Source organism: Sminthopsis crassicaudata, chromosome 1 (assembly GCF_048593235.1).
Source record: "Sminthopsis crassicaudata isolate SCR6 chromosome 1, ASM4859323v1, whole genome shotgun sequence".
In the NCBI taxonomy this organism is placed as follows: Eukaryota; Metazoa; Chordata; class Mammalia; order Dasyuromorphia; family Dasyuridae; genus Sminthopsis; species Sminthopsis crassicaudata.
This window is the reverse complement of record NC_133617.1, coordinates 617,823,826-617,939,909: the sequence shown is the minus strand read 5'-3', so window position 1 is coordinate 617,939,909 and position 116,084 is coordinate 617,823,826. Positions and strand designations below refer to the sequence as shown.

Sequence of the window (116,084 nt, the reverse complement as noted above, 5' to 3'; positions counted from 1 at the left end):
GGGATATGAGTGAAGGTAGGGCAACTAAGTGGTGCAATGGTAGAGTGCTGGGTCTGGAGTCAGGAAGACTCATCTTCCCCAAGTTCAAACCTAGGTTCAGACATTAATTCCCTGACCCTGGTCTAGTCACTTAATCCTGTCTGACTCAGTTTCTTCATCGGTAAATGAACTAAAGAAGGAAATGACAAAACCACTTCAGTATCTTTGTCAAGAAAACCCCATGGAGAATGGGACAGACAACAGCTATAGCCACAACAATGAGTGAAAGTATAGCCAGTACTGGATAGGATGGTCAAGGATACCTGGTTATCAGGAGGAAGCCTGAAGAGTTTCAGAAGATAAACAGAGAGAGAAAGGAAGAGATTTAATATGAAAGAAAGTTTGCTAATTATGGAGTAGAGATTCCAGAAGGAAGAACAGGTAGATTTAGGATGAGATACTGAGAAGAGTGGGGCATGGTTAGGATAGAAGAGAATGAGGAAGTAATTTAACCAGTGGCAGGGAGGGTGTGTGTGCTCTTTGGCAGTCTTGGGCTTCAGTATCTGGGATGAGGAGAATAAGAGTTAGTGGGAATCTCCCAACTATTGGGAAACAAGTCCTGTCAGGGTATTAAATGAGGTGCTATTGATGAGGTTATTTAGAGACCAGATAATATGATCTAGGGAAGCAATTTCTGGTCACCAAATGATGAGATTGGTATAGGCACCAAATGTTGGGGTTCAATTATGTAAAGAATTCACAGTGGACATTGTCTTTGGCAAAAGGTAGGTTTATGTAGGAGAAGAAATTACAGACAATAATTACAGTAAAAAACAGTAAATATAAAATAGAGTTGGGAGAACATATTTAGTAAAGAAAGGAGTTTTAGACATGGGGGAGGAGGGAAATGAAAGGATGTTGTGCCACAGTTCCCTTTTAATGTCCTGACCCAGTTTCCCTAATTGTCCTGTTCAGTTACTCTGCCTCAGGTTATAACGATTTCCTCTTAATGTTAGGCCTTATAATCTTATAAAGGTCTTATATTTTAGACCTTAGGCTGTAATCATTCCCTCTTAATGTTTGATGGGATAAAGGTCTTTATCCATTTTAGACATCATTGGTATATCTGGAGTCTCTCCAGTACCTCCTTCCATTATGTCATCTTAGGTGCCTGCCTCCATTATGTCATCCTCATCCTAGGTTCCTCCCCCCCCATTAGGTCATCCCATCCAAGTACCTTCCCCATTATGTCATCTGTCTTGTTACCCTATAAAAGAATCTTGTATCTGACACTGCTGGATTCTTGAAGACAATAGTTTCATTCAGCCCTGGGACCAAACCATGGATCCATTTGGTCCCAGTAAATCTCTCCCATTTAATAAATTATTAAATACTCTCTATCTGGCATTACAAGGAGAGACACCATAAGATGGTGGGATGGGGGATGAAAGGAGAAACTGTAATGCCAGAGAAACTGAGCAAGATAGAGATTAGAAAGTATTTAATAATTTATTAAATGGAGAGATATACTGGAATCAAATGGATCCATGGTTTGATCCTGTGTGGTTCAGAAATGGTGAGGGGTCACAATTTAAAAAAAAAAAAGCTGGAGAGATCTCTAGAAGCAAAGCAAAGTTCATTATACATTCTCATGAGAAGAGCATCACACCCATCAATCAGGCTATGGAAGGAAGGAAGCACCTCCAGTGGGCAGGGTTAACACTTTAATCCCTAATGCAAATACCCCCTCCCCCCACTGACCCTCATTCTCATTGGCTGAGGGTCTCACATTCTAAACTGGGGAACTACCCAGAAAATTGAACTTGACCAATAAGTACATAGTTGCCCATATTTGACTGAAATAGAAAATTATGTCATGGGAGGATAGCAGAAAGAGGACTTAGGTATGCCCTTGGATCAATGCTCAAAGTCTTTCAGGCCTACTCCAACTCTGAAGTAGATGAAGCCTTACTCGATTTTCCCAACTGTCTTGAAAGATCTCACCTCATCTCATTCAGTCCCAGGGCTGAATGAGACTATCATCACCAAGAATCCAGCCAACAGAGTTCTCAATGGCATATTTACAGATACAGAGGTAGAGGGAGGCAGGGGCGGAGTCAGGGTGCTGAGAGCAGGAACAAGACAGGGTTGGGGGGAGCCATTGGAGATGAGATAACATAATCAGGGGGAGGCACCCCGGACTTGGGGAGAGGCATCTTGATAAGACAGTATCTGACATTCCAATAGCTGGGGATGGGGAGTAACATTCTGATATTCTAAATGTAAGATCTTTATCCTTATCAAGTATTCTGATAAAGAGGGAGGGGAGGTTTTGCAGAACTGAGAAGCAGGGAAACTGAGGCAGGACAATAAAAGAGAACTATGGCATAACAAAACACCCTAAAGTATGGTGAAGGATGGGAGAAGACATCACATTGCATTAGAAAGGGACAGAATGTTAGGGTGAGCTATAAACTATAAACCCAAGAGGAATTTAGCAAAGAAAGCATTTAACCTCAGGAGTTGTAATTCAGATTTCTGATAGAACTGAGCCATCTGGTTGTCCAACCCCAGGCTCTTCTTTTGACTTCCTAATGGCCTCAGACACTCTCAAAGTCTGTAAATTGCAGAAAAGTAAATGATCTGCTTTGGGGAAGAATGTTTCCTCAACCCGCCCCCCTCAGAAAAAAAAAAAAAAACAGCAAAAACAACTCTGCATGGTCTATTTTGCACAGGGTTATTTTAAGAAAAGTACTGTGTGTACTGGAATGTTATATAAATGTGAGTTATTTCTACTATTGTAAACTCTTTGAGGGCAGGGATTACACATTATTTTATCCTTATAGCCCTGGAAAAGTGCCTTACATTGAGTAGTTTTTTTTGACAAATCTTAGCTGAATTGAAAATAAATATTGGATTTAATTGAATTGCTCTCCTTCCTCTTAGCTAGTGAGTATTGTTATTTTTGCTTGGTCATGGAAAAATCTAAATGACATTTAAAGTCCAGGCAATCTGATTGTATGCCAAGAGTGCACATTCTCATTACTATTAGAGAAACAAGGTAGCATAGCTAACTCAGTGAATTAAACTATGGATTTGCACTTAAATTTATTGCAAATATGTACACTATCGGAAAATTAAGCTAAATGTTGGCAAAGTCTTGAGAAATAGTTCTCGTGGAAATATGAAATGTTAAACAATAATATCATTGTTTAGCTGTTAAAGACTACAGAATTGGTTTGACTGTTTTTGCTGAAACAAATCCATTTATTCTAATTATCTTGATTGAAGAGAATTACATGAATGGACTTCTCACTTAAACCAGAACAAATAAATGAACTGTCCACAAAAAGAACCAATGGAAGATGGAGAAAACATTAATAAAAGCTGATATTTGCAGAGTATCTTGTCCTCACAAAGGGTGTCATCAGGCATAGAGAAGTTAGATGTAGAATGGAAAGTGGAGGTCTACAAATTTGCAAAATATCTACACTAGTGACAAGTGCTTTACTAGTTTGGGAGATCTATATTTAAATCACAGGAAAGTTGTGCAATGGAAACTTTTTGTAATACCAGAGACATCATTCCTATGATTCTAAGTCCAAGTCCAGTGACTTTTTTTCCTTTCCTTCTTCCCTCTTTCCTACCTTTCCCTTCCTTCCATACTTTTTTTCATTCCTCCCTTTTTTTCTTCCTTCCTTCCTTCCATACTTTTTTTCCTTTCATTCCTCCCTTTCTTTTCCTTCCTTCCTTCCTTCCTTCCTTCCTTCCTTCCTTCCTTCCTTCCTTCCTTCCTTCCTTCCTTCCTTCCTTCCTTCCTTCCTCCCTCCCTCCCTCCCTTCTTTCCTTCCTCTCTTTCTCTGCCTTTTCTTCCTCCTTCTTCTAGGTGGGAAGGAAATGTTTATTTTTTAAAAATCACTCTCATTTACCAATAATACTGTTCCCCTCAAAAAATCTTTCCTGTATCAAAAAAAAAAATGCAGTTAAGCAAATTGAAACATTGGTTATCTTTGACATTGTATGCCTTATTCCACATCTGTAGTCTACCATCTCTCTATTGAAAGATATATTCAATCATCAGTCATCTGAAACCAAGACTGGTCATTGCATTGATCTAAATTTTGATGCCTTTTAGTGCCCAATGTCCCTGTCTTTGCACCATGCTGACTTTCTACATTAGAAAGCATCAGATGACTGCTAATAGACCTAAGTGCCAAAACTTCTTCTTCTTCCCCCCCCCCCCCCCAACAGTAGCAGGAGACTCTTTTTTGAGGTCATCAGGGCTAAGGAATTCGTCCTGGGTGTAAGTGTCTGAAGCTGGATTTGAACACTGGTACTCCTGATTCCAGGGCCAGTCCTCCATCTATTATGCTATCTACTACTCTGATGATTCTCTTTTATTGGATCCCTATTTATTCTGTGCTCTAAATCTATGGTGATAATTTACTTAAACAATTTAAATTTAAGGTTAATTTTTGGCAATATGAATTGCTAATTTTATAGATGGGGCAAGAGTGTCTATGTAGAGAAAAAAAAGTTCAGATCTTCAATACTATCTATGCTAGCCTAGATGGTACAATTTATTCAATTGTCCAAGTTCTATACCCTCAATTTTCCCTGAGGATACTATTAACTTAAAACTTTTCTGATGACTATTAATTGTATTTTTTCATCTTTAAAATGAGCATATCAACATTTGTACTATCTACCTTATATAATTGCTGTAAGAAAAGTGCTTTATGAGCCTGAGAGGACTATATCTATGAATTGTTATCACTATTATTACTACTACTAATTTATTTACTCTCTAGGGTTTAGGCTCAAATTCTGCTTATTTAAATTTAAGATCCCACTTTAAAACATCCTTCTTGCTCCCTTTTCAAATCCTACAACTGTGTCTTAGGCCCAGGTAAGGATATTAACTCATAACTACTCTGTCCTTAGCCCCTTCATTTGTTGAAGAGGATTTATGAGATATTATTATTATTAATTATATAATTATTATTAATTATCAAGAGATAATTAAAAGAAAATAAAGGGAAATTAGGAAATCTTAGTCCAAGTCGGAACTCTGCTATCTATGAACTATATGACCTGGGGCAATCACTTAATCTCTCTGGGTTTAGAGTAATTTTGTGTGTGAAGTAGTTGTCTGATTAGATAATCCCAAAGTGTTTGCCATCTGACATTCTGTGATCCTGTGATGATGGCTTTTTGAAAATGACTGAGGTAAGAGAGCTTGACATAATGCTGAGCTTATACAGTTGAAAGACACCATTAAAAAAGGTCTTTCCTTAAGGCAATGGCCATCTTTATCAATAAGTGATCTCCTTATACTATCCTCTCCTTAAATCTATAATAGTTCTCTTGCCTATCTTGGTAAACTGCACCTATTCAAAAATGGCAGCCCTTCCTTTGTACCCCACATACCTAACACATTGTTCCTTAGAGTGAGGAGAAAGGAAAGGAAAGAAGAGATTGTGAAATTAGAAATGCTGTGCTAGATCAGACATTGAAGCAAGTTTTTTGTTTTTGTTTTTGTTTCTAACCCTGAGAAGTTTGGGCTTTACTTTAAACATCTTTAATTTACCTTTGGATATGACATATTTGAAATGATTTAAGCCCTTCTTGAATCCATTTATAGTAGTTACACAGATTTTTTTTGTTGTAGAAAATCTTGTATTTGACTTAAAGGAACTAGAATTCAAAGAGAGAGATAGAGACGGAGACAGAGAGACAGAGACAGAGGCAGAGAGAGAAAATCTCTGCTATCAACATAGGTTAAGTATAACTCATTTATAACTTAACATATTATCTTTGTGAATTCCAATTACTGAAAAATTCATCATCCTGCAATTAATGCAGTGATGAGCCTTACCAAATTTAGCCATCTTGCTTCTTGGTAAACAGATATGCTGCCCAGGGACACATAAGTTAATCTATTTTGTATAAATTGCTACTCCTTTTAATTATGTAATAAAGTTACCATGTAACTTTCTTCCTCCCCCCTCCCAATTTTTAGCTTAACTTCCCACTTTATCTGAAGATGATTATCATTAGGCACAAATATATATGTGTGTAAAAGCCATTATATACATACTTCTATGTAATGTGCTATTGTCTCCAGAGACTTTTCCCTCCAAAGAGCCGCCTCAACTCTGACCTAGAGCAGAGACTCTTCTTTCCTTCGGAGGGCCGCCTCAAGTCTGGTCCAGACCAGAGACCCTCTATCTCTGGAGTGCCGCCCTCTTTTATCCTCCCAGAGAATGGGCGAGGGATAATGCAAGGGCTTCTGGGAAAAATTACTTCAACCAATGAACTTGCTCCTCCCCAGGAGTTTACAGATAAAACTCCCAGTAAAGGCCGGAACTAGAGAATTGTTAAGTACTTAGCACTTAGTAAAAACCTAATATCTCATTATCTCATTAGCACTTAGTAAGAACCTAACACTTCTACTTATCAGTTCTTTCTCCAAATGCAGATAGTATCTTCCTTCATGTATCTTTTATAGTTAATTTGGATATTTATAATAGTCAAAATGATTTGGTCACTCAAAGTTATTCTTTAAATTATATGTTATTACATACAACATTCGATTGATTCTGCTTATTTCATGCTTCATTATTTCATGCAAATCTACCCATGTTTTCTAAGATCATCAAGTCCACAATTTCTTAAAGCACAGTAGTATTCCATCACAATCATATACCACAACTTGTTCAGACATTTTCCAATTGATGGATAGACCTACATTTTCCAGTTCTCTGTTACTATAAAGACACTTTAAATATTTTAAAGCATTTAGATTCCTTTCCTTTTCTAGTAGTCATCTTGAGAAAAAGACATTCAATTTCTGGGTCAATAGATATCATTTTAATAAAATTTTGAGCATAATTCCAGATTACTTTCCAAAATGGTTGGATCAGTTCACATTTTCACTAACAATATGAATTACTGTCCCAATTTGTTCCACATCTTCTTCAACATTTGTCACTTTCTCCTTCAATAATTTTAGCTAATCTGACAAGTGTGTTTTTGTTTTCCTTGTTGCACTTTACACCAAATACCTCTTTTCAATGGGTAGGAAAAGCCTGTGTTTGTCACCATAGGCTGGTTGATGAAGTGCTTAGCCAAGATAGGGGAAAGGAGAAGCACTTACTGACCAGAGGAGGGCACCAGAGAGTCTACCCATGAACCTGAAGGTGTGAGTGTCTTCCTAGATAGGGACAAGACACCTTATGTGGTATCTTGTGGACTTTCTATTCTATGCTTACTCCAGAATTTGAATTCTACGATTAAACTAATCTATATCTATCTATCTCTATTGCTTTCTCCATCTGTATTTTTCTGTTATCGTCATTATATATTTCCCAATCTATACTCAAACATTTGGACTGGACCTGTGACTTCATTGATATAGGGAACTTTCTCTATCAATACATATACTCTATCACTTATGGCCATAGAAAAGAGGAGACGAGGTTACAGATGGCCCAATTCAAAGAGTTTAGATACCAAAAAAAGAGAAGAAATATAGAATATATTTCCATATAGTGTATGAATGAATGGATCAAGTAAGTACTTTTTGAGGATAGAAGAAAAATGATCCTCTGTGTTTTCCTTATAGGATCTGTTTTCCCTCTTGTTTTTATCACTTTAGCATAATTTTCTTTGATTATTTCTTGCATTTTTGTGTCAAGGTTCTTTTTTTGGTCACAGTTTTCAGGTTGCCCACTTATTCTTATGTTTTTTCTTCTTGTCTATTCTCCAGGTCAGTTGTTTTTCCTATGTTTTACATTATCTTCCATTTGTTCATTTCTTATACTTTGTTTTGTTATTTTTTAGTCTCTTATACCTTCACTGGTTTCCCTTTACTCAATTCTAATTTTCAAAGAATCATTTTCTGCTTTCTGAGAAAGGAAGTTTCAAGGGAGCACATACAGAAAAGGGGGATTTTGGATAGCTGTAGAAGAACCAGCTTTGGGTAAAAGGTCAAAGGAGACAGAAGAGAAAAAAGAGAAAGGAAAAAGAGAGACCTGGTTCAGTCTCAGCTCTGCCATTTACTACCTGTGTTTGTGACCTTGAGTAAACTTTCTGGATCCCATTTACTTCCTGTGTTTGTGACTTTGAACAAACTTTCTGGCTCTCCTTTCTTTAATCTGTAACCCTATTAGCTATACTGGATGAACTCTAAGGACTTTTCTAGCTCTTAACTTATGATCTACGTTTAATTTAACAAATATTTTTTCTAGTGTCAACTAGATCCAAGATTAAAATGCAGTACAATTTTCCCTTATTTCTTGAATCAGACTGTAAGCTCTTAGGAGTCTGGGAGAGTGTCTTATGCCTAATTCACAGTATAGTACTTTAGAAAGAGCTTTGTAAATATTATAGGACAAATATAAATACAACCCTTCTAGAACATAAGGCCCTACAGAATACAGGGAAGATCTGCTCAAAAAATACTTGTTGGCTAGTTTGAATCTAGCTTCTGGTACATAACAGCTGTGTAACCCTGACAAATCACTCAACCTTTTTTCAGCCTGTTTCCTCACCTGAAAAATGGGGTTAATAGCACCTGCATGTCACCTAAGGGTTGAAAGTAGTAGACAAAGCACTGCTCCTGGAGTCTCAGGAGGTCACAATCTGTCTGTCTCAGCTTCCTCAACTATAAAAAGGGAATAATACTAACACTTATCTTACAGGGTTGATGTGAGCATCATATAAGTAATATTTGTAAAATGCTTATCACATTGTCTAGCACATAGATCTTTAATAAATTAATCCTTTCTTCCTTATTCTTTTCCTTCTATCCTCATGAGAACCAAATGAAATATCATACATATTACAGCTTTAAAGCTTTTATAAGTTTTATATAATAACGTATTATAATATTTTATAATTATGGTTATTACGTTTTCAGGTCTACACCTGCTCTGAAACTTAAGAGTGCATCCTTGAGTACTGAAGTAAGTATCCCAACAGTTAGGTGGTGCAGTGGATAGACAGATGGGGGCGGGGTTGGTTTGAGGAAGACCTGATTTCAAATATGACCTCAGATATTAACTCAGATACTAACTTGTTTGTCTTAGTTTCCTCAATTGTAAAATGAGGAGAGCAATAGCATCTATCTCTGGGGTTGTGAAGGTCAATCGAGGTGATATTTATAAGATTCTGAGCTGTGCTTGGCACATAAGTACTATATAAGTGTTAACTATTACTGTTATTAATGCGAATATCTGTAAGGCTCTTTGAAACTTCAGGTGCTATATTTCAGTTACTATTAATGTAATTATTACTGAGGCTCAGCAGGCTGCGCTTTTTTGCACAACTCTTGCAGCGACTTTCTGCAGGGCCAGGGGACAACCTCCTGCTTTGGGCGTGGTTTCCTAACTCCTGCCAGGCTGCAGAGGTCCAACTACCTCACGGCCCCTTTTCTGGGCCATCGCAGCCTTTTGATAGGGTCAGGATTAGGGTGGGGCTGGAAGCGGCTTTCTATTGGTGGAGAGGAGAAGGCGGGGAAGGGGTGTGTCCTAGCGTTTCCGCCATTCGGCTCTCGTTTCAGTCTGGAGAAGCCCCTGGGGCTTGCTAGGGTTGGGTGGAAAGGGAGTGTGGGGGGGGAATGGGGCGGGGCGGGACGGGACGGGACGGGTTTGACCTTCCTTCACTAGGCTTGGGTCCAAGCTTTCTTTTCTCCTCCTCTTCCTCCTCTCCCAGTTCTCTGGCGCTTGTGGCCCTCCTCTCTCATGCAGATCAGGTGATCCTCGCTGGTCACCGCCCCTGCCGCGTGACGGACCCACGCCCGGCGCCCCTTCCAGAGCTGCGGGGTCGTCATGGCTGCCATCGGGGAGGGCTGTAGCGTGGCCCGCCTGATGGGATTCCGAGGGAACGGGGCCCTGGCTCGCCTCCTGCCGCTCCGCGACGCTGCCGGCGGAGACGGTGAGAGGCAGGGGAGGGGAGAGGAGGCGGAGAAAGGGGATGCAGCTGGAGGGAGCCGAGGGGAGCAGGGCTGGTCCGTCATCTGTGACGGAAGCCCTACGGAACGCCCCAGGTGCCTTCCAGGCTTCACTTCCCTGTCCCCCACCGGGGGACTGTGATCTTGACGGGTCACTTACTTTTTTGGGCCGCAAATGAAAACTTTGGCCTAAATCGGGGGTTCTTAACCGGGCGTCCCCGGACTATCCGAGGACTTGGATGGGAAAAAATTGCGGTATAATTGGTTTTTCTGTAAGTATGTGTGAACGCACGCACATACATATATGTACACACATACACACTAGAAATACACATAAACACATACAGTACATATGCAATGGCTTATACATATGTAAATGTATGCAAATTTTAATTACATATTATGCACATTTTATATAACTATACAAATGTGTATATATACATATATACACACACATATATATACATACACACACATTCACACACACACACATATATACATATATATATATATATATATGTAAATGCATAGTGTAATGCTAGGGGAACCAGGTGACACAGTATTGGGGCTGAAGTTAGAAAGATGAGTCTTCCTGAACTCAAATCCAGCCTCAGATACTTATTAGCTTGTGACCTTGGGCAAATTATTTAACCCTGTTTGCTTTAGTTTCCTCATCTGCAAAATGAGGTAAAGAAGAAAATGGCAAATCACTCTAGTATCTTTGCTTTAAAAAAACCCCAAATGGGGTCACTAGAGTTGGGCACAACTGAAAATGACTCAACAGCAACAATTCACATATTTGTATGAATACACACACACACATACACACACACACACACACACACACACACACACACACACACACACACACACACATATATATACACATAATTTCAGGCATTAAGAACATTCTGAGAAGGGGTCCTTAGGTTTTACTAGACTGCCATTAGGTCCTTGACACCATAAAAGTCAATTACTTATCTAAAAGATTTTCAACATGCCTTTTCTTCAGAACTAAAATTTTATGAATGTATCCAACCTACTAGTTTTTAAATGGGAGTGGTTGTGGTGACTCAGCTGAAGCAGAAGTTAGGCCCAGATGGATTATAGATTGAGCTGGAAAAGACTTTAGAGATTGAATTAAACCCCTTCATTTACTGACGACTTTTCAATCTTCAGCACAGAGCCTTGCACATAATAAACTCTTCATAAATGTTGACTCCAGTAGGTGCCAAATGAATGTGTAATTGTTGAATAAGTAACATCATTATCTAGCGTCAACAAGAACAGTTTAATCTGACTATAATTGTCTGCCAATGATATTTTTTGAAGCTAGAAGTCAATTTGAAAGAAAGGAAAAAGCTTAGCCTTTTTCATTTTATGGAAGGGCTGAGAAATTTGTTTCAATGGATTATGTGTTTAAGCTAAATAGTTCTGATTTTAATTTATTTCTTATAGTTTGGTTTAGTGTCCTTTTCCCCATTTACTAGTTTTTGAAATTTGAATTATAAAAGTTTATGTGAAATCCAGTGATAAATTGCTTCTATTAATAGAAATTCAGTACTAAGTTATTTTTATTCTGAATTGTTTCACACTCATATATCAACTCATGTTGGTAGTGATGCCTTTTAAGTTGTATACTTTTATGTTTCCAAAAGTTTTTTTATTTACGATTTTTAATCACACATTGTATATTTCAAAGATATCAAAATGTATAACAAAGGTGTCATTAATGTAATTGTTTATGTCCAGAGATAACAAGGGAACTACTGATTGCTGGACTTATTCTTGCCTTTCTCCCATTAGTCATCATTTACTCTTAGAGGCCCATAGTATCTATTTTATTCCTAGGAACCTTGGATGAATGGACAGGGATATACAGAATAGCAAGAAAAGGAATAAGGTAAGGTAGTGTTAAGTTAGACAAAGAAAGAAAAATTAAAGTAGAGTGGAATGAAAAAATACCTTTATTGAGAGGGACATCACAATGGCATTATCCTAATTTGTTTCTCCTATAGTTTTTTGAAAGAAAAATGGTTACATTAAAACTGAAAAAGAGGTTAACAAAAGTGCTTTTTATATATTTATATATCTCCTCATCTGTAGCCTGGCAGAAGATGGTTTTGAGTTTTAAAAGAAATTTATTTCTTTTAAATGGAAACCATCAAATGTATGTAATTATTACCATGCAATTAAACTTTTAACTATGATTATTAAACATTTTAAAATGGGATAATATTATAAAAGAAATATTGCAGAAAAATACCAGACCTACAAGAAAAAGCAAAGTTTGAAATGTTTTGCTACTAATATTATCTTTAAAGCACAAGGTGGAACTAGTGATAGTCCTATTACAGAAGATAAACTATAAAACCATACTTTTGGGAGAATAAAGGGAGATAATTAAGAAGGTTTTTAAAAATTGTTTTGGCAGAGCTACTGAATAACTATTGTACTCATTTCTTCTTAACAGACATATTTTTAATTCAGGCTTCTACTTCTCTTGAGAAATTAAAAGTCCTTTGTGAAGAAGATGAAGAAAATGTGAATCCATCAATTCTTATAAAGCTTTACACACAGGTAGATTAATTTGTTAAAATAAACTTCTTGTGTAATGGGGGTGGTGGGTATGTATGTATGTATTCAAGTGTTAGATAAAGCTAGTTAATTGGTCAAAATTTATGTTTCATTTTGCTTGTTGAAGTGCTCTTATTATATGGAAATATTTGTTCTTTACATTTTTTATTATTAATTTATATAATTATATATATATATGCATATATATATATACACATAATTTATAATATAATTATAACATTTTTTGACAGTACGTATGCATAGGTAATTTTTTACAACATTATCCCTTGCACTCCCTTCTGTTCCGAATTTTCCCCTCCTTCCCTCCACCCCTCCCCTAGATGGCAGGCATATGGAAATATTTGTTAAGTATTTTCTAGGTAAGATGGGAATTGATGTGGGAAATGAACAAAAAGATAATTTCTAGCACTTTTTGTTGAATGGAGAGAAGGAGGTTAAAGACAGTTTTGTTCTGCCCCCCCAAAAAAAACAAACCCTCAGACCCTCAAAGCATAGGACCTGGCTTTACTCCTCCTCCTCCTCCTCCTCCTCCTCCTCCTCCTTCTCTTCCTCCTCCTCTTCCTCTTCCTCTTCCTCCTCCTCCTCCTCCTCCTCCTCCTCCTCCTCCTCCTCCTCCTCCTCCTCCTCCTCCTCCTCCTCCTCCTCCTCCTTCTCTTCCTCCTCCTCTTCCTCTTCCTCCTCCTCCTTTTAAAATTATAACTTTTTTATTGACAGAACATATGCCTGGGTAATTTTTTTTACAACATTATCCCTTGCACTCACTTCTGTTCCGACTTTTCCCTTTCCTCTCTCCACCTCCTCCCCTAGATGGCAAGCAGTCTTATATAGTATATTCTAGATACAATATATGTGTGCAGAACCGAACAGTAGTGGCACAGGGAGAATTGGATTCAGAAGGTAAAAATAACCTGGGAAGAAAAACAAAAATGCAAACAGTTAACACTCTTTTCCCAGTGTTCCTTTTCTGGGTATAGGTGATTCTGTCCATCATTGATCAATTGGAACTGAATTAGATCTTCTCTCTTTGTTGAAGATAACCACTTTCATCAGAATATATCCTTATATAGTATCGTTGTTGAATATATCCTTATATAGTATTGTTGATAATACTCTTTGATAATTTTTCAGTTATTACTTTCTACAGTTGATATTTATATGAATCCTATTCTTCATTAGATTAAATGTCCAGAGATGGAGAGACCACTTGAGTTCATATCTTGCCCAGTGCAATCAGTGCTTATACATGATAGGAACTGAATATTGTTAAACTGAATTTTTTTCTTTTTCTTTTTTTTTTTTTTTTGGTCAAAGTTCTTTTCTTTTCTTTCTTTCTTTCTTTCTTTTTTTTTTTTTTAATTATAGCTTTTTATTTACAAGATATATGCATGGGTAATTTTTCAGCATTAACACTTGCAAAAACTTTTGTTCCAACTTTTTCCCTCCTCCCCACCCCTTCCCCCAGATGGCAGGTTGACCAGGTATACATGTTAAATATTAAACTGAATTTTTTATGGACTAAGTCTTATTTCTCAGGAAATTCAAAAGGGGCTTACATAGTTGCTTTAGGGAGAAATTATAACTGTATTATTACTTTCCCTAAAAAGGATAGAAAAGATTATGTAATATGAAATGGATGGTTTTGATTACAAAATCTCTGCCTAATATGTTAGCTCCATTTGTTTTTGCTTGTTAGTTTCTCCTTATCAGTTACCAACTCATATTGTATATCACATATTTAGAAAAATCATCTCTTTGAGTTTGAATTCCCTAATTAAATACCTTCTTCCCATTCCATTCCCCTCCTATTTCTGCAGGCTATATTGGATATGACATATTATGAAGAGAATAAGCTGGTAGATGAAGATTTTCCAGAAGACACTTCTTTACCAAAAGTAAAGGAGTTAATCACTATTCTTTCAGAACCAGAAGTTGCAGTTAAAGAAACTAATATGCATGCAAAAGTGAGTATAGAGCTACTTTGAACCATATTGAAACATGGATAATCCTTAACTTTTATTATTCTTATCCCTATGTTATGTATTATATCTTGAGTAAAGATTGAATAGGAAGACCGTATCAGATCTCAAATTATACTGCAGAACAATATTTATCAAAATGACTTGTTGATAGTTAAAATGCAGAGAGGTTGGTCAGCAGAGCTTATTAGATTCATAACATATAAAAGCAAACAAAAACAGTAGTAGAGTATTGTATAAACTCATAGAAACCAGTTATTATTTTTTTATTAATTTTATAATTATAAAAATTTTTTGACAGCATATATGCATGAATAATTTTTTTTTATAACATTATCCCTTGTATTCATTTTTCCAAATTTTCCCCTCCCTCCCTCTACTCCCTCCCCTAGATCCCATACGTATTAAATGTGTAACAGTATAACCTAGATATAATATATGTGTGTAAATCCAATTTTCTTGTTGCACTTTTAAGAATTGGATTCTGAAGGTATAAGTAACCTGGGTAGAAAGACAGTAGTGCTAACAGTTTACATTCAATTCCCAGTGTTCCTTTTCTGGGTGTAGTGGTTTCTGTCCATCATTGATCAACTGGAAGTGAGTTGGATCTTCTTTATGTGAAGATATCCACTTCCATCATAATATATCTTCATACAAGATATCCACTTCCATCATAATACATCTTCATACTGTATTGTTGAAGTGTATAGTGATCTTCTGGTTCTGCTCATTTCACTCAGCATCAGTAGAGCCCAGTTATTATGATAATTCAATATTTGACAAAAATTACTCAGAAAAATGTCTGGCAAAAATTAAGTCTAAATTAACATTTCACTCCAAGATAAGTTCCAAATCAATACATGATTTAGACCAATGCTCTTATAAAGAAATTAGAGGAACAAGGAAAAAACTTTTTCTGATCTTGAGATAGGATTACTCTCCCTGAAAAAGGATAGAAAAGATTATAGAATATAAATGGATGATTTTGATTACATCAAATTAAAATCTTTTTATACATACAAAATCAATCCAATTTAAATTAGAAGGGGAACAAGCAATGGGGGGGAGGGAGGAAAACCTACTTAGGAAGTTATTCTGACAAAGTTATTCTAGCTAAGATATATAAAGACCTGATTGAAATTTGTAAGACTTGGAGGCTTACTGTAATAGATCAGTGGTCAAAGTATGTGAAAAGGTAATTTTCAAAGGAAGAGATCCAAGGTAGCAAAAAACCATATGAAAAATGTTCTAAATCAATAATTGAGAAATGAACATTGTAACGACTCTGAAATTTCACCTCATTACTCATCAAATTGGCAAAGATGGTAAAAGAGGAAAATGACAAATATTGGAGGCACAACAGTACACTGATAATGGAGCTGCAGATCATTTTGAAAGAAATTAGAAATTGCTCAAAGAGTCATGATAGCATATATACCCTTTAACTCAGCAAAACCGCTAGTAGGCCTATACCTCAAAGAATGAGGAAAATGACCCATATATAAAAATATTTATAGCCATCATTTTTGTAACAATAAAAAACTGGAAACTAAGGGGTTGACCACTTACTGAGAATGGGTAAACAAAGTATGATGTATGAATGTAGCTAAAGTTTATAAAGACATTAAATATGAAGAATTAGATGATGTCAGAGGAATTGGGAATAATAATAGGTAACTTTTATATCATGCTTTAAAGTTAGCAAAAGACACACACACATACACACATACATACATGCATACTTTTATCAATGCAGTGACAAAGCATTCCAGAGAACAGAGCTGAAGCACTATGCCCACCTCCTACCAGAGAAATGATGGCTTTACAAAATACAAAGTGAGACATATATTTTTAGACATGGCCAACAGAGGAATTTGTTTGGCTTGAAAATTATTTCTTGTAGGGGTTTTATTTTAAACTTATTTTAATTATTTGGCAGGGGAATAGGGAGAAGAGAAAATAAGTTTGTTAACCAAAAAAAATTAAGTTAAATTTTAAAAAATGTAAAATGTTAAGAAAAACAAAATTTTATTGCAACCTGATTATGCAAGTTTCTCATTTTTATATTTTACATATTTTAGAATATTAGTAAAACAAAAATGCATTAGAACCATTTAAAAATTTTTTTAAATATGATTATTATTTTGCAAAATTTAGTATTCTTTATTTTCTCACAAAGAATGCTAATTAGTGGTTTTCTTTCTTAATATCACTTTATTGAATGTCTTTTTATAGCTAACATAAAAATATCTTGCTTTAAGAAAATCCTAAAGAAAATTCATCTATTATAGAAACCTAAATTCATAAAACTATTAGGGAGTGACATTCTAATACCATCACAAGGATTGTTCATATTAGATTTTTTTAAACTTGCTGTTTAAAAATCATACATCTAGAGCTAGAAAGGATTTCAGATACTGTTGAGTACAATTCTCATTTTATAGATGAAGAAACAAAGTAGTGAAGGGATTTGTTCATGGTCACTTATTTAGTATCTGAGGCTGAATTTGAACCCCAGGGTTTTTTTTGTTTTGTTTTGTTTTTGTTTTGTTTGTTTGTTTTTAGATTGATAAATAAAAGGTTTATTGTAGGAATTTGGAAGGAAAGCTCAGTTAGAAAGACGCCAGGGCCAAAGGTGGCTGTTGGATGGGTAGGAACCCTTACATGGCTGGAAGAATACCATCTGTTGGCTGGGAGGGCTCCTGCAATGAGGGAGTTCTGGCTCACCTCTTTTATACCCAAAAGATTGTGGGCAGTTCCAAGTTCTGGTGGGCTTTTCAGTTAGCTCAGATCAAGTGAGGGCTGGGGGAAGCTGAGCTGATGGGGGCTGGGCCCGAATATTCAAAGGGTGCCTTTGACCAGGATTTGTGAATCAAGGTCAGTCATGGAACCCGGGTTTTTCTGATACTAAATCCAATAGTCTATCCACTAAGTCATACTGCCTCTCAGGTTTCATTTAAAATAGATTTATTTTAAAAAATTTGCCCTCAAGCTTTTTTGATTACATATTTCATTTCATGTTTCATTACTTTATTTCAGAGGAACTGAAATAAATAAATAATGATATATTTCAGTGGAATAAATAAATAATGATAACATGCTACATTTTAGGCAAGAGATGAGTTCCTGCAAAGTTGAGTATAATTGAAGACACAGAAGTGTATTTTAAATTTTTAAGGTTGTATTTCCAACTTCATTGCACAGAGTTATCATTCTATTCTATACAGTTCTTTAGGAAAATGCTTATATTAATGATGTTTTCCCAATTAATATTTCAAAGGAAAAGAGGAATGTATGGAAATAGAACAAATACTGTTCCTACTTTTAGATCAGAGATGATCCATTCTTCTAGACCTCTTGCTCTATCACTTATAGGTTTTTCTCAAAATATTTCAAGCCCCAAAGTATTTCATTGACAAATTAGGTTGGGAAAAAGCTATCTTAGAAGAACTTAATGTAAATATTTTAGTAAGAATAATTCTTCTTTAAAGTGAATGAGTACTCCATATTTTACCATTGTGCAAAATGCATTTTTTTTTGTATGTTTAACACTATGAGGTACAAGTGTTGATGTAAAATTTGGTTGATTAAAAAAAAAATTGTAAGCCATGTGAAAATTAAAATTTCTTCATTCCATAATTTTTTCTTTTAGCACTCTGATATGCTTGGCCCAGAACTACTAGAATGCCTTTATTGGAGAAGAGGAGCTTTACTCTATATGTATTGCCATACTGTCACAGCAAGAGAAGAGTGGCAGTCAACAAATACAGCTGTGCTTAAAAAGGTAAAAAGCTGTCTGTCATTATGGATATATTGTATGGTATTGATTATAGGTTTCAAGAACACTTCTTTTTTTTTTTTCTATTATAAGTAAAATGTATTAATCTTTATGCCTATATTTAGTCAGACCCAAACATGTTTGACTAAATAAGATTTATCGACTTTTACAGTCCTTTTTTAGTGGTTCTAACAAAAGAAAAGAAGAAATGGATACTATAACAATCAGGATTTAGATTGGCAATAAATAACAATTTTTTGACATTTAAATATCGACATTATTTTTTATGGAGGTTGTGAAGTCTTCCCCTTGGAATGCATTTTTTAGTCTGGATAGGTCATATGTGGAGGGAGAAGGATAGTCAAGGAACTTTATTTGATGATCTCAATGTCTCTTTGAGTTCTAGGATTGGGTGGTTTTGTTAATTTACGGAATGTGCCAAGTGTTATTGTAACAAACAAAACCATTTCCTGAGTACTTGATGTTTTGATGGCTAATACCATCAAATATTTATGTAATTGCTATATATATTTAGAAGCAATTATCAGGAAAGGATCTGACCTAGCAATAATCCAGAAAGTCAATATTCAACAGAGCTAGGTCTTGCTGGGTGTAGTCTTTTTGTTAATGGAAGCATTAACTTTTTTTTTTTCTTAATAATTGCCATGGCTAGTTTTATGTTATTATATCATGGACATTTTGAGTAGTGATAAAATGACTTTATGCCATTAAAATGAGCATGAACCACCAAAGTTAATGTCTAAAATTTTTGTGACTTGGCATGTAACGTATAATTTTTTACTTTACTTTAGTGCCTCACTGATGGAGTCAATTACTTGCTGCAGATGTTTGACTTTCGATGCCCTCCTCAACTGAATGAAGATGTTTCTTTTCAAGACATGGATACAGCAAAGTTACTTAGTGAAGGTAGCGTGATCTTTATGTGTTTATTTAAAATTTTAAAATTCTATGTATATTGCATTTTTGGATATTATTGGGAGCCAGATATATAAAATTATGCTTAGGTAAAAGTGACTAGATGCCAAAATATTTTTTTCTTAGAATTTAACTGAAGGTGAGAGATTTCTCATAATGTTAGAAATCTATGAAATTAGTATTATTTTTAAATTTCTTTTTAGATCATACATGAATGTTCTCTTTTTGTTTTTTTACATTTTTTTATAAGTCATATTGGGAGAGAAAAATCAGAGCAAAAGGGAAAAACCATGAGACAGAAAATAATAAGGTAAAAACAGTATGCTTCTATCTGCATTCAATCTCTCTCTCTCTGGAAGCAGATAGAAAATCTGTGATAGTATAAGCAACAGTTCTCTTCAGTTGTGAGAACTACATATTTAGATCAGATTTGGAATGGAATTTCCCATTGAAGAACAGAAAACAGAATGAATTAGATTCCTTTTAAACTAACTTTAATAAGTGATTTTTATAATAACCATAGCTCACATATACATAGAACTTTAAGGGCTTCAAAGCATTGCCGCATCACACTGTGGTAAGGCTCCTGGTGCTGGCTGCATCCTTTTGTTAATAGATGAGCAGAGTGAGGCTCAGCATTCACCATTAGTTCTTAAAATGCTGCTATACAAATTGTGAATTTGGAGTAATATTTAATAAATTGTATCTTTCAAACTATTGGCAGTTCTCTGCAAGACATGACAAGTTTTTATAATTAGACTTTGTTGACCTTCATTTCAAGTGAATGATTATTCCGTGATTTATCATTGTATAAAAATAGATTTTCATATTTTCAGCTTGTCTAAATTAAGATTCCCATGAACTATCCCATTATTTATTCTGATGAAGTTAAAATTCGTGGCTTTAAAAAAATTGGCTTTGGTTTAAAGTGAAGAGGCTTGTTTCTTCAAAGAATTATGCTAGCATATGATGATTATTAAAGTTCTGCTTTTTATTTACAAGGTACCTTTCATTTACAAAGTTCAAAGTATTAAATTTCATTTGTCTTTTTTATGTCCTATGATTTTAGTTTCTAAATTCCAAAATCTTAAAAGAGATTTTTACCTTTTAAATGCCCTAATTGAAAAAGCATGACTATATACTTTTTCTTTTTTTATCATCTTTTTTTTTGTTTGTTTGTTTTTTTTGTTTTGGCTTTTTAAAAATTTTATTAAAGTTTTTTATTTACAAAACATATACATAGGCAATTTTTCCCCCTCCCCTGAGGCTGGGGTTAGTTGACTTGCCCAGGGTCACACAGCTAGGAAGTGTTAAGTGTCTGAGACCATATTTGAACTTGGGTCCTCCTGAATTCAGGTCTGGTACTCTATCCACTACGCCACCTAGCTGCCCCAACATGGGTAATTTTTCAACATTGACTGTTGCAAAACCTTCTGTTCTAAATTTTTCTCTCCTCCTCCCACTCCCTCCCCTAGATGGCAGGTACAACTATACTTTTTCAAAATGATTATATTCCTTTAATCTTTATTAAGTACCTTTATACTTTTTACAGAAAAATTATATAACAGACACTAAATGTGTGACTAGGAATAGTCATTTAACTTCCACATAAGTGAGAATATCCTGCCTATCTAAATGTATGGCAAAGTAAGGTATTTTCTTTGACTGTACTTTAGTTCCTTTGTCTCTGGCAATGATGAAGTCATAAATCTTTCACATTTGTTGCCTCTAAATAGTTGATTCAGCTTATAGGGCCTACATCTTTATTCCTTCTCAGTCATTTATATACTTTAGAGTTCCCACTCCTCTCCCAGCTGTGCCACTGTCATGTTTCTGAACTCTGAAAATTCCCTTCAGCCATACTTCTGCATCCTTCCATCTTCATTTTCTTCACTCTTCATAAGCATGTTCTTCAACCTAACCTCAACTTCTAATCACCCTGGAATTTTCTTTTCTCTTTGTTCATCACTCCTTTTCTGTTCTTACATTCCTTTCTTTACCTTATTGATTCTGTATCTAACAGGTTAGCTATGCACTATATTCTCTACTGTAAGACCCTCTCTCCCCCCCAATGCCTGTTCATTCCCTGTCAGTTCACAGTCCTCAGTCATCTGATCTACCTTCCCCTTGAATTGCTAATAGGAAGAAGTCACTCTGCTTATGAAGATTACGTGTACTGGTGCTTATCTCATTTGAGTCCTCTGTGCTTCATAAAGATCCTTTTATTCTTCCCTGATGGATTCTCTACTGTTTTCATTGTAGTGTCTATTCTAAACCTGTTTCTTAAATACTTTTTTCATCCTATTCAGTAAGTATAGTCTTTCCTCCCATTTGTTACCATCTCTATAATCTCTCCTAGTTTAATCCCTCTATACCTCCTTTCCTTTGGTTTAATTTCTTAGAAAGAAGTGGCCTTCCTTGTCCAGGCTCTCTTCTCTGCATTATCATATATTTTTCCTCTAATTGATTGCCCAGTCATTCCTTTTTTCATCATCAGTCACTCCATTTTTATTGGTTCCTTCTTTGCCCCTATAGAGACTGCCTATCTGACAAATACTTCTTCCTTTCCATATCCCTTTCCATGCCGTCCTCTATGAAGCCTTCCCACTCCCCTCAGTTATTAGTGCTCTCTGTTCAAATTATCATTTATTACTCATCTCTGTATACATTTTGTCTCTTCAGTAGAATATAAACAGAGAGCAGAGACTAATCTGTTTTTGTTTTATACCCCTAGTATCTTTCTTTGTGCTTTTCTGCATAGTTGATACTTAAAAAAACATTTATTGAATAAATTTATTATAATTTTTCTCATAATTCATCAAATCTTAATTATTAATGACAGATAAATTATACTTGAAAACTTGATCTAGATTTAGTGATTGGGATATTCTGGTCATTTAGAAACTTGTTTTTGTTTCATCAACTTTATATTTCTAAATGTTTTAATGCCTTTTACTGTTATAAACAGTAATGTGTAGAAAAACTTTTTTTTTTTCCTTAAGTCTTGGAATGTTTTAAAGTCATGATTTTGAGCATCTATGAATTGCATAATGTGTTGCAGAAAAAGATTTATGATCTTGGGCTAAACTTTGTATATTTTGGAAATTTTATAAAAATGTATATCTCTGACAGTTTGTTGTATTATGACATAACATTTTCCAAAAATGAAATATAGAGAAAAGAATGTCATTTAACTAAGTGTTTTGATTGATCAAATTGTGATTATGTGAAGTTTTTTGTATTATAGAATCTTTAAAGGAAATATTAAATAATTTAATTTTATTATTATAATCTCAACTTAAATGAATTTTTTAGGTGTGTTCAGTGACACGCATTTGCTGGCCATGATGTACAGTGGAGAAATGTGTTATTGGGGACTGAAGTATTGTGTAAATGAAGATCCAGAAAATTGTGACATAGACATTAATGGACCTGGGACAAGCAGCACTTCACTTGAAGAATCCTTGGATTTTCGAGAAATAGGAGAAAAAATTTTAAGAAAGTACATATCTATTTGTGAAGGACCCTTGAAAGGACAGTCATGGAATACAACAAATGCAAAACAAATACTAGATTTCTTCCAACATTGTCATCACTAGTCCATTTTAATCTGTGCTAATTTTTTTCTTTTTCCACAAAGATACTTTTTTTTCCCCCAAGGACTCTGGGAAAAAAACAAAACAAAAAAAAAAAACTTGCTTATTTTGAAGTAATGTAATTTTAACTCACATTATACAATGCAGGACGATTATAGTTTTTATCTGTTAAGCTATAAATATCATTGATTTTTAAAAAATTTTAAACTTCTAAAATAATACCTCAAATGACAATTTGATTATATAAATGAATTGTTGAATATTTCTAACTTCTAAAAGAGACTTCAGTATACCCTGAATTTTAATGGGAAAGCTTCCAAATACCTCATGGTTAAGAATCTGATAGTAACTTATTTAGTTATTTGAGGGTATGGTAAGTTTTCTGTCCATTCCTTCCCATTCCTTTTTACCAAAACCCACTTCTTCCTTACTTTTTGTAGTTGGGTTGAAGTTGCCACCATCTTTCTAGATGGTCAGGTTCATAACCTTATAGGCCATCAATTATTCTTCTTTTTCCCTTATTGCTACCAATGGATAAATTGATCAGGGAGAATAAGCACTTTTGGTGTGAGGACACTTGCCAAGCTCTTTTGCAGAATGTTCATCTACTTTTGGTGTCTGTCTATCACCCAACTCTCATCTCTGACTCTAGGAAGCTGTAGCATACTTTATGGCCACCTCCTAGTAAAACCATCCAGGCCAAAGGGGCCAGATCAGGGGGAGCATAACAAGCCCCAAACTGCTTGGCCTGTTGGTGAGTTAGGGCAATGTCCCCCCAAAGTACAAGAAGTCTGTGTTGATGGGCCAATGAGGACATTTTGTCCCAGTGGCATCAGGTGGCTGATGCAGGTGCTTCAATCTTTACATTAAAGATGTCAAGATAATGCATGGCACCCCAGACCATTGCCAGTTATCCTGCCTTGCTTTTTGTCATTGAACTTTGATGATTAGAAGAGAGTGAGACTGATGATGACTTTGTACAACTCTGCCTCACTTAAATCCATTTCACACTGGAGTCAAGACATCCTGTGATATCACTGGTTCTCTTTGAAAATGAAGGATAAACAAAATAGCATCAATTGCCAGGTCATATTGGTTCTACCTTCACAATATATCTATCTTTTTTCCATTTCCTTAATAGACTATGCTCCAACCAAATTGGTTAATTGACTTCACAAATTTATTGATGTTTGTGTCCTTCTACTATGCTTTCTCACAAACTTATTGATGTTCCATGTCCTTCTAATATGCTTTCTTAGCTTTTAAAAAATTATTTATTTCATCCCAAACTTGACAAATGCCAGCAGATATGAACATTTCCATATGCAAAGAACAGAAAACAAGATTGCATATGAAATCATAAACCTTTTTTATATCCCACTTATTTACTTTTTTAAAGCATATGATATATTCACATGTTAAAATCTGTCTTGTTTATTAGTGTCTCCTTTTGAACATTCATCTTTCTCTTCATTGATTCTATCTGTTTTTTGCCATCATTGTAACTAGCTTTTTCTCTATTTCAAATATAAGTATAAATCTTCCCCCCCCCAAAAAAAAAATTCTATCAACCCTTTCTTGTAATAAGTGTAGTGAATCAAAACAGATTCACATACAGACTATGTTAAAAAGTAATATGTATATCATTTTGTTCCTTTAATTCATCACTTTTCTCTTAGAAAGTAGGAGACATACTTCCTTACTGTATGGAGTTTTGGTTATTATATTGCTCAGCGTTCTTAAGGCTTTCAAAGTCATTTTTCTTTAGGATATTATAGTAATATAAATTGTTCTGGTTTTGCTCATTTCATTCTGTAGCAGTTCGTATAAACCTTCCTGATTTCTCTGAACTTACTCTTTTTTTCATTTTTTTGATACAATTATGTCCTTAAACCAGAATTTGTTCATCTATACCCCCTTAGTTTATCACATCCCTTTAGTTTCCACTTCTTTACTATAACAAAAATTGCTGCTATAAATATGGGTCCTTTCCTATATTTGATGTTTTTGAAACGTATGACTAATAGTGATACCATTGGGTCAAAGGAAGTTTAATTGAAGTATAATTTTAAATTGCTTTCAAACTCTGTCTCAGGACTTTTATATAACATACTCCTGTAACTAGAAATGCCCTGCTTCCCTAATCCATCTTCTAGAAACCTCTTTTTTTTCTCCTGGGGTCAGTTAAGGGACCATCATTTACATAAAATCTATTTTAATGTTTTCTCTCCTTCCCCACCCTCTTGGTTTTTGATGCTCTTGATTTTTTTTTGGTTTACCTTATATATGTGTGTGTGTGTGTGTGTGTGTGTGTGTGTGTGTGTATTTGTGTGTGTTTGTGTGTAGGTATAAATGTTACATACTTATAGGAGAATATAATAAGCTTGAAGGCAGGACTGTTTTATGTCTTTATCCTCAGTATTTAATATAATGCCTTGTACATATTAGGTGTTTAATAAATGTTTATTGATTTGAATTTTGAGAGTTTGTTCATCTTTTTTAGTAAACTTTGCCATCTTTATTACTGTGAGAGTTCATCAAGTGATTATTTTGATTATAGCAGGCACACTAAAAGATTTAAATCTTACCATTGTCATTGATTAAATATGGCCTCTTGGCCAAGTTTTAAATTTTCTGAACCTTGTTTCTGTGACTGTAAAGTAGAAACACTACTACCTGACTACCTATCTCATAGTTGTGAAGCAGAGTGAGATAGTAAAATTTGATGTAAGGAGGCATTATTATAATAACAATTGTCATTCTATAAGAACAAAATAGCTTTCTTCCCAGTGTGGCTATGTGAGAAATGTGTAGTTTTGTTGAGGAAACAGTAAAGGCTGAAAATCAGGTTGTCCAGTTTTTCATTAATTAGCTTGTATGTGACAAAACTTTAAACAAATTCAAATTTGTATTTTCTGGGTTTATTCATCTACCTATTTATTTATTTATTTATTTATTTATTCATTCATTCATTCATTTATTTATTTATGTGTTTGTTTGTTTGTTTGTTTTTACCAATGAGAAAGATAGCAGAAGTGGACTTGTTTCCAGATTACACATGCAATAAATGGGGAGGACCCTAAACTTCCAATCTCTAAGAAGGGACTGTCGGTGTTTTAGGAATCTCCTCTGCCATGGGGTCTTCTGACAAATAGTCAGACAAATATTCCTGTAACTAAGAGGGACCTTATGGCACATTTACAATTCTTGTATAGCAGAGAACTACTGTGTGATTTTTTAATTACAGTGGGTGGGTATCTCTGCTTCCACCCCCCACCCCACCCCCATTTGATCCATCTTCCATTTGGCTTCTCAATTCATATTCCTAAAACATGTCTGATTGTGTCACTCTACTACCCAATTTGCCATCTTCCTGTTGCCCTTAGGATAAAATAGAAACTTCTCTATTTTAAAGAGTTCTTCACAATCTTGTCTTTCCAGGTTTGGGGCACATCATGTTCTATATATTCTACCTTTGTTCTGGTCAGAATAACCTAGCTGCTCTCCTCTGCATACAGAACTTCAAGACCTAGCTCAGTGTCTGCACAAGTTATTTCTCCCAGTCTTACTATCTCTGCCTTAGAGTATCCTTAGCTTCCATCAAGATTGCTCAAGTTTCAACTCACATAGCCCAGCTTCTTAAACTGTGGGTCATGACCCCATATGGCATCTTGTAACTGAATGTGGAGGTTGTGAAATTTTGATTCATTATCAGTAAATATTTTACATTTTATTTTATTTTATATACATATATACTCAGGATCATGTAAAAATTTCTTGGGTGAAAAAGGGTCTAAGAGTGGAAAAAGCTTGGGAAGCATTGTTCTATAGAAAGCCTATTCTGATTTGCCGTTCATCTCTAGTGTCCATCAAAAGCAATATGGTAGTATACAATAACAAAATTATGTGATGATCATCTGTGATGGACTTGGCTCTTTTCAACAATGTGAATTCCATGACAATTCTAATAGACTTAAGATAGAAAATGCCTTCCGACCAGAGAGAAATTAAAAGAGACTGAATGCGGAATAGTATTTTCACCTTTTTTTTTTCTTTCTCATGTTTTTTTTCCCCTTTTAGTCTGATTTTTCTTTCACAACAGGACAAATATGGAAATATGTTTAAAAGGATTGTATATATTTAACCTATATTAGATTGCTTACTGTGTTGGGGAGGGAGGAAGTAAGAGTGAGGGAGAAAAATATTTTACACAAAGTCTTACAAAAATGAATGTTGAAAATTATCTTTTTACATGTATTTGGAAAAACAAAATATCACTGAGAAAAACATTTAGTTTTTATATATATATATATATTTATATATTTTATTTCTATTTAAGTATGTGTATAATGTGTTTTCTCCTTCCTGCTTCCATCCCCATCCCCCAGTAAAATATCACCTCTTTGAGGACTGGTATTGTTTGTTTTCTGTCTTTGTATTGCCACTTAGAAAAGTGGCATGTATGTAATAACACTTAAATGAATGCTCATTGATTGAATGAAGGAATGAGTTGCTATTTAGGACTTAGGAGGCAATATGATTCATCAATCATTTATTAAATGCTTTGCTCTATGCCAGACACACTATGGTGATGTGTCTACAATTATAGGCTATTATTAATTCTGAAGTATCAAGAATTACAAAAGAATAAATTAACAATGACTTTATCTGCTTGGAGTTTGCCAATTTATAAGTACTTTACTTTTGAGAACTCTGATAGAATGTAAATACAAGGAGGGCAGGGACATTTTCCATTTTTGTCTTTGTATACCAAGTTCCTAGCCCTGTACCTATCTTGTAGGTACCAAATAAATGCTTGTTGAATGAATGATTGATTGATCTAAATTTATACCTTGCTTTGTCTTCATTTAATAGTATTTCTAGTTCTTCCCTTTACAAATTTGTGTCTTTGGGGCAAATTAAATCAGTTAACCTCTACTCTCAGTTTCTACAACTGCAAAACGAAAGTTTTGAACTAGTTGATCTGTAGCTCTAAAGTGAGAGGCTCCAATAATTCTATTTTAAACCATGGTTCTTGATACAATTATTTACTATCTTTAATGATTTACTGTCATCTTCCTGCTACACCACTCTGCCTTCCTTGTGTAATTTCATTACTTGATTTTTAACCACTCAGCTTTCCTTATATAATTTCCTTTAAGCTGGGGAAAGAATGTGTGCTATGCTGATTGTTGGGAGTTTATCATATATAATTAGCTCCAAATCACCCAATCATAATTCATCTGCCTTCTCTCTACCTGCTTACATTTTTCTTTGGGCACAATTATTAAAACAAAAAGAAGTATCTTATATTCCAAATACTGTGTTAGGTCCTGATGATTAATATTACCAAGAATAAAGTCATTTCTACTAATTACATCTTAATTGGGGGAGGGGAGCAACTATATATAGAAATATACACAGCATAAATACATAAAGTTTATAAATACAAATATATACAAAGTACTTTGGGAGATAAGAGCACTAGGAATTTGGGAAAAGCTTCCTGTTTGGGTAGACATGAAGGAACAGAGAGAAGGTAGATTTTACTGAATCACAAAAATGCAGGATGGTGAGTTGATAATGTGTGATGAAAATTGAAAAGCTAGATTAGAGTCTTGTTGAGTAGAGCTTTACAAGTTAAACATAATAGTATATATAATATATATATATATAGTACATAATAGTAGAGGCAGTATGAAATTATTGGATTTGGTTGAATAGAGTAATCAAACATTGAAGAGTGGTGAGAGACTTGAGGACGGGGAGGTAAAAAATGAGGCTGTTACATAACAGGCAAGGGGTAGGCAGGGAATTGCTGAACTAAGGGGATAGGTGAAGATAGAAAAGATTTGGCATTGAGTGAATGTTTGGGGTTACAGAACTATTGTCCATGTGCATTTGTAGAGGTAGTTTCCTCACCAGGAACCAGTAAAATCACAGATATTTACAAGGAACCATGTTGGGGCTATTCCTGCCCCACTTTTTCCCAAGAGAGTATAGTCTAAGCACAGAAGTAGCTTTTCAAGAGGATACTAGCTGTGCATATTTTTACTCCTCTGCTTGAAAGTAGATGGCTGAATTACATAGAAGTCTTTTTGACCCTTATTTAATTTACTATTCATTGTCAATAAAAAAGGGATTTCAGTATAGTTCTTTGGTTAGCATGTGGAGGAATTATTTTCCTCTTTTCAAATTTGGTCTCCCTATCTTATCCAAGCTAGAAATGTAGCAGCCACTAAGGGGTCAAATCCCCCTACTGATTAGCAAGAAAGCCTTTGACCTGCTTCATTTCCTACTTGGATGGCTCCTTAGGCAGCCAGGTAGCTTTCTGTTCTCCTTGGGGTGAGGGTGAAGGGGTCTTATTCAGCCCCCATCAAGATCATATTGTTAATCAGATGAGAGGGCCAAAATTAGAACCCAGATCTTGATTCCAAGTGCAACAGAGTGTTTCATTACATCTACCAATGAAGATCAACTTTCCCGAATTTTTCTTTTTTTCTTTTTCTTTTCTTTTTAAACTTATTATATCTTTTTATTTACAAGATACATGCATGGGCAATTCTATAGCATTGACAATTGCCAAACCTTTTGTTCCAACTTTTCCCCTCCTTCCCCCTCACCCCCTTCCTCCAGATGGCAGGTTGACCAATACATGTCCAATATGTTAAAGTATAAATTAAATACAATATATGTGTGTATACATGTCCAAACAGTTATTTTGCTGTACAAAAAGAATCAGACTTTGAAATAGTGTACATTTAGCCTGTGAAGGAAATAAAAAATGCTGGTGGACAAAAAATAGAGGGATTGGGAAGTCTATGTAGTGGTTCATAGTCATCTCCCAGAGTTCTTTCACTGGGTGTAGCTGGTTCAGTTCATTACTGTTGGAATTGATTCATCTCATTGTTGGAGAGGGCCCCGTCCATCAGAATTGATCATCATATAGTATTGTTGTTGAAGGATACAACGATCTCCTGGTCTTGCTCATTTCACTCAGCATCAGTTCATGTAAGTCTCTCCAGGCCTTTCTGAAATCATCCTGTTGGTCATTTCTTACTGAAAAATAATATTCCATAACATTCATATACCACAATTTATTCAGCCTGTCTCCATGTGATGGGCATTCACTCAGTTTCCAGTTTCTGGCCACTACAAAGAGGGCTGCCACAAACATTCTTGCACATCCAGGTCCCTTTCCCTTCTTTAAGATCTCTTTCTTTCCCGAATTTTTCAATGGTAAGCTACTCTCCTGGATGTATGTGTGTATCCATGCATGCCTATGCATTATTAACCATGAATTAGAATTTATTATCATTATTCACGGCAGTAGAAGGTGTAAGGGTATAAGGATGTGTGTGTTTCCTGAAATGTACAATGCTGAGCTCCTCTTGTCATGTATGTGAATATACATACCTGTATATGCATTATTAGCCATGCACTATATTTACTCATTTCGTGCAATAGAAAGGCATAAGGATGTTTCCCAAATTTTACGATATTGAGTCACTCTGCCATGTATGCATGTGTGTACACATACATACATGCATACGCATGATTATCCATGCCCTAGATTTTATTCTCCTTATTTCCAGCCAGTAGAAGGGTGTGTGTGTGTGTGTGTTTTCGCTTTCTTGGGTTCTCCTAAGAGTCCAGCCTATTGGTCCGCACCCTGGGTGCCCTGTCCCTGGGCACTGACGGCCACCCGGACTAGGGGCGCCCTGCCCGCCGCGCGCCCTACGGAAGTCGAGCCTGCCAAAGTCCAGTCGCCAGCGCACGCTGGAATGTTGCCCGAGCTCCTCCTCCTCCTCGTAGGCCCAGTCTCGGTGCTGCGCTCTCCATACCGGCCGCCATGGCGGAGACGGAGCCCGGCTGCAGCAGCCCCAGCTCGTCTGTGTCGCCGTTCGGTGACCGGAGCCGCCTAGAGGCGGCGATCGTGAGTGGCTGGAGGAGCTTTTGGCAGTCGGTGGGCAAGGAGAGGCCGGGGCACGGTGCCGCGCCGGCGGACGATGAGGAGGCCAGCGCTCTGACTAGGCTGCCGGTAGGTGAGGGTAGCCCAGCTGAGTGAGTGCGCCTGCGCCCGCGGGTAAGGCCCCGGGCCCGGCCAAGCTCTCGGCCCCTAGCCCCCAGCGTGAACTTGGGCACTTTCGGTTCTGTTTTGTCTTATGGGCTCCCTCCCTCCGGCCCCGTTAACCCCCCTCCCCAGTCACTTTTCCTTCCCGAGCGTGGCCCGGCCGAATCGTGGTCTTTCTTTTAACCCATCAGCATTAATTAAGCACCTGCTGTGTGCGGAGCCCGGCCCAGGGAGGCCAAAATGAAACAACCCTCAGCATTCTGTTGAACTCAAGTCTTTATCCTGAGGCCATTCCTCTGTCCAGCAGGCCACATCGCCTTATCCCTCACCAGCACTGATTGAGTACCATCTGTGTGCCAGGCGCCGATCCAAATGCCGGGGGTACAGAGATAATCAGCAGCTAACGTTTCTAGAGCATCTACTGTGTGCTTGGCGCTGTGCTAAGTGGGTAGGGGCCCTCGTTTTACATGTGAGGAAACTGAGGCAACAGATTGTGACTGATTGTAAACATGATAAAGATGATGATGACGGCTAACAGTGCCCATCGTTGCAAGGCACTGTGCTGAGCACTTTTTCGGGTTTTTGTTTCTGTTTTATTTTAAAATAAAACACATTGTCGTGTGTCCAACAGAACATCAGGGAGGATTCAAAATATATAATAAATTATATATTTTCAAGAAAGTACATATATTAGTAAGAGAAATTACATTTACGAATATCCATCTTTTCTTCCTTGTAAATTGTTTTTTGGTCTCTGCTGCACACCCTTTTTTACCTTATTCTTCTTTCTCCCTTTTATCCCCACCTCCCACCCCCAAGCAGGCTATATAATTTAGCAAAGATTTATTTATACACACATATGTAGATATATATATCTACACGAACACATGCCCCTCCACATACACACACTCCTCTTTCCTATAACTGCTCCTTCACTTGGCTTGTTATTCTTTTCTGCCCACACTTTGCTTCCCCATCTACCCATCTCTTCCCCTTACTTCCTTATAGATTTGGAGGGCGCTGTACCCTTCATGAGGGGTGTGTGTGTGTGAACCCATTCCCAATGGTGTAGGTTTTCAGAACTAAGAACCTTCCTCCCCCCTATCCCTATTCTTCCTCTGCCCCTTATTTGTTGAAACTGATCTTTGATATTGGCTCTTCTATGTTATCTTTTCTGTTAAGTTTGGGTTTGGTTTTAGAAAATCCTGAAAATATGCCAGTTCGTGAATAGCCATTTTTCTCATTCAATATTATGGATAATTTTGCTGGACATGGTGTTTTTGGCTGCAGACTTAGTTATTTTGATTGCTGCTATATATGATTCCATGAACTCTGGTCTTTTATTTTGATTGCTGATAAGTCCTGTGCAATTCTAATTGTTGCTCCAGCATATTTGAATTTTGTTGTTGTTCTTGTTGTTTGCAAAATTTTCTCTTTGATCAGGGGGGTTTGAAATTTGGGAATAATATTCCTATGTTTTTTCCACAAAGGATCGGATCTCTTTGAGGTAGTGATCAGTGGATTTTTTCTATTTCTACTTTCCCCTCATGTTCTATCATTCCAGGACAATTTTCTTGTATAGTAATATCTTACATTATTGTGTCAAGGACCCTTTTTAAAAATCATAGCTTTCAAGGAGCCTAATTATATATTCTTATATTTTCTCTTCTTGATCTGTTCTCCAGGGCTATACTGTTGTGTCTGAGGTCAGAGTTGAGCTCAGGTCTTCCTGAATCTAAGTCCTGCATTATATCCACTGCCATCTAGTGCCCTGATCCATTTTTACAGATGAGGAATCTGAAGCAAACAGAAATCATACCTTGCTATAATAATGATGAACATCCAGTTTTTATTAGTGTTGAATACTCTGCTAAGCAGTTTTCAGTGATTTCATTTGATCCTTCTAGCTGTTATACTGATGAAGAAACTGAAGTCTTGTCAGAAGTGAGGGATTCTATAAGACTAAAGGAAGAAGGAAGAATATTTCAAGCATGGAAAAAGTGATTTACCCAGGTTTAGACAGAAAAGAAATGAAACATTGTTCTCAAGAAACTTACATTCTATTGGGAAAATACAATTTGGCCTTTGAGGTAACTCATGTAACTCTTCCTGGCTTCCCTGGCTTCATGTCCCAGTTAAAATCTTACTTGGGGCATCAGCCATCATGATGTCACTAGTCTTCAGAAATGAAGGACCAACAACAAAATCCCATTTTGTACAGGAAACCTTTCCTGATTCTCCTTAATTCTAATTTCTTCCCTTTATTGATTCCCACAGTTTTCTCTATATATAGCTTGTTTGTACATAGTTCTTTGCCTATTTTGTGTCCTCTTCCTTCCCCCAATGGATTGTTAGCCCCTTCCAAGGGGAAACTGTCATTTGTCTTTCTTTGTATATCCCCAGTGTTTTAACATGATGGTTGGCATATATAGTAGATGCTTTAATATATGTTTAATGACAGTCCTGAAGTCTTAGTGAAGTTTCAAGATTTAATAACTTAGGATATCCTGATTAGTGAAGTTGGAAACATCTAGACAAGAAAGTGGTGAGAACAGAACAGGTTGGGAAATGTGGAGGTACAAATGACAAGATTTGAAAACTGGATTGGATATGTGGAGTGAAAGAGGAAGTTGAGAATAATGCTGAGGTTTTGAACCTGGATGGGAGTTTGAAAGAATGATGGTGCCCTTGACAGAAATAGGAAAATTGGGTAAGAGGGGTAGGTTTAATGAAAAAAGATAATGAGTTCAATTTTGGACATTTGAATTTAAAATTTTTAAAAAAAATTATAATTTCTTTAGCAATATTTTAATGAATACTTTTTTTGAATCAATACAAAAAAGTTATATTGTAATAACTTATTATTCTTATTAATCATGTGAGTATGCAGATAATCCTCAGTTCTCAATCCTTTACCAGGAAAATATAACTTTAGCAAGTCTTATCAGGCTGGAAAAAAATTAAATCCAGACATGGCTATGAGCTACTTTTCATCCAAGCACCAGCCTACCTTAGTTTATAGGGACTCATCACCAGAACACTGCCAACTAGGTGTTTTTTCACCATATTGACCCTTGACAAACCTTTTGCTCCAAATTTTCCCCTTCGGAAAGCTGGGAGGTAGTCCAATACATGTTAAATATGTTGAAATACACATGTATATGTATACATATTTAACACATATCTTGTTGCACAAGAAATATCAGATCAAGAAGAAAGAAAAAGAAAAACTGAGAAAGAAAAATGCAAAGCAAATAACAACAGAGAGAGTGAGAATGCTATGTTGTGTTCCATACTCAGTTTCCATGGTTCTTTCTCTGGGTGGTAGATAGCTCTCTTCATCATTGCACAAATGGAACTGGCTTGAATCATCTCAATATTGAAAATAGCCACGTGGGACATGTTGAATTTGATATATTCTCTGTGATGTGAAATTTTCAATAGAATGATAATGTGAAGTTAAGGAAAGAGGTTAAAGCTGTATATATTCTCCAAGCTAGATTGCAGAGAAGAAAAAAAAGAATAGTGTGCCTAAGACAATGTTGGGGTATCCCCAGAATTGAGAAAAGTGATAATATGGATGATGAGCCTTTAAAGAAGACTAAGGAGAGTTTGTAAGGAGAATCAGCAGAGACTAGTTATTACAAAAATAGGAGATTTATGTATCTAGACACAGAGAGGGACAGGCAACAGTGTCAAATGCAGCAGAGAGATCAGATTCATATTTAAAATATTGGTAACTTGGGATAGAACAATTTCAGCTGAGTGATGAAACTGGAAGCTAGATTGCAAAGAGTTGAAGAGATAGAGAGGAAATGGAGGTTGTTAGTTGGATAGTTGTTTCATGGAGGCAGTCACTCTTAATAACTTTATTATTACAAACAATTGTTTCAGTTGCATTGATTCTTTGTAACTCTCTTTTGGATTTTTCATGGCAAAGTTACTGAAGTGATTTGCCATTTTCTTTTCTAGTTCATTTTATAGATGAGGATACTGAGATCAGCTGGGTTAAGTAACTGGCTCAGGATCATATAGGTACTAACTGTCCAAGGCATGACTCCTGACTCCAGGCTTGGAACTTTATCTTCTGTACCACCTAGCTGCCTGAAATTCTTGTTAGTAATGAGTCATTAATAAGAAACATTAGTGATTTTTTTTTGGGTGAAGGGGCCAGAATTACAGATTTGCTATTGAATCTGTTTATAGAACTGGTGTAGAAACTTGGAAACTCCTTCTACAGATGGCACATAAGCAACTTGTCCATGTCTTATAATATTATACTTGCTTCAGATAATGAGAGTAAGTGACTGTGGTCACCCAGTTTGTGTTCAGGGTAAAAATCAGTTAACCAGAATTTATGAAGCACCATACTGGGTTTACAGAAAGACTGTCACTGATTCTAACGCTGGCTGTTTCTGTGATAATTATTTTCAGTACTAAAGGTAATTTGAAGAAGCCAGGATAGTAGAGTTAGAAGCAGTCAGCTCGCCTCTTTCAAACTCCCCTCCAAACAACTCTAAAGTAATATGTCAAATAGAATTGTGAAGAGCAGAAATAACAAAAAATGGACTGAAAAAATTTTCTAGCCCAAGACAGTTTAGGAGATTAGCAGAAATGGTGTGTTTCACCAGGATGATGGTTGAGCTGACCTTGGAGATAGCTGCATTGGTGACAGCAACAGCCCACAGATGGCTGGTGGTGCTAGTAGGAGGGAGGATCAGACAATAGGTTGGAAGGAGATTGCAGGGGACTCCCGGGTGGTACAGGTATCTGTTGCACTGCTGTAATAGTCTCAAGGTCAAAAGAAGTACTTTCCAGGAGAGCACAGGAACTTTGGTTGAGGTTCCAAGGTGGAGATGAGGGCCTGTGGTCATTCATGGATGAGTAGGGATCTAGGTTTCAATTCTAAGACAGAGGAGAGCGCAAGCAATTTTGTCTATAGAACAGTGGGGGACTTGGTCACAGTCACAGGGCCAGGAGGAGTGCTAGTGGCTATAGGAGAATAAAGTCCTTTTGTGAATAAAGAACAGAGTATAGGCGGGGACCATACCTCTTTTTAGATCATACCATCTTAGAAGCCAAAAGCCCCTAGACTGTCAGAACTGGCTCTGAATACAGCTGAAAGAAAAGGGTGAAGCTTGGGGCAGTGTCCCCTCTATCCTGGGAGCAGAGCCCAACTTTAACATAAAGTTAAAAATTAAGAAGAGTTTGGAAAATTAGCAGCCAATAATAAGAGTGGGACTGATCATAACAAATTACTATGGTGATAAGGAAGATCTAAATATAAACCTGTAGAAAGTAATGATATCAAAGCACCTACAAGCAAAGCCTTAAAGAAAAATGTGAATTGGACACAAACCCAACAAGAATTCCTGGAAGAATTAAAAAAATCAAATAACAGAGGTAGAGAAAAAATTGAGAAAAGAAATGAGAGTGATACAAGAAAATCATGAAGAGAGTTAACTCCTCACTAAAAGAGGCATCATTAAGGAATCAATAAGGTTAAATTTTTTACATTCCTATGTGTTTGATTGATTATTTGTGTCCAACTCTTTGTGACCCCATTTGGGATTTTCTTGGCAAAGATATAGGATTGGTTTGCCATTTCCTTCTCCAGCTTATTTTATAGATGATGAAATTGAAGCAAACAGGATCAAGAGATTTGCCCAGAGTTACATAACTAGCAAGGGCCCAAAGCCAGATTTAATCTCTAGGATCAGAACTCGTCCATTGCGCCACCTCATTGGAAGATGATAATTGTAGCTCCAAAAAAATTTTTTTTTTTACCATTATTAGAGTAGTTAGAAGGAATATACATAGAGCATGTGGGTGTGAGTTGATTAGACTAGGATGATTTAAAAAAAATAAAATTAAGGGATGAAGAAAGAGGGATATACTGGGAAAGGAGGGAAAGGAAAGGAAAAATAAGGGAATTATCTCACATAATAAACAGAAAAACAGAATGGAGGGAAATACACAGTGAATGTGGTTGGAATAAACTCACCTATAAAACAAAAGCAGATAGTAGAGTGAATTAAAACCCTACAATATGTTGTTTATTAGAAATAAACCCGAAAAACACACACATACACACACACACACACACACACACACACACACACACAGAGTAAAAATAAGGGATTGGAGCAGAGTGTATTATGCTGAGGGAAGAAAAAAAAAGGCAAGAGTAGCAATCATGATCTCAGATGAAGTAAAAGGGAAAGACCTAATTTAAAGAGAAAAGCAGAGAAACTTTGCTAAAAAGCACCATAGACAGTGAAATAAAATCAATACCAAACATACATGTATCAAATGTGCACTGCATCTAAATTAATAAAGGAAAAGTTAAATGAGTTACAGCATGAAATAGACAATAAAATTATAGTGTGAAGGACTTCAACTTTCTTCTTTTAGAATTAGATAAAATTAACTATAAAATAAGCAAGAAAGAAGTTAAAGAGATAAATAAAAGCTTATAAAATTAAATATGCTTAGATCAATTAATTGGTCATGCAACTAAGAAAACTAGAAAAAGAACAAATTAAAAACCTCCAAATAAACGTCAAATTAGAAATCCTGAAAATCAAAGGAGAGATTAATAAAATTAAAAATAAGAAAACCATTGAGCCAATAGTTACAATTAAGGCCTAACTTTATGGAAACAAAACATAATACTATATAAATATTGATTAATTTAATTAAATTTAATTAAGAAATAAGAAAACCAGATTACCACTAACAAAAATGAAAAGGATGAACAACACAGCGCTGATGAAGATGAAATTAAAACAATTATTAGGAGCTATTTTCCCCAGTTATATGTTAACTAAACTGACAATGTACATGAAATGGTTGAATATTTGCAAAAAATATAAATTGCCCAGATTTACAGAAGAGAAAATAGAATATTTAACCCTATTTTAGAAAAAAGAAATTAAGCAAAACATCAATGAATCTTCTAAAAAAGAAACCCAGGACCAGATGGATTCATAAATGAATTCTGCCAAATATTTATAAACAATTAATTCCAGTACTCTACAAACTGGAAAAATAGGCAAAGAAGGAGTCCTTTCAAATTTCTTTAATAACACAAATATGGTGTTGGTGCTTAAATGATAAAGAGCAAAAACAGAGAAAGAAAATAAAAGACCAATTTCTCTAATGAATATTGATGGAAAATTTTATAATAAAATGTTTGTGAGGAAATTACAACAATATATCACAAAGATCATACTCTGTGACCAGGTGAAATTTATATCCAGAATATAGGATTGGTTCAGTATTAGGAAAATTTTCAGTGTAATTAACCATCCCAGTAGCAAAACCAACACAAATCATATAATTATCTTAATAGATGCAGAAAAAGCTTTTAATAAAATACAACATTCATTCCTATTAAAAATACTAGAAAGTACAGGAAACAATTGAGTGTTCCCTAAAGTAATAAGTAGTATCTTTCTAAGATATATCTTTAAATTATTAGATCAATGAATTGGGCATGCAACTAAAAAAAAAGTAGCTTTTAAATACATTACTGGACATCAACTATAATGGGGATAAGTTAGAAGCATTTCCAATAAGATCAGGGATAAAGCAAGAATGCACATTATTACCACTATTGCCCAATACTATTCTAGAATGCTAGCTATAGCAATAAGAAAAGAAAAAGAAATTAAAGGTATCAGGATAGGTAATGAGGAAAACAACTTAAATTCTTTCCAAATGATATGATGGTATATTTAGAGAATCATCTAAAAACTAGTTGAAAAGTTCAAAGTATACGAAATAAATTCATAAATCATCAGTCTTTCTACATATTACTAACAGCAGAAAGAGATAGAAAAGTAATTTTATTTAAAATAACTGCAGACTGTAAAATACTTGGGGTCTTTCTGCCAAGAACCTAGGAACCATATGAACATAATTACAAAACACTTTTAACATAAATAAGATTTAGACAATTGAAAAAATATTAATTGCTCAGGGTAGACTGAGTCAATATAATAAAAATAGCATTTCTTCCAAAATTAATTTATTCAGTGCCATACCAATTAAATTATTAAAATGCTATTTTATAGAGTTAGAAAAATATATAATTTATCTAGAAGAACAAAAGGATGAGAATATCAAAGGAATCAGTGAAAAAAAAGTAAGAAAAGTTGGCTTAGCAGTACCAGATCTTATACTGTATTTATTACAAAGCAGTAATCATCAAGACTATTTGGTACTAAGAAATATAGTGGTGGATCAGTAGAATAGATTAGCTACACAAAATATAGTAGTAGTAAATAACCATAGTAATATGGTATTTGACAAACCCAAATATTCAATATTTAATCACAAAAATTGTTGGGAAAACTGGAAAGCAATTTGGCAGAAACTGGGTATACACTAACATCTCAAATGGTATATCGCGATAAAGTCAAATTAGGGTACATGATTTAAACATAAAGGGTGACAATCACAAACAAATTAGGGGATCAAGAAATATTTTGCCTGTCATATTTATGGATAAGGGAGGAATGTATGACCAAACAGGAGATAGTGAGCATTATGGCTTTGATTATATGATTTTCATAAACAGAACCAGTGAAGTCAAGATTAGAAGAAAAGCAGGAAAATTTTTTTATAACAAGTTTAATAAAGGCCTTATTTCTCAAATATATGGAGAACTGGGTCAATTTTATAAAAAGATTTGACATTCTTTAATTGATAAATGGTTAAATGATATGAGCAGTCAATTTTCAGAATTCATAGCTATCAACAGTCATATAAAAATGTTCTCAAACACTACTGTTAAGAGAAATGAAAATTAAAACAACTGAGTTTACTTTAAAAGTTTGATTGATTCTTCCATATTTAATTCACTCTTCCAAACCTCTTTCTTGTTCCAGTTTCCCACACATCCTCTTCTCTCCTTTATGTTCCCTTCCTCTCCTCCCTTCTCTTGTCATTTCCCTTTACTGAGAAAATCAAGAACATTTGATAAGAGTTCAGTCTTCTCGCATTCTCTTCATCTCAGAATGCCTTGACATCTGTCTTCCTTTCCTGTTTTTTAAAAATATGTTTAATTTTTTTTAATCAACAAAAAATATTTTTCTACTCCAACAACCTCTCTAAATTTCTACATTGAACATGTTCAACACTCTCTCTCTCTCTCTCTCTCTCTCTCTCTCTCTCTCTCTCACACACACACACACACACACACCCTCTTTGTCTTTACTATATTATTATCTTTGATTAAGTTATTTATATATATATATATATATATATATACATATATACTATTATTTTATCAGTTCATGCAAGTTTTCCCAGTTTCTCTTAAACTATCTTATTCATAATTTCTTATGGCAATATAGTATTGTCACATTTTTATACCATAACTTGTTCAGCTGTTCTGCAGTTTGTAGATACTTTTTCTGATTCCCATACTTTGCTGCTTAAAAAACTATCATTATTTTCAAACATCCATCAAGTTTATTTTGTTTGGGATTTATCTCTTTCTGACTCTATGCTTTGCTCTAAGCCCTTTTCTCCCCTTCTTCTCTTTTTCTCCTATTCCCCAGTTGAGTGAAAAGTATTTTTATACCCAGCTGTGTGTGTGTGTGTGTGTGTGTGTGTGTGTGTGTGTGTGTATGTGTGTGTGTGTGTATGTGTGTGTGTGTATGTGTGTGTGTTTTCTCTCCTTTTACTAGGTCAGAAAAGAATGAGATTCAAGTGTCAACTATTTCCTGCCTCCTCATGCTGGCTACCTGATTGTGTGAGATAATTTCACCTTTCTTCTCAGAATTTTCATTCCCTCTTATTTTTTTTAAGGATCATCAAGATATAACAGAACTGTTCCCAAGCCTTCAGTTTTAATAGACTCCCTATTTGATCCCTGTTGATGATAAGATTCATAGAGGATACATGTGTCATTTGCTTATATTAGACTACTTGCACTTTATTTTTCTTTAGTCCTTTATCATTGTTTATTCATGAAACTTTTAGGTTTCTCTTAACTCCTGTGTCTGGACTTCAGTGTTTTTGCAAAATGCCTAGTCTTTTTATCAGGAATGTGTAATTTTCTGTTTCATTAAATAATGATTTTTCCCTTGTAGCATTTTATACTTCGTTTTTTTCTGGTCAAGTTATTCCTAGCTGTAAACCTATATTCTTTGCCTTATGGAATATGGTGGTCTGGAGTCTTTACTCTTTTAGAGAGGTGGCTATAAAATTGTGTGATCCTGACCGTGCTTCCTTTATACATAAATATTTTCTTTCTATTATGATATTTTTTCCCTTTTGACCTGGAGGCTCTGGGTTTTGGCTTTTAATATTCTTGAGAGTTTTCATTTGGGGATTTCATTTAGGAGATGATCTTAGGATTCCTTCTCTTTCTACTTTAGGTGCTAGTTTTAAGAGATCTAAGCAGTTTAAGATTTTTTGAAATATGTTGTCTGGGGTCTTTGGTCATGGTGTTTAGATAGTTTGATAATTCTTAATTTCTTTCTAATTTATTTGTTTTCCAGGTCAGTAGTTTTTGTGATAAAAATATCTTACATTTTATTTTGTTTTGGTTTTGAGTCTTGACTTTATTTTAATATTTCTTGTACATCTTAATATTCACTAAGTAAGCATTTTGCTTGGGCAAAGTTTTGTGCCTCTTGTATTAAATTACTAATTTCCTTATCAGTTCTTTTAAGTTCATTTCTTTTTTCATTTTTCTCTTTAGTATTACCATTTCATTGACAAAAATATTTTTAGCTCCTAAACCCTTATTTATTTTTCGTTTTCAGGAATTCTAGTTGAATTTGTACTGATTTTTTTTTCAAGCTATGCTGATGTATGTTTTGGAATAATTTTTAAATTTTGGTGTAGTGCCTTGAGCATTGTTATGACCATAATATCTTTTTATGTTTGTTTGTTAATTTGTTTTATTCTTCCAGCATATTTCCTGTAATTCCTTTCCTGTGTCACTGATTGCCTGTTGGACATTTTAAATTGAACTTTCCAGAGACTCAACATATTTTTAAAAAACTCATTTTCTCTCCTTATCCCACTTACCTTATTACCCTCCACATATTTTTAAAAAACTCATTTTCTCTCCTTACCCCACTTACCTTATTACCCTCCACTCTTCTAAATTTCCCTATTTCTGTCAAAAGTCACCACCATCCTTCCAATCTCCAATTTTATAACCTTGCTCACGTCTTTGATGACCCACTCAGATATCCATACAGTTGCTAACTTTTCCATTTCTACCCCTACAATATCTCTTGCATCCAACTTTTTATCTTTTGTCACAAGCTACCATCTTAGTTCATGCCCTCATCACTTCTTTGTTATACTATTACAAACTCTTCTAATTGATTTCCTTAAGTCTCTGATTACTCTGGTCCATCCTAAATATTACTGCTAAAGTAAGTTTTCCTTCAGTGCAGTTCTGACATATTGCACTCATATTCAATCAACTACATTGGCTCCTGTGCCTCTAGAATAAGACACAAAATCTTCTATTTGGCTTTTGAAGCCCTCCACAAGCTAACCTCAATCTATCTTTCCAAGATTGTTGGTTATTACTCCTTTTTTTTGCTCTGTAATCCTGCCAAACTGTACCTTCTCCTGCTTGTCACACAACACTCCCTCTTTCATCTCTTTGCCTTTGTACTCCCTAGCCTGGGTGGCCAAGCCAAGATGGGTAGCCAAAAGAGGTAAGGGTTTTGGTAGTGAACACGTGGGTCTTCTGACCAGGTGTTCACCGGAAACCAACAAGTCAGGGCATCAAGTCAGGGCATTATGTGAGTAGGTATAATAAAGGCTTTTAAGATTACACGGGGTTGTTCTTGAGTGCGCTACCGGTTATTAAGCTATAGATTCAAGAGATTGTGGCCAGAGACCTTAGAAGGCCTCAGAGGAGGCGAGCCGGGTAGAGTTCACACTGCAAAGGACAGTGGTCAAAGGTACTCTGGTGGGTCTAGGACAGCCATACCAAGAATGCGCTCCCTCATAGCATGCTACTCTTCCTTCTTCATGAAGCTCAGACATCATCATTTACAGGAAACCTTTCCTGATCTCCCAATATTTGGTGCTTTTCCTCTAATCTACCTTGAATTTAGCTATTATATATATATATGTATATGTACAAATATGTATATATCCCTTTACTTTGCGTTTCAGCAATTTGTGATCTTATGTGTGCATTCCTTCCTCATTAAAATGTGGTTCCTTGAAAGTTGGGATTTTTCCTTCTCTGTATTTATTCCCTAGTGCCAGTTACAGTGCCTGTCACATAATAAATACCTAATAAATGATTATTGATTGGTAGAACACTTAACCCCCTGAAAAATTATTTTTGAACCAATCTTTGCCTGAAAGATTGGTCAGATTTCCATAAAACAGTAAATTAGATTTTGGAGGGTAACTCAGATAGTAGATTTTTATAGTGTAGTTTTTAAAAAATTAAGTGAATACTTTAAAAAGTAAATAGTGAGGTTTTAAAATCATGATTGCTTGTTGACTTGTTAGATTTCTACAAGAAAGACTGAACAAAGAAAATGGGTTAAAAAGAACCATAATGAGAGTGAAATAGTTCTCCATTAAAGGCAGAAAAAAATGGACATAAGTCATGGAATGAGGGATTTGTGTTAGACTACATTACGTTATAGTTTCACCACAGGGAGAGGCAGCATGCTGTGGGGTTAGCAAAGTTGGCCTTAGAATCAGGAAGCTCTGGATTTAAGCACTGCTTCTGATACATAATAATTTTGTGACCCTCTGAAAGGCACTAAAGCTCTCAGTGTCTTTAGGTGATTCTCTGGGATCAGGGATCAAGTCCATCAGCATCTGTGAAAGAAGGAATTGAGTACCATTGATCTAGAAATGATTTATTGAAGCTCCAATTTACCCATTTTCATGTCCTTCTGTGTTTCAGATTTATGTGCAGTTGTACATTATGTCATTTCTTTCACCTCATGATCTGTTTGAACTGGGAAGGACATGTCGATATTGGAATGTAACTGTACGAGATCCTATGCTGTGGAAATTTTTCCTTTTGCGAGATCTTCCTTCTTGGTCATCTGTTGACTGGAAGTCTCTACCAGACCTACAAGTCTTAAAAACACCCTTATCTGAGGTTATTGACAATGAACTTTATGACTATATGACAATGTAAGTATTCAGTTTCATAAAATTAAAAAAAAAAAGTGACCGCTCTTCCTGTGAAGGCAGTGTAGTATCATGCCAGATTTGGAGTCAGAAGATGTGGGTGCCATTCCTGACTGCCATTTGCTAGGTATGTGACCTTTAGCAAGTCCTTTTAAATTCTGTGGGCTTCAGTTTCCTTATTCATGAAACCAAGGTGTTCGGACTCTGTTATATATACATATAAAGTCCTTTTCAACTCTAAATTTATGTTTCCTTTCCCTGGCAGGCTAGCAGGTGTCAGAGGAAAGCTGTGTATTTTCAGGATATTGTAGTGGAGTGAATAAAGTTAATCAAGCCCCGGAATTTTACATATCTTAGATATCTACATCTTTCCTGAAGTGTACAACTGCCTATCCTTAATCACTTAACTGTTACTCATTTCTCATCCTAGTTCAACTTAATTTTCTTTTACTATGGGAAGGAGAATAAAGCATTAGCTTGGAGGTTAGGTTTGGGTGTTTTCCTTGCCACCAACAGGTTGTGGGACTAGATTTCTTTTGATTTATAGTATTTGGTGGTTTGTGTACCCTCTTTTCCAGTTCTTTGTTGCCATAAAAGGGTTACCATGAATATTCTGAAATATATTTAACTTTTCTACATTTTATTTCTAGAGTATATTTGTGTGTGTGTGTGTGCAGGCATTTTGTGTATACATATGCAAACTCATTAATGGAATCATTGGGTCAAAGATTATAAACAGTTAACTTTTCACACATACATACAAATAAATCTAGAACACAGAGATAAAATCACAATTATACTAATAATACATTGCTGTTCCTGTTATTCTAAATGTTCCCAGTATTGACTATTTCTGCCTTTTTTATTTGTTTGTTTTGGTCATCTTTCCCAATTTGCTAGGTGTGAGGTAATGAGGATGACTTGTTGCCAACACCTGAAATAAGCTGTTATATTTGTTTCTTAACTAATGATGTTACAAACTTATTGATTGACAGACTTAAAATTCCTCATGAGTCTTAATGGTTAATAAATGATATAATAATAACGATAAAAGAAGATACATTATCAAAAATAAGAAGTTTTCCTTCTTTTTAATTTCTAGTTATGGCTATCTTAAACAGGTATAAAATGAGCTGTCCACATACCAGAAGACACATGAAATCCAGCCGCCATATGTATGGAGCTGTTGCCTCTTTTTTGCAGTCACTGATCCTTCAGACAGAACCTCGATTTGCTATGTTTGGACCAGGTTTAGAAGAGCTGAATGTATCTTTGGTGTTGAGTTTGATGTCTTGCACAGAACTTTCTCCTACGGCTGGTTTACCTCAGAGACAGATTGATGGTAATTTCCACATTCATCTACGGTATATGAGAATTTGAACACTTTGGGCTTGATACTACCATTGAGTAGGCAGAAAATTGTTCATTATTTAATGGTGAGTTAATGCTTTGAAACAAATAAGGTACAGTAATTTGATGCAGTGGAACATCCAGTAGTACCAGCAAGCTAAAAGTAATTCACCTAAAAAATATTGAGCTTTTTCTTAGAAATGAATGAAAAATTAACTTTATATAATTGAAGATTATGACAAACTTCCTGTTTAGCAGATCATTTAATTTTTACAGTAGAGCAACAAATTAGAAAGAATTAGTAGCAACAAATATTTATTAAATTCTTACTCTATATCAGTCATTTTTAAATAGGTTCTGGAGATAAATTAATATATAAGATTTGATTTTGACCCCTCCAGAACTGATACCTAGTTACAGGATATACACATAAAAAATGAATACGGTAATTGAGTGATATTTGCTTCTTTACTCCAGCTCCTGTAGCAACAATGAATGCAGTGACTTGGAGTTGGGGGACAAATGGAACTGAATGGAACAGTAAAGAGTGAATTTTTTGAGGTAGTGATGAGGACCTGAACTATGGTGACTGTAGTGTATAGGGAAAAACGATAACAGATTTGAGAGAATTAAGAAGAAAGAATTGATAAGACTTGGTGATTAGATCTAGAGAACATGGGGAAGGACAAATGGAATAGAAGTACCCCAAACTGAAAGTTATGGAAATATTGTTGATAAAAGTGGGAAAAGCAGGAAGAGGAGCTGGCTTTTGGAGAAATGGGATGCTTGAGTTTTTAATATATTGTATTCATATGGAAATGTCATATGGTTAAAGATATAAGCCTGGATCTTTTTTAAAAATAGTATTTCAGTTTTTTCCAAATACATGCAAAGGTAGTCTTCAGCATTCAAACTTTGCAAAACCTTGTTCCAAATTTTTCTTCCTCTCCTCTCTCCTGCTCCTTCCTAAGACAGCAAGCAATCCAATATAGATTGAACATGTGCAATTCTTCTAAACTTATTTTCATATTTGACATGCTGCATAAAAACAACTTAGATCAAAAGGGAAAAAAACAAGTCAACAACAACAATAAAGGTGAAAATACTCTTTTCCCTATCTTAGATGGCAAGTAATCCAATATATGTTAAACATGATAAAAATATGTTAAATCCAGTATAGGCATACATATTTATACAATTATCTTTGTGCACAAGAAGAATAAAAAGGAAAAAAGAGAAAGGAAATAAAATTCAAGCAAACCACAACAGAAAGACTGAAAATTCTATGTTATAATCTACACTCAGTTCCCACAGTCCTCTCTCTGGGTGTAGATGGCTCTCTTCATCACTGAACAAGTGGAACTGGCATCACTCATCTTATTGTTGGAAAGAGCCATGTCCATAGAATTGATCATCATATAATGTTGTTGTTGCCATATGCATTGATCTCCTGGTTCTGCTTATTTCACTTAGCATCAATTCATGTAAGTCTCTCTAGGCCTTTCTGAAATCATCCTGCTGATCATTTCTTATAGAACAATAATATTCCATTATATGTATATACCATAACTTATTCAGCCATTCCTCAACTGATGGGCATCCACTCAGTTTCCAGTTTCTTGCCATTTCTATGCCTTTCTGAAATCAACCACATCATTATTTCTTACAGAAAAATAATATTCCATTACATTTATATATTGTAATGTATTCAGCCATTCCCCATCTGGGAGCTCAATGTCTGATTCCTTGCCAACAGAAAAAGAGTTGCTACAAACATTTTTGCACTTGTGAGTCCTTTCCCCTCTTTTATGATCTCTTTAGGATACAAACTCAATAGAGACATTGCTGAACCAATGGGAATGCACAGATGTATATCCTTTTGGGCATAGTTCCACATTGCTCTCCAGAGTGGTTGGATCTTTTCAGAACTCCACTAACAATGCATTAGTGTCCCAGTTTTCCCAAATATCCTCCAACATTCATCATTATCTTTTCCTATCATCTTAGCCAGTGTGAAAGGTACTTCAGAGTTGTCTTAATTTAAATTTCTCTAATCAATAGTAATTTAGAGCATTTTTCCCCCAGATGACTAGAAATGGCTCCAATTTCTTCACCTGAAAATTTCTGTTCATGTCCTTTGACCGACCATTTATCAGTTGTGGAATAGACAAGACTGGATCTTAAGAGAGAGATTAGGTTTGGATATAAATATTTATAGGAAGCATTTGTATTGAGATAATAGTTGACTTGATGAGAATGGATGAGATCTGTGAGGATAGAGTAGAAAGAAGGAGATTTTTGAAAAGTATTACCTTAAAACCCTTCTATGCTTTCTCCTCCTTTACTCCAGTCTCTGTGGAAGAAGTAGCCTTTTTCCTTGACAAGACCAACTCATCTCCTTATGCCATCCATCTCATCGAATCCTGCTTCCTCTAGGATCTTGACCTTGGGCCATTTATGTTCGTTCATTCTGTCTCCCTGCTTTTCTACTCTGTTTAATTTATCTTCAGTCTCTCCTTCACTGACTCCTGACTACAAATGTTGATTTCTCTCTTAGTCTTAAAAATTCATTTCTATTATTCCCATAATGTTAGGATTACTAAGTGAGAACTGAGGTTGTCTGGATAGTTACAAGGTGAGAACTCAGGTTGACTTGATAGAGGGGGCAAGCTCATTGGCTGGGGTGGTTCTTCCCAGAAGCCCTTGCATTATCCCACGCCCATTCTCTGGGAGAATAAAAGAAGAGGACTCTCAGAGAAAGAGGAGACTCTGAATTGCATCAGGCTTGACGGAGCTCTCTGCAGGAAGGGAAGTCACTTCTTTGGACAAGAGTTAACAGCAACTGCCTGGAGACAACGGTTCATTACAGGAAGAAGAATCTGTCGGAGAGATTTGAGTAGAAGACACAGCAGATCTCTTCCCAGAGAGCGATCCAGCAGCTTCTGGAGACGACAGCTCGTTACAATTGGCGTCCACACGTGGGGCAAGGACTTTTGCTTATCCTGACAAGAGGAGCTAGACCAGACCTTCGCAATTTGGCGCCCGAACAGGGACAGACACAGTCCTGATTCCAGTGGAAAAGCTTCCAATCTAGATCTCAGTCTCTCTGACCCAGAACCGTGAGTAACGAGGAAACTTTGTTAAAGATTAAGTGAGCGTGCTAATAGATAAATAAGGAACTTAACTTGTTAAGGGCTAAACCAGGAATCTCTTATAGCTGAAATGGGGCAGATGTTAGCTATATTCAATCCCTGGACCTCAGCCGACTCAACCTCAGCCCCAGACGCAACCTCAGCTCCATTCAGGAGTGGTACTATAGAGAGTATAATCAACATAATTGAGGAGCAGAGTTTACTTGTAACCTGGGTACAGATTGCTAAACTCTTGGCTGCATTAAGACGCACATCCCCTTGGTTCTTAGAGGAAGAAAAGATAGATGTAGATAAATGGAAGCTAGTGGGATATGAAATGAAAGAATTTCAAGCAAAAAATGGGCCTCGTTCAATTTCTGCAGAAGTATTTTATATCTACAACATAGTTCAATTAGCCTTAAACTATCAAGCAAGTTGTAGGAGAAGGAAAAGTTCTAAAAATGAACAGAGGAGGAAGTGTGAGGAAAAAAGGAAAGATCAAGATCTTTCCCTAGAGCAAGAGGATTTAAATGAGGAATTATGGTATGATTCTCTTGAAGAAGCTTCAACCCTGCCTAGAGAACAGATTATTGACAGGCCCACATCAACCCCACCTTCAGAGATGGAGGAAGAAAGAGGGGAAGAGGCAGAAACACAAACAGAATTGCCTGTGAAGCCACCTAAGCCTATGACAAGATTAGAAAAAGCATTGGTTAAAGCTAAGAGAGAAGGACAGGATATAAGTGATTTTATACATGCATATCCTGTGATTGAAGAGATTGATTCTGTAGGTAAAAAAAGGAGAAGATATGCACCTTTAGATTTGAATAAAATTAAGGATTTGAAAAAAGGTTGTACCCTTTATGGGGCTACATCAGCTTATGTCAAAATGTTACTAGATGGTTTGTCTTATGAAGTCCTAACCCCGAATGATTGGAAATCCATAGCAAGGACATGTCTGGAACCTGGAGAAAATTTATTATGGCTTGCGGAATTTCATGAATTATGTAAAATTCAAGTCAGATGCAATTTGGAAATAGGAGTTAACACACAATACACTTTTGAGCACTTGGCTGGTGAAGGTCGGTATGGAGAGAATTCGGAACAGATTAATTATACCATGACAATATATGAACAAATTGCTAAGGCTGCAATAAAAGCTTGGGGTGTCCTTCCTGGACAGAAAGATCGTGGAGAGGCTTTCACTAAAATACAGCAAGGTCCCAATGAACCTTTTGCAGATTTTGTGGGACGTTTGCAAACTGCTGTCAAAAGAACTATTGGAGAAAATTCAGCTACAGAAATAATGACCAGACATCTGGCTAAGGAAAATGCCAATGAGATTTGCAAAAGAATTATATGGGGATTAGACAAAGATGCTCCTTTAGAGGAGATCATAAGACGCTGTGCTACAGTGGGAACAAATGCTTTTTACACCCGGACTATGATGAATGTGGAAAGGCAGGGTCCCTCCTGGCAAGGGCCTTCTAGAGAAACTCGGCAATGTTTTCAATGTGGAAAAATTGGGCATCTAAGAGCTCAGTGTAGATATGGAGATACAGTGAGAAGACAGGGTGAGAGAAGACCTAAAACTCCATGTCCAAAATGTCACAAGGGCCTCCACTGGGCCTCCGAATGTAGATTGACCCAGGGAAATGACAGATGGGGCCCAGCTTCAGCCCCCCAAGTGGGGCATGATGGCAGCCGAGGTTACATCCAGAGAATTTTAAGACATGATCAATCAGCCAAAAGGCAATCAGATGGAAGAAAGGGATTAAAATTAGGAAAAATAGAGTTGTGTGCAGTAGAGACTACCGAGATACTCCCTGGAGAAGTGAAATCTGTTCCTGTTGAGCCTATGGATCCTTTGCCTCCAGGCACAGTAGGCTTGACCATTTCACCTTCTGAGAGTGCCTACAAAACAGTGTCCATCCATACACTGATGTGGGAGACTGGAGAATGTGTATCTAATATCCCAGTCACTAACACAGGCAGACAACGTGTGATTTATCAACCAGGAGAAGTAGTAGCATCAGCCTTATTGTTACGGACCCCTAATAAGCAATCTAGTGATAGTCGCCTAGATTTTGACTCCAATGAACAAAATCCAGGAATATATTGGACAGCAGCTGTGACAGCTGACCGACCTATGCTTACTATTTATATAAACGGAATACCATTTGAAGGATTGGTAGACACGGGTGCAGATCGTACAGTTATTAGAGGTGCCAATTGGCCCGGTCACTGGCCAAAGATTAAAGCAGACACCTATATGTCTGGGGTGGGAGGATCAATAGCAGCAGAAGTTAGTGCTAGGCCTTTGAGATGGGTATTTGAAGGAGAAACAGGAGCTTTTACTCCTTTTGTGGTTGAAAAAATCCCCATCAATCTGTGGGGAAGAGACATTTTACAGCAGATAGGATTACAAATAAGCACTTCGGCTTTTTAGGCAGGGCTGCTGTTGAAGGCCTACCTGCACTTTCACCAGTTCCTATTCAGTGGAAAACTGATTCACCAGTGTGGGTAGAACAGTGGCCCTTAAGAAGTGATAAAATTCAGGCCTTATTAGACATAGTGCAAGAACAACTTGACCAAGGACACTTGCGGCCTTCTCTAAGTCCTTGGAATTCCCCAGTATTTGTGGTGAAAAAGAAATCTGGAAAATGGAGGATGATAACTGATCTAAGAAGAGTAAATGAACAGATGGAAACTATGGGAACTCTTCAGCCTGGACTTCCATCTCCTACTCAGTTGCCAAGAGAATGGCCTCTATGGGTTATAGACATTAAGGATTGTTTCTATTCTATTCCTCTAGATAAGGAGGATATGAAAAGATTTGCTTTTTCAGTGCCTAGTGTTAATTTGGCTGAGCCTTATAAAAGATATGAATGGACAGTTTTGCCACAGGGAATGAAAAACAGCCCTACTATGTGCCAAATGTATGTTGCAGCTGCTCTTGCTCCAGTAAGAAAAGCCTTTCCAAAAGTAATATTGTTACATTATATGGATGATATTTTGGGATGTGCACCTGAGGAACAAATGTTAGAGGCATGTCTACAAAGGACCATGGAAACATTAAAGTACTACAAACTGCATATAGCTACAGAAAAAATTCAAAGACATGCTCCTTTTCAATATTTAGGATATGAAGTATATCCTAAGGTGCTTACAGTACAAAAACTCTCCTTAAGAACAGAGAAGCTAAACACCTTAAATGACTTCCAGAAATTGATAGGAGATATCCAATGGATGCGTCCCGTGCTAGGCTTGACTACCTGTCAATTGCAACCACTATATGATATTTTAAGGGGAGACAGTGCTTTAAATTCACCACGCCAGCTTACAAAAGAAGCACAAAAGGCTTTGAGAGAAGTTGAACTGGCTTTATCCAATGTGGTTGAAAGAGTCACTCAAAAACCCTTGGAAATATCAGTTTTTGCTACAAAAGAGGCACCCACAGCAGTCCTTCATCAAGGAGACAGAGTGATTGAGTGGGTGAACCTCCCAGCACAACCAGAACAAAGCCTTACACCTTACCCAGTGCTTGTGGCTAGGATTTTATTAAAGGCTATTAAGAGAGTAACACAATTATCTGGGATAAGTCCTGAAAAAATATACACATTCTATACTAACGCACAGATTAATGTATGCTGTGAGAACATCCCAGAATGGCAAATTTTATTGGCCACCGCTCCAAATTTTGCACATGGATCTCCATTAAAGATTACCCGGCTACTACATAATTGGCGATGGATTTTTGAAGAAAAGGTTTCTAAGGTTCCTCTTAAAGGACCAACAATCTTTACAGATGCCTCCAAAGAAAATATTTGTGCCATATACTCTCATGATTTAACCATAAAGAGAGTAATCAGGACTCCTTTTCAATCCACTCAACAGAATGAATTATTTGCTATCATGCTAGCTCTCACTTATTACCCAGGAGACGTAAATATAATTACTGATTCAGCCTATTCAGTAGGTGTAGTACAAAGAATTGCCACAGCCCAAATAAAATTTGCAGCCTCCAATATTTATCAGCTCTTTAAGGAACTTCAAGAGCAAGTGAGAAAACATCCAGGCAAGATTTATATCTTGCATGTCCACTCACATAGTGGACTTCCAGGTCCCATTTTTGATGGAAATTCAAAGGCAGATAGCCTTCTAACCATGTTAGCCAGTAGTCCTTTATTTCAGGAAGCACAAGAATCTCATTCTAAATATCATCAGGCTGCTCGAGCTTTACGTTTACAATTTGGAATCACAAGAGAGGAAGCTAGGAGCATAGTAAAAAGCTGTACAGCTTGTCTTCCTTTCCATGCTCCTACACTCCCTCCAGGGAAGAATCCTCGTGGTTTGAGACCCAATGAAATCTGGCAAATGGATGTGACCCATTATAAATCTTTTGGTCGTCTATCTTTTATTCATGTCGTGGTAGACACCTTTTCAGGATTCACATTTGCAATGCCAGCAGCAAAAGAGACAGCCCGAGTGGTCACTGAATTCCTTATACAAGCTTTTGCAATTATGGGTGTGCCACAAGCAATAAAAACAGACAATGGACCTGCATATACGTCCAAACATTTTACACACTTTTGTGCACAGTATAAGATTTTACATACCACGGGCATACCTTTTAATCCTCAAGGGCAGGCAATAGTAGAGAGAAGAAACAGAGATATTAAGACACTCCTCCAAAAACAAAAGAAAGGGGGAGCCACAGGTAACCCTAGAGAACTTCTAAATTTAGTTCTCTATACCATTAATTTTCTAATTTTTGACAAAGATGCACTGGCTCCAGCAGACAGGTTTTATAACCCACCAGAAGGGCAGTGTCCAGTGCGAGCAGCTCCACTGTCCTTAGATAATCGCCAGGTGATGTGGAGAGATCCAGAAAGTGGTGAATGGAAGGGACCAGATAGGTTAACTGCCTGGGGGAGAGGGTTTGCTTGTATTTCTTCAGCAGGAGAAGGAATCAGATGGGTGCCAACGAGTCATATTCGCCTTGTCCACCAGAGAGAGACAGAAAAAGAGAAAGACCTCAAAATAAAGGAGAAGATCTAAGAAACATCTGACACTGAAAGATCATGGATAATAAGAAGACTGTTAAAGAACTTTAAAAACCAGCAGGAATCATTGGACTTCCTCACACAAGATGAGACTAATGGACAATGGACTTATGGACATTTATAAATTTTCAATTTATGATTATTTGATTATGATTATGTTATATACTTCTAGCATGTGTTATGTTACTATGTTACTATGTGCTTATGTAATTTATGTAATTATCTGTAATACTTCCCATATTGATGGATTTATGTTTCAAGGTCATGACTGTCCTATGTTCTAAATCAAAAGAAAGGGGGAGATGTTAGGATTACTAAGTGAGAACTGAGGTTGTCTGGATAGTTACAAGGTGAGAACTCAGGTTGACTTGATAGAGGGGGCAAGCTCATTGGCTGGGGTGGTTCTTCCCAGAAGCCCTTGCATTATCCCACGCCCATTCTCTGGGAGAATAAAAGAAGAGGACTCTCAGAGAAAGAGGAGACTCTGAATTGCATCAGGCTTGACGGAGCTCTCTGCAGGAAGGGAAGTCACTTCTTTGGACAAGAGTTAACAGCAACTGCCTGGAGACAACGGTTCATTACAGGAAGAAGAATCTGTCGGAGAGATTTGAGTAGAAGACACAGCAGATCTCTTCCCAGAGAGCGATCCAGCAGCTTCTGGAGACGACAGCTCGTTACACCATAAACTATCATCTTATAACTCTTTCACAGCCAAACTCTTATAGTCAGTAATACTCTTGCGCGTTTCTTTATTTCCATTCTAGCCTTTCAGTTTTATTTCCAGCCTAATCAAGAATAGGAATGTTTTTTTCAAAGCTTCCACTAATCTCTTACTTTCTAAAAACAATGCACTTTTCTCAGTTCTCATTCTGTTTGCTCTCACTGTAGCTTTAGATACTATGTATATTCATTTTCTTGATATTCTCTCTTCCTTGACTTCTGACATATATTTCTTAGTTCTCTTCTTACCTGTCTGACTGCTCCATCTCAAAATCCTTTGCTGGATAATCATCCATGTGCAATGGATTAGATGTAGATGTCTTCTAATTTCACTCTTGGGCCCTTCTGTTTTTTTTTTTTTTTTACATTCTCATTGTGCTATCATAAGTTCCTATAAATTCAAGTGTCATCTATGTGCAAATGACTTAAAAATCTTTTTATCAAGTTCCAGTCTGTCTTCTGAACTTTACTTCATTTTATTTTGCCATCTATATATCCTATTGGCATCTCAAATTCAAATATGGAAACCAAAATTTAGTGTCTTTTCCCCTTACACCTGCTCTTCCTTCAAACTATTCCTTTTTGTGTCTGTTGAGACAATCCCTCAGTTTTGGAAATTTGGAATCCTCCTTGACTTCTTCATAGATTCTTCCACTCCATATTTAATCAGTTGCTAAACCTCATCAATTTTTCCTCCTTAGCAGTTTATAAAAATTATTTTCTTCTCACATACACAGTTACTACCTAATTTTAAGTCCCTAACATTCTAATAAATAGTCTCCATGTTTCTATTCTCTCTTCTCCCTATAGCTGCCAAAATTCTAAAATATTGGTCTGACATGTCACATCAGACATGACATAATTTGAACTGAAAAATCTTCTGTGGTTCCCTATTGCCTGAAGAATAAAATACAAACTGTTCAGTCTTATATTTGAAGCCCTTCACAATCTGCTTCCCTCTCAACTTTGCAGCCTTATTTAATATCATTCCCTTATGAGCTCTACCGATTCTCTCGCCCACATTCAGGCTTTTGTGCTTTTCTAAATTTGCAGTCAGAAGACCTAAGTTCAAATCCAGTGCTACCGCTTCTTTTCTAGCTTTGAGCAAATTACTGCAACTTATTTGTAAAATATTAAGAGTTGGACTAATTCCAATTTGTGATGCTAAAGATGCGCTTTCTCTGCTTCTCTGCTTTTTAGAATCTCTAGCTTCCTTCAAGGTTCAGTTTACTTTTGTCACAAAGTTTTTTCTTATAGGCTAGATCTTAATATTTTCTCCCTCCTCAAATTATCATGTATTTTCTTATCTATACACAAGATTCCAAAATGGACTATTATAGAAAAATAAATTTGTTTTGGAGGTTTGTATACATACTGTATTTAAACAGACTGCATTGGAAAGAAGGAGGAAAAAAGAAAGAAGCATATATTAAGTACTTAATTGTATTAAATGTATAATTGAGCACTGTGCTAAGCACTTTAAAAACTATCTGATTTAATTCTCACATCAATCCTGGGAGGGAGGATATTATTATTTTCCCCATTTTACAAATGAGGAAACTGAAGCAGACAGAGGTTAAGTCATTTGCCCAGTGTCACATGGCAAGTAAATATCTAAAGCAGTCTTTCTGACTCCAGGCCCAGCACTCTTATCTGTTGTACCACCTCAATGCCCTCATTGAGGTTAGGTTAGCTAAAACCCTCAGATCTTTTTCATATGAACTATTGTCAAGCTGTGGCTCCCTATACTTGTAGTATCATCTCTTGACATATAAATGTGAGGCTTTACATTTTTCTCAATTAAATTTAGTCATTCTGCACTTGTAGAATGATACCAGTTTAACAGAAATTATTTTGATTCTTAGTTCTATTATCCAATATAAGTATAGATGTCCCTTGGACCACTAAAGGGAACAAAAGAGGTAGGACCATTTCCCAGGAGTGTTCCCAAGCTTCATCCTCACTACCTGCTAGGTTCAGCCAGGTATTTAGGAAAGAAAAGAAATGTTATGTCAGAATCCTAGATTTTAACTATGACATTCCTGGAACTTTTCCTTTTGGGATTCATTTTGGCAAATAATTGGCAGTTTCTTTTTAACTTTATTCTGCCCTTTGATTCTAAGGGATCTGAGTTTTCACTTATAATTTTTTGAAATACATTAAGTTTTACATTTATCATGACTTTTAGAGAGTCCAGTGAGTCTTCTTATTTTTATTTTTATTTTTTGTAAAGCAGTTGGGATTAAGTGATTTACCAGGGTTATTTAGCTAGTAAATATTAAATATCAAATTTGAATTCAGGTTCTTCTGACTCCAGGGCCAGTGTTCTATCACCGCACCATCTAGCTGCTCTGAGTCTTAATTTTTTCAGGTCAGTTGTTTTGATAGCAGATAGCTTAGATTTTCTTCTATTTTTGTTTCTTCCCCCTACTCCAGTCCTTTGATTTTTTAACAGCTAAATGGTACGAGGGACAGAATGCTACTTTTGGAATGAGAGACACCTGTATTTGAATCCTGACACAGATTTCTAAAATGTCAAATCACCAGTTATCTTGACTTATGCCTTGCCTCAATCCAATTCACCTGCAAGTCTAGACATCACCCTCCTGATGTTTTTGATCCTCTTCAAGGATAAAATATGAATAAACATCTAGTTCTATAGATTTATCCTTTTTTTTCTGTTATTTTTTCCTCTTTCCAATTTTTCACCTCATATCTTTTGTTTCACTTACTTATATCTTCATTTTCTTTTGATATTTATATATACCTTGTGGAAAATTCATGTTTTTCTAAGTTTCTGCTTTTGTTATTATGGTATTATCTTTTCTCCTTTGGAAAAATCTTTAGCTTTATAGTTTTAATACTGGTCAATGCTTTCTTTGATTTGTTTATCTCTACAGATTTAGTTCCTGAATTGGGGCTTTGTGCCAATACAAGCTTATTTCATGTTTTTGAATCAGAGTGGTGAGTCCTATTTGCTCTTTCTGTGGGACTTCTAGTTTTCTGCAGCTTTGCTGTGGTTGCTACTTTTCCCCAAGAACCCCTCTGATCATTTATCAACCTCTTGGGACTTTCTTGTTGGGGGTTCTCCATTCTTTCAGAGAGCCATGGAGGTTTGCTGTGTTTCTATCCCATTACTGAATTGGGAGGTCGTTGCCATGTTTGCCTAAATTAGTTCTGGCATTGTTGTTAGGATCCTTTCCTAATGTCTCATAGCTGGCGATTTCAATACAATTGAAAATGAATCCTTTAGAATTACAGAAAACAAATTTGACCTCAAAGAAGATGTGAGAAGACACCTTCCCCTTCTTCATTGCTTTACAGAAATGATTCTACTAATGTAGAACATTAAGTATACTGTTACTTTTTTTTTTTTTTTTTAGAATTGATCAGTTTTTTTTCCCTGATTTTTCCTCTTTTGTCTTTTTTTTATTAGAATTTTTTTTTTTTTTAAATTTAGAAACTCTGTGAAGAAGGAAAGAGATACAGGGAGGAATTTAGGCAATGTAAAAACAAATTATGTTAATATAATTTTATTTAAAAAAACATTTTAGTTCAGGCATTATCTTTTACATTTTGTGATATCTTTCCCCATATCCCCAACTGCTAGTAGTGTTCTTCCCCAAACTATCCTGTATGAACTTAATATATATTCTGCATATTTTTGTACAGAATACAAATTCCTTTGAGGGCAATGCTTTTGCTTTTGTCTTTGTATCCAATGCTTAGTATAGTGCATAGCAGATTTATTGTTCAGTCATTCAGTTATATCCTAACTCCTCCATGATTCCATCCAGGGGTTCTCAAACTAAGGCTGGTGGGCCAGATGGACCCACTGTGGATGCTTACGTGCCTGGCCAGGTTAGGGCAAATGGGCTGAGGGGCAGAGACAGAGTGTGAGTCTTTACTATAGTCCAGCCCTCCAACAATCTGAGGGACAGTGAACTGGCCCCCTATTTAAAAAGTTTGAGGACCACTAAGTAGACCATAGCACAATAGTACTGTCCATAGGGTTTTCTTGACAAAGAAGTGGTTTGCCATTTCCTTCTCTAGTATTTAGCACGTAGTTGACACTTTGATGTTCTAGGATTGAAGTAGTTTATTTGCTACTATTAATTTATGTGAAATGTAGAATTACTATTATTGTTTGTGTTTTTACTAAATAAAATCATGTTACATTATTGTGAACTTCCTAAACTGAATATGCCTTATTAGAAAAAGCCCTCTGAATTGGAAGAACTAATTTTAAAAATGTAATATTTATTAAGCTAATATGCTCTCTTGTGTATAAGAAGTAATGGACTTAAATAACTGGAAAGGAGATGGACTAGTCACGTATTAAGAATGAAAGAAAAATGCAACAATATGAATACTCTGGAACCCCCTGAAATAATAAAAGAACAAGGAGAAATATATCCAGTACACTGGAGTGGATACTTTATTGAAGATTTATGGGAAGACATGGAGAAAAGTAGTATGGATGGTTTGTGTTCCAATTTCATAGAAGTATCCTTATCATTGATCAACTAAGGCAAAGTGATACACCTTTTTAAAAAAGCTTCCTCGAATGTTGGAATATTACAGTAGCTCTTTATTTAAAATAGCTATTGACCTCGACTGATGGGGGAAAGTAGTGGATATTTTGTTAGGATATCATATTCTTTGACATATAATCAAATAAATCATCTAGTAATTTGTGGATTCACTTACTTTGTACTAAGAAATAGACTTAAAAAATAAAATTTCCCTAACAATTGCAAAATAAGTAATGACTAGATCTAAAGAACAGTAGATTAGGAATTGAAACGAAAAGAGTATTCTGGGTAAACAATAATTATTTGACTGGGCAAATCATTTAATTTCTCTAAACCTCAATTTCATGATTTATAAAATAGTGATAATGGCATTACTTTATAGCATTATTATGAAATTCAAATGAGAAAATATACAAAAAAGCACTTTGCAGATTTTAAAGCACTGTTTATGCTAACTATTTTTTGCATTTTTTTACATATGTATATACATCCACACATACATATATATTGGAGAAGGAAAAGGCAAATCGTGCCAGTACTTTTACCAAGAACCACTCCAAAGAAATTTATATGATAATTTTGTTGTATATAATATAGTTGTTCATGGTAGACTTGCAGTTTCGTATACAATCATAGCTTATTATACTGTTACAGAAATGCTTATTTTATTTCATAAATTAAAAATAAAATAGGAACTGAAAAAAAAAAAGAAAATCTCAAATGGAGTCATGGCAAGTTAGACACAACTGAGAAAATTGAACAACAATAAAAAATAAGTATATGTACATATGCATAGATCTAGTTATATATACATACACATATAAGTCATTGTTATTACTTAGTACAATTTGATGCCATCCAACTTCATTTTTATTAATTTGTGATCAATGTGTTTGATTGATATGTTTACAACAGAGCAAAATTATAGAATTCATGGATTATATTAGCTATACTTCTAGTCTCCAAACTACTTATGTATATAAAAAGATTTTCCAGAGTTCTGTTTCAGTTTTGATTGAATTTTATTTCCAGGTATGAAATTAAATATCATCATAAAATCACATTGCCAAAATGGGGTTCAATATAATCCCACCAAAAGATTTTTAAAAATTTAATATAAAGAACAATAATTTTGAACTTTAATATAGATTGATACTTTTCATATTGCTCACTCTTTATACGTGCACACACACACACACACACTCACATACTTGCATTTAAAGATTTTTAGAGTTGTTATTGTTTGGAATGGGAATATATAAATATTATTTATATTATCTTTTAAAACTAGTTATTTTTGCTTTTACCAAAAATCTTTGTAAACTTAGTTCAATGGCTTACATTGCTTTTTGCTAAGGTAAAAGAGTATTGTCTAAGGCTAATTATCCTTTGTTGTTCTCTATCCAGATTTTTAATACTGCATGAATGAAAGTCACATGCAGCCCCCCTTTTCTTCAGCTCAGGTATAATGTTTTAATTCCAGAGCCACACATAAAGAATTATCATTTGGCTCTTTTTTGTTCTCACTAGGTGTTCTTTCTTTCAGTCTTTCTCTCCTACTGTATCCAATAATAAATTGTTTTGATTTTGTATTCTTCTTCAGGCATTGGATCAGGAATCAGCTTTCAGTTGAACAACCAACATAAATTTAACATCCTGGTATTATATTCAACAACTAGGTAAGGCTCCTTATCTCATAGCCTGCTTGAGATCTGGACTGAGGCATTTTTATGGGTTAGGGTTAGGGCCCTTTTGAATATCTTCTTGTCTATTTATGTATGTATGTATGTATTTATTTATTTATTTTACTGTTTAGGAAAGAAAGAGATAGAGCAAGAGAAGAGCAAACAAGTACAGTGAACAAAATGTTCAACAGAACGGGAAATGATGAACAGAGGGTCGCATACAGTGTGATTCCACAAATTCAGAAGGTGTGTGAAGTGGTGGATGGGTTCATCTATGTTGCAAATGGTGAAGCTCACAAAAGTAAGCATTTTTTTATATTTAAAAAAATTACACTGGCCGTTTTATTGTTTGCAATGCAAATGGGGAAAATGTATTTTTTAAATGTGGATTTCTTAAGAACATAATGAATGACTGGTTAATTTGGTTATTGTAATTACATGATATACTATAAAAAGTTCTTATTTAATCCTGCTTCTGAAGTGGGTTTTATACAGATTCTCTTATTCAGATAATCTTTGCTAACAATAAAATCCTATTTTTGCATTTTTAAATCACCTAGATAATAAAGGAAAAATTGGTAAAAGAGTACTGCCCCACTTGCGAAACTTAACTATCTGTACAATTGAGATTTTCTGAGTAATTGTGAGCTTTTCCTTTTGTATTATGTAACCCTGACATTAGAATATAGATCTTTGGTTCAGTGTATTAATTTCCTATTTAACTAGGCTAGAGAGACTAGATTTGTGATTCCCTCTCCCAATGCAGGTCAATGCCTTTTTTGTAATTTATAATCCCAGGGTGTTGCCTAGAATATTGAGAAATTAAATGATTTATATTTTTATTTTGGATTTCAGAAGCCTCTTTTTACAAAGGTACTTTAGACTCTTAACCAGCTATGTTTTGAGAGAATTTATTCATTAGTGAGAGAATGAAAATAGAAAGTACTGGAAAATAGAGTATATTATTAAAGGCCACATAACTAGTAAAGAAAGGAATTTGGAAACTTTTAAGTTTGTTGTTGTGCTTGGCTAACAGAATTGGGCTAATCTCTGGTAGAAAAGAAAAATAGTATTAAAGAAATGCTTTTACTTTTGATTACTTTTGATTGCAAATTGTTGAAATGACATATAATACAACCTTGCCCTAATGGTTATTTTTGTTTAACATAAAAAGTACAGAATAATAATCTTGAGCCTTTAACAGATCAGAATTTCACTTCTTTGTGCTTCATTAGTTTGAATATAGGCTTAGCTATTTTTTAATCTCTCTGTGTGTGTGTGTGTGTATCTTGGGAAGTGTGTAATATTGTAGTGGAAAGAGCCCTGAATTAGAGTCAGAAAACTGTGTCTGATATTTGCTAGATGTGTAGCTTCGAGTCTCTTCACCACTCTGAGCCATGGTTTCTTCTATAAAATCAAGATAGTAATACTTGAACTCTTTCACAGGATTTTTGTGAAGAAAGTACCTGTTAACTTAAAAACATTGTATAAATGTGAGCTTTTTATTCTATTGTTGATTGTGAATGAGACAGAGCAAGAAGTGATTAATTACATTGCTTCAGAAAAGATTTAAGTTCTGTTAGGACTCAGCTCAGAAAGTCACATCTTTTATTGAGCTTTCCTGGGCCTCCCACCCAGAAGTGATGTCTGCTACCTCAAAACCCCTCTAGGAATTTCCTTGATGAACTCTTAGGGAACTTAGACATTTAGATTGTTTCATAGGTAGTTACTCATGTTACTTATGCATGTTTCATGGTCTCCACTCAGCTGTTGCCTTCAGAAACCATGTCTTAAACACCTTTTTTTCCCACATAATTCTCTCACAAGAATTCATACAGAATGGGTGCTGCATACCTGTCAAATGAATGAAACAGTGAAGTTAGGAAAACTATCCTGACTCAAAGGGCATGAGAGAGACTCCCTACTTGGTGGTTATTTTAAAGAATAAAATAGACTTGAATTTCTGTGATTTGATCTATGGAACAAAGAGATGGATGATTTCAGTGTCCCTCCTAGTAGAGGACTGTTACCTATAGACAGCCCTCAATTTCCCCAGTATGGTAATCAACCCAGAAATGAAAATTAACTTAAAAGTGCTTCAGTATCAGGTGCCCTGTCTTCTTTTGTGTTTCTTGCAGCACCTTCTGCAGTGCTTCACCCACAGTCAGTACTGTGCACACTGTGGATGCTTGATATAAATTTAATTGAATGAATATGAAGTTATCCTATTCATGAGACTGATTAGAAAAAGTCAAAACAATTAGTCAAAAGAGAGAGAAAGAGTGAAGGGAAATAGAATAAAAATTTAGCATTAGAACCAAAAGAGGCATTGGAGATGATCTAATTCAGATCTTTCGTTTTATAGATTAGAAAACTGGAGCTTGGAGAAGTTGTGCCTTATATGAGATTATAGAGCTAATTAGTTAGTGCTAAAGGCAGGATTAAAGTCAAGATCTTCTGATTCCTAATCTATTGTTTCTTCCAAATGAAAGAAAAAAGAATTGGAAAAAATGAATCCATACTCTAAATACCCAGTGGTAGCAAAGTGTACCAACACTGAGATCAATGAAAATTGAAATTAGTTATAGGTTAGGTATTTTTTAAAATGAGAGGCAACTATAAGGGATTGTGAATGACTTGAGTATTAGATTATTAATATTTGAGACATCTTCATTGTAATTTTTCAATTCTTAAAAACTTGAAATCTCATAATCAGTCAACAAGCATTTATTAAGCACCTACTCTGTGCTAGGCATTTTATTAGACATTAAGCATATAAATACAATACAAAGAGAAATACTTTCAGTTATGTTCAATACTATTTTGTCAGAATAGCAGGTGAGTCTAGAAAATGAACAATTTTCCTTTATTTTATGTAATCGTAGTCATTTTTCTCTCCCAAAGGATGCAAATGTTTTTTCTCGTGTTTTTTAGGACATGAATGGCAAGATGAATTTTCTCAAATTATGGCAATGACAGACCCAGCCTTTGGATCCCCAGAAAGACCTTTGCTGGTTTTATCTTGTATTTCCCAAGCCATTGTAAAAAGGATGCCCTGTTTTTATTTGGCACATGAGCTGAAACTAAATGAACTTCAATTACCATGGATGGTAACTTCTCATTTCTTTCTCATTTACTTAGTTTTTTCTCTTAACTTTCTATAATTGAATAACATACTAAAGCCATTTATTGAAATCAAAAGCTACAGAATACATTGATGATTTGTGATCCATGAAAATTAGTTGCTAATCTTCATTCTCTTATATGAGTATAGAAGAAACAATAAAATAGCAGTTAAGTACCTACTATGTGCATGTATGAGGCAATGTATTAGACTCGTAGGAAATGCAGATAACTATGGAAAAAGGAACTGTGATTTCATAAGCATAGGACCTCCAGGTATGGAAACCATCTCTATGAATACACCTTGCAACCCATTTATGGCTAGATGATCATAGTATCATAGAGCTGGAAGGCATCCTATTTCCATTTAGTCCAAACCTTAGTTTTACAGATAATTCCTGGGGAATTTCCTAAAGCAGGGCTTCTTAAATTTTTTCCATTTGTGAACCCTTTTTGCCTGAGAAATTTTTACTATTCCAGCTAAATAGTAATATACAGTAGCTATACAAATCAAACATTTACTGATAATAAATCATAAAGATATTTATTTTAAAACAATTCTTCAGTATATATATGTATATATATATATATGTATATATGATTTTTACAATTTATTAAAGATGACCAAATTTGCATACTAATAAAATGGATATGTTTGTTTACTTTTACATAAGGAATTAAATCTTGATGGAATTTTGCTGCCTTTTACTACTGCCAAATTTTTTACAACCCCCCCACAATGAGTTATGTGATTCCATATAGGGTCATGACCCACAATTTAAGAATCTTTAGGTTAAAAGATGTTGTTCAGGAAATGTAGAATCAGAAAAGGAGGCAATCTGGACATGTAATAAGAGGGAAGATTAATGGACCTATTAAGAAGAAAATAGGACTAAAGTTTGACTTCTCACTTCTTAGGTAGTTTCTGTCTGGAGGATTTGGGGGAAGATAAGAATTGTTCAGGATGAAAGGCAAGGATGAGTTCCAGTCTCCATCTTTAGAGGGAGTTCTTACCTTGATGAGATCACAAGTCAGTTGAAGTTATTGACTGGTTATTGACTAGAAATTATATAGTACCCTTCTATCTTGATAAAATTTGAGTGACCCATTATAGCTTCTTTGTTTTTAAAGACATTTTATTTTTCATGTATTTGTGTAAATGCCAGCTTAGTTTAAGTACTAACACTTTTGAAAACTGTCCTCCTTTACATTAAACTTAAAATATGGTCTCCAATTTTTTTTATCTTACCCCTTTACCCACTGTATAAGCTAGTTAAGTGCCTTTTTCTTTTTCTCACAGCCACCTTGAGATGTCACAGTTCTTATACTTGAGAACCTAACAGACATCTTGCTACCCAGTGTTCCCAAATACAGTGTTTTCTCTTTCCCTTTTGATTGTTGTATAAAAATATCTAGAACATTGAGGCCAATGAGACAGTTTTTCAGAGACTGATTTTTGAATCTAAACTCCAAACATTATGATCTACCAACTATAGCGTTCTTTGTTCTACAACTTTGACAAAAAACTTTTCTTTTTTTGTTCATAGAATCTTGTTTTATAAAAATTAAAATATTTTAAAAATATTTTCTTAGGTGCAAGATATGGAAGCTGAGACTTTAACAGGATTTTTGAATGGCATTGAGTGGATCCTTGGAGAAGTTGACTATAAACATCCACGGTGATCCTTTTTGTGTATTGACTAAAGGACTAAACCATTTGAAACATGATGTAGGTGTTTCCTCAAGCTTGTTTTGCCCTTTCCTTGGTTTATTACCAAGTGAGGTTTAAATGGGCATACCTGTAACTGCTGAGTTTTCCACAATAAATCTAGCTTTACTCTTAAGTGAATTTTAAAGGAAATGTTTGTGTGATGGCACCTAATCTCTTGCCAATGAATCTTTTTGACAATTTTTATTTTAAATTTATTTTACAGTCCATAAATTCAGAAATATTAGTACATTTATAAGGGTCATTGTTCTCAACTTTTCACTTCTATCCTCTATTCTATTAATTGAGAGATTGTAATTTTAGGAAGTATCTAGTTTTCCAAACTTTCCAGAGACTTTCATGAAGATCCATAGAACATTATCAGGGAAGAGATGCCCAATATTTATATGCTATTTGGAAATAATTGGTTGGTATATAGCTCTTTGCTATACTAAATTCCATGTGCTTGTTAAACATTAGTGGAAACAACTTTTTTGGGCAGATTTTTCTGATTTTTTATAAAGTTGGGAAAACTCATGATGTATTAAACTCACATTTTATATATAAATGTGGAAAATATATTCTGGGGTTGCAGCTGCATCATCAAACTTTTTTTTTCGTATGCTGTTAAATAGCAATGGACATTTAATACTGTAATTGAAAACTAAGAAATGTAAAGATTTTAATAAAAGTATAAATATATGCATTATTTACACAAGTGTAATATTTAAATTTGTTTCTGACAGGAAAAAATTTGTCACTTGAAATTAACTTTTGTAATTTATGACTTATCCTCTCAAATTTATAGCAACAACACTTTTCACTAATGCAATTAGATTTTGTCTGGTCAATTTGCTGAGTTACCCAAAATGTTTTTAAAACCCTAATGTGGGAATAATTACACAGGAAAATTAGTGAAAGCAGTAATCAAGATAGAGGTGAGGATGAGGACTCACAACTGAAGAATATCATGTTCATTCAATCATTCACTGAATTACATTTTGCCTATACCCTAAACAAACATTTTTTCAGACCAGTGGTTCTTAATCTCTTTTGTTTTATGGACTCTTCAGTGTGATACATGTTTTTAAATGGCATAAAATAAAATATACAGAATTACAAAAGAGATTAATTATATTGAAAAATGGTTATTAAAATGCATTTTTAAAAGTACATGGACCATAGATTAAGAATTCCTATTATAGATATGGCGAGATATAAAAAGATAGTCATGACAAAAAATGGACTGGAGTGAGTTACTCATCATAAGAAATTGTTTAAACTGTTTTTATAATTCTTGATATAACTTCTCTGCATGGCCAGCCATGGTACCATTCTTACCTTTTCTTTAAAAAATAATTAATTAATTTACAAAACATATGCATTGACCCTTGCAAAACTTTTTGTTCCATTTTCCCCCAACTTCCCCCTATCTCCTCCCCTAGCTGGCACATAGTCCAATGTATGTTAAATATGTTGAAATACATATTAAATCCAATATATGTATACAAATTTATATAATTATCTTGCTGCACAAGAAAAATCAGATCAAGAAGGATGGAAAAGAAAAACTGAGAAAGAAAACAAAATGTAAGCAAATAACAAGAGTGAGAATGCTGTGTTGTGTTCCACACTCAGTTTCCATGGTTCTCTCTCTGGGTGTATATGGCTCTCTTCATCACTGAACAAGTGGAACTGGTTTGATTCATCTAATGGTTGAAGAGAGCCATGTCCATCAGAATTGATCATCATATAGTCTTCTTGTTGCCCTTCATAATAATCTCCTGGTTCTGCTCATTTCACTTAGCTTCAGTTCATGTAAGTCTCTCCAGGCCTTTCTGAAATCATACTGATGGTCCTTTCTTACAGAACAATAATATTCCATAACATTCATATACCACAATTTATTCAGCCACTCTCCAATTGATAGGCATCCATTCAGTTTCTATTTTCTTGCTGCTACACAAAGGGCTGCCACAAAACATTGTGGGTCCCTTTCCCTTCTTTAAGGTCTCTTTGGAATATAAGCCCAGTAGAAACACTGCTGGATCAAAGGGTATGCACACTTTGATAACTTTTTGAATATAGTTCCAAATCGCTCTCCAGAATGGTTGGATACATTCACAGTTCCACCAACAATGTATCAGTGTCCCAGTTTTCCCATTTCCCGTCCAACATTTGTCATTATCTTTTCCTGTCATCTTAGCCAATCTGACAGGTGTGTAGTGGTATCTCAGAATTGTCTTAATTTGAATTTCTCTGATCAATAGTGATTTGGAGCACCTTTTCATGTGATTACATATAGTTTTAATTTCTTCATCTGAAAATTGTCTGTTCATATCCTTTGACCATTTATCAATTGGAGAATGGCTTAAACTATTATAAATTTGAGTCAATTCTCAATATATTTTAGAAATGATGCTTTTATCAGATCTCTTGGATGTAAAAGTGTTTTCCCAGTTTATTGCTTCCCTTCTAATCTTGTCTGCATTGGTTTTATTTGTACAAAACCTTTTTTAACTTAATATTTTGTCATCAATAATGATATCTAGTTCTTCTTTGGTCACAAATTCCTTCCTCCTCCACAGATCTGAGAGGTAAACTATCCTATGTTCTTCTAATTTGTTTATAATATAATTCTTTATGTCTAGATCATGAACCCATTTCGACCTTGGTATACAGTCTATTGGGGTCTATGCCTTCTTTCTTCCATACTAGTTTCCCATTTTCCCAGCAGTTTTTGTCAAATAGTGAATTCTTATTCCAAAAGCTGGAGCCTTTATGTTTATCAAATATTAGATTGTTATAATTATTGACTATTTTGTTCTGTGAACTGAACCTGTACCACTGATCACCTTCTCTATTCCTTAGCCAGTACCATATGGTTTTTGATGATCTCTACTTTATAATATAGTTTTAGATCTGGACAGCTAGGCCACCTTCATTTGCTTTTCTCTTCATTAATTCCTTTGAAATTCTTAACCTTTTGTTCTTCCAGATGAATTTTGTTGTTATTTTTTTGGTCAATAAAATAGTTTTTTGGGAGTTTGTTTGGTATAACACTAAATAAATATATTAGTTTAGGTAGTATTGTCATCTTTATTATATTCGCTCAACCTGTCTAAGAGTCCTTAACATTTTTCCATTTGCTTAGATCTGACTTTACTTTATAATTACTTTGTTGTCCAGGGTTTCTCTTTCCCTTTAATCTATGTTTTCCATTCTGCACTCTCAAATTAGGTTCCATCTTATGCATTCTTTGTTTATAGGTGGTTCCTTGTGTCTAATATGAAATCCATTGTAATAGCTGATTCATTGTTGTTTCTTTTTCATGTTAGTCAAAGGTTTTCTCTTTCAGTATAGACCTTGTTCATGTACAAGTTTTAATTGGGAATGAGAACAAGAACCTTTGTCCTAAGTATTACAAATACACATTTATAGGTATGCCATTGAATGACAAAAGTTTTGTAAACATAGATTCTAAATGAAGTGGACACCAAGTGGAGTTTTTTCAAATGCCCCTAAGTAGTAATAATAGAATACTTTAAATTTGTTGAGTTACAGAAAAGAGGAACTGTCAAGTGCTTCATATCTATATTGATTCCTTCCCCCAAAGTTGGGACATTCTATTGGATATAATACTTAAACAGATAGATAAGTTATAAAGATATGTTGTATATACATATACATATACACATCCCTTAGACTTCATAGTGAAATTCTCAGAATTATTTAATCCTAGTGTTAAGCATTTAAGATGCAAAAAGTTAGTAAAATCTTTTATGAGATCATGCTTACATAGATAGATCTTATGGCATTTATTCTTTGACTCAGCAAATGATATGATATCTTTAGTCAGTTCTTGTTGCAAAACAGATAAGAATTGTATAATGTATATTATGTAAAAGTGATTTCTTCTTTTTAAAAAATGGACAACTTTTATTTTCATAAGATAATTTCTCAATTTATCTTAAAGGGCCTAAATAGAGATTCTCCGTAGAGGACATAAATTAGATGGAAATAGATGAATCTATCATATCTAGAAAAATAATTCAAAGTATAGGTTCCTGTTGTAGATAAAGACCTTAGTACCACATGGCCATAGCTAAATGCTATGCAATTATGATAAATAATTTATCTCCTTCTTAGGAGTCTAATTGGAGCTTTTTGTTTAATAGAAACTCTTAATTGAAATAAGTAAGCTCTTCCTGGAGAAATTTTAATGTTGGTGGTCATTTCAACATACTTAGGAAATGTATAATAGAAGAGAATTTTATTAGCTTAATCTCAAAACATGACTTTATTGTGTCACTTTCCCATTCAAAATTCTAGTTGATTCTGCACTGTCAATGGGGGTCTGGGTCTTTGGAGAAAGTGGGTTTAAACTTAAAGTGACTACTATGAATATATACTCATGGCTTCAATCAATAAATCACCAAGTATTTATTTGGCTCTTGTCATATATCAACTACTAAGTTATGTGTTTAAGATGAAAAGAAAAACAAAACAGTTCCAACTCTTAAGAAACTTATTTTCTATAGGGGGAGGTAATGTGTGTGTGTGTGTGTGTGTGTGTGTGTGTGTGTGTGTGTATATATATATATATATATATATGTATATATATATATATATATATAAATTTTGTATTTATTTACACAATTCAAGGTCATGGAGTCAGAGAGAAAGTGCTAGCTGTTATGAGTATCAGGAAAATTCTCATATAGAAAGGAAAGAGATTTGAAAGAAGAAATCATTTAAGAGGGCCTTGTATCAAAACAAGGGAAAGGCAATGAGGGCCCAAAACATGGTGATATCTGAGTGGAGAGAAGGCAATGAAGAATGTGAGAAGTGCTGAGATAGAATCAATAAGACTTCAGTGAATGAGGGAGAATGTGATTCTTGACAGGAATTTCAGAAAGATGAGTTTAGGGCCAGATAATCAGTTCTGTTTTTGAAAAGTTTACTTAAGGTGCTACCCATTGCAACAATTTCTTTATCTGTTGTGTTATTCTGACTTGGATTTCTTCCCAAATCACAATGTGCCTTGGGCTGTAGTCATAGAGTATAATGTTCTTTTTGGATTTTCTTGGAGGTCTTTGGGGAAGCCTTCTTTTCAGCAGATTAATCACCACAAGAATAGCCAGGTATTAAAATCCAAGTCTTTATTGTCTCCTTCACCTGGTGCTTAGCTAGCTTTCTCATGGCCTTCAGAAGGAACTTGGTTTCAGTGGAGAAAATGCAGGAGTTTAGGCTAGCCACCACAAGGCTGATGAAGATGGAAATGAATCTCTCTGAGTCTGAGGGCTTGAGCTCCCATCTCCAGTCTGCTTGTCTTCTCTGGATCTCTCTCTGAGCCTCTCAGTCCCCCAGGAAAGCCACCAGGAACCTGAAAGAAGATGGAATGATTTTTGCCCAGTCCTTGATGGCTGTTATATACTGCATTATCATAGGTGTGAATCTTGTGGAACTATATTAAGTACTAAGTATGTACTGAACTATTAAGCGCCATGCTAAACTAGATAACCATTGTATTTATCAATTCCACTGACTTAACACCTTGTAAGAATCCTTGTTTCAAGTTCAGAGTTCTGGCCCATAACAACAGAGCAACAGGCAATATTGATATTAGAATGATAAACTTTTATATGGTCAGAAAGTAGTCTGCTTATTAAAAACACCTATTTCCCTTTCCTCAGCCATTCTACGCTTAGCTTATGGTTCATGACCTTATTGGTGACTCTTAAATCTAAATTTATATTCCTATTATTTATTATAGTCTGGGCCATGTGTATTTTTAATTTGCTTTTACTTAATCATTGACACTAAAACCACAGGTTTTGTTCACATTGCTGTGGACTTCTATGTATTTGTTGGATTCTTGAATTTGATGTAACTAGTGTAATGTCATCTAGGCCTCTGAACATTTATGATCCTTGCCATTAAGAAGAAATTCTTTTTTAGTTTAGACCTTTCATAGGATATCTCCCATAACTTTGGCAAATATTGAAGAACAACAAATCACTCTCTGCTTTATACCATATTTAATATTAGTACCTAGCAGACAAATGAAGATAGTTATTTCTGTAGTCACATCAGAATTGACTTTTGTTTTACCAAGTTAAATGTTTTTTTAAAAAAAATCTGTGAGGCGGATAGGAGATTCAAGTTTAAACATTGTAATTGAAATGAAAAGCTTTTATAGAATAAATAATTGGTCAAATAGTATAATGAATGGATTAAGTCTGCTCTTGGATATCAGGAAGATTTGAATTACAATCCTACCTTAGACATTTACTAGCTAAGTGACCCTAAGAAAGTTTCATTAAAAAAAACCAAACAAACAACTTTTTAATAATTGCTTTTTATTTTTCAAAATACATGCTAAGTTAGTTTTCAACATTCACCCTTGCAAAACCTTGTGTTTCAAATTTTTCTCTCTTTCCCCACCTTCCCCCTCTCTTAAACAGCAAGTAATCTAATCTAAGTTAAACATGCGCAATTCTTGTAAACATTTCCAAATTATTATGATGTAAAAGAAAAATCAGACCTAGAAAAGTTTCTTAATCACTAAGCCTCAGTTTCCTCATCTGTAAAGTGGGGATGTTCATAACACCCACTTCATAGGATTGCTATAAGGATCAAATATTTGCTTTTATTATTATTATTATTGTTATTATTATTTGTATATTCCATCAATTTTTTCTTCGACTATAAATATGTGTTCTGCAGAAAATTGCTTGTGAACCACTATGTTTCTTTGTCATGATCTTTTTCAAGGGTAATCACAATAACCCTTGATAAATGTAATTAATTATTTTATAATATATCTTTGTTCTCTTCTCATGTCCACCAATATTTTTTAATTTATGTAAGTTTTTGGATACATGTAATTTACATAATCTTTTATTTTTTTGTGATTTGTTCTAGTAACTTTAACCCTATTATTACTATTAATATAATTTTTTTTTTTGGTCTCTAGAATAAGCTCTTACCAAATCACTGTATTGGTTACAACTTCACCTTGTTGAAATCTTAATTTTAGTTTATTATATTTAAGCCCTCTTGTATTAGCAACATGTTGTTTCCTTTTATCTTTCTTGCTTTAGTAACACCTAAGTCATGGTCATAGTTTTTCCTCTTAAAATTACTCTATGAGATTAACTTTTTAAAAATTATATTTCACTGAGCCTAGTAAATTGATGTGAAAAGAATGTTAAAACACTATCAAAAAATAGTCCTTATATTGTTTTTGTAGGTAGCTTTGTAAAAATTGTATTGAATCTGCTTTTAAAATGTTGATATTAATAACATAGCCTTTTTGAAACATTATGTTAAAAGCTTTATGGCATTATGTCTCATGAAATAATAATTTTCTGTTGACTTCCTGAGTCTACTTCAAGAGCATTCAAGAATCATAGATGAAAGATAAGCTATACTGCTTGAAGAAAATATCAGAGGAGTTGTGCAGTCTCCCTCCAAGGAGATTTAAAAGAAATTAGACATCAGTTAATTGAATTATTAAATGCTTATTTTTTGCTAGACATTATTTCTCAAGAATAATTTAAATATATTTTGTTCCTGAAGAAGCCCAAGTAAGATTATCTTTTTCAGTTTGCATGTATATGGTTCTATTTTAATAGTTACCACAGCCATATTTTGAAATATGAAAAACATACTAATTTTAAAAATTATATTTCCAGTAGGTGGCACAGTTGCATCATGATAAAAATAAATGAGAGGAATAATAGGAACAAGTTGAAATAAAGTGCTAAAGTTGGAAGTTTTCATAAAATTAGCATTGTAATAGTTACTTTAGAAATATGACAACTTATAAACATGATCTTGACAGAGAGTCAATGTACTAGAGAAATGCAGAATGAGGTGGACATTCTCAGATATGACCCATATATTGATTTGTTCTGCTGGATGACACATGTTTATGTATCTCTGGGGAAGGGGTTGATAGGTTAGTGGATAGTGATAGGCAAAAAAAAGACAAGCAATAAAACATTTTTAAAATAAAAATGTAGAAGGGAACATAAATTTATTAAGCCTTATTAAATTTAATACACATGTAAAAAACTATACATAGCAGTTCAATTTCTTATAAAAATTACTTGGTTTTTTAAAATGTATATTGAAATGTTTGCTGATTGCCAAATTCTCCAAAATAAAAACAAAACAAAATGAAGTTTGATTATGACAGATGGAAATAGAGTATGTAACATCTCTTCTAAGGACTTTAAAAACTGGGCTAAGCATAAGTTTGAGATTATATATATATTCATGTTCATTTATATATTGTATGGATAAGTAAATAAACCCATATATATATGTCATGTATATAAATCCATATTCATTTACATATATGTGTGTGGATAGATAAATATTGAGACTGATAATCCCCACACACTTCCCTTACATGGAAGCCATCTCTTGCTAGCTAAAGGTAAGACTAACTCCATGTATCAATCTGAAGAACAGAGTAAAAGATAGGCAATCATAAGAACAGTCATTTAGAGTTCTTCAAATACAGTAGCCCAAGAAAAACATTATAATAAAAACTCTGAAAAATAAAAACTTGAAATGTCATCATTTTGTGTTAGAGCGATTATTAATCAGGTTCTGCCCAAACATGTTTTTCACTTTTGTACCGAACAGGAAAAATAGTTAATTTATCCTAAATGCTCTTATCCATATGTACTAAGTAAGCTATAGAAGAGGTTGGATAACCGAAGTATTAATGCACATTTCAGTTTGTTATTTAATGCTAAAAGAGGATGCTAATGAAATATAAGCATGGTCCATTGAGTCTTTCTCTATGGAATACTATTGTATTGTAGGGCTGCCAGTGGTTTTATTACAGACTCCTGTGCAGTAGAAAATAATAAATGTTGGTAGGGGAAACAGGAAAAAATTCAGTCCTATTTGGTGAATGTAGTAGTTAAAAATGATGTTATGGGCACCATCCAAAATGAGCAAAGAAATAGTGGGAAACAAATGAAACCACCAATGTAGAAGAATGGAATTGAGATCCTAAATGATCCTTATTTCATGCAAATTTACTTGCCCTATATGAATTTCTTGGTTTTTTCTTTTCCTTCATTCTTGTGCTGATTAAGACACTTAAACCTTAATTTTAGGGAATTTTGAAAGGAGTCCAGAAGACTTTTACTGATATGCAAAACCACGTTACACTTTTAGAAGTGTAATAAAACCTTAGTCTGAAATTCAGAGGACTGAATTTTTAAAGCTAATTTGTTTTGAGTTAACAACTATTTTTTCTTAAAGAACAGTAGGATAGCTAGTTGCCAAGACAGTCAAAATTTGGCACTGATATTGCTACAGCATGTTCTGTAATGTTACATTTTATTCAATATAGAGTAAGACTGGAGAAGCAACAAGGCAATTGATGGTCTTTAGTGTGATACTTATTGACACAGGATGAATCTTAATAAATCTCAGAATTCCAGAATTGGGGGGGTGGACCTCACAGGTGACCCAATCTATTCTATATCTAAAAGATCCTCAACATCTGGTCATCCAAGTGACTTTATAGATTTTCACCTTCAGAGAACATATTAAGTGATCTTATTTCATTTTTGGATGGCTATCATTTTTAGAAGTTTTTTTCATATTAATTTGAAATTTGTCCCCTGTAACTTTCATACATTAGTCCTTATTCTGCTCCCTAAAACCAAGGTAAATGTGTCACATTCCTTTTCTTCTTGACAGTTCTTAAAATATATTTCTTCTAAGAATTTTTTAAGTCTAAACATCCCCACTTCCAATTCACAATTTTATGTAGATAATTTTTAGATATAAAAGACAGCATTTTACTTAAATATATATTTGTGCCAAATATTATATATTAGTGTCAAAATTAATACATTTTATATACAAAGTTAATTTTGATCAAGTCGAATTTATGAGTAGTGCAAGGGTGCTTATTAGAAATTAGTATGCTAAATCATACTAATGAGAAAAGTCCTAACTATATTTTTAGATAGATGCAGATATCTTTTGTTAAAATACAGTATACTTTAATGTTAACACTAAAAGTGATGCTGACCCTAGTTGTGGCATGAACTGGATAACCTTTTCAGATCAAGGGTAGAAGAACATAATTGAGAAATATAAATGTTAACTCTTACAGTTGGGCTAAAAATGATCAAATCTTGTCATTCTACCTTTGCTACATCTTTCATATAGGATCTCTTTCTCTTGCTGCAGCCTGAATTTAAACCTTCTTCACCTTTCACTCTGATTATTTATATCACTCTTATTTGGTCTCCCTGACTTAAAAGTCTCTTCCCTCTCCAGTGCTTCCTATATTGCTATCAAAGTGATTTTTCTTTAGCATAATAACTTCTCTGCATTTTTCCATCCTCATTGAATCTTACTTCCCTTCTCACCCTCTCAGCTCCAACCTCCCTGCCTATACCTTCCTTACTCACAGTCTCTTCTTTACCACATCACTCAAGCACCATTTTCTGCATAAAGCCTTTTTCGATTCCCACAACTGATGATGCTCTCCCTACAAACTATCATAAATGTAACTGGTTTGTGTTTATTCACTCTATATTTATGTTCTGTATGATTTACATATGTAGTTTAATTATCTACCACTACAATATAAGCTGCTTGCAAATCAGGATTATTTTATTCTTTGTACTTATATCTCTATCATAATGCTTGGCACATAGTAATTAGGTGCGTAATAAATGATTGATTAAATAAGCTTCACACATGCAAGTGGGCAGAGGTGTAGGTGAATATCAATTGTGTAAGAAAAGATCCTTAGGTTTTAGTGGAAGCAAGCTTTGTATGAATCAGTAGTGTGTTAACAAATCTAAGGTGATCTTAGATTATAATAAGAGACAGAACAAGGAAAAGTTAGTCTTGTACTCTGCATTGTTCAAGCCACATTGTGATATTATGTTGATCATATCAAGTCTGGGAATATTACAATATTTACAAAATTTTATCACAATAATTTAATAGAGTGATTCAAGTGGATCCATTCAATATGCATTCATCTCTTTCTGCCTTTGTGTATCTCTCTCTCCGTCCCTCCCTCCCTCCCTTTCCCCCCTCCCCCCCCCCTCTCTCTCTCTTCATCCTTTTCCCCCCTCCCTCCTTTACCTCAGTTCAGTTCTGAGTGTTACATTTTTGGAAGGAAATTGATCATCTCAAAAGTGTCCACAGGAAGGCAACCACGTTGTTGAGAGTCTTTGAGGCCATGCTGATTATCTAGAATAAGTTGAAGGAACTGATGACATTTATTCAGGTGAAAAGAAAAAAAGTGTGTGGAGTAGGATGAAGGAGATGGCTTTGCATATTAGATACCTTGAAATATTTTGGAATATTGTAATGGGAAAAAGATTTCAATATATTATGCTTGAACCCAGAGGTCAGAATTAGAAGTAATAGGTAAAAGTTTCAAAGAAAAAAAAATTAGGTTTCTCATATGGAAAAGCTTCCTAACAAAGGTAACCCAAAGTGAAATGAGCTGCCTCAAGAGCAAAAGCTAGATATCACTTGAGCACATTGTAGAAGGGATTCACATTCAGGTATGAGTTGAATTAAGTGCTTTTTGAATTCTCTTTTAATTCCAAAACTCTGATTTTATAAATGCTCTATATTCCATTCCTAATGGATCTTAAAGGATCTTAACTTCAAGGACACTTCATGAAAGTGTAAATACACATTCTATAATCATTTGAAAGGTTATTGAAATACTTTAATAATCAGCGAATTGCAAGTTAAGCAATGTTAAAGTATCCACACTCTTAAAGACTTTCTGCCAAGAAGGCATACATTTGTTAAGATTATGAAAAATTACTTATTATGCAGATAAAACAAGACAAAAAACTCTCCAACAATATGGAAATATGTGCTTGTCAAAAGTATTAACTTTGATAATAAGAATTTCATACAAAATGTTTGAATGGAAGAGGGAATCCCTATAGATGTGTTTTTCATATGCTGTGTACAAATGATTTTATATTGAATAAATCAAATCATGGAATATTAAATTTTCTTTTTTTCTTTTTTCCTGAGGCTGGGGTTAAGTGACTTGCTCAGGGTCACACAGCTAGGAAGTGTTAAGTGTCTGAGACCAAATTTGAACTCAGGTCCTCCTGAATTCAAGGCTAGTGCTCTATCCACTGCGCCACCTAGCTGCCCTGGAATATTGAATTTTCAAAACTTGATCTACAACCACTGAAGAAGTCATACACATAGGCAAAACTGAATGGATTCATTCATTCATTCATTCATTCAAGAGTATAGATTTTTTCAAAGAATGATTAAATATATACTGCATGCAAAGTACTAAACTCAGCATTTGGAATACAAATGTGATGATTGAAAAACTGAAAAGATAGAGTTTCTGGGCAATTGGTAATTTATCAAACAGTCCATTTAATAATAAATTGATGATCATTGGTTTCTTTTGGAAAACCAAAGGAAAAACAATGAAGGCACTGAATGATATAAAAACCTTTGTAAAAGGGTATGCTTCTAATAGAAGAAATTAACCATGATTTGTGGACATTTAATGAGGAGATGGGCTAGAAGTTTTCAAGCTCTTCCAGCTTGGAACAAAGTTTGATCACGAGAAACTCAGCTCCCTGCAGCAATCTGGACAGGAGAATCCATCTCTACCCAGACCATTCCAGGTGGTTTTCTCCTTCATGAACTGGGTCATCTCAATTCTAATGGAAAGTTATAAGGGCAGGGCTGTTCTCCTTGGGGCAAGAACTCAGTCAATTCAAATTCTACATATACTTCTCTCTACCTTGGTTGGATGGTATCTGGCCCAAGATTGAGGAGCATGTTTCCATAGGGTTGGAGTAATCCCATCACTCAGCTTTATCCTTTAGAGACCGACTGACTTTTTTAAGAGGAGTTGGATCCTAAATGGGGAAATAAAGGAAAAAAGTTTAATGATTGGTTATTAATATAACAAAAATATTTTTTCACAAAAGGTGAAAGATAGTCCTACTATCTAGGAGCTTACAGATTATGTCTTGGGCACTATTATAGGTTCCCAAAATACAAATGCAAAAATGAATCAGTCCCTACTCTTAAGGAGCTTACATGCTGTTAAGAATGAAGACACAGATAAATCAGTATTAAATATATACAAAGGAAAGACAAGCTAAGATGGCAATGTAAGGAAGCAGAACAGTCCAGCTTACTCCACATTTCCTCCAACAATAAGAACAATGATTGGAGTAATAATTGGAAAATTGAAGTGCAATGCTTTAATTTTCTAGACCAAGATCACAAATTTCATCTTTAGGCAAGTGAATAGGGTAGGACCATGGAACAGGGATTAATAGACTCTGGCCTAGAGCAGCAGTAAAGGAATAGACTCAATCCCTGATCCTAAACTACTGGCAAGGAGTTGTCTAGAAGAGATTCCAGAGCTCTTAATGAGGCCAGCCCAAAAGAAATCAAGGACTAGATCCTGGGCTCAGCCAGTAGCTTAGAGCTAGAGCATGAATTTAGTGCCCTGAGTTTAAAGCTCAGCCAGCAACTCAGAGATGTCCAGATCTAGCTCTAGGTCCAACACAAGAGGTGGGACATTTCCCAAATGCCTCAGGAGCCTGGATTAAGTATCTAGAGCCCTCATCTAGGAAAGATCATGGATTTAGCCCTCCACTCAGGAAAGTAGTACTGGATATCTTCAAGAAGGACTATGATAACAACTCCAAAAGAACTCTCAGCTTGGCCAGGAAATCTGTGTTAATTAGAGCAGAATGTTTGCAGAATGACTAGATAAACAAGCAGAAAAGAAGCTATTGAGGTTAGGGATGCCCAGGACAAAAACTCAGAAGAGTATTCTTCTAGAGTTATAGCTAGAAGCAAGGCCTCAAAGAAAAACACAATTAAAATACTAGTGATCAATAAGAATTCCTTGGAGAAATTATGTAAGAATTTAAAAATTAGTGTAAATGGTATAAATGAAATGAAAATGATAGAGCAAAGAATTGAGAGATGAGGAGAGATTTGAAAAAGATTAACAGCTTGGCACTAGAGATAGAAATCTTTATCCAAATAATAGACTTTATGAATATAAGAAGGAACCAAAAGTTAATGATACTATGAGAAAAGTAAAAATACTAAGACAAAATAATAAAAAGATTGGGAAAAATGTAATATATTTTGTAAACAAACTAGAAAATAGGTCAAAGAGAGACAATGTAAAAATTAGTAAATTACCATGATCTATGATCAGAAAGAGACTCTATTATCATATTTCAAGAAATTATGATAGGAAGCTTCCTAGATCTCTTAGAACCAAGGGACAAAGTAAAAAATAGAAAGTTTCTATCTGTCATTTCCTGAAACAAACCTCAAAATAAAAATTCCTAGGATCATAGACAATATCCAGTGCTTCTATGTTGAAGAACAATAAGACAAGCAACCAAAAAGAGAGATTTTAAATTCTGAGAAAACAACTAGAATCACATAAAACCCAGCAGCTCCCATTTAGAGGAAAAGGAAGCATGGAAAAGCAAAAGACTTACAACCAAGAATAATTTCAATAAAAGGAAAAAATGAACCTTTAATGAAATAGAGCACATTCAATGAAAACACCAAAATTTGGTAGAAACTTTGAAATAAAAACACAGGAGTGAAAAAAAAAACATGCAGATAAATAATCATAAAAGAATTTATAAGACGGATTGTAATGGGTAAAGAGATGATGCACACTCCCTAGGTCTTGTGAAATTAGAAAGAGTCTTAGAGAAACTCCAAAAAGATGGAAGTTCTAGAAGTAAATTTCATTATGCTTTAATTAAGGAAGAATTGAAAGGGAATGAAAGAAAGGATACTTTATGAAAGAAAGGGAAAAAATGGAAAATGTTATACAATCAAGTGGGTATAAGTAAAAGTTTGTATAAAAGAAAATAGGACAGAAGGATCTGAGTTCAAATTTGGTCTTAGACACTTAATATTTCCTAGCTGTGTGACCCTGGGCAAGTCACTTAACCCCAATTGCCTCAGAAGAAAGAAAAGAAAAGAAAGAAAGAAAGAGAAAGAAAGAAAACAGGAATTTAGTGTTTTTTGAACCTCACTTTGAAGCAGAACGAAGCAAGTAAAACCAAGAGAGCAATTTAATACAATAACAAGAACATTAAAAAGACAAATAATTTTGAACAGCTCAAGAACTCTGATTAGTTCAGTGTTCAAGTACAATTCCAGAAGATTAATGATTTAAGATATTGCCTACCTCTTAACAGAGGGATCAATTAAACAGAATCAGACAAATATTTTTTAGATATGGTCAATGTGGGAATATGTTTTGCTTGTCTGTGTATTTATTGCAGGGATTTGGTTTTTCTCTTTCCCCTTAGTGTGGGAGAATAAGTGGGTGGGAGGAAAAGAGCGCATGCTTACTAATTTAAAACAAATTTTAATTAAAAAAAAAAACAAATATATTAAAAGTAATGCAAAATAAATCCCACTAGCAACTGGGGATATTGAAGGAGGCTACACTTGACCTAAGCATTAAAGGAAACTAGGAATGTTAATATTCGTTGATCATGTATCCATTTAGAGGTCTTAGGCTTATGTGTTTGTGTTAGTTTCCTATATATCTTGGCTATTAGATACTTAGCAGAGAAACTTGATGCAAAGGTGGTTCCCTCCCTCCTTGCATTTTTTTTAATTGAAAAATTCTCATTTTAACCTTGCAGTATTGCTTTTATTTATGTAAATGCCTTTCAATTTCTTATAATGAAAATTATCTATTTTATTTTATGATTATCTCTTTTTTTTAAAAAATAATTCTCTCCCAGCCATAATTTTGAAAGGTAATTAATCTTGCTCTCATCTTCTTTCTTTCTAATCATGTAAAAAATCTTGTATTTGAGCTTACTATAGTATTTGGTTAAAGTAAGGTGTTGGTCTTAATCTGATTTCTGCCAAACTGCTTTGCAATTCTGATAGCTTTTGCCAATAGGAAATTCTTTAAGTAATTTTTGTTCATGGGTTTATTGAAGGCTATTTCTGATTCTCCTTTGTCTAGTTTTATATTGATCTCTTTGTTAATCTTTTTCCTATTTTTAATCAAGAACAAATAGTTTTGATAACTATTGCTTTTTAATATAACTTGAGGCATGGAAATGCTAATTTGTCTTTTATTCCTACTTAAAAAATATATTCCCCTTGAGATTATAGATCTTTTGTTCCTTCAAATGGCTTTTGTTATTTCAATCTAAAAATAACCTCTCTATAAAATATCCTCTTGATTAATATAACACTACATCCCTAAATTAATTTAGGTAATATGTTCAATTTTATTATACTAGTGTGTTCTAAGTATGAATAATGAATATACTTCCACCTCCAATTATTTAAATCATCCTTTATAATTAAATTTTACTGTGAATTTTATCACTTTTAGCCACAGTATGAAACATATTCATGGGCAATGGATAGTCTTTCAATTATTTGATATTCTTTATTATTATTTTGCAATTAATTCTTACCATGAATTACACTAGTTGGGGCCATAGTTTGAAACATATAAGACAATCTGAGGATACTAACTCTTGACTGATATTGTTCCCTACCATAGATCTGTGCTTCATCCCAGTACACTGCTTTGTTTTGTCTTTGACTTCAGTTCCTCAAATCCTCTGGGATGTGAAGCTTGTGACACTATATCCTTTTGCATATAAATAGTTAGGTTCAGATCTAGCCAAGAATTCTCTCTGTCTTTATGTCTGTCATATGCATACACCCTGCTTGTCTTGAAAGGTGAAGAATCCAGAGAAATGTGGAAAGACATTTGAAAACTATACACCATGGTGCTATGATAATGTGAAAGGAAAGAACAATATGACCAAACTGAATGCCATGTAATTAGAATGACTAGTGTAGGGTGTAATGGGCCAGAACTCTGGAGAAATGTACTTGAAACAAGGTAAGATTTATATCTTGCATGTCCACTCTCATAGTGGACTTTCAAGTCCTATTTTTGGTGGAAATTCAAAGGCAGATAGCCTTCTAACCATGTTAGCCAATACTCCTTTATTTCAGGCAGCTCAAGAATCTCATTCTAAATATTACTAGGCTGCTCGAGCTTTATGTTTACAATTTGGAATAACAAGAGAGGAAGCTAGGAGCATATACTTCTAAACATTTTGCACAGTTTTATGCACAGTATCAGATTTTACACACCACTGTCATGCCTTTTAATCTTCAAAGACAGGCAATAGTAGAGAGGAGAAACAGAGACATTAAGACACTCCTCCAAAAACAAAAGAATGAGGGAGCCACAGGTAACCCTAGAGAACTTCTAAATTTATCTCTCTATACATTAATTTTTAAATTTTTGATAAAGATGCACTGGCTCTAGCAGACAGGTTTTATAACCCACCAGAAAGGCAGTGTCCAGTGTGAGCAGCTCCACTATCTGTAATCACCAGGTGATGTGGAGAGATCCAGAAAGTGGTGAATGGAAGGGACCAGATAGGTTAACTGCTTTGGGGAAAGGGTTTGCTTGCATCTCTACAGATGGAGAAGGAATCAGATGGGTGGCAACAAGCCGTATTCACCTTGCCCATCAGAGAGAGACAGAAAAAGAGAAAAACCTCAAAACAAAGGAGAAAACTCAAGAAACATTGGGTGGTTCCATTTCTGATTATATGTGCCACTGAAAAAGCATGACTGTTAACCCAATGTATATGGAAATTGACTCATGAACATCAAAAATTGTTGATAAGACTGTTGCAGAACTTCAAAACCAGCAGGAATCATTGGATTCCCTGACATATAAAGTAATGGACAATAGATTGGTTTTGGACTATTTCTAGGACTTATGGACATGTATAATTCCTCATGTTGATTCATGTTGTTGTTACATCACTACTAGCCTGTGTTATATTTCTATGTGCTTGCATAATACCTCCCAAGCTGATGGATTTATGTATACCTGTTTCACGTGAGACCCTTCAGAAACCTGCTAACAAAATCTGGTTCACTCTCCATTTCCCTTTGATGTTTTCACCTTCCTTTCTGAGAAGTCAGAACAAACAAATAAACAAAAAAAAAAAACAGGAGATATTGGGCCAGAACTCTGGAGAAATGTACTTGAAATGAGGATTCTTACAACAGTATGTTAACTCAGAGAATTGATAAGACAATGGTTATCTAGTTTAGCATATGAGTTTTCTAGTTCAGTATGATTGATTTAATCTTTCAACAAATAATGGTTCCCTAGTGATATAATGATTGGTTTATACTCAGTATGATGGATTGATTTAATTGTAATAGATTATATAAACTGGGGACAAACTCACCCACAGAAAGAAGACTTGACCCGCCTCATGGTGGCTTTCCTGCCTTCATCACTTCTCCACTAAGACCAAGGACTTGGGCTGGTCCCGAGATCCTCCAGAGAGCTTGTCTGGACACTGAATTTTAATCCACACCAGTGTGGGGGCTCTAGAAAGCAATGGTACATTTTTATCACCTAACTTGGGGTCTCTAGAAAGCAGGACATTACACTGAGATGTGCAGACTGCTGACTGGCTGAGACTGCTGATGCACTGGGAGACTGAAGGAGACAATAGACTTTGGACTTTATCCCTGACTATTTTCAAGGTGATTATTCTGCTGAGATTAAGGCTGGTATGAAGGCCTATTTGGAGGACCTCCAGAAAGCTAACCAGCACATTACACTAGGGTTCCTTGCTCCTCCTCTTACTTTACTATGAGGCCAGCCTTTGCTTCTGACATGAGGAGACATTCAACCTGTTTTTCACAATGAGCATCAAGGGAAAAACTAGAAAATAATAGTATCTGGTTGATCATTAAAATGATGAGTTTAGTTTTTTTTTTTTTAAGTTTTGCACATTACTTCCCCTCCCAAGTCCTGCAGTAGAAAGTGTTTCCTGAATTATGCAAATAATTGCCTCATTTTTTTTGTTCTTTTCATTGCCCATATAGACTCAATCATGATTTAATACTTCAAAACTTCAGCTGCTTGATTTTCCCAAGCCATTTTCCTTGAAGAACAAATTAAACATAATCTATTATTATTATACCTGCCTTATAGAGAAGAGTAAATGGTGAATGTCAAAGCATTTGGAAGATGAAAATCTTTATGTAGTGCTGTGATTAATATTTATTAATATGAAGGCCTAAAGTAATAACAAAAATTGAGAAGCAATTTTTGCTTTCACTCCTACACGTTATGCTTTTCTCTTTTTTCTTCCTATTTCTTTAACATAAGCCATGCTATCAGAATTTCAAATTAAGACAGGCAGCCCACAGGACCCTAAAACTGCCTTCCCTTCAACAAGAGTTCTTGATGACAATTCATGATCATAATCACAGCTCACTGTTCACATTCAGCCAAACCCACTATCTTAGAATTGAGGAAAGTGGTTTTGCCATTATTTGAGCACCAGCTGGTGGCCTGTTCTAAAAGCTGTGAATAAAGCAGCATTCATTCTGCTGTTGGACAGGGTTGCACTGCTGCAGGCTTTCAATTCATCTGGAGAAATCTACAATGGGAGCCCAGGGAGAGGTGCTTTATTATATGGCCTTGAGAGGAAAGCAACATGGTAAATTACTTCACTCAGGCTTCTTCCTGATCCCTGATTGTGACAAGGTATTGTGTTTTCTTTCCCAAATTGCTAATGATGGAATGTATCGGGGTAGAGAGGAGAGACCTCCAAAATTCATTTCTAGTTGCTTGTCTTATATTCCAATGACTTTTCCAGCTGAACATAGATACCAGCTAACATATGTGACTATAATAGAAATAATAGATGTGTTTATGATTTTTTTCTTATTTCTATGGATCATTTAGAGAAAAAAGTCAGGCTCAAGCTACTCAAATGGATGCCCATGTTGGGCAAATCCCAAGATGCCCAGCCACTGAATAGTTTCCAGATGTGGTAGATTTCCATCGCTATTTCCTTCTTCATATTTAAAAGTCAAGGACTACAAGTGGCCCCATACCAGTTATTAGGAAAAAATGTCAAGTATTTTTCAGAATAATACTAAGATATTTTAATTTTTAATATGATATATATTCATACATATATATTATACATACTTATATACATACACACATGTGTGCATGTGTGTATGTGTGTGTGTGTGTGTGTGTGTGTGTGTGTGTGTGTGTGTGTGTGTGTAAAAGAGGAGATTCTTTGCCTCAATTGCTACCTAGCCTTAATCACTGCAAATGGTACAGTCTCAGTCATATTGAGACTTGTTGAAGACTTCAGCTTAAAAAGGCCAGTGTCTCCCATTTTATCCAGGGCCATCTCCAGTTGTCCTGAACTATATCTGGCCACTGGATTTAGATGATTCTGGAGGGGAAAGTGAAGTAGGTAACCTTGACCAGCTCTCCCTCATCTAAATCCAATTCACTTGAATGTTATAGTATCACCTCCCTGATATTATGAACTTTCTTTCTTTCTTTCTTTCTTTCTTTCTTTCTTTCTTTCTTTCTTTCTTTCTTTCTTTCTTTCTTTCTTTCTTTCTTTCTTTCTTTCTTTCTTTCTTTCTTTCTTTCTTTGAAAAGGACAAATAATAACAACAAATATATATCTATACATAATATAATATGATAAATATACTATAATATAATATAAAAGGGGAATTCTCAACAATTTTAAATAGTATAGATGATTCCTAAGACCAAAAAAATTGAGAATTATTACATTAAAGGAACTGTAAAAATCTGCCACAGAAATAATTATCCATTCTCAGAAAAGTTACTACAGCTTGAACATTATTTCTTGCTTAGGAATGTCATAAGCACTCCTTGCAAAAAGTGCCACTATTGATTAATGTGCTTGTAAGTGTATATTAGAAGCACATTCCTGAAGTTTTTTTTTTTTTTATCTCTTGTAACTTTGACTTTTGTTTTTCTTTTCATTTTGCAAGATTTTCTGGAAATTGTAGTAATATACCAGGTAATGGTATCAAAGAATAAAAATTTAAGGAATTTTAAAATATTTTTAAAAAGGGGATAAAAGAGTAACAGCTGGAAAAGAAAAGGAAGTGGTCATGTAAAATAACTGAAGGTTGGAGAAGCTTCCATGTAAAAAGACTCAGAAATGAAAATGGGAGGCAGTAGAGTACAGTGGAAAAGAACACTACCTCTGGAGTTGGAGGTCTTGGGCTCAAAGCCCACATGTGGTGATTGCTAGGCTAAAAGTGGAGTTTGGATGTAGATAGCATTTGAGACCCTTTTCAATTCTATCTCTATGATCTTGAATCTTATGATCCTACAGACTTGTTCTTCTGGAATCCTAAAAATAGGGGGTGGTCCTTGATGTGGTAAAGAAGTAGGCTCAGGGATAAAGAGAAGAGAGTAATACACTGAACAGGGGTAGTACATTTAGGGGCGAGGACTAGTAAACACAAAGCAGTAAAGCTGTATTTTTATGTATAACAGATAAAGGAAATAAATAGGTGCCTCTAGGCTAGAACTTTCTAACCTCAGAAGAAACTGTGTTAGAATTTCATACTTCCTTTGAATTTTGTATACAATTATATATATATATATATATATATATATATATATATATATATATATATATATATATATATATATATATATATATATATATATATATATATATATATATATATATATATATATATATATTTTTTTTTTTTTCCCCCTCCACACTTTTATAGGGCTCTGACTCTCAAGCCAATGGACCATGAAAACATTCACTGTTATGGGGTTAAGATTTCATAAAGAGCACTGCCCTCACCTGGTAGAATTGCCACAAGAGCTCTTTCCCACACAATTTTCTTCCTTTTATCACCTAAATAAATAAATGAATACCATACTTATACACATACATACATACGGCTGGAAAAGGTCTAAAAGTGATTATGTAAAATAACTAAAGGAATAGAGTTTGCTGTCAGAATCTTAGTTAGGACTTCTCATAGCTATTTTTCTATACAAGCAATGTTTCTTCTTCCAGCTCTTCCTACTTCTCTTTCTCTTCTGCAGGTCTTCCTCTTCCTCTACTTCTTCAAGCTCCTTTTCCAATTCTTCCTCCTCTTTTTTTTCTCTGACTTCTCCTAGTTCCTCCTTTCCTCTTCCATTTCCTCCTCCTTGTTCAGTCCCTCCTGAGATGGGAAGAGGAAAGGGCAGGGAATTGTCATGTACCAGTAATTCATGAAATAATTGGGTTTATGGTTCCATTAGACTTGAATTCTTCAAAAATAACGTAGAAATGACTGAAATTCAAAATTCAATTCAACAAAAATGTATTAGCTGCTACTGATGAGAGTTAGGAAAGGGGGAAACCCCTTTTGGTATGGAGCAAGGATACATAGTTAAATGGAGTCTAGTGAGGGTGTAGAGTCACCTGTAAAGAAATTTACAGGCCTGAAAAACTAGATTGATAAAAGAGGTTTATTGTAGAGTTTGGAAGTAAGATTAAAAGATAGAAAAACACTAGAGCCTGTGTGGCTCCGGTGGGCAGAAATCCTTGACATGACCAGTGTAAGGATGCCATGTTTGGGACCTCTGCAATGAGTGGACTCCAGAGTTTCCTTTTTATAATCTTGAAGGTAGGTGGAGTCCCAGGCTCCTGGTGGGTTTTCAGCCAGGGTCAGCCAGAATTCAATGGGTTTTCAGATAAGGAAGAAACTGTTTGTGGGGGTTGGGAAACCTGACCAGATAGTGGGGGTCTGGGAAAACCCAAGTTAGCTCAGATCTGGTGGGGGCTGGGGAAAGCCAGGATATCATTGGAATTCAAAAGGGTGCTTTTTGACCAGGATTTGTGAATCAAAAGATCCTAGCTTCTTCAGCCATGATGGGGTTGGAAATTAGAAAGGAATCTTAAAGGGACCTCAAATCCCATCACTACTGTGAGCAATGCAATCTGCTGGACATACAAAGACAAAAGCAAAAAAATCCTATTCTCAAGACATTTCCTATCTAACAAGGGGGGACAATATATTCAAAAAATATGTACACAAAAAGTATAGACAAAGTAATAATCCAATCAACAAGCAGTTATTGTGTACATTATGATAGGCACTGGACATAAAGACAAAGAATGAAACAATCTCTACTGGCAAGGAGCTTATACAAAAGAATATTAAATAGGGAGAAAGTGTTGTTAAATGAAGGGATGGGAAGAATGAGTAAAGGCCTCATGAAGAAGGTGGATCTTGAGCTGACCTTTGGGGTGTGAAAAGTTGGAAAGGTATAATTTCTAGGTAATCACTTTTTAAAATTATGGCTAATAAAAGGATGGTCATTCAGTTTTCTCTCATAAACCAAAAACCCTTCATTATGGGCATCTTGATACTTCTATACTTTAGGAAGAGTAGATGTTCCCAAAAGGCAGTAATCAACTCTTATTGGTTAGTAATTAATGAGAGGATGAATATTAATGAAAGGCAGAGCTATTCTAATGAGGAGCTAGGGGAACTTGACTTTGATTATATTATTCTTACTTTTCTCAAATTACTCCCAACCTCAGGATCCTCTACTCAAGTCTGAGTAGAATACAATGGGTTAATTAGATTCTTGCTTAAATTCTATGTAAGATTTTTCTAGTTCTAGTGGATAAAGATAAAGATTCCACCTAGATAAAATGGTCTAGGTGAGGTAAACTTTGGGGCAAGATGAGTAATGTCCTTCAAAGACTGGCTGTATTAACTATAGGGGTTTATTTCGGAATGAAGAAATAAAAGAAAACACTTGGTAGAGAGAATTAATTGTTTCCCTTATTGGAAAGCTAAGAATTCTATGAGAGAAGTGAGAGAGTCCATTTTAGACATGAAACACCACTTGAACAAAGGAACAAAAGTGGGACATGGAATGGTCCCGTATAAGCAGTAGCTAGCAAGTCACTTGGCCAAGGAAACAGAATCTTAAAAGATAATAATGTGAAAGAATGGAAAGGTAGAAGACAGACAGTGGTCATTTCTGAAATTTAAACCCACTGTAATAGAGCTGAAGGCACTAAAATATGTATTTATGCAAGCTACTCTTAGAATGTGTCCCCTATATCTGGAATGATCTCCTTCCTTTCAAGTTCTGGGATCTCTAGCTAGGCTTTTCTAGATCCTCTTAATTGTTTATGCTCTTACTCCCACTGTTGAACTTATTCCATGTTTACTTTACATGTTCTTTGCTTACCTTACAAAGGAATTATAGGCAATGGTAGGCTTGATGGCAAAGGTATATCACCATGCTCTGTGGCTGAAGTATTGTCTTTGGAGTCAGGTCTCTTCCCCAATTGAAAAAGTTGTTGTGTTATAGTACCTAGTGTCTTTTTCACTTGAAATGTCTGTTCTGAGCTTTGAACCAGGCAATCTTTGCACAACGAATACGTGATCTATTTTGTTTTAGGGTCCTCTGATAGTTCATTAACCTCTTCCTAGAGATCAGGTAGTTCACCTAATTCTACTATAGTCAATAAATAGTTGTGGTTAATTGTCTTTACAAGCTCCTTTCTAGTTTCTGGATCTATTCTAATAATGGACAAGTTACCCTTCTCTCCATTACCAATCACAGAGCAACTTTCCATCAACCTATTAATCTGTGTTTACCATGGATTTTTTTTTTTAGCAAAATCCATTCTCCTTGAAGGTCTTGAGTATGAACTTCAGAATGAGACTGCCACTTGTTTCTTTCAAAACTCTTGACTGAAGTCATAGCTAATTGGTATGCTTCTATTAGTTTCCTGCACTTTTCCTAGCTTTCAAGTGTCTGAGGCTGGATTTGAATCCCATCCAGGGCTCTACCACAACCTCGCTGCTGGCACAAGACAAGGGAGCCTTGTACAATATGGTCTTGATGAACACTTACAGACTGTAGAATAAACTAGACTGAAGTTGTACATAAAGTCTGCTCAGTTTGATTGGGGGACCTGCTCTTGCCCTAAAGGGCACATAGAGAATCAGTAAACTACTTGAAATTGAAGATTCAAGTGATCTGTCAGCTTAGTGAGGAAGGGGTATTTTTAGCCTCAGTTCCTTCTTCCTTGTGCTCTTTGAACAGAGGAAGATCTTATGAACTCCAAATGGCCAAAGAGTTTGACTTATCATCAGCATTCTAGCAACATCATCAGGAAATGTGACTAGTAGAAGTATCTGAACTGGGGACCATGAATAACTTGAATACTCTGAGGAAAGGAAAGTTCAGAATTCTTCAATAGACCCAGGAGAAGAGGTATACTGTTTTTAAGGGTAACATACTGAGGACTTCGGGAGAAAGACTTCCAAGAGCTACTGAGCCAGCTCTTTGCCACATTTTCTTTCTATGCTTATACCTGCCTCTTCTCTGGATTCTGTATACTGATGGGAAAATGTGTCACTTTTTGTACCCACTCATCTTACTATACAACTTTAATAAATAAAAACTAATTAAGTCTAGTTGACTAAACAATATCAAATGATAATTATGGGAAAGAAGCATATTAGTTGGAACATGTGACTTATGGGATTAGAAATAGACCTCCCAGGCCTTCAGTGTGATTCCTAGATCAGTCTCTGGAAACCCGAACCTATCATTATAAATGGAAAATTTGGAGAGAAGATTCCAAAATATGTTCTACACAACAAACAGAAATACTTTTATTGAAATTGAGTAAAAATATCTGTCCAGAGGTTTATAAATTTATTGCATAATGAGCCAGAATCTTGTAATACTATGACGTAGTAAGAATCTGGATTTACTCTCTTATGTACAATTACATCTCCCTATCACGGTTCTAGTGGTACCTCTGAGGGTTTTAATGAAATATTTCTTCTTCATTGTTATTATCCCATGAGGGTTCTGTCCCCACAATTAACGACAAATAATTAAGCCCTCTGTTTCATTTAGCTAATTAACACCAATTAGCTTTTTGTTGTTCAACCATGTCCCACTCTTCATGAACCCATTTGGAGTTTTCATGGAAAAGATACTGCTTTGCCATTTTACAGATGAAGAGACTGAGGCAATCAGAGTGAAGTGACTTGCCCAGGGTCACATAGGAAGTGTCTAAGGTTGTATCTGAACTCAGATCTTGCCAACTTAGGGCCTGCAGCTCTAGCCACTGTGCACCTAGCTGCCCAATTAGCTTTTGCAAAGAAGTATTTGCTGCAAAGCTTTCTAACAAGACTAAAAGTATAAGCATTCTCTCTCTCCCAGCAACATCTGGGAAGCAAACTCTCCTCTATTCTACCTCCTACTTCTGGTGAGAGTGGAATCATTTATGCAGTCTGACCTTTCTCCCCTTCCCTTTGCCTCCTATTTATTTCATTCCCAGTTCACAACACCCGTGTCAGCAAAGGCTGCCCTGCAACTCCTTCAGATGTTATAATTCACAGATGTGGAGTCTCTTGGAGAATTGACCTGTTCCTTAACAGAGGAATAGTGAGGTTAAGTGAATTGCCTAGAATAAAACTTAGTGATTATATGAGGCAGGATTTGAAGTGAGATCTTCCTCACCCCCTCTCAGTTCTGTGCTCTATGAGGTGTGACCCCCTCATCAGTGTAGTCATGTGAGTTTAGAGTAGAAGATGAAGGTGAGAAGTGCTGAAGAGTTAGAAGGAATGTCATTTAAAAAAAAAATCAAAAGTTCAGTGTCCTCCTCATTCATTTATAAGGACTTGGGGACCCAAAGCAGCAGGTCAAAAGGTGTGTTTGGTTACCTCAGGCCAGAATTATCCAGAATAGGATTTGACTGGCTTCCAATCCAGGAATCATGGTGTATTACAAATCTGTACACAAGAAACACAATTTCAAGGAATTATAGAATCTCATAAGTCAAAGGAGACATGATATATTACTTTTTTTTCCTTTTACTGCTATTGCTAAGATTTTCAATACAATACTGAATAATATTGGTGACAGTGGGCATCCTTGTTTCACACTTGAGAAGGCTTCTAGTTGATCCTCATTATAAATAATACTTGTTGATGGTTTTAAATGTTTTTTACCAACTTAAGAAAAAATCATTTATACCTGTACTTTCAACTGTTTTTTTTTAAATAGAAATGTGTGTTGTACTTTATCAAAAGTTTTTTCTGCATTTGTTGATATAATTGTATGATTTTTTACTTTGATTATTGATATAATCATTTAATACTTTTCCTCATTTAAAAATTGTGAGTAGGCTGATTTTCCTGCATCCCTGCATTCCTGATATAAATTTCATTTGGTCATAATGAATAATCTTTGTAATATATTATCAGTTTTAGTGTTATGATATTCTAATAATACCCACAAGACATAGTTTAGCCTAGAGGTATCAAATATGCACCAGCCAATAGGCTGTATGTGGTGCACAACAATCATAATTTGAAACACATTAAGATGTAATTGAAGAACTATTAACAAAATAAAAAAAATAATAAAATGCATATAATATTAATATGTCACTTTCTAAGTTAATATGAAGCTTATAGGAATCCTTATATATATTTTATGTGGCCCCCATTTCTTTTTTTTCTTAATAGTGTTTTATTTTTCAAAAGGCATATAAAGATAGTTTCCATTCTGCTTTAAACGTGTTTCTTGTAAACAACATATTGTAGAATTCTGGCTTTTAATACAATCTGCAGGTAGCAGACATCCATTTAGCTTCCATTTTATAGGAGAGTTCATCCCATTCATATTCAAAGTTAAAATGACTAATTCTGTATTTCCCACCATCTTATTTTCACCAAGCTATACTTTTCTTTTCCTTTTCCCCCTTTCTTTACTCCTCAGTATTTTGCTTCTGACCACCATCTCTCTCAAATAGCCCTTCCCCTTTCTAATACCTTTCCCCTACTACTTCTGTTTTCCCTTCTATTAGCCACTTCTTTCCTTTCTCCTTTCCCCTCCCACTTCTCTATAGGGTGAGACAAGTTTCTCTGTGAAGCCAAATGTGTTTGATATGAAGTGTTAAGTGTTTGAAGCCAGATTTGAACTCAGGTCTTCTTGACTTCAGGGCTGATGCTCCACTGTGCCACCTACCTGCCTCCCTTTCCCTCAGTTATAAAAGATCTTCTTTGCCTCTTCATGAGATGTAATTTACCTCATTTTACCTCCCTTTTCCTCTTTTTCCAGTACAATTTCCTTTCTACATCTTTCTTTTTTATATTATCACAATAAAATCAATTATACCTGTACCCTCTAAGTATACCCATAACAGAGAGATATAGTCTCAAGAATTCTTTTCTTTTTACTTTCTTATGTTTTTGAGTTCTGTGTTTGGAGATCAAATTTTCTGTTTGGCTCTGATCTTTTTTTATAAGAAATAAATGAAATTCATCTGTATCATTAAATGTCCATCTTTTCCCCTGAAAGATAATGCTCAGTTTTGCCGGAGAGTTCATTCTTGGCTACAATCCAAGTTCCTTTGCCATTTGGAATATCAGATTCCAGATTCTTCAATCCTTTAAGGTAGAAACTGCTAGGACTTGGGTAATGTTGAATGTGACTCCTTAATATTTGAATTTTTTATGACTGCTTGCAATATTTTCTCCTTGATCTGATAATTCTGAAATTTAGCTATGGTATTCCTTGGAGTTTTCATTTGGGGGGTCTCTTTCAGAATCAAGAATCAATGAAACATCAAGAATCAATCAAACAAAAAAATTAAAAAAAATTTAAAAATAGAAGAAAATGTTGCATACCTCCTTGGAAAAACAACTGACTTGAAAAATAGATCTAGGACAGAAAAATCTAAGGATAATTGGATTTTTTGAAAACCATGATGAAAAGAGTTGAGACATCATCTTTCAGAAGATCATCAAGGAAAACTGCCCTGGTGACCTAGAATCAGAGGATAAAATAGCCATTGAAAGAATTTACTAATCACCTTCCTCCTCTGATTTGGACCTGCTCTGCAGAGCTTGTTTTTTGGCTTAGGGCTACTGTTTGGTGAGAGCCTTTCATGTATAGACTGATCCAGACTAAGTGTATTGTTCTGCCCATATTCATTCCATTCTATTTCTGCATTTCTTTTTTCACCTCTAGTTACAGTAAACAAATCAATGCTATTATTCCTGTAAAGAACATGATTCAATTGTTCTTTGCTACATTCTTCATCTCAGTGATTTCCTGGAGCAAAATATTTCTCATTACTCAATATGTATGTTGTCTTCCTCATTAGAATTTAATCTCATTGAAAGCATAAACTATTTAAAAAATTTCCTATTACTTAGCAGTGCTTGGCACATAATAAGTGTTTAATTAATGCATTCTAAACTCATTCATTTGATCAGATAAGTAGTTTAGTGGATGGAGTTCTGAGCCTAGAGTCAAGAAGACCAGAATTCAAATATAGTTGCAGCCACATAGGACCTATGGGACCCCAGACAACTTACTTCACCCTATTTGTCTCAATTTCTCCATCTGTAAAATAAGTTGGAGAAGAAAATGTCAAACCACTCCAATATCTTTTCTAAGAAAAAAAAAACCATCTGAACAACCACAAAACTTATTCATTCATGGCTTCTAAAGTTCCTTTCAGCTTTAGATAAGTGAATCTATTGTGATCATGTGTACATGTGTGTACATGCGAACTAGGTAAAGTGGGAATTTCACATCTGTTCACTTTTGTTTTCTATTTGTTTCCCTTTTATTCTACTTATGGTGACTTCATGATACACTGACTCTCCAATGTCTCTTACATCAGCCAGAATGTGGGTAATGTGATTCTGAGGGCATTTCTTATGAATGGATGTTCATGTTTCTAAAAGAATTTCTTAAGTTCATTTGACACCTAACATAGTACCATTGACAAATTACTGTACTTCTAGTTCTAAAACATTGTTGATAATATGTGCAAACAACATCCATGTACTATAACATCTGGAGAAACATCTGCTTAAGTAGCATCATGTGATTTTGGAATCACTGTTGTTTTCTTCTCTGGGTTATAAAACCATGAAGTAATGCCAAGCTTGTAGGTCAGCTACTTTCATGTGTCTGAACACAATTGTCACCTACCTTGAAAGATGGATGTTTCTTTGTAAGAGAAAACAAAGTGATGGATTTGTAGAAATTATCAAGTGTTTTGAAGAACAGGATATTATTATGCTGATTCTTTTAATGTTCTCTTTTACTATTCTGTTGGAACATGGTATTATTTGAGTAGCTATTCTGGACACACACAAAAAGAAAACCTCTCTCCTTGCCACTTTTCTTTACCCAGGAAAATGTATAAAAGCAAAATTGCTCAAATTAGAGAAAATGCTAATGTGCTATTTCCCTTCCGATACTAAATCAACTCACCATGCATTCTGAGCTTCATTAGTTGGTTTTTAGTCAGGTTATATTCTCAAGGGACAGCATTGATTGGTGGTGCTGTTTCAAATTCAATGTCCCCTTTCATTCAGATGCTTTGGTGGAGATCAACCACATAATAGGAAATGCAGCATTGAGAATCACTCAGCTTGCTGAGTAATTTTTCCAAAACTCTTATGACTTAAGTCTGTGGGAGGGTTTGAAAAATCAACTGAACTTAGAATATCTGGACATTGCATTTAGACAAAGCAGGTTAATGAAAGAAAAAAAGACATCATGAGTGAGGCACTATGCTAAATACTGTGGATACAAAACCATACAAATGATGTAGTCCTTGTCTTCAAAGAGTTTGTATCCTTTTGTTCTAAAATAAATGTTATTGATAGTTTTGATGTTTACATTTGTCCCCAGTACATCCTCTTATCATTCCCCTTCTCTCTCCTGTTTTTCAATTAGGTGGTGCAGTTCATAGAACGTTATCCCTGGAATTAGGGAGATTGGGTTCAGATATATCCTTAGATGCTAACTCCATGACGCTGTTCAAGTCACTTAAATTTAATCTGACTCAGTTTTTACATCTGCAAAATAAAAATTATAATAACATTGTGTTGGTCCTTAATTTCAAAGAGGACATCATGAGATGATGGCTCAACACACTAGAGGTTCTAGTCCTCTGATAGATAGAGTGCCAGGCTTGGGTCAGGAAGACTCATCTTTTTGAGTTCAAATCTGGCCTTGGACATTTATTAGCTGGGTGACTCCAGGCAAGTAATCTGTTTCCTCATTTGTAAAAGACACTGGAGGAAATGGCAAACCATTCCAGTACCTTTGCCAAGAAAACCCCAAATGGCATCATGAGGAGTTGAACATGTCTGAAATGATTGAACAATAAAAAAGCCTAAATGTAACTGAGATTCTATGAAATCTCTGACACATTCTTAGATTTTTCCTTTGTGTATATGATGATGATACAGCACCTACCTCGTAGGGTTGTTGTGAGGATCAAAAGCACTTAGCACAATCCTTGGCATCTAGTGGGCATTTATAAATGCTTTTTCCTTTGCTTCCTCTCCCCAACCATTTAATATAGCTAAGAATATTTTAAAAATCAGGAATAATGGGAGAAATTAATGAAATTAATTGAGAAAGTATGAAAATATAGCAATATTCTACAACTGTGGACTTCACATCTTTATAAAATAATGGCGGGTATCTTCTCATATTTCTTCTTTGGAAGCATTTCTTTTAGGAGCTTACATCTTAATGGGGGAAGACAACAGCTCAAAGAGAGCTAAAAGTAAGAAATAGAAAGTGCATAGAGATGTGGTTCAGACATAGCTGGGAAGTAGTTTGGAGGTCTGGTTTCCAAGAAGATAAAAGGAAAGTTCCCCTACCAAAGCCCAGGGTACTGGGAAGAGATAGGAGGGATAGCAAGAATCCAGGGCATCAATCATGATTTCAAAATGCGAGGAATTGCTGGGGAATGGGGAAAAGATGCAGAAAAAGATATTTCCAAGCTTCCTTGTTAGAGGAGAATATAAATCAAGACATCACCTGTAATGCCATTGATCCTTTCAGAAATGAAGAACAAAAACAATAACAAATTTTAATATATATACCTATCTGAAAATAATAAAAATTATAACTATCATTTATATACCACCTTAAAATCTGTAAAGCATTCAGTATATGCTATCTCCCTATAAAGGAGGTGCTACTATTATTGTTATTTTGTAGATGGGGAAGGAGCAGCTAGGTGACACAGTGGATTGAATATTGGGTTAGGAGTCAGGAAGACTCAGCTTCCTGAGCTCAAATCTGTTCTCAGACAATTACAAGCTGTGCGATCCTGGGCAGCTCATTGTAACCCTGTTTGCCTCAGTTCCTAAGTATAAAAAATGACCTGGAGGAGAAAATGGAAACCACTCCAGTGTCTTTGCCAAGAAAACCCCAAATGGGGTCACAGAATCATTCCCGATTGAAAATGAACAACAAAATAGATAAGAAAACTGAAGCTCAGAGAAATTATGTAAATTGAATATTTTAAGACAGCTAAAAAGTATCTGAGGCCATATTTTCATAATAATAACAATAACAAATATAAAATGTATATAGTACTTTGTGCTAACACTATGTTAAGTGCCTTATTATTATTATCTCACTTAATTCTTACAACAATCCTGTAAAGCAGGTGATATTATTGTTCCCATTTTATAAATGAAGAAACTAAAGTAAAAAAAATTAAGTGACTTGCCCAGTATCACTTAGCTAGAAAATCTCTGAGCTAAATTTGAACAGGCCTTTCTGACTCCAAAGCCAGCTACCCATTTATGCCACCTGACTTCCCTAAAAAGTAATATCCTACTTTGGGTATGCTGACAATATGATTATGACATTAACAGCTAAAAATATTATTTGAATTAAATAGTAGTGATGGGTCATGTTCAGTCATTTATCCTTTTTAATTCATTCTACTATTTATAATCATAAGTATTCATGGTGATATGATTGCTTTGGGGTCAGACTTTTGCAACTTTTCTCAAATGCAACCCCTTCTTTTCTTTGACATTGCACTTTCTTTAATTTAGATCCTTATCATATCACACCTAGAATAGTGCAAAAATTCGGTAATGGATTTATCTGCCTCTGATTTCTCCCCATTCCAATCCATTCTCCCTTAATCCACTAAAGTGATTTTCCTAAAATGCAAAAACACTCATGCCACTTTGCTATTCAATAAACTCCAGTGACTTCCTGTTATTCCAAGAGTAAATACAAAATTCTGTTTGTTATTCAAAGCCCTTCATAACCTATTTTCCTTCTGTCTTTCCAGCCTTCTTAGACTTACTTATCCTGTTCAATCCAACCATCCTGATATCCAGGCTGTTCTACTAAGCAGGCACTTCATCTCTTGGTTCTGGATATTTTCTCTGGTTTTCCCTCATGTCTGGAATGCTATAGTAGTAACAGCAGCAGTAGCAGTTGAGTAAGGGAGTAGTAGTAGTAACAGTTGCAGTAGAGTAGCAGCAGCAGCAGCAGCAGCAGTTGAATAAGGGAGTAGTAGTAGCAGCAGTTGTAGTAGAGTAGCAGCAGCAGCAGCAGCAGCCTTTCTCCTCTAAGATGTTCAGGGAAGTTTTAGCTTACCAGGGACTTGGGAATCCACATTGGCAGCTGTGCAGGCCAAATTCCCCTATCTCAGAACATCCTTCAGTTCACTATTTGTCTGAGGCAAGCCACTATCTGGGAGAGTTAATGGTCAGGCTCTGCTTTCTGAGCAGGGGCCAGTAAGATTCTTACATTATTCATCTTTTGCATGGAAGAAGTGAGGCAGAATGATTTATACAGAATAAGCATGAATAAATAGATTGTGATCACATTACTAAGGTTTTTAAATTTTTATTTATTTTTACATTGCTTTATGAATTGTGTTGGGAGAGAAAAATCAGAGTAAAAGGGAAAAACCATAGGAAAAGAAAAAAAAAACAGAAAAAAGAAATGAACACAACATGTGTTGATTTACATTCAGTCTCTATAGTTCTTTTTCTAGATGCAGATGGCATTTTCTGTCCAAAGTTTATTGGTATTGCTTTGGATTACGAACTACTGAGAAGAACCAAGTCTTTCAGAGTTGATCATCACAATTCTTGCTGTTATGGTGTACAATGCATTTCTAGTTATGTTTGTTTTGTTAAGTGTCAGTTTGTGTACATCTTTCCAGGCCTTTCTAAAATCAGCTTGTTCATCATTTTTCCATTCCATTATTTCATTAACCACAACTTATTCATCCATTCCCCAACTGGTGGGCATCTAACTCATTTTCCAATTTTTTGTTACCACAAAAACATTTTTGCACATGTGAGTCCTTTTCCCTTCTTTATGATTTCCTTGGGATACAGATTCAGTAATGGCACTGCTGAGTCAAAAGGTATGCATAGTTTTATAGTCCTTTGGGCATAGTTCCAGATTGCTCTCCAGAATGGTTGGATAGTTTCACAACTCCACCAACAATGCATTAGTGTCCCAGTTTTTCCACAACCCCTCAACATTTATCATTATCTTTTCCTTTCATCTTAACCAATCTGAGAAGTATGAGGTAATACCTCAGAGTTGTTTTAATTTGGATTTCTCCAATATAGAATGATTTAGAAAAAATTTTCAGATAACTATAGATGGCTTTAATTTTGTCAACTGAAAATTGTCTGTCTATATCCTTTGACCATTTATCAATTGGGAAGTGATTTGTATTTTAATAAATTTAACACAAATTTTTATATTATAGAAATGAGACCTTTATCAGAAATACTGGTTGTAAAGATATTTTCCCAGCTTTGTACTTCCCTTTTAATCTTTTTTTTTCTGTTGATTTTGGTTGTGAAAAAACTTTGTAATTTAATGTAATCAAAGTTGTCCATTTTGCCTTTTATAATGTTCTCTAGTTCTTTAGTCATAAATGCTTTCCTTCTCCAAAGATCTGAAATAAATTTTCCCTTGCTTTCCTAATTTGTTTATAGAACTACCAAAATAACGTACCCATTTTGACCTTATTTTGGTGTGGAGTGTGAGAGGTAGATCTATACTGAGTTTCTGACATATTTTCAGTTTTCCCAGCAAGTTTTGTCAAATAGTGAGTTTTTATTCCAGAAGCTGGAGTTTGGGGGTTTATAAAATACTAGATTACTATAGGCCTTGATTATTGTGTCATATATATATATATAATCTATTCCACTGAACCACCACTCTACTTGTGAGCCAGTACTACATGGTTTTGATGATTGCTGCCTTATAATATAGTTTTAGGTTTGGTATTGCTGAGCCACCACCCTTTGTATTTTTTTTTCATTAATTCTCTTGATATTCTTGACATTTTGTTCTTCAGGATGAATTTTGTTATTATTTGTTCTAGTTCTGGTATAGCACCGAATAAGCAGAACAATTTAGGCAGAATTGTTATTTTTATATTTGCTTGACCTAGCCATGAACAATTCATATTTTCCCAATTACTTAGATCTGACTTTATTTGTGTGAGAAATGTTTTATAATTGTGTTCATAAAGTTCTTGAGTTTGTCTTGGCAGATAGACACTCAAATAGTTTATTTTGTCTACAATTATTTTAAATGGAATTTTTTCTTTTTATATTTTGCTGATAGGCTTTGTCTGTAATATATAGAAATGCTGATGATTTGTGTGGGTTTATTTTATATCCTTCAATTTTGCTAAAGCTGTTATAATAATTGTTTCAAGTAAGTTTTTAGTAGGTCTAAATTTCATGATATCCTTTCCTCATCCTTTTTTCTCACTTTATAAAACTAATAATTTGCCATTTCTTATTCATATACATATATGTGGGTATAGAGATATAGATATATAATACATATATGTATAGATACGTTGAGTATCTAATATATATAATATCTGTATATAAATGGTAGCTATTTCTAGGGTGAACGGGGGGAGAAGGGAAAAATTACACGATAATTTTGTTGTATATTTGAAAGGAATAACAAGTTGTGCATAGTACAAGACTTTCAGTTTCATGTACAATCATCTCTTTATTATTCTATGTTATGTAATTGTTTTATTCTATAAATTAAAAATAAAATAAAAAAGATTCTCATCACCTGCTAGCTACACTATTACACTAACCTTCTAATTAATATATCTTCCTCAAATCTCTCCCAAATCAAAATTATTCTTCCCATTGCCAAAGTGATGTTCTTAAAGCAGGATCTGATCATATTATCACCCTACCCATTGAATTCCCTCTCTTGACTTTAGGATAAAATATTTTTCATATTTAAAAAATTCTATTTTGGTATAGGTTTTATGTTATCCATGAGTACAGTATCATATGTATAGGAAATAAGGATAAGGACTAAGTTTGTGACTTCTTTGATATACAAATATAAAATAAAGAAAGAACATCTATCAATGCAGGTGGATACCTTCTTTTCAACATAAAGTTTTGGAGAATTGCCTATGCTTAGGGCAATAAAAGTTACATGACTTGAATTGGTCTGTGTCCAAGACCAGCTCTCTATCCACTATATCACACTGCCTCTTAGTACATGTATAAAAGCGACAAATAAACAAATATATATATATATATATTTAGAGATTTATACTAAATAGAATTATTTATAGCATGTATGGTTAAAATTGTTTATAGAATATTGATCTACTTTAATTTGTATCTGAACAAGAATTCCCACCCACCATTTTCATGACAAATGGTCAAATGGTCTCTTGAAGACCTTTAAGTAGGGGAAACCCACTACTTCCCAAATCAGTCCTTACCACTTTGGGGAAACTATCATTAGGATTTTTTTTCTGTTACTTTCCAGCTTCCAACTTTGCAACTTATTTTGCCTTCTGGGTCCCAAAGACAGCAATTATGCTTCCTCCTTAGTCTTTTCTTCTATATTTTAAATGTCTCTGGTTCCTTCAACCAAATCTTCATGCAGCATGAACTCGATTGTTTATCCTTCCTGTTTCTTTCCTCTGGAAACTCTTCAGCTTATCAATGTCCTTCCTAAATGTGCTTCCCAGCATGGAAAACAATACTCTAGGTATTATCCAACAAGAGAGTAGTTCAATGGGACTATCCCTAGTCTTGGACACTGTGCTTTTGTTGATGCAGCATAATAGCTCATTAGCTTTTATTGGCTCCCATACCACATTGTTGATTTACAATTGAGTTCAGTCTACTAATATGCCTCACATAATTTCCAGATGAATTGCTATTTAACCACACCTCCCACATCCTGTACTTGTGAAATTAATTTTTTTACTTCAAATTTAAAATTTTTCCTGTTTAAGTTGCATCCAATTAAATTTGGCCCAGTATTCTAGTTGGTTGTGGTTTTTTTTTTTTTTTTTTTTTTTTTAGATTTTGACTCTGTCATCCATGTTGCCTATTCCTTTTATCTTTATTCCATGATAAGAAACAAAATGATTCCTGTTATCTTGATGGCCAAGGCTTCAAATTTCATTATTTACAACCTATAGGAAGCAAATGAGACTCTTTAAATGAATACCCTCTGTTAGAATGACTTGGGGGTTGAAACTTATTGACAGTAGGTCTGATTTGCAAAACCAAACTATTGTACAGTCAATCCTAGTAAAGGGTAATTGAAACTTGTTCTAGGACATAAAAATTAAAGCATCCAAAATTTTGATTCAGTATTTTTATACTTCCCAATAGTATAGAAATACCAATTTAGTACCTAGCTAGTTACTGTAAATCACAACAGGAGACAGTCTGTATACTGAACAGAGAGAGCTGGATTTAAAAATAAGGATGATTTGGTTTTAAGTTCTGCCCTGGATTGTTAATGGCTTTGTGACCATTCCTTCAGTGACTTAACCTTTCTATGTCTAGGCAACATAGAGAATACATTTAAGTATGATAATAGATCTCAGTAAAAGAGAGAGTTTCCTCATAGGGAGTTCTTCACAATCATGAGAATTAGCACTAAAGAATTATAACCATCTATGAGCCCCTATAGTAAATAATTCTGTCTTTGGTTCAAATTAATTTGTCTCAGTTTTATTCAATAATTTCCATTATATCTGACTCTTCATGATTCCTTTTGGGATTTCCTTGACAAAGACGTGGTTTGCCATTTCTTCTCTAGATCATTTTACAGATGAGGACTAAGCCAAACAAGTTTAAGTGATTTATCCAGAGTCACACAGCTAGTAAACATTTGAGACCAGATTTGCACCTATGAAGTTGAATCTATTCACTTTACCACCTAATTGCCCCTTTTTCCAGTTATTTATGGAATTATTTTAAAATTATGAATGACAATAGCATAGGTTGAGCTGGTTGACTTGGACTCCAGAATTGTTAGTTGTGGCTAGTTCTTTCTTTTCAAGCAATGTTTTTCCCAATGGAAGAAGATTTTGAGGAGCTCGGAAATTCTGCAGAAATATCATGGAGAAGTCATTGAGCTCATTATTTTGGCCTTCTCTAGAGAAGATATCTTTCTCAGACCTTAGGATTGCTCTTGTCACCAGCTAAACAAGCCTGAGTTTCCTTATCTGCAGAATGGGGATAAAAACATCTATTTCTAAACATTCCTTAGAGTTAACAAATATTCAGAAAGTCCTTTGATATTAAGAAAGATAAGACTCTAGTACAATTACTTTTAAATCTTGTTAGAAGAAATACTATCATAAAAATCCATTCTCTCCGAAAACTACACGCTGTTCTGTATCTTGGGGAGGAGTTGGGCTTTCAGTTTTAAGATGGTAGTATTCTACACAGAACTAAAATGTTTCCACTGGTTGCAGAATGATTATATATAACCATATTCAGGTAATATTGGAGGCATGAAAGCATTTTCATTTATTCATCTTATCTTTAAACATTATCTTGGTTTTGAAGCCCTTTTTGAAACTCACGCCACTTCTACAGAACACTTGAGAGGAAATGGACATGGCAGGAAGATATCTGAGAGGGCTGTGAGGAGGTATGTGTTGATGCTGTGATGAATTTGATTAGATACATCTGGCACCTAACCAGGCAGTTTTTCAAATGTGGCAGATATTTTTGCAAGAAATGAACTCTTCATATTCCACAAAGCCAGATAGCTAAAGAATTGGATAGACCTTTCCCTGGTTATTTACATTTATTCTTTTTCTGCCTTAATTTTTATTTTGTTGTTTTTTTTCCCTCTATTCCTTTTAGTTCTTTTCCACCACCTCTATCCCGAACTCTAAAACCAGGGATTCCCCATCCCCACCCTGCCTTTTTTTTTTTTTTTTTTTTTTTTTTTTTTTTTTTTTTAGATAAAAGCTTTTTATTTACAAAACAGATACATGGGTAATTTTTCAACATTGACCCTGCAAAACTTTCTGTTTTAAATTTTTTCTTCTTTTCCCTCAACCCCTTCCCTTGATGGCAAAGCAGTCCAATACATGTTAAATATATTAAATATATGTTAAATCCAATATATGTATCTATATTTATACAGTTACCTTGCTCCACAATAAAAATTGGATTTAGAAAGAAAAAAAAACCTGAGAAGGAAAACAAAATGCAATCAAATGACAACAGAAAGAGTGAAAATGCTATGTTGTGGTCCACACTCAGTTCCCACAGGCCTCTCTCTGGGTATATATGGCTTTCTTCATCACTAAACAATTGATACTGTAAAACCCAGGGATTTAAAAGTCTTCTTAGATGGACCATTATTTTAAAGGTCTCTTCATTGGTTATTCTAAAGTATTTTTTATTGCAAATGGCCCTTTAGTATTTTCTCTTTATCATGAACACCTAGCAACTTACTTTGTATTTAGTTGGGAATTTTAAAAAAAGTTGAATTGAATTAAATTTTAAAAGGCAGATAGTTTTTTACTTATTCTCTTTATCCAATTATCCCAAACATTTGTTAGTGAATAGGGTAGGGGATATAAACACATTTTAAAACAATTTAACAAATACTGCCTTCCAATGGAATAAAAAAAAAAAAACTAAATCCCTCTAGAACCATGAAGACTAAGATTGGCTGAAATGTCTGAGCTTCTACTTCTTGCTGGTCTCCAAATCTCCTATAAGTAATGTTGAAAGAACATTGACTTGGAGCCAGGAGAGTTCTGTGTTTGAACTCTGGCAACGAAACTTTCTTGTTGTATGACCTCATGTAAGTTGTATAGCTTCTCTGAATTTCAGTTTCCTCATTTGTAAAACAGGATAATAATATTGTTAGTAGTCACTTCACATAGTTACTGTAAGGATTAGATTGAGAGGCAGTGGTTAGAGGTGTTCTGGAACCAGCTCCAACTGACTTGAGCAACATTGGCTAAAATAATAGAAAGAGAAAGTGACAAAAGTTGGAGAGGATGTAGAAAAATTGTAACACTAATTCATTATTTGTGGAGTTGTAAAATGATTTAACCATTTTGGAGAGCACTCTAGAATTATTCCCAGAGTTATTAAATACCTATGTCCTTTGGGTACAATAAGAGAACATTGTATACAGTAACAGCAATATTATTTTAAGAATGACTTTGAGTGAACAAGTTATTTTATGTATTATAAATACCCAATTTTACTATAAAAGATATATGAAGAAAAATGCTATTTGCATCAAGAGAAAGAACAGAAATAGAAGTATGTATAAAATAATTATATAATATATTCACATATATTATATATGTGTTTATATATATATACATATATATATGTATATATACATATATATATATATGTATATATAATTGGACACTAGAGTCTAAGAGACTGAGCCTAAGGAAGTTTAACCATAAAGAAGTTGTTCCAAGGAGGATTTAAAAATGGTTAAAGGGTTTGTTTGGTAGTTGGGAGCTGTTGGCTTGCAACATTTATAGTAAATGAGTTAAGGATAACCATAGGGCTGGTAGAAGAAACTTCATCTTACAAGGAAGTTGGATCATATAGCAGCTTGTAACAGAGTATCCTCAGACCAGCCCCTCACAGGAGAGAGCACTCAAGGCTAGCAGGGTGTAAATGAGAAGGCAGTGGAGAACATCCAGCAGAGAGAAGAAAACAGCAGAGGACTCTAATTTAGGAAAGATGTCTCTGTGACTTCAATCCTATAGGAAGAAAGTCATGAGATTTCTCAGCTACTTATGTGCCCTGATCTTGTTCGTTCTTCGTATTTGAACCCCTTAATAAATTCTCTTTGGCCACACTTGTTCCCTTTACCTTTGCATGGAGGTGCTCTGATCATGAGAATGTTCCCATATATCCCATTAGCGATGTGGTAGCCAGTGTCAGAGTGCACTTCTGTAAATAAAATTTTAAAAATTCCTATAAAACATTAGCAGGTGTTATTTCATAAGAAATTTTATTATATGTGAATAAATGATTTTTTGTTTTGAATTAATATGTCTTTTGATCTGTCTAATAAAAGCAAAACATTGATGGTGGTTTATTTTGGGGAGATTTTGAATAGACATTATCCATCTTTCCATTTCTCTGGACCAGAGGTAACTTTCCTTTTGAAGGGAGCTCAGAGTGCTACAGATATTTTAATAAATGAAATTCTTTGAATTTCCCTTTTTAGTTTCTCACAGTATCTAGTTCAGTGCTTGGAAAACAGTAGGTGATCACTCTCTGATTAACTAAAATTCATTTTAAAAAATCAGACAGTTTTTTTATTCCTTTCAAAGGATGGGATATGCTAACTAAATCATTTTTATTCTAAAAAACAGAAACAACAACAAAGTGACTCTAAAGCATTTTGTCCTATGTACTATAATGCAGAGTAATAGGCATGATAAGGAAGACGGGTATTTTTCTCCTAATACTAACTCTATGCATGACTAGCATCTCATATATCTGATACCCTTCCTGGAAACAATTATTGTTTTGATTATCATTATATTGGGCATTTCATAGGCTTGTATATCACTCAATGTGCTTGTTTTTCCTTTTAAATCTATTTTAATTCAGCTTTTCTGAAAAATCCACAGAGGTAAAAGAAGTACCCTCTTCGTTTCCTTCCTCTGAGCCACCAAATAAGCTTTTAAATGTGTTGTTTCACTTTCCTGCCTCTTGTGCTTGTTTGCTTAGTTTATTCAGGTCTGAAATTGTAAACAGCTTCAAAAAGAAAATCCCAAATGTAATTCTATATGTTCCTATTTATATAGTTTTGCTATAAATTCACTTCTCAATATTTCATAATATGAGGAACTCTTTTGTTTCATAGTCCCCCAAAATTGCTTCTGGCCTTTAGGCTAAATGCTCCAGGAGACAGTGACCAAAAACGTGGACTTCACATGGTTTTCATCCTCTTTGCTTCTACATCTAGGTATTTATCAATAGAATATTTCTTTTAATGTTACATTTATGCTAATAAAATTATTAAATTGCCCTGTATGTGTTTTCCAACTTTTCAACATTTTGACTTAAACTATTTAGTTCAAGTCAATGACCTTTAAAAAATGGCAGCAGTGAATGAAAAAATAATTATTAAATCCTTACTGTATACAACTTTGTTAACCCCTGGGGATACAAATACAATCAAGACAGACTCTAACCTCAAGAAGCTTACATTTTAATAGAACACACACACACACACACACACACACACACACACACACACACACACACACACACTATAGGGAACTAAAGTATTTGTGTCGAGAAAGAAGTGTTTTGGATCACAGAAAAGTCAAAAAGAATGGGAATTGATTAACAAATTGTCACAGATGTGTACTGTGGTTATCCTAAAAGGAGAAATACCTTGGTGGGCCTTGATGAGCTAAGATTTCCAGTGGAAGTTGTTCATTCATCAGGAACCTGAACCCCATCTTATGAACAATTATCTCTTGAGCTTGTAGTTGCTTTCAAAGATGCTGAAGGGTCAATTGTGCCCCTGAGAAAAATGGCAACTGCTGTATTTGGATAAGTATCCAAGGGTTAAGGGAGTGACTTCTTCCTAGTTTTCCATTAATATTTTTCCAAACTTGGAGAGTGGGGAGGGCTGAATGAAGTGAACTTTTTGGGGTCAATATTAATTTATTTGGATGTTAATGTGTAAATATATACAATTTAAAAATTATCTCTATGAAGGGTAAACAGTATTCTATGAGGCTTTTTATAGAAGGCTATTTCACTGGAAAAGTATGTTTATAAGATTTAAGTTGTTTTTGTTTGTTTTTTTTTTAATGAGTATTCGTATGTCATAGGATAATAAAGCAGATATAAAATAAGGGAGATAGGTAGTATGATGAATAGAATCCTAGGTTTATAGTCAGAAAGATTTGAGTTTGAAGTCACTTGGCAGCTATTTAATCTTGGGATGAGTTACTTAATTTCTCCAAGTCTCAGTTTCTTCATCTATAAAATGGGGATAACAATAGCACTTACCTTATCAGGATACAATCAAGATCAAAGGAGATAATGCAAGCATAACAATAGTTGTGAGATTGAAACACCAGTATCTCCTTCCTCTTTCTCTCAGAGTTCAAGTACTTTTCACTACAAGAATTGGAATTTTTGCAGTCTTCTTTGTCATAGTACTTTATTGTACATAATTTGACTTGCCTATAAAATCAACATATTTGATATATTCATTTTAAAAGTATAGTTTATTCATTTCACAAGTCTATCAATTAATTTACTTACAAATGATTTAAAATTTTATTACAAGTAGAGTTACAAACTACTCACTTTATTTTATTTTATTTTTTTCCTTTTAAAATTAATTTTATAATTATAATTTTTGACATTATATATGCATGAGTAATTTTTTTAATAACATTATCCCTTGTATTCATTTTTCCAGATTTTCCCCTCCCTCCCTCTACTTCCTTCCCTAGATGACAGGCAATTCCATACATTTTACATGTGTTACAGTATAACCTAGATACAATATATGTGTGTAAATCCAATTTTGTTGTTGCACATTAAGTATTGGATTCCGAAGGTATAAGTAACCTGGGTAGATAGACAGTAGTGCTAATATTTTACATTCACTTCCCAGTGTTCCTTCTCTGGGTGTAGTTGTTTCTGTCCATCATTGATCAGCTGGAAGTGAGTTGGATCTTCTTTATGTTGAAGATTTCCACTTCCATCAGAATACATCCTCATACAGTATTGTTGTTGAAGTGTATAGTGATCTTCTGGTTCTGCTCATTTCACTCAGTATCAGTTGATGTAAGTCTCTCCTAGCCTCTCTGTATTCCTCCTGCTGGTCATTTCTTACAGAGCAATAATATTCCATAGCTTTCATATATCATAATTTACCCAACCATTCTCCAATTGATGGACATCCATTCATCTTCCAAACTACTCAACTTTAAAACAACCCAGTACCTTTAAATTTTTTTCTCTATTTGATGAGAAATAGGCAAAAAAAATCTGGAAGAAAGTTTAAAGTTGAAGTTATTTTCTCTGGACTTTGTGTCTTTCCTATTGCCAAGCAAAAGTACCCTTTTTAACTCACTGAGGAAAAATGAGGAAATCCCCCAAATTAATGAATACATATTTTACTACTTGGAAAATTGTTTAATCAGTCTTTGAGCTATGATTGTTTATGGTTTCTGCTTTTTTGATGCTTTATTTTTAAAAATTAGTGGTGAGGATAGATTCTATTGCTTATTATTATTCTGATTTTTGAAAAAAAACTTGTATAATTAAGTTACTTCCTGCTTATTTGTGTTTTTAGTTATTGAAAAGGATATTTTTATAGAATAAATAAACTGTCCTTTCTGAAAGTTAGTGTACACTTTCTGAGCTTCAGGAATCACCTTGTCTGTAACTGATTGCACTGAGTCTACTTTGGATAGAATTGCTTAAAATATTTTGATTATTGATGTTATTTATTAGGCAACCCCTTGTAAGGATGCTGATGTGGATACACTAATAGAAGTAGAAGGACAATTATTGCATCATGAATGATACAAGGTTCAACTTGCCCTTTTTGCATCATGGTCTTTCTCATTCACCTAATAAGAATGTTTTTATATTAAGACAATCTTTAAGACAAGGATGTGTTTGATTTTTTATTCATTCATTCAACAGTCATTTAACTTTAGCCTCATTTGTATATCATACTGTTAGCACTGAGCCCAGCATTCAGATGCTGATTTCATTGACCAGTAATTTCAAATCATGCTTTTCCCCATCCTGGAGATAACTTATAGTAAAGAAGCACAAGCACATATTAAAAGTTTGTTTCTTCACTTTGAGGAGAGACTGGCGGGGGAGAGGGGGAGAGAAAAATAGTTCAGTGACCAACTTTCTTTTTTCTCTTTTTTAAATTAAAACTTTTTATTTTCAAAACATATGCATAGATAATTTTTAACATTCACCCTTGCAAAACCTTGTGTTCCAAGTTTTTTATCCTTCCCTTTCCCCCTCCCCTAGATAGCAAGTAGTCCTATATGTGTTAAACATTTTTCTATAAATTTTTCACAATTATCATGCTGCACAAGAAAAATAAGATCAAAGAAGAAAAAATGAAATGCAAGCAAACACCAGCAAAAGAAGTGAAATACTATGTTTTGATCCTCACTCAGTTCCCACAATCCTCTCTCTGGGTGCATATGGTTCTCTTTATCACAAGACCATTGGAAATTCAGTGGTCAACTTTCAAATTAACACATCAAAGATAAAAGAAAATAGAGAAAATAAAATATTTTTGTAGAGGGCCTTCAATCCAGGGAGTTTAAAATAGTAGTTAAAGACAAAATAGAATCAGTGCTGTTAATATTCCTAAATATCACCAGTTCTCAGCACCTAGTACAAACATATTTTTCCAGGGAACATTGGATAAATAAGAATTTAACAATGATTTATAATATTTTAGTACTTGATGATATGTGGTATTTTCTCCTTGCAAAGACATCAACCCTTCCACACTTCAGCAGATGGTTTGAAGAGTTGCTGAAGCCAAAACAGTCATCAACCCATAGCTGCCAATTTAGTGATGCTTCTTCAAACTTCAACTAATCATTAGTAGTGTTGATATTTGGAACTTTTCCATCTTGGTAATGCCAGAGATGGGGCACCAGGGACATTGTCTATAATAGTACAAAGTCAACTCCATATCATAGTTTGACTCTGGAATAGGAGAATGATTTGCACAGGATATGAAAATAAGTAAATGAAAGAGAAATAGTGTTTAATGTTCTTAATTTGGATACATTTAAGCTCTTAACTTTCAGCATTATTTGAGTATAATTTTGGCTCCTTTGGATCTAAATTCTAGAGGGCTAGGAAGAGTCATGTATTAAGTCTTTTTTAGCTTCAAAACCTTTAGGACTCTCCTCTGTGTAGTAAATCTTTTGAACAAATTAGTCAAATAAATTCTTTGTTCCTAAATTCTAAAGAAATAAGCTACTCTTTGTAGCTAATCCAACACCAGGTCTTTGAGACCTACTCAGGAGAAGAAGAACACTTGAATCATCTTTGTTCTTAAGTTAGGAGCCATGAACTATTTAAAAAGAATGATTATTTATTTTTAACAGATTTTGAAAATAAGAATGAGGTCACTCATAAAACTAACCCCCAGCCTAAAAATTTTCCAATATTTTAATTTTGTGAAAAAATAAAAACTATTCTTGGGGGAAAAAAGGAAAAACATTTATCATTCTCCCCATCCCCACTGGAAATTATATAACAATAATAAAGTAGCTGCAATTTATATGGCACTTAAGATACATTATGTCATTTGAGCCCCCATAGCAACAATGTGAGATAGGTCATATGTGCATTGTTCTCCCCATTTTTCAGATAAGGAATCTTAGATTGTGAGAAATTAAGTGAATTGAACTTGGTCCCCCATTTGATATATATCAGAGGGGAGAACTGAGCTTAAATTTGCTTGAATTCAGGTTTCCAGTTTTTCCACTAAGCCACACAGACTTTATTCCTGACTCTAGTTCTCAGAAAGCTACATGATTTTTTCCTGATATAATAAAGAAAGTATCTTTAGATTTATTTTTTTACTAATGTTACATAACTCATTAACAAACTGCATTGGTCATGGTGGCTTGTTGGCTAAAGGAAAGAAGGAAGAAGGCAAAAGTAGAGGATGAAGGGAGGAATGCAGATAATGGCAACATCAGGAATTAAAAAAGCAAAGTTGAGCTGAGATGGCAGCATTGGATGTCTCTGGTCAAAGATGGCTGGACAGCTACAGTTACAAGGGACTGATGGGTCATCTGGGCAGCTTCTGTGGCACCCAAGCAAGAATACAAGACTTGGGGAGTCTTGACAGAATCAACTTGCATCCAAATCTGTCAGCGATGAAAAAAATCCCATGACTTTCTTAGAACTGCAAGTTTCTCTAGTCATTTTGGAAATCATTTTGAAACTATGGCCCCCAAAGTTACTCTCCATTTTACCATTACTAAGCTTATATACTCAATAAAGAAAGAGGAAAAGTATCTATGATTACAAAATAAAATTATGAAGCTTTTTTTTTGTCATGACAAAGAACTAAAAACTAATGTAGTACCCATCATTTGGGGACTAGCTAAACAGATTATGGCATATGAATATAATGGAATCCTATTGTGCTTTAAGAAATAACGAAAGGTTTCAGAGATTTGGGAAAGTTTATATAATTGCTGCAGAGTGAAGTAAGCAGAACCAACAGAGTAATTTATGCTACATCTACACCAAAGTAAATAAAAAACTCTGACTTAAGAACTCTGAGCAACACATGGAGCAGACTATAGAGGATCTATGAAGAATGCTTCCCATCTCTTCATAGAAAGGTGATGAGTTAAATATACAGTATGCGACTCATTTTTGGATATAAGGGAATTTATTTTGCTTAACCAAGCATATTTGTTAGAATTCTTTCCTCACTCTCCCCCAATGGGTAAGAGCAGTGGGAGGAAAAGAAAATAGCCAAAAGTTGATAGTTTTGAAAATGTTACTAGATCTGTTAAGCCAAAAATACAGCTTGGACTTCTCTTGAGAAGGCATTAAAAAGCTACCAGATTATTTTTGTTTCTTGGAACTCTTTTTCTCTTTGTCTTAATCTCTATTTCTATCTTCATGTCTCTTTCAGTGTCTCTTTTTTTTCTTCTCTTTCTATGGTGTCACTGTATCAGTTTCACACATCACTCTCCTTGTAGCGGAATATGATTTTCTATGATAATAAACTGTGACTCTAATGGATGATATTAAACTCAATGTGAAGCTCTTTTTACTTCAACAATAATTATGTCTCTTATTGTATCTCACTTTTTCCTCTCTTGCTTTTATTTTGTTTTGCAAGGGAATATGGATTTATTATTAAAAATGCCATATCATATTTGTGTAAGGTTTTACAGGTTATGAGACACCTTAACATAATCTATCTCATCTAAGCCTCATATTAACTCTGTGAAGTAGATAGAGCAGAGCAGGGATTGCCTCATTGTATACACGAGGAAATCAAGGATTTGTTTAAGGTCACAGATTTATCAAATGGAAGTCAGTATATGAACTTGGGTGTCAGCTGGGTGCTCTTTTCACAATATTGTATAATTTCTGTTTAATCAACTCTGGAGGGGAAAGTGAGGCAGGTAACTTTGCACAGACCTCCCTCATCAAATCTAATTTACTTATATATCATGGCATCACCTCCATGATATAATGATCTTCTTTAAGAAGGAAGGACAAACATCAACAACAAGCACTCATTAAATATCCCTTCATTTCCTAAGAAAAAGAAATCTTCCTCTATTTAGATGTCAATCCCTTAAACAATTCTCTTTTAACACTCTACATGGTTGTTCTACTGGTTACAAATGCATCACTTTACCCATTTCCCATTCTTTTATCTTGTTCACAAAAAAACCAAGAAAATTTTTGTTAAGTGCCTTCCTAAAATCAAGATATAATGTCACACAACATTCTTTCAATTAGCCAGCCCTATCCAAACCAAAACCAAAAGCAAAAACAGTAGTATTAATTTAGTGTGACTTGTTTTAAATAAATTCTATTAATTTCTGGTAGCCACCTTTCCCATCCCCCTAATCTAATTCACAATTATCCACTTAATCATCTTAGAATTTTTCAAAGAATAAGTTTTTTTTTAAGATTCAGCTATTCAGCTTTTAAAAACCTTTTTGACATTTCCAAGTCTTCTGGAACTTTTTACAGTTATCAATGCTTTCTTAAGGTGGAGAATGAAAAGCGCTCACATTAATTGTGGCTACACATTCACTGCTTTTAATATCCTGAGGTAAGAGGTTCTTAACCTGGTTCTGTAAGCTGCTTTAAAAAATACTTTGATAATATAATTGATTTGATAATTCAACACAATTTGTTTTCTTCATATTCATGATATTTTATTTTACATATTTTAAAAAAAACTTTATTCTGAGAAGGGACCCATGGGCCTTACTAGGTTGACAAAGGAGTCCATAAGCTAAATACTCTAATTTAATTCATTTGGGTTTCAACACTAAAGACTCAATTATCATAATATTAACTTGTATTTATGTAGCAAAGGAAGCTTGGTGTTCTCACTGTAAATGAAACAAGAAGACAAAATTAAGCTAAAGTTAAGTGGAAGAATGACTCACAGGTTCTTCATAGGAAAGCAAATTTAAAGGAAATAACAGTTTTTAATATTGTGTGTCCAATAGCAACTGAAAACATTGTTTCATGGGACACTTGGTCATCATGTATTGCAGGGTTCATGATAGACATTTGCAAAAACATCAGCTTAGAAAATAATTGCAATTTGTATACCAACACTTATTTCTTAGGATGAGGAGGTAGAGAACTCTATGAAAAATTTGGCTCTCAGATTAAAATCAACATATTTTAGAATTTGATGAGTTCTATGCAAAAGAGGGCATAGTGATAGATGGCAAAATAACATCTGAAACCTATACACACATAGGAAAACATATAAGTATTTTTATCATGCATACATATATTTTAAATCTCTATCTCTCTACATAGCATAATGTAGTTTACAAGTTAAAAAAAAGAGAATAAAGAATTTTAGATTATAGAGAAGTGATAGTTAGATATCATCAATACTTTCTTCATAAAGGGAATTGGGAAGCACTAAATCTTAAATAATATCCTAAGAAATAAAATTGGTTAGAGGGTACAATGGATAGAGCATCTAGGCCTTAAGTTAGGAAGTCCTGAGTTCAGATATGACCTCAAACCCTTACTAGAAAACTACAGTGACCTGAGAGTGTCACACTCTTTGCCTCAGCTTTGTCATCTGTAAAAAAGGCTGAAGGAAGTGACAAAGCACTCCAGAATTTTTACTAAGAAAACTCTCAATGGGATCACGAAGAGTGGGACACAACTGAAACTATAAACACATTTTAATATGTAAAGAAACAATTGCTAATTTATGTGGGAGTCCTTTTGAAATCAGCTTTTTGTGTACAGTCAAGCAATTGACTTGTTAAGGCAAAGATCAAAATCAATATTAAATTAAAAGAACAAACAAAAGAAGACAATGTATAATTGACTAAAAACTGGAAAAATGGAAAAACAACAGATATTTACAAAGACGTTCACTACTTAAAGTTTTGAGTTATGACAGCTAATAAATCTTGATGAGAACAAACTTATTTAGGACTAGATCAGTGACTAAGCATTTGACCTCCTTGACAAATGGAGAAATGTGGCAAAGAAGGGTAACAGTTTAAAATTTAAACTAATTGGAAAAATTGCACATTAGAGGATGGTGTAGGATTATAAATTGCATTCTCTAATAAAACAGCAACAAAACTCACTTTCAAAAAGTTTGGCAAAAAAGTCAATTAAGCTAGAATATCCCAAAGTCATTTGAGGATAAATTGGATGAAAAATAATTAACAGTTGAAAAATGAAAACTATCCATAAATGTTTCCACAACAAAATTTATCCCCATTCCTTTATCAATGACAAATGAATCACTACATTCTGGTTTTAATATCATGACTTCTTATATGCTCTACCAATAATTAGAAATGACACCATGGGGGAAAAAGATAGGAAAATCATCTCAATTAGACCAATATAGAAT

At 34.7% G+C, this 116,084-nt stretch overlaps 2 protein-coding genes across 2 annotated transcripts; both read left to right on the top strand.

Moving 5' to 3' along the window:
- Window positions 1–9,666: 9,666 nt before the first annotated feature.
- Window positions 9,667–27,646, top strand: RIMOC1 (RAB7A interacting MON1-CCZ1 complex subunit 1). Its single transcript, XM_074282585.1, has 6 exons — window positions 9,667–9,918; window positions 12,408–12,514; window positions 14,347–14,493; window positions 18,161–18,292; window positions 19,099–19,213; window positions 22,538–27,646. Exons 1-6 carry the CDS (start codon window positions 9,813–9,815, stop codon window positions 22,819–22,821), a joined length of 891 nt encoding a protein of 296 aa, XP_074138686.1. The 5' UTR covers window positions 9,667–9,812; the 3' UTR covers window positions 22,822–27,646.
- Window positions 27,647–30,473: 2,827 nt separating this feature from the next.
- FBXO4 (F-box protein 4) lies at window positions 30,474–66,072 on the top strand. Its single transcript, XM_074282584.1, has 7 exons — window positions 30,474–30,859; window positions 43,809–44,044; window positions 45,163–45,383; window positions 60,447–60,522; window positions 60,660–60,829; window positions 63,463–63,638; window positions 65,245–66,072. The coding sequence occupies exons 1-7, from the start codon at window positions 30,671–30,673 to the stop codon at window positions 65,332–65,334; spliced, it is 1,158 nt and encodes a 385-aa protein (XP_074138685.1). The 5' UTR covers window positions 30,474–30,670; the 3' UTR covers window positions 65,335–66,072.
- The last annotated feature ends 50,012 nt before the right edge of the window (window positions 66,073–116,084 follow it).

Coding starts and splice junctions, on each gene's coding strand:
- RIMOC1 (XM_074282585.1), top strand. CDS start 9,813: ATGGCTGCCATCGGGGAGGGCTGTAGCGTGGCCCGCCTGATGGGATTC. Junction 9,919..12,407: donor CGACGCTGCCGGCGGAGACG/GTGAGAGGCAGG, acceptor TCTTCTTAACAG/ACATATTTTTAATTCAGGCT. Junction 19,214..22,537: donor AGCAAAGTTACTTAGTGAAG/GTAGCGTGATCT, acceptor TGAATTTTTTAG/GTGTGTTCAGTGACACGCAT.
- FBXO4 (XM_074282584.1), top strand. CDS start 30,671: ATGGCGGAGACGGAGCCCGGCTGCAGCAGCCCCAGCTCGTCTGTGTCG. Junction 60,523..60,659: donor GTATTATATTCAACAACTAG/GTAAGGCTCCTT, acceptor TTTACTGTTTAG/GAAAGAAAGAGATAGAGCAA. Junction 60,830..63,462: donor AAATGGTGAAGCTCACAAAA/GTAAGCATTTTT, acceptor CGTGTTTTTTAG/GACATGAATGGCAAGATGAA.